At 33.5% G+C, this 144,179-nt stretch overlaps 2 pseudogenes; both read left to right on the plus strand.

Annotated features, from left to right (window-relative positions):
• The first annotated feature begins 43,294 nt into the window (after nt 1-43,294).
• LOC112657897 (developmental pluripotency-associated protein 4-like) lies at nt 43,295-44,135 on the plus strand (annotated as a pseudogene).
• Nucleotides 44,136-52,030: 7,895 nt separating this feature from the next.
• LOC112657896 (kinesin-like protein KIF2A) lies at nt 52,031-114,430 on the plus strand (annotated as a pseudogene).
• The last annotated feature ends 29,749 nt before the right edge of the window (nt 114,431-144,179 follow it).

The following is a 144,179-nucleotide window of genomic DNA, read 5'->3' on the forward strand; positions in this document are numbered from 1 at the left end:
CTCTTAGTCATTTTCTCCATGTGCCATGATGTATAAAAGTTTGGGAAGCACTGCTATAGGAGAACTGGAAAACTGGCTTACCATATAAGAGATAGTGTGAACTTATGCATAATTAATTTGTTTCATTGTGTTATACGGTGGTAATTTATTATTAAGAGATGTGTGTCAAAAATCCCTTGAGGGCAGCCCGGGTGGCTCAGCAGTTTAGTGCCTGCCGTCTGCCCAGAGCATGATCCTGGAGACCCAGGATCAAGTCCCACATTGGGCTCCCTGATGAAACCTGCTTCTCCCTCTGCCTGTGTCTCTGTCTCCTTTCTGTGTCTTTCATGAATGGATGAATAAAATCTTTAAAAAAAAAATCCCTTGATAACTATTAGATAAGACTTAGCAGGGATGCACCCATAAAATGATATGTATATATGTGTGCAAAAATTATACATAAAATTATATATGTATATATGTGCATAAATATATACATATATATATTTACTCATTAATTTTTAATAAGTGAATACCTAAGATATTTACAAGAAAGTAAAAATATTGTCAAGATTATGTTTAAAAAAAAAAGATTGTTTTAAAAAAATATTTAAAAAAATCAGCCAGAGGCATAGCTTAAGGACAATAGCATTCAACATACTGACAAATGAAAATGGATGTTTACTTATTATATATAAATATTATATATATTATATATATTATATTTATATTATATATAAAGAGCAAGTGAAAATTAATTTATTAATGGTTGTTAGTAAATAGGTGGAGAGAAGGAATCCAAAATAATATTAGGAAAATATTAACCTGCTTCACCTCAATTGATTATGAAAGATTTGGACCAGTGTAAGGCATGCTTCAGGACTTGCTTAACATGCAAGTTATAAAAGTAAGGTATTCACATGTCTGGTGAATGCATTAATAAACACTATATTTCCTCTCAATTTACAACTTATTACAATACTATGGGATTTATTAATTTGGTATAAAAGAAAAGTGATCATTGAAATAGTTAGCTACATGATTCTGGAAAAGACATGCATGGGTATGTGCATATATTTTCCTTTAGTTTTTTTTTGAATGATGATATTAATATCCTGAATAATAAATTAGTAATATGTCTAATAACACTTCTTTATTTTACCAGAGGATAAAAACTTAGTGATGGAATAGTAGGATCTGAGAACTGAAAGAAATCATCTATCTCAATTCCTTATATGGCTGAAGAAAGTAAGCTGAAAATAGGCTAAATAACTTTTGTAAATCTTTAGTCACTCTAATTTTTATACAGCTTCCCTCCACATAACTGAAAATATCAATGAGAACAGATTTAAACCTTTTTCAGTATAAGAACAACAAAGACAAGAGCTAATATTTATTGAACATCAACATATGCAAGATACTGCTTGAGATGCTTTTTTATCTCCTTTATCTCTTTATATATTTTATCTCATTTAATCTTAACAACAACACTACATGTTGGAAATGTCATCATTATCTTGTAAAAGAAAAAACTCAGTCATTGAAAGGTTGTCCACAGGCACTGATTATGTAGCTATCAAGTAGTGGGTCACAACATTTGAACATAGGTAGTCTAGTTCTCTAGATCCTATAGACTCTCTCACCACAATTAAATCCCTTCTCATAAGCACAATATATCTAACCCTATCTATTCCAATTAAGGAGGCATATGTGAATATGCATGAGCAAAATTTGTAACCTTTCTATTCCACTGAAGGAAATATTTATGACTATGTATGAGCAAAAGTAAAGTTGTAAGACTGTGTGCATGCCCACTGTGTGTGCACACATGTGTGTAAGTATGTATGAAAGAGGAGAAAGAATGAGAGATACATGATTTGACTTAAAATCAGGGTCTATTTATCAAAATCATTTCAGGTTTTTGTTTAAAAGTGAGGAATGTATTTAATTTGAGCTCAATCTTTATGCCTAAATATTTAAAGAATGGGATTTTAAGGACAGTAGTCCTTCTCAAGAGGTGATCTGGAACCTCAACTTTTATGAAACCTGAGAATTTCTCTCATTTTTACTGAATAACAGCTTTTATAGAGATCTAAAAGTAAGGTTCCTTACATTTCTGTTCACTTTTGTGATGATCAGAAGTCCTAGTTTCCCAGATCATTCATATCACAAGGACACATCACCATATTGTTTTATACATAATCTAATGTGGTTCTATTAAATTTCATTTTCTATTAGCCCAAATATTTTCACTCTAATCTCTGAAGTGCATAATCTTTCATCATAAAGGCAACATGTGCCCTCAATTTCCTTTCTGAAAGTTTCCTTCACTTTTGGGTCAACTGAATCCTGGCTGTATGCTGAGTCTCTTTTTCACTGCAGCCCTCTGAAGTGAAGAATGCATTTTCCCACATCCTATTCACCTTAGAACCTAGTGGTTGAAGATGTTCCATTTATCCTGTTGCTATTCGCAAATCATCTGGTATTTTGGCATTGTAGTTGAAAGTACTTCCACAAAAGATAATTTCAGACATTTGATGAATGTGATGAGTACATGATAATTAAATGGAATCTCTTTGTTATGAGGCAAATATTTCCAGCCACAAGTATTAATTTAATCATATAATGTAACTCATACTTTTGCATACTGATGTCTTTATACACAAAATATTCTGCCAGTTTTGTCTTCTGCTATAGTGATAGCTCACATTAGAACACAATAGGATCAATACAATGACAATTAATTATAGTGTAATACTATTCCACCTAGACATACCAACTCACTCTTGATAAGTCCCAGAAAAATATGTAACTGTAGAGGGAGAGCATTGCAATTTAAAAGTAGGATTCTAGAGTGCAAATTCCCAAAACCCCAAAATGATACTTTTTGTTTTAGCAAGGGAAAATAGACATTTCTAGAGAGTTTTTTTTCCATAGACAGATAAAACTTTGGCAATTATAGAAGAAAACTAAAAAATAAAGTTCTAATGCCCCCAATTAGTCAAATTGGTCAATCCAAAATTATATTTTAAGGATTGGCATCTTTTTCATGTTCTAAGTCTGTCCCATTTTATGTTTTCACACACACATTCAATTATATATAGTCAGTGTATATTTTGTATATTATATTTAATATAATTTTATGTGTATTATAAATGAATTATATATATATTTAACTCTACTTCCTTCTTGCCTACATAACTGATAGAATAATAGATCTTGTTATCATTCAGAATTTTTTCAACCCTAAAATCCATTTCTAAACCTATTCTTCTTTCCATTTCATTATATCTATCATTCTTGTCTTCATTCCAATTATACCTTTTTACTAGCCCCTGTACTGTATGAATGGGTTATTTTTCTTCCATATCTACAAAAGGCTAAGCATATTATCAATTCAATGGCTGTTTTTATAACAACTTATTCTCCTTAACTCTCTAGTCTTCCATTATTTTGCTAAGAAAAACTTTATCCCCGATTGATTCAAGTTTTATCACTTCTACCTTACACATAAATACTAAATGTAGCTGGAGAAAATTATACATTATCTTTAGTTGGTTTATAAAAATATGATTTCTGATGCCAAAGGGGAAAATAATGAAGAACAGATGTTAAAACAAATAATCTTGCCTCTGGAAACAGGAAACAAAGTTAGTGTTATCGGTTGCCCATTCATTTGTATGTGAAAGAGGAGCCAAATTACTGAAAAAGTGGAAAGAGTGTGAGAAATGTTGTAAACAGAAAATGAATATGGAAGAAATAAAAATTATCTTTTAATTTTTATAGGAAATATAAATTATTTTTAACTACTTTTATCTCTATTTCACCATATGTGTATGTCCGTATATGTATGTGTGTTTTAATATGTACCACATGCAGCTATTTTCTGAGACAGAGCAAGAAAGACAGATGACATTTACCCTCAAGAAATTTAGGATTTATGAAGGGAGATCAAAATTGTAAGGGTTGGAATTAGACAAACCTTTATGCACTTATATTTGTGATAAGCGCCTCAAAAGAAAGGCAGAATGTATAGTGAAGAATGACATGCATGTCCTGGAGTCATTTCCTGAAAACTGAAAAGAAAAGGTTGGCCTTGTTAAAAAGAGAATATCACGAAGTAGGAGAAAATATTTCAGCAATAAAGGCTAGCATGTAAGAAGGTAATGAAATAAGTGTTTGCAAATAACTTAAACAGAAAAGTGTCACGAGGCTGGTAAGCAAGAAGAAGGTTGTTTCACAATGAAACTGGGGTGTTTGGCAAGAGGTATGTTTAAAAGTATGTTTAGACTTTTTAAGAATTTGGAAAGTGTGCTGAAAAGGCATTTAAGCACTGCAAACAAGTGAGTGAAATGGAAATATCTACATGTGAGCAATTTAATCTAGTTGTTCTATGCATAATTATTCTACAGAGAAGACAGCATCATATAGATAGACACTAGTTAGTAGGTACTTGAAATAATCCAAATAAAAAAGTGATGATGGATTCCTTAAAGAGAGTGCAGGTAAAAATGGTCTTTCTTTGTCTCCTGTTATTCAGGATGTAATGCCTGAAAGTTGTAGCTATCTTGCAACCGGCCTGAAGGGGAAGCCACACCATGGATGGCTGAGCAAGAGATGGAAAGAACCAGAATCTTTGATAACACATCACTGAATCCTTGAAAAAAAAAAAAAAAAGCCTGAAGCCAACAACTGAGGTCCAGAAAAAAGACTTCTATGTAGAGAAAGGACTGTAGTAAAAGCTGTCCAAGTATAATTTCTGAGAGAATGAGATTTTTTCAGGACTTAAGATTTGTTTTTGTTTTTGAGTGAGAAAAAACCTTAAATGGTTTAAGCAATGCCTTCATAGTTTAAAGAATAAGAGATATTTTCGAGAGAGTGGAATGTTTTGATTAGAGATTTTGTGGGTGACAAGTTTTGAATACTGATAAAGGCCAAACTACAAGAAAGGGTAACTTCACTAAGGACAAAGTGGTCAAAGGGACAAGGGATTTGAATTGAATAGATGATCAGTGTGAAATTTGAACAGATTTAGGATGGTAGCAAATAAAATTGTGGGAAGGAAGAGTATGTGAGTTCAAGTTAAATAATGAGGAAAAGTGACAAGGATCTAAATAAGTGACAGACATAAGAAGGAGAATGTAATTGTATGACCATGAATCTCAATAGAGGTGGAGGACACATCAATATAATTGGAATGGCAGTAATGTCAAGACCTGGATGTATATGAGATATGAAAGAATGCACTGATCACACTTGAAAGAGCACTAAGTAAATGGTGTTAGTGAAAGCCAGTTGACACTTGGCGCTCACAGATAGAAATAAAATTCATAGGTACTGCAGAAAGGACAGTTAAAAAAAATTGTAGCAAAAATTCTGCAAGACACAAGAGAAGATTTAGCTAGGATGGGGAGGATACAAATATTGGATACAATGCAAGAAAGACCAAATCATTCTAAGGATTATTGTAGACTAGAATATAAAAACTAAGAAGGGTGTTACTACATTAGTCATTGACTCATGATAGATGCATCAGAATTCTGGTGGATTTCTGCTTGATGATGTCTTGAAAGATTTGTTTTATGATAAATTGTCTACATTCTGAGAAAGAAGTCCTGCTGTGTGTTATGGAGAGAGGTATAATTTTCTTCTGCAGGAGTTGGCATCTGCCAGTAACTGTGAGTGGCTGGGAAAATATGTGTTTTATTGGTCATTGGAAGAAATTTAATGTCTCTAAGAATATTACCTATAGATATCAAAATAAATTAAAATTAGATTGTCAGTACTTTACTGTTAAAAGTCTACATACTAAATATTATTGATATGATTAACATGTCATTATATTTCAGTGTAGAATTTGTTAACCCTCTCTTGGTGTCTGCTTGTAAGAGGAATCAAGCTAACAAAAGCACCAATTTCCAATAACATTATTAGACAAAAAAGCATCATAGATCCTAAAGATAATGGCATGGACAGCATGCCAATTACTTTTTAAATTCAAGTAAAGTTGATAAGTTTGTTGAAAAAAATCTCCCACATAAGTTGAATTCATGTTTAAAAATTTCCAAAAAAATTTAATTCCAAGTCCTTACATCTTCACAGCTGGATCCCAAAAATGTAAAGAAAACATAACACCAATTTCAAACATTTTTTTTCCAGAAAGTGAAAAAGGAAAAAATCCTTGTGTTTAATTTTATGTGGGCTGAATAAACTTGGTACCAAAACCTGATAAAGATTTTTACATGAAAACAAAATGTATGCCAGTTTCTCTGATATATTTAAATGCAAAATTCCAAGCAAAATATTAGCAGATGAAAGCAATATATATATATATATGGTAATATAATACATATACATATATATGGTAATATAATACAATTATTTTGGAAATACAAGGTTTATGTTCATTATGTTAACAGAATATAAGAAAAATTGAATGATATCCACAATAAATGCAGGATATCCATTTATGATAAAAATTCAGCAAACTAGGAACACAAACTTTTTAAACCTGATTACAAACATCTCTAGCAAAACATCACACTTAATTAATTATTATAAGTTTTCTCCTGGAGAGTACTGGAATGATATGTCATATTTATGTTGGAACAATCAATATTAAGATATGCCTAATTGTCTATTTTAATCTATAAAATTTATGCATTTCTATATTAAAATATCAAGGATTATTTTTTGGTGATAAAATTTTTAAAATTAAAATTTATGTAGAAATTCAAACTAAGTTAGAATATCCAAGATAATCTTGAATACAAAAAATAAAACTGCAGAATAAAATATATTAAAGAGCTAAAATAATTAAGATTGTATCATGAAGGACAGATAACAGACAAATTGTATAGAATAATCAATCCAGGGATGCCTAGATGGCTCAGCAGTTGAGTGTCTGCCTTTGGCTTAGGGCGTGATCTTGGAGTCCCAGGATGGAGTCTCATCCTGGAGTCCCAGGATGTCCCTGCGTGGAGCCTGCTTCTCCCTCTGCCTGTGTCTCTACCTCTCTCTTTTTCTCTCCCTCTCTCTCTGTGTCTCTCATGAATAAATAAATAAAATCTTAAAAATAAAGAATAATCATTCTAGAAACAACACACAGTCACATGATAGATCACTTATAACAAAGAAAACGCTGCAATACAATAGGATGTACATAGGAAGTACTGAAAAATCAATTTTTCAGTAATTTTGCTGAATGACTTGCATATTTACTTGGACCATTACCTCACGCCATATGCATAAATCAATTCCAAGTAGCTGGTAGATCCAAATGCGAAAGACAGTACAGTGACAGTAGAAGATAAGAAAAGGCATTATGAGCTAACTTCATGACTATTAAAATTCTTAATCTAAATGAAACTAAACTACAGTGTCAGTAAAGTATTTGCAATATGCATATATTTACATATATATTTCCTATAAATATTTATATATCACATATAAATATAGAAATTGATATGTATCTCTAATAAATTAATTTTAAGGAGCATATAAAGAACTAGGCACTATACAAAAGGATATATCCCAATGGCCAAAAAGAAAAAGAAAAAGAAAAAAGAAAAGGTATTCAATATTAACTTTTTTGAAAAAAATTAAATTAAACTCTGTACAGCTACCAAAATGGCCAATATTGGAATATATTAAAGATACCAAATTTTAGTAAGACATGGAGAATGATAGGGAAATGTGAAAATAGAAAACCTATTCATGCTTGTTTTAGAGGTCATGTTTAAATAGTATTGTTAGCTACTTTATTCATAATAACTAAAACCTGTCAACAATGGACTGGATAAATTAATTGTTGTATAATGACAGATAAAATACAACTATGAGAATGAAGCAAACAAACAAAAACCAAACTAACCAACCAAAACAAATGAAAACCCAAAACTATTGTTATGTTTTACAACATGGATAAATCTCACAAACAGTGGTAATCAAAAGAAGACAAACACAAAGAAATTTATTGTATAGATCTACTTATATAAAGTCCAGCATAATAAAGACTAATAGAGTGTTAAAGTTTAGTTTCTATATAGTAGCAACTGTAATGAGACAGAAAAATGACTTCTAGAACACTAGTAATGTTCTAATTTTTTTTATATGCATGGTAATACTTGGGTTTGTTCTCCTTATGAAGATTCAATCTACTACGCGCTCATGAATTGTGAACATTTTGTATGTACGTATTAATTAAACTTTTATTTAAATTAAAATGAATTATTACAGCAAAAATTCCACAGCTACTTTTAGAGTGAGAGAAATTTATCAGAAGATTCCAATAGAATTACTATCTTCTCTAATTGTCCAACATGGTTTTTCATGAGCATTACTAGCCGTGTCAAGGGAATGGATTTATCAGTTTAGCTTGAGCTAATCAAAATTCATTCCCTGGGGAATATGGCTAGATGACACAAAACAATATTAAGGTTCTGTTAACAAGGAAAAATTACTGTAATGGGTTTTCATATATCATATAAAAATTTATACTCTCATGTACAATTTTATAATAAGACACTTTTAGCTTTGGTTTGGAGACAGAGATCATAAGATATACCCTAGGTAGATGATCTGATTTATGAGCACTCACATCTTACTATTCTCTTTTATAAAATAGCACCCTCTTTATATGATCCCTTCTGTCTTTGTCTCAACACTGCTTCCTGGAGGGTTGTTTAAAAATATATTAATATATGTATTTGAATGGAAAAGTGTGTTTGTATTTCTGCAATGAAAATATATTGCCCTGCCTGTACCATATTTTATTTGTAATAATTTTATAGTTATAGAGATTAATGCCTTACCTATCAGTTAACTTGGTTCCATTTTACTATTTTTCATATTGTGCATATTTGCTACTTTATTCAGTCAGCACAGACTCTGCTATACACAGGACCAGTTTTGACTCAATTGAGTGGTTACTGAGTGGTTTATAATGGTAACTAGTTCATTACACACTAAAAATAATTTCAATGTGTTTGCATGGAGGTGTATTAACAAAATATAATTTAAAGAAATTTATATTTGTACCTGCAATTCTAATCCCCAGAGGTGAGGATACAGTCAATTTTAAATTTTCTTATATTTCATTTGTTTAGCAAATACTTATAAAGAAGCTAATATATCCAGGTACTCAACTAGGTCTCTAGGATAGAATAGTGAACAAAAAACAAAACAAAAAAAAATGTCACTCTCTTTGTAGAGTTTACATTTCAATGGAAAAAGGCAGACAATAAAAATACAAAAATCCAGTTGAAATAGTACAGACCCTTCTAAGGATGGAATATTTCTGATGTGTTAAAAGGAGGACAACAACAATGCCATTTTAAATGAAGTGGAGTGATCAAGAGGGAAAGTAGTAAAATATGAGTTTAGAGAGTAATTGGGGGCCACCTAAGGCCATTAGAAATTTGACTTTTCTGCTCAGTAAAATAAATTTTGAGAAGAGTGAGATAAATTGAATTCTATTTAAAAATCATCAATTCAGCTGCTGTGTTTCATAGAAAGTATGAAAGAAAGGGCAAACATAGGAGGAGCTGTAAGAAGATTACTTCAGTAATCCAGACAAATAAGGATAATGTTGCTTGGAGAAGGATAAGAGAAGGATAGGTAAGGCGCTGTTACATTCTACATGGAGTATTTTAAAGACAGAGCCAATAGAATTTCCTAATGTATGAGGTGTGAGCAGAAAAGAAAAATGAATGACAATTTTTTGGACTATAAGTTGGAAAAATGAAGATATTATTAAATGAACTATGGAATGAAGTATTGAAAATATAGTATGAGATGGAAAATATGTTGTAGTCATTGGTCTATAGATGGCATTTCATAGTATGATAATGAATTAGTTCATCAAGAAAGTGAATGGGCTTGAGGATAGATTAGCACCAAGGACTAATAACTATAGAGCATTTCAATTCTAAGTGGAGAACAATAGGAAGAATTCATAAAACTACTAAGACAAAGTTGAGTAGTGAAAAATTTGGAGTGGCATGATGTCATTGAATTTTAACATTGGGTATAATTTGCATGGCACCTTATGCTTACATTTTTTTAAATGTTCAGTGTACTTTATTTTTTTAATATTTTATTTATTTATTCATGAGAGACACAGAGAAAGAGAGGCAGAGACACAGGCAGAAGGAGGAGCAGGCTCCATGCAGGGATCCTGACGTGGGACTTGACCCCGGGTCTCCAGGATCAAGCCCTGGGCTGAAGGCAGCGCTAAACCACTGAGCCACCTGGGTCTGCCTTTATGCTTACATTTTAAAATCATATTTAATCCCTAGCTTTGTCACTTTTATACCTTAATACCTTATACTGCCATATTAAAATACAGCTTTTAAGAAGTAGTGAGGTAGTGAAATTTTTGTTTTATCCTCCAAACCCTAACTAAATTTGCCACAATGACCTTCAAAAGGGTGTATATAAAATCTGTCTTGAAAGTTGAATGATGTCTACAATACTATTTGCTAAATTATATAGTAGAATACCAGTTTAAAACTCTTGTTATGGTAAAAACACATTTTATATATGAATGTCAAAGAATCTAGGGCAAATACAAAGTTAACATGTGATACATTCTTGAAGGTGTATTTTTGTGTATTTTTTCCTGTAATCTACACTCTTTGAAAAATGTAGATTAAAAAATCATTGTCATAAATGAAACAGATATGAGAAAATATACTTCAGGAAACAAAACCAATTGTTAGATAAATATCAGCAAGAGACTATTAACCAAAATAAACAAAGAACTCTTAAGACTCAATAATAATGGGTGTATGGCTGGCTTATTTGGTAGAGCATGCAACTCTTGATCTAGGGGTTGTGAGTTCAAGCCTCACATTTTGTGTAGGTCTACTTAAAAAAAAAAAAATAAGAAAACATCTCAACAGTAAGAAAACAAACAACCTGATTAAAAAATGGGCAAAAAACCAAAGAGATACCTCACCCAAAGATATACAGATGGCATATAAGCATATGAAAAGATGTTCAACCTCATGCATTAGGAAATTGCAAATTAAAGCAACAATGAACAGTGTGATGGTTTCTCACAAAATTAAGCATATTTACCATATGATGTAGCAATTGCTCTTCTTGGTATTTGCACAAAAGATTTGGAAATTTATGTTCACACAAGTAGCTGTACATATGTGTTCATAGCAACGTGATTAATAATTGTCAAATCTTGGGGTGCCTGGGTGGCTCAGTTGGTTAAACATCTGCTGTCAGCTCTGGTCATGATCTTGGGGTCCCAGGACGGAGCTCCGGATCAGGGTCCCTGCTTAGTGGGGAATCTGCTTCTCCCTCTCCCTCTGCTCATCACCTCTGCTCGTGCTCACTTACTCTCTCTCTCTCTCTCTCTCTCTCAAATAAATAAAATCTTTAAAAAAATGATTGTCAAATCTTGGAGGCAACTAACATGTTCTTCAGTAGATGAAATGGATGAATAAGCTGTGGTACATCAATGGAACATCATTCAATGCTAAAAAGAAATGAGATACCAAGACATGAAAAGATATGGAGAAAACTTAAATACATATTACTAAGTGAATGAAGCCGATCCACAAAGGACGGTAGAATTCTAATTACATGACATCCTGAAACAGGGAAAACTATGAAGACAGTAAAAAAATCAGTAGTGTCAGGGTTTGGGAGAAGGGAAGGATGACTATGCAGGTTAGAGGGGAGTGGAGGGCAGTGAAACCAGTGGATGTGCCACTATAATGGTGGATACATGCTATTGTACATATTGTACACAGAATGTACAACGCTAAGAGTGAACCCTGATGTAAATTAAGGACTTTGAGTGATAATGTGTCACTATAGGTTCATCAATTGTAGCAAATGAACCACTCTGGTGGGAGATGTTGACAGTGGGGAAAGCTGTGCAAATGTGGGAAAAGGGGATATTTGGAAATTTTCTGTATTATCCATTCCAGTTTGCTGTGAAATAAAAACTGCAATAAAAATTAGGTTCCATTAAAAAGTCAATCAATAAAGATAATCCTTTGATGAAGATTTAAATATTCAAATTGTAGTTAGAGTGATTTAAGCCATTTTATATAAAACTTGCCTCAAACAAATGGATTATTCATAAAAAAGGCTCATGGTGAATTAGCTGAAGGGTTTCTCTAGGGTCATTATTTTTTTAAAAAAGTGCCTAAGAAATCCATTTTTCTACCTATTTAATAATCTATATGGGAGAAGTGGTCTTTAAAATTGTTCTAATTCTCTGAGATATGAAGAAAGTAACATTAGCTATATCATTGGAACACTTGTTTTCTTACTTCCAACTATCTGCTTTGCAAATATATCAGTGTACAAGAGCTTCATTTATTAAATTAAAAATATAAAAGAAATACTGTTTAGCAAACATCAGTAGTCAGACTCCAATGGTTATCCAAGATTTGATCTGCTTTAAATGTATATGTTCATCTAATGACTTATTTTTTCCTTTATGCTCTATGATCAATGCACTTTTATGACATTGTACTTATTTGCACGGTCTTAGAGAAGGCATAGAAGCTAATTGCAGAGGTGAATCCCACTCACTCATAATATTAGGTCTTATTTCCTCTGAAATGACAATTTGCTTCTTTGAGTCATGGAGATCTTTCAGCTAAATACTTCTGATTGTTTATTCATTGTGTTCCAGATGCCTTTCGGGATTTGATTTCTGACTTGAATGACGTATCATCCTCATTAGTATCTCTCAGATAGCACTCTCCTTATTAATGTCTTAGACAAATATAGTACAGGCATCCCTCAGAGATATTGAAGGTTCAATTCAAGACCAACTGCAAAAAAATGTATCATAATAAGGCAAATCAAATGAATTTTTTTCCCAGTGAAGGAATATAAAAGTCATGTTTACCCCATGCTGTAGTCAATTAAGTGTGCAATAAAAATTATGCCTAAAAAAGCAATGTACATATGTTAATTAAAGAATACTTTATCACTAAAAACTGCTAACCATTATTGTAGCTTTCAGTCATTGTTATATTTTAGCTCATGGAGGGTTTTGCTTTGGTATTGATGGCTGCTGACTGATTAGCATGGTGGTTGCTGGAGTTTAGGATGACTGTGGTAATTTCTTCAAATAAGGCAACAGCAAAGTCTGCTGCATTTACTCTTCCTTTCTTGAATGATTTTTCTGTAGTGTGCAATGCTGGTTGATAGCATTTTACCCACACTAAAACATTCTTTAAAACTGGAGTCAATCCTTTGAAACCCTGACACTGCTTTATCACTAGCTTCATGTCATAACCTAAAGCCTTTGTTGTCATTTCAACAATCTTCGTAAGATCTTTACCAGGAATAGATTCCATCACAAGAGAACACTTTTTTTGCTCATCCATAAGAAGCAACTCCTCATCTGCTCAATTTTTATCATGAGATAGCAGCAATTCAGTCCCATCTTCAGGCCCCTCCTTCTATTTCTCTTTCTCTTGCTATTTCTACCACATCTGCAGTTACTTCCTCCACTGAAGTCTTGAGCCCCTCAAAGTCAACTATGAAGGTTGGAATCAACTTCTTCCAAATTCCTTTTAATATTGATATTTTGACCTCTTCCCTGAATAACAAGTGTTGTTAATGGTATGTAGAATGAAGAAGCCTTTCCAGAAAGTTTTGGATTCCCTTTGCCCAGATCATCAGAAGAATCACTATGTATGGTAGCTTTATCTTACAAATGTATTTCTTAAATAATAAGACTTGAAAGTTGAAGTTACTTCTTGATTCATGGGCTGCGGATGAATGTTGTGCCAGCAGGCATGAAAACATTAATCTCATTGTACATCTCCTGCAGAGCTCTTGGGTAACATTGTCAATGAGCATTAATATTTTGAAAGAAATATTTTTTCTGGGCATATCTGATTTCTGTCATCCAACAAGTCCAATTTAGCATAATTCTTAAAGGCCTTAAGATTTTCAGAAAGCATTGGTTTCAACTTCAAGACATCAGTTGCATTACCCCCTAACAAAAGAGTCAGCTTGATTTTTGAGGCTTTGAAGCCAGGCATTGGCTTTTCCTCTCTAGCTATGAAAGTTTTAGATGAAATCTTCCTGCAATAGAAAGCTATATCATCTACATTGAATACCTGTTATTGAATGTAGCCATTTTCATTGATTATCTTAGCTAGATCTTCTGTAAAATTTGCTGCAGCTTCTATATCAGCACTTTCACTTTTATGTTATGAGGCTTTTTTTCTTTCCTTAAATCTTATGAACAAATCTCTGCTAGCTTCAAACTTTTCTTCTGCAGCTTCCTCACCTCTTTCAGCCTTCATAAAATTAAAAAGATTTAAAGCCATGTTCTGGACCTGGGTTTGGCTTAAGGGAATGTTGTGGCTGGTTTGATCTTCTATCCAGATCACTAAAATTTTCCCCATATCAATAATTAGGTCGTTTTGCTTTCTTATTCCTGTCTTCACTGGAGTAGCACTTTTAATTTCCTTTAATAATTTTTCTTTTGCATTTACATCTTGACTAACTGGCACAGAAGTCTTAGCTTCAGCCTATTGTAGCTTTTAAAATTCCTTCCTTCCTAAGCTTAATCACTTCTAGCTTTTGATTTAGCTTTTGATTTAAAATGAACGAACTAGGGGTGTTGGAAGGGGAGGAGGGCGGGGGGTGGGAGTGAATGGGTGACGGGCACTGGGGGTTATTCTGTATGTTAGTAAATTGAACACCAATAAAAAAGAAAAAAAAAAAGAAAAAAAAATAAATAAAATGAGAGGTGTGAGGAGTACCTAGGTGGCTTAGTATCTGAGTATCTGCTTTTGGCTCAGGTTATGATCCCAGAGTCCTGGGATTCAGCCCTGCATTGGAGTCCTTACAGGGAGCCCCTTCGCCCTGCGTCTATGTCTCTGCCTCTCTCTCTCTGTGTCTCTCATGAATAAATAAGTAAAATCTTAAAAAAAAATGTGAGAGGTGTATAACCCTTCCCTTTACTTCAGAGTCCATACTAAGGTTATTAATTGGCCTAATTTTGACACTAGGCCATTATGTCTCAAGGAATAGAGAGGCCTGAGGCAGGAAGAGAGATGGGGAACAGCTGGTCAGTGGAATACTCAGAACATACACAATATTTATAAATTGAATGTGCTATCTTATATAGGTGTGGTTTTGATGCAATTACAATAGTAATATCAAAGACCACTAATAATAGGTATCTATAATAAATATAATAACAATGAAATAAGTTGAAATATTGCAAGAATTATAGAAGTGTGACTCAGAGACACAAAGCGAGAAAATGGTGTTTGAAAAAATGGCACCGATAGACTTGCTTTGTGCAGGATTGCTACAAACCTTCAATTTGTAAACAAAACAAAACAAAAGACAAAACACAAAACAAAACAAAACCCCTCAGTATCTGCAAAGCAAAACAAAATGATGTATGCCTATAACTTCCCATAATGGAGTTGCATAAGTACATAAGCGCGCACATAAACATGTGTTCAACATCTACACTTCTTAGAGCAGATGTGCTTAGAATTAATGACTGGCTTTTTATATTACTTCTAGCTCATCAAGGGTTAACCCATTTATGAAGAGAAATAATCTTAGATGTGACTCTATAAAAAGAAAAAAAGGAAGCGATGTAATTAAAATTCACTGTAGAGATGTTTTCAACAAGGAGGAATTCATCATTTATATTTGGGATATAAATAATAAGTTAAATCTGGTTTGAAAAGAAAGGTGTAGAAGGTTTCCTTGAGATTGTTTTATGCAAGGTCAGTTCAGTTACAATAAAATATGTATTATGCTTTAAGAAACCTTAACTATATTTGGTATGCTTTTATTAGAGAACGTTGTAGTGCTTAATTCACAGATTAAATTCTAAGAATCTAGATCATTTTTGAGCTCTGCCTTTTCTTCATGTACCAGAAGAAATGAGATCACAAAATGAGACCACTACAGTGGTGCCATTGTTCTTGATTTCTTCTTTTACTTGTACTAGGTTAGTACTTATCTGCTCTTCTATTCCTGAGAAACACACAGGGATTAATTATAGGGATTGCATTTTCTTTTCTACAGTCAGACGCATAGATTAGAAAGTCCTCTTAAATTGATATACACCTCTCCTCTCAATGCCGGATTCTAGTAAAGCTAATTATCCAATTCTGGCATCTGCAAAGAGAGTTGTATATACTGAAGGCAATCTGCATAAAAGTGATCTTTGCTCCTACTAAGATACTAAGAATTGTGATTCCTGGGAATTTCAAGATCTGAGAGCTTTCAGGACAATGTGTTAGTTGTAAAATTGTCAACTCCGGTTCCAGTTCCTTTCCCATATTGGTGTGTAGGACTTGGAAATATTTACAGCATCCTGAGGGTGCTGAGATAGCCCTGAAGGATGTTCTTATAGCTTGCTACAATACTTAAGGATGTCCTGGAGGATGCTCTTAAAGTTTGCATAAATTGTTGTTTTGTTATTTTAGGCCATTCCTTAGGAGTCTACATTGCCACCAAATAAATATCTTTTCAGCTCCAATTCCAGTGATTTTCCTGACATGCAATAGATGTTTTGAGTTTTTATTTTTTTGGGTCCCACCTGAAAGGCAGAAAGTGAGGGATTTTTTTCCTTTTTTTGGTGAGAACACTTATTTTAATACTTATAAGAAATGTATTTTCTTCCAATGAAAAAAAAATGAGCCAAGGAATGCATATAATGTTCCCTTTAGTTACTTGCAGGAATAAGTAATAGTTTAAGCTGAAGAAGGTGACATATTGAATTTATTTTATTTTTATTTTTCTAAAAATATTTCAGATCAATTTTGAAACAGAAAATTATCTATCTGATGAATTTTACTATAGTTTGCATCCACAATCACTGCAGTTTTCTTATCCCTTGAGTTACCACAGGGGTTTTAAAAACTATCATTGAGGTTTCAAGGGCCAGTGATTTGGAAAGTGTTCTGCTAAGCTGCATGTGCAGATCATGGATATGCCACTACTCATGAAAGAAAATTAATAGACCATCCTAATGACCCTCTGATTTTCCCTGTTGTTCAAGCAGCTGATTCAATCCCCAACAGCTATAATTAAACAGAGCAATCTGTCAAGGAAGATAGCTGCTCTTGTTAATTCTCTAAACCACCATGTTGGCTTTTCCTATTGTGCTCTGTGGCTGACACACATTCTTGAAAGCTTTTTGCCAGAGAAAACTGCCAGAGGGTAAAACTAAACAAACATCCTATGGAATAAAGCTGAAGATGCTGGTGAACTATAGCATCACCTCATGATTTTTAGTTTTGTAACAGACTGTCCTGCATCAAATACAATAGTGTGTGTAAGTAAAAAAAAAAAATAAATTCAAAATTAGAATAACAAAAACAATGATCCTGGCATAATGTCTTCTGTAACTGAATTTCATGATAGATCAGTTGGAAGTTATTCTTTTATAATACTGGGGACAGATGTTTTAGCAGTTTGTTTTCTTGAAAACTATTATCAGGTACATCAAATTCTGTTGTTAAAGGAATACTTCCTATTCTTAAATGGACTCCCAGTTTCCCTTTTTACTAGATTGCAGCCCTCACTTATAGTCCATTTTACTCAGGCAGCTCCTCCATGAGAACCAATTTATATGAGATACAGAAATAGTTCAGTCCAGTAATAGGGCCAATTTTATGTGCATATTTCTTAACATATAGCAAAACACTATACAGCACAGTTACTATGAAATGTTTGTGTTTGCTTCAGGGTGGGTAAATAGCAGTGAAAATCAGAAAGAAGCTAAATCTCTCCAACTAGGATAACGTCTAGGAATTCACAGACCATACATATAAATGAATTGCTGAGTTGAGTTTGCAGTTAGTGATTTTATGATAGCTTTATGATTCTGATTGAGGGCATCACAAATAAAATGAGAATTAAAAAAGCTGCCTCTTTCTGAGTCACATAGTTTTAAGAATATGAAATTATTATTCCTATTAATTCACATAGGTTGAGTTAGTTTCCATTGTCCTTTTCCCTCTCGCTCTTCCTTCTCCATATTTCAGTTTCCATGTGATGACAAGTGGAGTGTCATTTAGTCTCCCTCTCTACTTCTACTACCATTGTTTGTCACCTGACTACCTTTACTTTTGGCCTTATTGAAAATAAAGAGAAACAGGCAATTATTGGTTATAGAAATATATTCCACATCACTTGAAAGATCAGAACTCACAAACAGAAACTCCATGCATTTCTCTTTATCTGTGAAAAAGATTTTTCTCAATTTCTCTAAAAAATCAGAACTTTTTGCCTTGTCCCATTTTAGAGACATTATCTTAGTAAAAAACATATTATTAAGGACATTCCATTATAGGAAAAGAAAACTGACCCTCTAAATAAAATATATGTATTTCATACATTTTCACTAGCAATGTAACTGGACAGAAAAATCAATTTTAATGAATATTTTTCTGGGCATTTTTGGGTCATTTTGATTGCACCGTGGTTGTTAAAACAGGAAGGAAATGTTGGCAGACACAAAGTGACACATAAATTCATTTTTCATAAATAATTTTAGAACTGCTGCATAAACTTTCATCTTTAGTAAGATAAATCCCCCATAAAACAATTTTATACTATCTGATATCCTGACTGTCCACGCAATAGATTTGTATGAGTAGTGAGTGGCTTATTAGTTTTGTCAGTGTGCACTTTAATGTTTCTTAAGTATTCCAGATAAAAAAGAATTTTTTTTAGATAAATTTCTCCAGAGAAAACAGTATGTAGGAAACACTTGAAAATTGTGTGTATACAGCATCTATTTAAAATCTAAACCTGAGCATCTTACATTACTCTCTAAGGCCTTTTGAACAAACTGTAAAAGTGAGGATACTGCAGCACTCAAAATCATAATCAACCAAAGTTGTTAACTTGTTTTTCTATATCTTCAATTCAGTTTCAATCTGTCTAAAAGATTTTTAGACAATCTTTTCTTTCATTGCTCCTACTTAGGGTCATTGTTGTGTTAGTAATCACTTAAAACTACTCTTTTCACTTCTTGGTAACCACAAAGCAAAACCATGCAGTAGATACAAAAGACAAAGAGAAGGGAATCAAAAACTACTATCATCAGTTCACAAAGGAAGTCAGGAAGAGAAAAAGAAAGGAATAAGTGAATTACAAAACAGCCAGAAAACAATTAATAAGATGGCATTAGTAAGTCCTTACTATCAAAAATTGCTCTAAATGTAAATGATTAAATTATCCCATGAAAAGATATAGAATGGCTGAATGGATTTAAAAAAAACAAAGCAAAAACAAGACTCCACTCCATGCTGCCTGCGGGAGCTCCCTTCAACTAAGGCTCAATGTGAATGGATGGAAAAAGACACAACGCGCAAATAAAAACCAAAAGAGAGCAGGGGTGTCTAAACTTAGACAAAACAGCCTTTAATTAAAAGCTATAATAAGAGATAAAGAAGGCCATTATATAATAATAAAGGGGTTAATTCATCAAGATGACCTGATAATCATAAATAAATATATGTACCTAACATTGGAGCACCTAACTATATTGCAGAAATACTCAGAGATCAGAAGGGAAAAATAGAACAATAATAGAAGGGGTTTCAATACTCCTTTTTCAACAATAGATTGATCATCCAGGCAGAAAACCAGTAAGAAAATATAGGACTTGAATTATATTTTATTTTTTTTAGTAAGCTCTACACCCAGCATGGGGCTTGAACTCACAACCCCAAGATCAAGAGTCACACGCTCCACTGATGAGCCAGCCAGGCACCTCTATGAACAATACTTTAGACCTATTGGATGAAAATAAAATATTACATACCAAAGTAGCAAAACACATATTTTTCTGAAGCACACATGGAACTTCTCCAGGATATATCATATGTTAGGTAACAACTCATGTCTTAACAAATTTAAGAACATTGAAATCACACCAAGTATCTTTTCTGACCACAGTGATATGAAACTAGAAATCAAATAACAGGAGGAAACATGAAAAATTCATAAATATGTAGAAATTAAATGCAGTGTTAAATAACCTGGGGGTCAAAGAAGAAATCAAAAGGGAAATCCAAACATATCTTGAAACAAATGAGCAGAAACATAGCATACCAAAACTTATGGAATGCACAAAAGTATTCTAATAGGGAAGTTTATAGCAATAAACGCTTACATTAAGAAAAAAATCTCAAGGAACTAGAGAAGTAGAAAGTAGTTCATTAAGGAACTAGAGAAAAAGACAAACTAATTTAGCAGAAGGAAGGAAATAACAAAGATCAGATGAGAAATAAGTGAAAGAGAGACCAGAAAAAAAAAAAAAAGCAATAGAAAAGATTGAGAAAGCTTGGATCTGTTTTTTGAAAAAATAAATAAAATGGACCAACCTTTAGCCAAGCTAACAAAGAAAAGGGGAAGACTCAAAAAAAGCATCATAAATAAAAGAAGAGATATTACAACTAACAGAAAGACAAAGGATCATAAGAAACTACTCTGAACAAATATGTGCCAATAAGTTGGATAACATACAAGGAATGGACAAATTTCTAGAAACCTACATAACCTACCAAGACTGAGTCAAGGAGAAATAGAAAATGAGAACAGACCAAAATGAATAAGGAGAAAAAATTAGAATAAAAACCCTTAAAACAAGTTAAAACCCAGGACCAGATGGTTTTTCACTGGCGAATTCTACCAAAAATGTGAAGAATTAACAGAGTTATTCATAAATTATTCTAAAAAGTTGAAGATGAGAAAACACTTCAATTTCATTTTATAAATGAGCATTATCCTAACACTAGAGCCAGATTAAAAAAAAAAGCACTATAATAAAAGTAAACTACAGAACAATAGCCCTGATGAATATAGATGCAAAAATTCTCAGCAAAATATTAGCAAACTGAATTCTACAGCACATTAAAAGGATCATATACCAGGTCAAGTGGTATTTATCCTTGGAAAGCCACTATGATTCAACATATGCAAATGTAATATACTACATTCCTAGAATGAAAGATAAAAATCATACAAATCATCTTAACAGACTCAGGAAAAGCATTTGACAAAATAGAATTCTTTTTATGCAAAAATCCTTCAACAAATCAGATATAGAAAGGAACTTACTTCAACATAATAAAGGCTGTGTAAAACAAACCTATGGATAATATACTCATCAGTGAAAGTCTTAAGGTTTTTCTTTTAGCTCGAGAACAAGAAAAAGTTACCCACTCATCACTCTTATTCAGCTTAGTACTGAGTAATCAGGCAAGATAAAGAAATAAAAGCCACCCAAATCAGAAAGCAAGAAGTAAAATTGTCATTATTTGCAGATGATGTGATCTTATATAGTAAAAAATCCTATAGGCTCAACCAAAAACTGTGAAACCAATCAGCAATTCAGTGAAATTACAAGGTGTAAAAATCAAGAAACATACAGTGCTTCTGTATACCAGCAATGAAACATCTGAAAAAGAAATAAAGAAAACTATCTCATTCACAATAGCATCAAAAATAACAAGACACTTCAGAATAAGTTTATCAAAGAAGTCAAAGATCTACATGGCGAAAACTATGAGATTTTGGTGAAAGAAATTAAAGAAGGCACAAACAAATGAAAAGGTATCCCATGTTAATCAATTGAAAGAATTAATATTGCTAAAATGTGTTAACTACCAAAAACCATATATAAACTCATATAATACTTATCTAAATTCCAATGACTTTTTTTCACAGAAATAGAAAAAAAAACAGTTCTAAAATTTGTATGGAACAAAAGACCTTGGACAGCCAGAATAATTTTGAGAAAGAATAACTAAGTAGGATGTGTAATATTTCCTGATTTCAAAATATAATACAAAGCTATAGTAATTAAACAGTATGGCACTGGCATAGAAACAAACGCATTGACCAATAGAATAGAATCAAGAGCCTGGAAATAAACCCTCTATATTTATTCAGTTAATATTTGAAAAAGGGAGTTAAGAACACACAATGGGAAAAGGATAGTCTCTTTAATAAATGGGTCTGGGAAGACTGGATATTCACATCAAAAGAAATAGAATTGCTGTTTTACAAAATTTAATTTGAGATAGATTAAAGACTTAAATCTAAGGCCTGAAATTTTAAGACTCCTAAAAGAAACGGAGAAAAACTATTTGACGTTGGTCATGGCAATGATTTCAGTTGTGACACCAAATACACAAGTCACAACAGCAAAAGTAAATAAATACATCTAATAAAAATATTCTACTCAGCAAAATAAATAATCAGCAGGATGAGAAGGCAACTTATGTAATGAGATAAAATGTTTTCAAACCAAGTATCTGATGGGGGTAATAATCAAAATATATAAGGAACTCATACAACTTAATAGCAGAAATCAAGCAATCCAAATAAAACATGGGCAGATTACTCGAATAGACATTTTTTTTTCCAGAGAAAACATAAGTGGTCTACAGGTGCATGAAAAGATACTCCATATCACTAATCATCAAAGAAATGCAAATCAAAGCCCCAATGAGCTCTTAGCTCATACTTGTTAGAAGGGTTATCACAAAAAGAGAAGACATAAGTTTGATGAGGATGTGAGGAAAAGATAACCTTATTCACTGTTGGTGGGCATATAAATTGTTCAGCCATTATGGAAAACAATATGGAGGTTCCACAAAAAAAACTAGAAAAAGAACTCTTACCTGATATCCCAATTCTGCTTCTGGGTATTTAGCCAAAGGAAATGGCATCAGAATTTTGAAGACGTGTTTTCCCCCCATGTTAATTGTAGCATAATTCAAAATGGTCGAAGCACAGAAACAACCTAAGTATCTTCTATGGATGAATGGTTAAAGAAGATGTGGTATATTACTCAGCTATAAAAAAGAAGGAAATCCTGCCATTTGCAACATTATGAATGGAAATTAAAGGCATTTTGCTAAGTGAAATAAGTCAGACAGAAAAAAGAAATACTGGATCATCTCATTTATATATGGATTTTTTTAACATAAACAGAGTAGGATGGTGGCTTTCTGAGGCAGAGAGTGGGAAAATGAGATAATGTTGGTAAAATGTACACATTTCTAGTTATTAGATGAATAAATTCTGGGGATCCAATGTATGGCCTGGTGACTCTAGTTAACAATTAAATACTTGAAAGTTGCCAAGAGGGTAGATTTTAAGTGTATACATATACCAAATTGTAATTATGTGAGGTGATGGATGTATTAACTAATCCTATTGTGGTATAATTTCACAATTGATACATATATCAAAATGTCAAGTTGCAGACCTTATACAGTACTATATGTCAATTTTATCTCAATATAGTGAAAAGAAAAAAATTAAGTGAAAAAATAAGATAAAAATTACCAACTAAAGTAATCTTTGATATGTTCACTTAAAAAAACAAAACAAAACACTGTTCTTTTAAAACTTAAGCTATTAGAGTGAAACTTCAGAGAATGGGCAAAAACTATGGAGTCAACTGAGGCAGATTTGGCACAGGAAGAGGAGTATCTTGAGAAATTTAAACAACTGTTAATTTTCAAACTGCTTCCTCCAATTCTTGCATTTGACTCTACAAAAGGAGTATTAGGAAAAATATTCATTAGGTTATGTCATGTGCCTACCTCTGGGCTTGGATGGGAAGGCATCTCAAATATGGGCTTACCATATTTCGACAAGATGAAGTAAGACAGGAGGTGTGATGTTAGGAGTCTCGAGTGACTGATGTATGAGCAAATTATCAATAGCAACATCCATCAACAAATATTCACAGTATTCTGTTCTTGAGGTGTTGAGCTTACAAATGTCAGATTAAAAAGAAGAAACGGTAAGAAAATGGTAAGAAAACCATTTTGTTTGTAAGTGTGAGAAATTGTTTTCTATTCATTTCTCTATTGGTAGAGAACTAAGCCCAGAGAAGACAAACATCCTTTCACATTACCCTCAACAAGAATCAGCAAGATACTTCTCAAATGTTTGGTTGTGTGTATAGTGTTTTACTATTTACAAAACATTTAGCACCTATTGTTTTATTTAAGTTTCAATGCAACCATAAGTTTAAGAGTAAAGGCATTATTTTGTTTTGTTTTTGTTTTATAGATAAAAATGACTTGAAAATCAGCAAAACACAAGAAGTGTGAAAAGGACAAACTAAAGAATGGGGAAAATACCATCTCCTTTCTACAGCAGTAGGAAAAAAAAATAGCACAGCAGTTGGTGCTGCATCACTGAGCACTCCATAGGCAGCGAATATACTATGTGCATTTACTGAACTGTTCACACAAAGACAAATCATTGCTGGACAGAAACTTTTAAGATGCTTCAGCAAAAAATCAAGACTTTACATAAAGAAAATATGTATTTACCCATTAAATCTCCTAGATACATGGCATTGTGATCCTTTTTCTTAGTCCATGAAGTTCTTCACCAGGGTTCATTTAATTAACTCTCTTGTGTGCTTGATACTTCTGTAGTCTTTCAGCACCTTTATATTTTGTATATTATTCATTCTAAGTATGTTCCTGAAGAACATTTTCCATGAGTGAACATGTGAGTCAATACTCATCATGCTGTTGTGAAAATGTAAATCCAGTTGAGTCTTGAACAATTTGGGGGTCAGAGGTGTCAATCCCTGCACAGTTAAAAATTCGCATATAACTTCTGACTCTCAAAAGGCTTAAATTAAGTATTAACAGCATACTTTTGACTGGAAGCCTTACTGATAACAAAGCCAATTAACATATTTTGCATGTTATCTGTATCATATGATATATTTTTACAATAAAATAAGCTAATAGAAAAAGAATATTATTAAGAAGATCCTAAGGAAGAGAAAATACATTTACAGTACTGTATTTACCAAAAAAAAAAATCTACATGTAAGTGGACCCATGCAGTTCAAACCTGTGTTGTTCAAGAGTCACCTCTAATTCCAGATGTCAAGCCCAAACTCAGATGCAGTTATTTATCTTTCACTAATTAGGAAATGAGAAAATCTTCCTGTAACATAGAACTGACATCAAAACATTTGCCAACATTCACAGAAAACTCATTTTTCACTGATCCTACATAATATAGAACCAAATATATGAATTTTAATCTTATATGTAATAATTTTGTGAATAGAGAAACTACCTTTCTAATCATAATTTTTTTTAAGTTTTCTAATCTCAATATTAAGTCGACACAAAATATTACTTATAAAATTTGTATAATTTAAAAAGAGTAATGAACAGCTATACTTACGATCCAGTTTAAAAGACTATTATCATCATTTTTGTTTTTCTTTTCTTCCTTCTTTTTTAAAGATTTTGTGTATTTATTCATGAGCGACATAGAGAGAGAGAGGCAGAAGGAGAAGGAGGCTCCATGCAAGGAGCCCGACGCGGGACTCCATCCCAAGACTCCAGGATCATGCTCTAGGCTGAAGGCAGGAGCCAAACCGCTAAGCCACCCAGAGATCCCCTTATCATCATCTTTGAAGATGCTTTATGTCCAGTCTACTTCCCTCCTTCTTCAGAAATAGCCATTATCCTAAACTTCACATATTTTTTCTTTTGTTTTTCCTTATAGTATTATTATATTACTATACACAGTAATATTATAGTATTATCATGTTAGTACTTCTAACCACTTTTTTATGTGCATATTTTTCACCTCATAAAAAAAGAATCATAATGCATTTATTCTTTAAAATACTTTTTTTCCTCTGAACATTTTGAGATTTTTACTTGATGGTACTTATATTTATAATCCATTTATTTATTTTTAAAAATATTTTATTTATTTATTCATCAGAGAGAGAGAGAGAGAGGCAGAGACAGAAGCAGGCATCCTGCAAGGAGCCCGATGTGGGACTCGATCCCGGGTCCCGGGATCACACCCTGAGCCAAAGGCAGACGCTCAACTGCTGAGCCAACCAGGCATCCCTAATCCATTTATTTTTACTGGAGGGTAGCATTACACTGTATGAAGGTAGTAATTTGTTACCTTTTTTTGTGAACAGTTATTTGCTAATACAAAGAGGGATACCAAGGATATTTTTGTAGATGTATCCTGTTGCACATATGCAGTAGTTCTTCTAACGTGAATTCCTAGGGATGGAGTTTCTGATTTATAGATATGCACATCTTCATATTTACTTGAAAAAGCCTATCATAATATGTGTCTCTGAAAAGCAGACACTGAGATAAGGAATCAATTGCAAGTAGTTTATCTGGGAAGTAATCCCAGAAAGAATTGAAATAAGAAAAAGAAGGCAGCTAGTAAGGGTTGAATTTTTAGGCAAGTTACCATTGTGGGAAACTGGTGCTTAATTCTGCAGAGAAGCTATAATAACGGGTGTAGAATGTGGTTGGACCTCACATATATCCAGCCTTAAGTGTGAGCAAGCTGGAGTATTTGTACATTAACTCCCCTGTCATTGGCTGAGGGCTATTCCTAGAGCCATTAATTCCTAGCACTCTGGCCTGCCTTACATGCATGCTATGCACACCTGGGGTTAAGTGTGAACAGAGAAAACACTCTCAGATAAAAACATAGAGACGTTGGCAGCTGAGAGCCAGGCTTACATATACTATAAAGGTGAAGCCAAGGAAGATAGCACATCGGCTAAATGCTACTCTTCACTTTCTCCAAAGCATTGTATGGATTTACATAGCTACCAACATGTTAAAAATATTCAAGTTATGCCATGTTGTCACCAGCATTTTATATTATCAGACTTTTTTCTATGTTCAATCTGTAGAAATGAGATGGAGTCTTACTCCTTGATTTCCATCATCACATAAAGTTCTATTGTGTAGTACTGGTACAGACGTTTTCAAGGAGGTTTTTTGTGAACGGCAGGAAAGCAGTAGACCTTCAGGAGAAGAGGATGTGAAGATTTGTATTTAAAGTAGAGATAAACAGGGGCACCTGGGTGGCTCAGTCAGTTAAGTGTCTGACTCTTGATCCTGGCTCAGGTCATGACCTCAGGTTTCTGGGATGGAGCCCCACATCAGGCTTCACCTTCAGTGGGGAGTCTGCTTGGGATTCTCCCTCTCCCTCTCTGTCTACCCTTCTCCTTGCTGTTGTTCTCTCTCAAATAAATAAATAAATATTCAAAAAATAAAGTAGAGATAAATAATAGTATATGTGTGCTATGAAAAATGAATGACCTAGAAAATAGGAGCATTCATGATGCATAAAATAGAGAAATCTTAGTGAAAAGATTCCTTTGAAAGTGCACTAGCAGAGATTTTTGTTCTTAGCTGGGAGGACAGATAATTCACTCTTAACAATGTGAAGAAATTCCCCAGTGAAGTTATCTGGGCCTTGATTTTTCATTTTGGGAAATTTTTTAACCACAGAATCAATTTTAATAAATTTAGTGTTATTCAAGCTGCCTGTCTCTTCCTGAGTGAGCTTTGCTGGTCTGTTTCTTTTAAGGGATTTTCTACCAATATGGACATTATAGTGCTATTCAGCTACAGATGAATCTTACAAATTTTGCTATGTTGTGTTCATTTTCATTCAGTAAAAAGTACTTTTTAATTTTAATTTCTATGTCTATTTAGAAATGTGCTGCTTCCAAAATATGGAGTAGCTCCAGAGATCTTTCCATTATCAATTTTATTATTAGCCCTAGTTTTGCTTAGGAAAATGCTTTGTATAATTTGAATGCTTTGAAATTATTGAGTCTTTGCTAGTGGCATAACATGGTGTATGCCTTGATGAAAGTCCAATCCCTACTTAAAAAGCTTATGTATTCTGTTTTAGGAAAAGAAAAGTGGGATTAAGTTAGGCGAATTAAAAGTATGGTTCAAATCTCCTATATTCTTAATTTTCTGTTTTTTTTTCCCTATCAGTTATCAAGCTGGTGTTGAAATCTCTGACTATAATCATAGTTTCATCTATTTCTCCCTCCAGTTCTATCAGTTTTTGCTTTGTGCATTCTGAGGATATTCTGTTATTGGTTAAATGTTTAGGATTATGATATCTTTCAGATGAAATGATCCCTCTATCATTAGGAAATGCCTCTCTGTATTATTAATAAATATTTTTGTTCTGAAATTATTTTGTATAATACTAAAGCAGTCATTCTAGATATCTTTTGATCACTGATTATTGATAACACAGTGTGTGTTGCTTTCTTCATGGTAGAGACACTTGCTCCCATTCAGAAGATTAAAAAAACAAAGAAACTCACCCACCCCTAAAACACACAGTCATGCACAAAAACACACACATACACCCTCCCCTTGTCTCCCCTATGGGTAAAAGTTCACCTTCCAGGTTCTTGGGTTAAGGGACAAATTTTGAAGATAACTACCATAGGGATATTGGGACATATCTCCCCCTGTGCTTATATTTCAAAAAGGTATAAAACTCTGTATTGGAAACTTAAAAGATGATTGTCTTAACTTCCGCTTAGAGAAATTTATTTAAATTACAAAGGTTAAGAACCCTGGAGCCTTCCCTTTCTGTTCCAGATTTTGTTTATATTATGGAGAAAGGCTTCTTTTGTTTTATAAGGAGGGGCAGGTGTGAACAGTTGCCCTTCTATACAGATTCATATTTGAATTATCTATTATTTCCTATAGTTAAGTTCACTATACAGGTAAGATTATTCCTCTGGGTCTCATCATGTCACCTTCACAGTACTAGGCATGGGGGATCAACTTGGTAAATCTCTGTTCTCTGACTCAGATAACTGCAGTTTCTGTCAGTATCATCTATTATCTATCTATCATCTATCTATCATCATCTATCATCAATCATCTTTCATCTACTTGGCATATAGCATTGCAAATATAGTAACATCTCAGTCGCTTCACAACTTCTGATTTTAAATTAACCTATTTGTTTCTATTTAATGGAGCATTGTAACATGCAGCATATATTTGGGTTTTGCTTTTTCATCTAATCTGATAATCACTGTTCATACCATCAACATAATATCATTTTTTTGCAGCCTAAAGCTCTTTGATAAACATTAAAAATAATAATACAGGTCTGCTAGTGTTAAATTTCTTCAGCATTTCTATGTGTAAGAAGTATTTATTTTATCTTTATTTTGAAAAGTATTTCCTCATTTAATAAAATTATTGAGAGATTTATCTGTTTTTTAAAGATGTTGCTCCAATATCTTTTATTTACCTTTTTATTTTCCTCACAAAACACTGTTGTCACCCATATCTATGTTCTCTGAATGTAATATAATTTTTTCTTCAACTTCTATTAACATAACATCTTTTTCTCTGATTTTAGGCATTTTGCTTGTGATGTACCTTATGTAGTTCCCTTCATGTTGCTTGTACTTGGGGTTTGTTGAGCTTCTTTATTTGTGGCTTTATAGTTTTTAACAAAATTTGAGGAAAAACATTTGCCATAGGTTTTTCACATATTTTTTATCATCGCACTTTTTTTTCCTTGCCCCCTTTTAAGGGAGTCCTATTACATATACATTAGACTACTTGATATTGTCACACAGCTCACTGATGCTCTATTTACTTAGAATAGAGCTACATTTTTTCTCTATATTTTGTCTTGGGAGTGCCTATTCATATGTGTTTAGATTCATTAAACTTTTTGTTTTTTCTACAATATTTTACTTGCTGTTGGTACATCTAAAAATTTTTTTTCTTTCAGTTTTTATCACTGGAAGTTGGATTTGGGTCCTTTTAAAAAATATCTTCTGTTTTTCTCTTTAGTTTTAACATTTTTCCACTAGCTTCTTAAACATATAACATGCATTTATAATAATTATTCATGTGTCTTTGCCTACTAATCTCATCATTTGTGTAACTCCTGAATCTATTCCAATTGATTGGTTCTTCTCCTCACTATGGTTTGCATTTTCTTGATAATTAGAGTTCCAAATAATTTTTTGATGATAATAAAATAATCTATATTGTGCATAATATGTAACAGGTGCAGTGTCTTGTCATCTTAACAAATTAAAGGGGCAAATACTTAGCTCGAATTTTGCAATTGCAGAGACTGATACACAAGTTATTCAACCTTTCATAAAGATCATAAACATTGTGACATGTATTTTTTTTTATAGTAAGACTTAATTTATTTATTTTATTTTTTTTTTAATTTTTTTTTTATTTATTTATGATAGTCACAGAGAGAGAGAGAGAGAGGCAGAGACACAAGCAGAGGGAGAAGCAGGCTCCATGCACCGGGAGCCTGATGTGGGATTCGATCCCAGGTCTCCAGGATCGCGCCCTGGGCCAAAGGCAGGCGCCAAACCGCTGCGCCACCCAGGGATCCCATGTGACATGTATTTTTGAGATTTGAACAAGTATTTTGGAAGTATTTTCCCATGCTTTTTCTATTATGCCACATTATGTTTTTAAATGCAAAATTAACAAATGTAAGTGAAGAAAATAGTAGAGATAGTGATAGTTACCTACCTAAAGCATATTATTGTAGAACACTAAAAATGGTTTCCTTTTCATTTTCTATTTTTATTTTACTTAAATTCAGAGTTAACAGATACTATATTATTATTTTAAGGGGTAGAATTCAGTGACTCATTAATTGCATATAATATCCTGTTACACTCTTAGCAAGAATGCAAACCGGAGCAGCCATTCTGGAAAACAGAATGAAGATTCCTCAAAATGTAAAAATAGAACTATGCTACGATTGAGCAATCTCACTACCAGGTATTTACCCAAATTACAAAATTACTGATTTGAAGGGGCACATGCCCCCCAATGTTTATTAGCAACGTCTGAAATAGCCAAAATATGGAAAGAGTCCTGATGTCCATCAATGCATGAATGGATAAAAAACACGTGATATATAGATACAATGGAGTACTACTTGGCCATCAACCAGAATGAAATCTTGCTGTTTGCAATGATGTGGATGGAATTAGAGTGTATTACGCTAAGTGAAATAAGTCAGTTTGAGAAAAATACCATATGATTTTACTCTTATGTGGAATTTAAGAATCCAAACAGATTAAAATAGAGGAAGAGAAGGAAAAATAAAATACAACAAAAACAGAGAGGGAAGCAAACCATAAGAGACTCTTAACTGTAAGGAATGAACAGGATTGTTGGAGGGAAAGTAGGTGGAGGTATGGGGTAATTGGGTGGAGGTCATTAGGGAGGGCACTTGATGTAATAAGCACTAAGTGCGTTCTTGGTAATTTTTAATTAAATTCTGGGCAATAGAAAACTTATTGATGGTAGATTATTTTTACTCTAATAAATACACCTAAACTTTATTCTAGCATGCAAGTTAATTTACTTGAAAATGGTTTGGCCCTTTCCGGTCTTGTTTTTAAGTATTGTGAGGTGAAATAAGAACAGCATGTAGTTGAGTACTAATTTTCCTTATTACTAAGGCACAACCCTTCTGAATACTCTACCCAATGCTTTGTAAGCCTTTCCAATTTGACTTGTGTGAAGTGGTATTATTTCTGGCTCCATGTAAGCTCTGCAGCCTTTTCTTTTAAATGATTATAAGTGGTTCTTTCCTTGGGTGGTAGTTTCTTCAAATCCATATATGTATTAGTACTCAGCTAAAGTCTCTAGGAGGCCCCTCTGCAGATTCTATCTGTGCAGCTTAGTCTTTATTACTCTACGCTGTGAACTCTAGCCTTTTTCTTTCTTTCTTTTATTTTCTTTCTTTCTTTCTTTCTTTTTTATTCATGATAGACATAGAGAGTGAGAGAGAGGCAGAGACACAGGCAGAGGGAGAAGCAGGCTCCATGCCGGGACCCTGACAGGGGACTCGATCCAGGACTCCAGGATCGCGCCTGGGCCAAACCAGCCACCCAGGGATCCCCTGAACTCTAGCCTTTTTGGGTTCTCGGCACACTCAGCATTAGCTGGTCAACTCATATCTCTTCTTAGGTTCCCCTGTCTTTGTCCCAGTTGGAAATTTTCTTTAGGCAGTAAACTAGTGTAATCATAGGGTTCACTTCATGCTTCCTGTCTCTTAAGTATCACTATCTTTAATTCCCTGATGTGCATAGGCTTAAAAACTATACTCTTGGGGATCCCTGGGTGGCTCAGTGGTTTGGCGCCTGCCTTTGGCCCAGGGCGCGATCCTGGAGTCCTGGAATAGAGTACTGCGTTGGGCTCCTGGCATGGAGCCTGCTTCTCCCTCTGCCTGTGTCTCTGCCTCTCTCTCTCTCTCTATCATGAATAAATAAATAAATAAATCTTAAAAAAAACTATACTCTTTTATATATTTTGCAGGTTTGTTCATTTGTTTCAGGTAGGAGAGTAAAGTCAGTCCCTGTGTCTCTAGCTTAGTTGGGAGTAAAAATCAATACTCAATTTTTAATAAATATTTTCATTTAAATTAAGAAAGTTCATATGATCTATATAACATGTGGAAATAGAATAGAGAGGTCTCTGTTAATATAACTTTCTCTAAAAATTAGCAGATCCTGACCCTGGGTAATCGAGTCCTACTGTTCCAACTTTCTTATTGGTCATTTTGAACCATCATCATGTTTGAATATGAAACCAAAGATTGTTTAGGCAGAATGACCTGATGACTTGATGACTTGTAGGACTCCTGACAACACTGATTCCATCTTTGCCTCTCCATTTTGTTCATGCCTATGCAACAACCTCCCTTGGGGCTAGTGTTCAAGGCCTCATGGAGGCTAATGTCAACCCTGACAAAATGCAGAAAGGATTATTCTGATCTTTCCTACAGTGGCACACAGAAGGTTCCACTTTAGATAACCAGCAGAGATCCTCTGGTGCACAGATGGAGCCACCTTAGATAACTAGCCTTAGACCTCACCACAAAGCCCCTCACTCTATAAAGCTATGAATTAAGGTTGAGATTGGGTGGAGAATAGCTGTGTAGCACTTGGCTTGTTTTCTGCTCAATCCCATCAGTAAATTACCCTGAATAAAAGTCTGCCTAAATGGTATGCAGGGGGATTACTTTGTTTTTCAGTCTCAAAGTGCCTCATTTGGAAAGATACTTTCCTGTCCCTCTGCCAGTTTCTAATATGACTAAAGAGTCAAGTTTTTGGAAGACTCTTCTTTCTTATCAAACAATCACACTTTTGCAATCCTGCTGGATATTTATGTACACAATAAAGAAAACTAGAATTGTGATGAGAACTTTCCGACATGATACTATGAAATTATATTTGTAATGAAAGTTGGCTTTAGACAGAAATATATTGCTTAAGTTGCTTCATAATACACTAAAAAATGTTTTTAAAATGTTAGCCCAAGAATAATAATGTATAACCGATCCTTCTACCATGCACTGCTTCTATCTTTGTAGAAAAAAACTTAATAATGAAAAATATACTGATGTGATATATTTTCATTTTAGAAAAGAGTATAAATTAAACAAATTAATTCTGAAACTTTAAAAATAAAGATTAATTATTAATTTAAATATATTTTCCTAATAGATCTGGTAATAGGGCTCTATCTTCTCTCTTAATGTATAATCAATTGTCACAATGTGGACTTAGTTGGCATGATAATCTGATTTAAGGAAATTACTGATTTACAAAATATCTTCAAAAAATCTTTTTAAGTATATGTACTAGATGGAATGAAATATGAAATAGTTTGCCTTAAGGAAATTCCTTTAATAAATATATCAAAAAGCAGCCCTTCATTAACATACCCAATATTTATTTTGAAAGTCCTAAAAACTAGGATAGTACATTACATAGTTTAACTATTTGGATAAAACTTTTATGTTCAGAAAAAATAAGCCTTGGGAAAACCCAAATCCTAAATTCGAAGAATCTATTTCATTTGCAAATTAACCGCAGATAATTGAGGTTTGAGCCACTTATAATTTTATTAATTTGGAAGAATATTTATCCAGCCATCAATGAACTAGTTATAAATATCCAGGACAAACAGTCCAACAGAATACTTTTAAATTAATATGAAAAATATTCTAGCTATAAATAACTTTGCACATCATCCATTATTATGCTTATAAAAAGAAAAATTTAAATGTGTATATTCAAAAACACATTTCTTTAAAAAAGAAATCAAGGAAAGAACAAACTCACATAAGAGTTGTATCCTCAGGAATCATTGCACATCCCAGAGTCCAGGGTTTCTTATCTCCAGGAACACAGAGCATGAATTTGTTATTCTCTGGAGGCAATACTATTTGATAAATGCTCCTATTAATTGATTCCACAAATTAACTACTAATCCAGAGCTTTTGATTATGAGTACTGCTAATCAATTTATTTGATAGCAAGCTTTCAGCAGTTTGTAAATTAAAAATTGCCTACATTTTACTGGGTTGGCTTAATTAACAGATTTATCCTAGTTGTGAGAAAGCAAGATCTTCACTTTTAATTTCCTCTTGACCTGCTTTCTCTCTCCACAGGGCCTCCTTTAGAGGTTCTTCAGAAAGAGAAAATTAAAATGCTGTCAACAGATTAAAACACTATTTAGCCCAGAGGAATTTTTTTCAGGGTCTGCATATTATGTGGAGCCATTTTAAAACTGCTTTCATGAGGAAAATCTTCTTCCAGATAGCCAGGTTCTGTCAGGCTAACACATGTGGATGAAAATTGTCTCCTGTGCCAGGTCAAAATGCTGACATCATTATTGCTGCCTGCAATATCTGTTAGAAGACCAAAGAGCCTCTGACAAACACACGGACTCTCTGGTTGTTTATTCTTGTGGTTACACACCTTTATCTGCATGGAGGGCAGAGCAAGAACAAAACGTTATCAACCTAAATTTTTATTAAATTGTTCAGAGTCACTCGTCTTCAGGAGAAATGAGATTTTAGAGACCAATAATTGTGCATCTATATCTATCACTTATATCCATCACAGAGCTATTTTTGCCTGATTCTTCTGCCATTTAAATCGGCAGAGCCTAAGTGTTTCTCATTTGTTAAGTGCAAATGACATTTAGAACTTATAACTTGTCAGCATATACTCAAAATTTTATGTGCAATATAGTGAATGGATATTCACTTTTATCATAAATATGAAAATTTTACATAATTTTATATGGATGATACTTGAGACCCTTGCAACAAACATAAAGAACCCCTGTTATAGGCTCATCTCTGGAAATCTGAAACTTAAACAGAAGAGCAATTACTATGAGAGAAACTAAAACATTTTTGAAAATTTACCTTTCTAGATTTTTCTGAGGATACACAGAATTCTAAAATAATCCCAAGATTCCTGTCCCCTGTAGTACATATATCTTGTTTCAGTCATTCAGAAACACATTAATCTAGCTGTTTCTATGAAGGAATTTGAGATAAAAATAAGTTCCCAATTTAAGTGACTTAAAACTAGAGCGATTTCCTCAGTGGGCCTACACTAATCAGTTGAGACCTTAAAAAGTAGTAGGGCTCTTTCTAGTGGAAGAGACTAAGTGAGAGAGACTCAATGAAAAAGAACTCCATTTCTGGATTTGAACATGGAGAAGGCCCTATGTTAGTGAAGGATGGGTGAATTCTAGCATCAGAGAGCAACAACTGGCTGATATTCTGCAAAAAGATAAGGACCTCAGACTTATAAACTGCAAGGAACTGAATTCTGCTAACAATCTGAACAAGCCTGGAAACAGATTATTCTTTAATCAAGCCTCCAGTTGTCAATACCCAGCCAACATCTGACTTCAGCCCCGAAAATCCTTAATAGGGAAGCCAATCCCATCTCTCTCAAACTTCTGTTCTACAGAAATGACCAAAAATGGTTATTTTTTAAACCACTAAATTTGTAGTAACCTGTTATGCATCATTACAAATTGAACACAACATACAATATCTATCATCCTGGAAAGTTATGAAGAATCTTAATGGTGTGCTACTGAAATAGAAATTAAAAAATTGTACAAGGTTGTATTGGAATTATCTGATATTGTCAGTGTAATAGTTTTTCTATTGCTAAGGTACCATTTTGCTACTAACTTTGTGCCTTAAAACAACAAAAATGTATTAGATCAGAAGTTTGATAAAAGGTTAAAACCAAGGTGCTGAGAAGGCTACATTTTTTTTCCCTACAGATTCTAAGGCATCCTGTTTCCTCGCTCATTCAGATTGTTGGCAGAACAATGATAACTCTGAGGACAAAGCTCCGAAAGTAGAGCAGAGCTATTAGCTGAAAGGGCAGAACAAGGAAACAAACAGTATGATTCTTAAGCCTTGAAAACTAATGGTGTTTGCCTGTCAGGATTTCAAAATTGCTTAGGAGTAATGACTCCTTTTTCCTTCTAATATTCTCCCCGTTAGAACCGGAATATCTGCAAATGTTATAGTAGGCCTGCCCCATCATTGTATTCAGGGAACACAGAACTGGTTTTTAAGTTTCACATGTTTACAAATGGAAAGGTTTTGTGCACCAATGTGGATTACACCCATAGTCTCACCAATATCTCATCTATAAGATTTAGATAACGAGAACTGGTACTTCCGTGTTAGATATTTGGATGTGATTTTGGACTTTGAGTTTATCTTTTAATGGATTGAGATTTTTTAGACACCTGGGAATAGGGTGGCTATATTTTGCATTTAGGTTAGACACGAATGTTTGGGGACCCAAGAGTAGACTATGTAGGAATAATAATGCCCCTCCAAAGATGCCTACACCCTAATTTTTGGAACCTGTGAATATGATACCTTACATGGAGAAAATGAACTTTGTAGATGTGATTAAGGATATAAATCCTGAGATGGGAGATTATCCTAGATTATCCAAGTGAGCCTCATCTAGTAACACAAGTTTCAAAAGTGAAGAAATTTTCCTGAGTGAGAGAGAGAAGACAAAAGAAGGAAAGGGAGACGTTCTACAGGTGAAAACGACTCACCCATAAATTGTTGGCTTTGAAGTTGAAAAGAGGCCATAGCTAAGGAACACAGGTGGCTTCTGCAAGCTGGAATTGGACCTCAAATGACAGGCAGGAAATGGGGTTTCAGTTCTACAATTGCAAAAAAGTTATCATTCCTTTTTCCTAAAAGGAAGCACGTTTGCCGCTGAGTATTTTTATCAGCCCGTTTGCTGTCTGTAAAATTTTCAGGATCTGAGATTTATCTTTCTCTTTCGATCCAAGCTGGCAATGTCTCTGCTGGTATAAAATTCTCAAGTCTTTTGGATCTCCTGTGTATGTCATAGTGTTCACTAATTAGACCAGAAGCTCCTTAACAAATCTTTCCTAGATAAGTTAATCAACATTTTTTGCCTTTTGCTAAGATAACTGAAGGACAATGCTTTTTAAGTTTCTGAGATGTTTTCTGGTTTGATTGAGGAGATTTGTGTGTCATACCCTTAACATCTTTAAATAACATTTTATGAAATCGGATACCTTGACAATACAAATTTGTTATCACACAATTCTATAGGTAAGGAATCTGACAGAGGTCTCATGGGGCAAAATTCAAGGTGTTGGAAGGGCTGTGTTCTCTTTTGGAGGTTCTAAGAGAAACCAGATGTGTGTCTTTTTCAACTTCTAGACTCTATCACTTTCCCTGGCACATGGCCCCTTTTTCATTTTATGGTCAGTTTTGAATATAGTTCAGGATACAGTAAATTCCACTGTGGTTGGAGAAACAGTACATCTAGGAAGAGATTTTTAGTTAACAATACAAGTAAGACTTGGGATAAGAAAATCAAGTCACAGGAAATCTCAGGAAGAGGCAATTGTTATGATACTTTGAAGCAGGCTTCTATAGGACTTAGTGACTGATTTAATACAGTGTGAGGGAGAAGAATGAATAAAACTGCAATTTAGGAAATTTATGTTGCTATTAACAATAAACAAGATCATAAAAGATAACAGATTTGGAATGAGACAAGTGCATTTTTTCATTTTAAGGTGACAGCAAACCACCCAGCAGGCATTTGGATAAATAGTACATTTTGACATTTGAGAGAGATACAGCACAAAATGATAATACCCACATTTGTGAATACCATGATGACACAAATGTCGTCTATTTGATTATATTAACCAATACTAGAATATTAGAATAGTATTTGAATTGTAAATTGTAAGATTGCTATGTAGGAGCAAGTCATATTTCTTCAGAATGAATCAGATTATACACATTAAATCTTGAATTGCCAAAGGATTACTGTAGTGGATGAAAGTATCGGTAGATTCACAAATTTGTATATAAAGCTGCTTGAAGTGAAATATGATAAACACAGTAAAAAAAAATTCTGAATTAGACTTCAACAAATCTATTCTTGATATAAAGAGTTGAAGTTTATCAATTAAGAAATATAAAAACCTAACAGAATTTTCCCTAAATGTTTAATATTAAAGTATACACATAAAACAAGATAATTATATTACTTTGTCTAGTAAAATATTAATATTAAAATATTATTGCATGAATAAAGGTATATGCCCCCAAATCCAGCCAAGATGTATGACAGAGAAAGTTAGATTCCTATTTTACAAAAGCATGTTGCTTTAAAAGATTTGAAGGTCTATTTACCATTTTAATGTATTAATTTTATTTTTTCTATTAGCATAAAATTGGGAAAGTGGGAAAAACCCTTTGGATACTTTTATTTGTGCACTAAATCACCTGGAGGGAACCCTCAGAAATACAACTAGTATAAAAATCAGAGCTTATTTTTTTTTAAGAGTTCTCAAAACAAAACAAAACAAAACAAAACAAAAATAAACAAAAAAAAGAGTTCTCAAAACATTCATGAAAGGGAGGTCAATTGTTCAATATCCTTCTTAAATTCATTTTATCTGTTCTCATCATGTTTTTAATAGATAATTTTCCACTTATGCAGAGATCATAATCTAAGACTACAAAATAGGAGGTATAGTATAAAAAAAAACATTTCTATTCTAATCCTTTTATGTTGAGGATAGAGTGGGATGCCATGAGGGATGTGTAAGGAAAATATTGGTACAAATCAAATAGTTAGTACTGAATTACAATTTAGTGGGCCACTTCATCTCAGTACTTTTTTCAAATAATATTTTTTATGTGACAATATAATAGTATTTCCTACTTATTTATTTCTGAAATTAATTACCTCCAAGGGATTTGAATATTAACTTGAAATTAGTATTGAATTATATATTTTTAATTTATCATAAAGGCATCTTTTTAAAAAATGCTAATACCTGGTTTGGAGTTGAAAATAATTTATGAAAGAAAGTCTTCCTTTGTATCCTCTATTTTTATTTATTTTAATAACCAGAGATAAAACTTACTCGAATGAATTGTTATGACTACTGATCAGCTTCTCTTAATTTTTTGCTTATAAAAAAATAAGCAATGAAATACATGAGACAAATAATTTTCAATATGCCACTTGTTTACTAATCTTTCAAAAATATGAGGGATTAGTGTATTTATATTAGGCTAAGATATATAACACAATGAAGGTTTGTAGTATATTCTCACTTGCATGTAGAATTAGAACAATGAAAGCAGTGCACAGATGCCCCTTGGTAGAAATGGAATTGCTCATGGATGCCAGCAATAATTTTAAATGGACATTAAGAAAAAACATATTGACTGTATGAATGACAAAATGGGTATCAAACCCTGGAACAAATGTTACTAAAAGTTTCTTCCTAGCTAGAGATTTAAGTCTAGATTAGGAAATCAAAAAATTGTAAAAGTCAATTTATGAGAAAATTAGCTGGGAAAATAGGAGTTGGTAGTCAGAGACATTTGCTTAAAATTGAGATTTTGGAGTCAATGGGTATAATCAAGGGAGTGAGCAAATGAGAACTGCTGAAGTATAAAGTCATTGGAATAAATGATTCCTTCTTCAAAACTTCCTCAATCCTTTCTTTTGCTTAATTTCTACTTATCCTTCAGCAAATGCCTTATCAGATCTTATCTCTCACCTAGATTGAGCAAAAATATCCACATTTTTTTTCTCCTAGTTTAGTCTCAAAACTCTTATATATCATCTATATTTTTTCCACAGAGATACATATTTTAAGGAATTGTTCCATTCCATCTAAGTTTTCAAATTTGTAGGATACAGTTTATTCATAGTATTCTTGCAATATCCCATTAATGTCCATGGGATCAATAGTGATGACCACAGTTTCATTCTTGTTATTGTTAATTTGTATCCTCTTTTTTTTTTTTTTTCCTCCTGTGTTAGCTTGGCTAAAGATTTGTCAGTTTTATTGATTTTTTAACGAACCAGTTTTTTATTTCATTGATTTTCATTTTTGTTTCCTCTTTTTAATTCCATTGCTTTCTGCACATTGGGCCAATCTTCCTGTGAAAATAACTTAAAGTGTTGGTTAAAGTATTATAAGAATGTTAAAAAATATTGGATAACTGACAAGATAATAAGGAAATGCCAAGACAAATCTGAAGTGATTGCAGGAACCCAGAAAGTTAAGGTAAGCAGGAAATGACTATTGACCTAAAAATTTTGCTAATAAAGGTAATTTTAACTTTGGTTTTTATGGCTTCTCCAGATAAGGACAAGAATGAAAACCCATGGCCCAGCAAATGTGTGTCTGGGTATATCTAACAGGAGACTCTCCTCACATTGAGCTGAGATTGAAAGGAGTTGGGACCACATTTAAAGAATCAATATGAACCACAGGAAAACTGTGCATTCTGCTGTTATTTCATGAAATATTCTATATATGTCAATCAGATTGAGTTATAGTACTGGCTAAGTCAACTATATCATCAATTTTCTGCCTGCTTAACCTATATCAGTTACCTAAAGATGAGTTTTGAAGTTTCTAACTATAATTATAGATCTGGCTATTTTCTGGTTTTAATTCTATTCCTTTTATCCTTACATATCCTTACTGTTTTAAGTGAATGCATGCTAAGGATTGTTATGTATCCTTGGAGAATTGACCCCTTTATCATGATGTAATGCTCCTCTTAATTCGTGATAAGTTTCCTTATTCTAAAGTCTGTATAGTCTGAAATTAATATAAATACACCCACCCTCTTCTGTAGTGTTAGCATATGAAAGGTATCACATTCTCTATCTTTTTACTTTGTTGTTAGTTTTTTATTTTTATTTTTATTTATTTATGATAGTCACAGAGAGAGAGAGAGAGAGGCAGAGACAGGCAGATGGAGAAGCAGGCTCCATGCACCGGGAGCCCGACGTGGGATTCGATCCCGGGTCTCCAGGATCGTGCCCTGGGCCAAAGACAGGCGCCAAACCGCTGCGCCACCCAGGGATCCATTTTTTTTTTTTTAATTAAAGTCTAGTTGACACACAATGATACATTAGTTTCAGGTGTACAACCTACTGATCAAGTCTACAGATTAAGCTATGCTATGCTATAGCTCCCATCCGTCACCACACAGTTCTATTACAAGGCCATTGAGTATATTTCTTATGCTGTGTCTTTTATTCTCATGAATTATTTATTCCATAACTGCACCTCCCATTCTTCTTCACCCATTTTGTCGAATCCCCCATTCTTACCTCTGGCAACCATCAGTTTGTTCTATGTATTTATTCTATCCCTTTACTTTTAACTTCTCTGTGTCTTTATACATAAAGTGAGTTTCTTGTTGATAAAGTATAATTGCTCTTTATCTACACTAATGATATATACCTTTAGTTGGTATACATAGATCACTAACACTTAAAATTAAATGGAGTCTCAATCTCACAGCTCTTTCATCTATAAACCAATTACTATCCTGGATTCCTGTTGATGTGGTAATGTGTGTTGGTAGTGGGGGAGCATACTGTATTCTTCTGTTTAAATTATAGTCTCTTAATGGTCATTTGTCCCAGGGCTGTGACTTCTCAAGTATCTCAAGTATCTCACCCTCTTAGGTGAGACAGGAAGCCCAGAAATAGCTGGGGTTGAGGAATTTCTCTCCCACATAGGAGAATGCAGCTCTGGTAAAACTTTTCTTTTGAAGAGTAGGGCTTTATCACTAAGAAGTCTCTTGTTTATTCTAACACAAATTAAGCCTTCAGAAATTATCAAAATCACCATCTAAATTTTTGGACAATGGCTCTTTCTCCAGTTTTTTTTTTTTTTTAAGATTTTATTTATTTATTTATGAGAGAGACAGAGAGAGAGGCAGAGACATAGGCAGAGGGAGAAGCAGGCTCCCTGGGGGGAGCCTGATGCAGGACTCTATACCAGGATTTAGGGATTATACCCTGAGTCAAAGGCAGATCCTCAACCACTGAATCACTCAAATGCCCTCTTTCTCTCTAGTTTTTAAGCTGCACTTTGTACTGCAACCTCAAATCTCTGATAAGTACATGAAAATCATTAATTTATAGTTTGTCCATTTTGTTTGTTTGAAGGATGGCAGGGAAAACATTCAAGGTGTTTATGTATCAGAGTTGAAACCAAAATTGTTTGCAATAAATATGTCTAAATACAAATTTCATAATTTTAATGTATCTATTCAAAATTTTTCAAAAACTCTCCATTATATATAGTGTACATATAAAAGTCCTTAATATAGTATGCACCTATTTAAGACTTGAGCCTTGTATACCTCTCCAACTAATGTTTTTCACTCATGAAGGGCCACTAAAACCCTAATGTACAATTTACAATTCAATGAATGGTGCATACTATCTCATGCCTACATAATTTGATTATATACTGTTCTTTTTGTCCTCAAATACTTCTTGCCTATTGTTTATGAATCCTTTAACTCCAGCAATATATTTCAGAGCCTCTAAACTTCCTTGATCTTCATGTTTTTTTCTCTGTTATTTATTCCCAGAGCCTGTTGTGAATACTTGCATTATAGCATTTATTTTCCTACTATAATTGATTAGCTAATCTCTGTTCCTCATGTCAGAGGGTAAGAATCTTGAGGAGAAGCATTTCTAACTTTTAATCTCTGTACTATAGCAGTAGCAGAATTACAGCTAATGTTGCCAAGAATATATTTTGAGTGGCCTAAATGATAAAGATCTGCATTTAATTTGGTTACAGAATTGAGGATTAGTAAGTAAATAGCAAGGATTTGGGCTTTTATTACCAAGTCATAAAAAGTGTAAAGTACATAGTTAGTCCTTTCTTTAAAATATATCTTGACATATGTAAAATATACTTAGCTGATTCTGATTGGTAAGGCTTATTTAATCTGAAAAATAAGTGAAAATCGAAAATGTCAATCTAGACACATCAAGGTCAGTGAAGATATGTAGTTTTTTTCATATCATATTTCAGCATGATTTGCAAAGAAGTCTTAAAACTCAAAGAAACTGAGACTTTTTGTCAACCTTGGATATGGAGGATGCAAAGGCAAAAAGAACTCCACGAAATGGGGAAAAGACTATCTGGCTGGCCAATCCTAACCTGTATCAGAAGAAACCAAAGAGAAACAGCAGGTTTCTGGTGAACCAAAGTTACCAGGAACCTCAGCAAGTGGGACCAAATGGAAACGATCTATGAAAGAAGGTAAAGCTTCCTGTTTGGAAAAGACAGCACAAGGCAAGAGTACAAGAGTAAGTATTCAGAAGAAAATCCCAGTTCCTCCATTACATTCGAAACTGCCACCACCCAACTTGCTTCACTGAGACATCCTGCGGGCCTGGTGCCAAGAACTCAAGCTGAGCACCAAAGGCCAGAAATTAGAGTATATAAGCGAATCTGCGAATATGCTTACCCAGATCAGAAGAACATTCCTGTCACCGCAGAGGACGCCAAGATTCTCACACAAACACAAAGAAGATTGATGATGGACAAGGGGGAAATGTCTCTGGAAAGTGCTGGAACAAAGATACCTTCTGATGGAACCTACCCTTCTGAAGTGGCTACCCCCCCTGAGGGTCTGATGCTCTCCTGGAGGGGGTCAATACTATTGTAACAACTTTGGCCCCAGATGCCGTGTTTGCCTCCTGATCCAGAATTGCAGCCAGGGCTGGGAAGATGGAGACAGTGGCATAGCCACAGAAGGCCCACGGTGTCAAGTGGTGTGTGGTCCATGGGAGAAGTATGCCTACAGACACAGAAGGCTGGGTTCACCTGCAATTTCATGCAGGACAAGCCTGGGTGCCTGAAAAGCGGGGGAGAGTATGCACCATCTTCTTGCTCCCCGCTTGTAACTTTCCACCCCCACAGCTGGAGGACAATAAGCTGTGCCCCAAATGTATTTGCAGGAATAAGGTCTTAATGAAAAGCCTTCAACGCGCTTTCAATTGGAGGGAAAGGGACACAGCTGTGATTATAATCAATGGTACAAAGAGAACTACAATCAACTCCGTGGTGACACTGATGGCTGGACTGTAGGCTGCTCACACCCTCCATGCTTCCTGCTTACAGGGATACAGGCTAGTGCATTGCAAATGTTACCCTCCAGCCTCCACTGGGGACTGTGGCTTCATGGGTTGAGATGCAGGGGCTCTTAGGTTTTAAATTGGAAGAGCATTTCAAAAATTACCATTCATTCTACTTAATAAGAAGAAAAAGTCATTCGTACTACCAAACCTTTACCCTTCTGAAATAAAAGTGACCTTAATTTCTTTTAAAGTGGGAACCTGAGCCTCGCCTGGCATAGGGTTTGGGGTGGGGGGTGGGGGTGGAGTGGAAAGTACAGGTGTGCTTCCATGCTGGGTTTCTCTGCAATTCTAATTCCTCCAGAGACTGCTACACCTTCTTAGGTTCATGACTTCAGGCTGTTGAGTATTTTAAACCAAAGGGAAAGCTATTATTCTTTCCCACTCCCAAAAACATACCCTTAATACACAAAACATTTTTGATGTTTTCTTAATAACCTGAGACCTCTATGATGTGTCTCTGGGATAATAATATAGAACACTTTGCCGGTATTATTTTTACTTGTAACTATCATGTGTGTTTCTACTGCTTAAAAATATTTAAAGGTACTTCTGAATCATAAATTCATAATGTATTGGATTTTAAATTGTATATAAAATCATCTATTGTATATAGGAGGGCATATGCATTGTGGGAAAATTCTTAATATTCTTAACTCAGGATTAAGCCAAAAATCATGATTTTTTTTGGCATAATTCTTTTTTAAAACCACTCAAATGGGGCAGCCCCCTGTGGCCCAGCGGTTTAGCGCCGCCTTTGGCGGGGGTCGTGATCCTGGAGACCTGGAATCGAGTCCCACGTCAGGCTCCCTGCGTGGAGCCTGCTTCTCCCTCTACCTGTGTCTCTGCCTCTCTCTCTCTCTCTCTCTCTCTCTCTGTCTCTAGGAAAAAAATAAATAAATAAAATCTAAAAAAAATAAATAAAACCACTTAAAAGAGTTATGAGTAAGATTTTTTTTAAAAGTGCTATACATTTAATGTATATAATTTGATAAGTTTGATTCATTTAGAATTTTTTTGTGACTTTCCTAAATTTATAGTCCTGTGGTTCTTAGAAAATATTTTTTTTCACTTGTGTTCTATGGCAGTTTCCAACATTGTTTTATTGTTGTGGATTTGGAGATTATGAAATTATTCCCCCCTCTAATGTACTGGAAGGAGTAGTCGAGTTAGAAAGTGTGTAACCATTAGGATATGGACAGATTTGGGCAAGATTCCTCAATAAATGTTAAAAATGTTCACAAAAACTCAAAGAAACTTTATATTTTTCTCAGTATTTTTCTTAATTGCTTTAGCCTTTTTTTTTAACAGTTTCTCATTTCTCATTTTAATTTCTTGAGTAAATTGGTTTCAGAAATATTTTCTTAATAATTTGCCATATGCATATTAGTATTATTTGTTATAGAAAGATTATTCAAATTTTTTCTCTTAAAGCAGAACAAGTGACTGGGCATAGATTCCTGTAATCCATATTTTTTATTCGATGGTCTAGACATAAAGTCCTTCAGGGTGTGTAGTGAATGCCCAAGCCTTTCCTGAGTTGAGAATTTTGCATTTGAATTACTGAGTCAGCTAGAAGATGTGTTGAATCAAAATTGAACACGATTACTTTCCATTGACTATATATCAACATATGCTCTTGTAAACCATTTACTCTAGCAAAGACTGCAATAAATTATATATAGAAGAAAAGTTTCTTATGTATTTATTTGGGATATTTTAGATAATAGTCATAGAATAGTTTAACTATTAACTATTGGAATTACTCCAGCAGTGTAATAAGGATCTTATTGTCATTGTTAAAAAAAAAAGAAAAAAAAAAAGGATACCCTTTTTAGGATGCTGCTTATACAGATGGTTTAAATTCAGCTATAAATCAGGAGGAAGTTTAAGAAGTCTATCTATATTGATGATATGTTATTAGACTTAGTATCACATAAGATATTACTCTTTTAATTTTTGTAAAATCACCACCAATAAGGAAGCATATTATTTCATGCATATGTGTCCACCTTGCACTCAGACTTAACCCCAAACCCAGATTTTGTTTGATACTTCTACATCTATCTCCCTTTACACCTTGCCTCCTTTTCAAAACTGCTGTTTTACCACTCCTGCGTCACTACTCTTTTTTTCATGTCTCTTCAGAAAATGGCAACTGTTGAAGCATGCTCTTATGTTGCTCCTTCAGTACAAAAGTTCTTTGTTAGAATTTTTTTTTTAAGATTTTATCCACCCACTCATGAGAGACACAAAGAGAGAGAGAGGCAGAGACACAGGCAGAGGGAGAAGCAGGCTCCATGCAGGGAGCCGAACGTGGGACTTGATCCTGGGTTTCCAGGATCATGCCGTGGGCCAAAGGCAGCGCTAAATCGCTGAACCACCTGGGCTGCCCTGTTAGAATGTTTTTGAAAATGGGGACCTGCTCAAATGATGTATTTGTTTGATTTTCATCAGTACTCTTATTTACACTTACAGGCCCTTTTTTTTCCTTCCTCACAGAAATTCTACGGTAGTATTTCAGAGGTTATTTTGTGAATTTGCTAAGCTAATCCACACACTTCATTTATAAAAGTGGTTTTCAATACTGGATAAACATTAAAATTATCTGTAGAGATTTGAAAAATAATTATGTTTAAATCCTATTCCATAAATAGATTTTAATTAGTCTAAGGTGTTATAGAAGCATCCAGTTTTTTAAAGAAACTAATCAGGTATATTATAGAGAGAATGATTTGTACCTCTACCCACCTCCCATCCTTGCCCCACACAAATTCATATGTTGAAACTCAATTCCTAGTGTGACCGTATTTGAAGGTGGGCACATTTGGAGGTGCTTATTTAGATCATGAGGGTAGAGCCCTTATAAATGAGACTCCTAACCTTATAAAAGGGACCCTAAGAAAAGACAGCCAACTGTGAATCAAGAAACAGGTCCTCATTAGACACTGAAGTTGCTAGTGTCTTGATCTTGGAAACTTCAAAACTGTAAGAAATAAGTTTCTGTTGTTCATAGGCTAACCAGTCTATGATGTCATAATGTAGCATTTTGAATAGACTAAGATAAGGTGATTCTAATGTATCAATAAAGTTGAGAATCACAAGTAATATAAGGTATCAGAAAAAAGCACCTAATTAGGTCCTTTTTAAATTAATAATGTATCATTTAAAAATATGCCTTCTAAAATAATATGTAAAAGAATTACTATTCTATTTGCTACTGGAAGTTATGGCCATGATCGAATTGCTGATATTATACATAGTTTCCTATGTTAAGTATCAATAAGACCTGAATGAAATATATAAAACAATTGTTTTGGAGCATGGACCTTAGATTCATCCTGGGTTTCCCACTTAGGACATTTTTTAAAAAAGATTTTTATTTATTCATTCATGAGACACACACACACACACAGAGAAAAAGAGAGAGAGAGAGAGAGAGGCAGAGACACAGGCAGAGGGAGAAGCAGGCTCCATGCAGGGAGCCCGAAGTGGGACTCGGTCCCGGGACTCCAGGATCATGCCCTGGGCTGAAGGCAGGTGCTAAACCGCTGAACCACCCAGGGATCCCCGACATTTTTCAAACATATCAGTGTAGGAAAATAAGGCAATGACAAAGAGACAATGACAATTTTTCTGGACAATGGAAACAGAGATGAGAATTCAGAACTACTAAGGCAACTGGAATTTGGGGGACAGGCATTAGAAAGGAACATTACAAAATAATGCAAAAGTTGCATCAAAATATTCTTTGGATCCTTGGAAAATTCCTAAGCTCTACATGTATAGGGTAAGAACAGCTGCTAGAAAGCTAAGAATGAAATGGAGTTTTGCAAGGTCACAGTGTTGGGGTAACACTACAGTTCTGACCCAGGCTGAAGTTTGGTAGCTATTCTAGATTTTAGTCAATATCTCAGAAAGTCCAAACCTCAAGAAAGGATCACAATGCTACAGAGACAGAACTAAATTAGGTCCAACCGAAGTAAGTCTGAAAAATATGTCAGCACAGATACAGAGGTAAACTTCATGGCTTAGAGAGACAGCAGAGCATCTTAGAGCAGAAATCAGTATTGAATATGCAAAGAAAGGATTCATTAGAACATTTGCAAATAGTTCTTCAGATAAACCACCACAAGAACAAAGAAATTTACTTAAGTGCACATAATTAGAGAGGCCTATCTATCTATAATCTATCTATGTGAGTATACATGTTCATATGTATACACAGACATATAGAAGTAAAGAGAGAGATAAAGTATTTTTCATCTATTTCATATGATAGTCAAAACCTGACCAGACAAAACTAATAATGGAAAGCTGATTTACAAATTTAAATTACAATTCTTATGTGTGATGAATAACGTAAGAAGAGATATATTTTATCCAAGAATGATTCTTGAAAAAATAAATTCATTTATATAAATTCATTCAAATGAATTCATTTTTACTAACTATAATTGCTTAAGAAGTAATTAAAAAAAACAAACAAGAAAGTTCACTCAGTTATTAAATTCCTGTTTTTCAGTTATTAAATTCCACATTAATAAGTTGCCTCCATATTGGTCTACTTAATATTTTAAGTTTATCAAAGACAAGAATGAAGAAAATAGCTACCATAGGAACAACTTACATTTTTAAAATCTATCTCAAATCACACCTAGTCATCTATACTGCATGTTTTCAAATCAGGCCCAAGTAGTATATTAAAATATAATTAGGTAATATATAATATACCATGTCTAACTTTCAAATTTTTACCAAATGAAAGCTTTATAAGGAGTTTGTATTGAAAAGTTTTGAGAGTTGAACATGAAATGATTGAACATTGTATCCATATTGATATTGGAAATAGAAATATGCTAAAAAGATCTGCACTTAATTTTCAAAAGCTTAAAATCTGGCATCACCTCATTGATCTTATGAAATTTTGGAAATTGTTTGCCCCTATGCTGTTTAATATATATATTTTGAATAGAAATAATACATTCCTACAGCAATGTATAATTTGGAAGGAGAAAAATAGGAGAAGGATGCAAGATATTTAAAATAAAAACTGAATGTGTTATATGTCACACATTTGATATATACATATATTTGTGTAGAGACATCCCTGGCTACCATCTTTTCATATATGGTTAGAGCCAAACTTACACTGTCTACTTATAACTCTATATGTAAAAAATGGGAGCAAATAAAAATCCTGCCTTTCTATTACTAATGCCACTGTCAGATTTTAAAGTGATCATAGGGTTATAACTAATATATCCCTTTATAGCCAATATTCATCATTTGCTTTTAATAAAATAACAAAATGTATCTCAGTTATTCAGATGCAGCTTCTAGAAATAGTAATACATTATTTTTATTTATTTATTTTTTTAGAGTGGGAGACAGAGAGAGAGAGGACAGGGGTGGGAGACAGGAGAGAGAGAGAGAAAGAAAGAGAGAGAAAAAGAGATTGAGAGAATCAAGCAGGCTCCATGACCAGTGGAGAGCCTGACTTGGGGCACAATTTTCACAGGACCCGGAGATTGTGACCTGAGCCAAAATCACAAGCCAGATGCTTAACCACCTGAATCACCCAAGCACCCCAGTGATACATTCTTTTCTGCAACTTTTTAAACTTTTCTTCAGAAAATTGCTATATATGCTGGGTCTATTTTCCATCTCTGTGTCCTAGCTCTGACCAAGATATACACCTCCATCTCTGGAGTTACAGGTCTGTGTTGACACAATTTAATTTCCTGCAAATGTGAATAAAAGTCATACTGTCTATCTTGAACATTAGACTCATATTTCCCATTACAAAATATTTATTAAACTGTACTCAATACTATATACTACACAATTAATTGTGAATATAGAGATTAAAAAAAGTATGTAAGATTCTTAAATTCTTCTGGGAAGAAATAGGTAGGGGAGGTGGGTAGTCCATCCCTACTTCAAAATAAAGACTGAGATGGGTAGAAATGGAGTTAATCACCATTGTAATTTTTCTAAGTGTACATTATCAAGGTAGATTTCTTTATACCCTACATAATAATAGGCATGCCTTTATTTTAAAATAGTCTGTGTTCTCACTAGGAGTTTGTTTTGAGATATATATATATATATATATATATATATATATATATATATAGAGAGAGAGAGAGAGAGAGAGAGAGAGAGAGAGAGAGAGTCTGTGTGTGAATCGTTAAATCTATTACTATGGGCCTCTTTTCTGACCCTCAATTTTGTGGTTTAAGCTTTATAATTTAAAAATGCTTATTCTTTAGAAATTTGGGTCTATTACTCAGCTAATATTTAATGCTTTAATATATTTTTGAAAGACTTTTTCCACAAGCCTGCCTCCTCCTTCTTAGTTTTAGTTCTGTATCTTAACATAGTTTATTGCACAAGATGCCTATTTATGGATATTAACCTAATTTTTAAGTATCTACTTGTACTCTTCACTGACTAATTGGCTTTGGGCAGATTACATAACTCTGGTGAGACTATCTCCTTGTCTCTCAAGTGGTGGAACTGGATAAGAAAGCTAGGAAGTTCTTCTAGTTCTAGAGTTCAATGATTCTGTTTTCTTCTCATTTTTGGCCAGGCCAGACTCTTTTTAAAATTTTTTTAAAGTTTTCTACCTGAGTACACATCAGTCTGTTTAATCATTTAAATTGTTCTTCAGTGGATTTGCCCCAATATCTCTGCTTTACTTTGCCTGAGGTGTCTGACGTTGGCTGCAGAATTGTACATATGTTTGTTGATATCTAGGAGAGTGAGCTCTTAAATTGAGTCAGAGGCAACACAAAATAAATATTTTGATGGAAATTGTCACTATAAACTTGATACTGAGGATTTCTCATTACTAAAATTATGACTTCATTAGCATTTTCTTTTTCTTAAGTTCTTTTCTTAGATTTAGGGCCTATGAAACCTAAATAAGGATAAGATCTTCCCATCACTTCTATCTATATAATATGAATTTTACTTCCTCAGAAGATAATTCAATTTTAAAAAAATCCATCACAAGTAGCAAAACCCTTACCAAAAATTTTCTTCCAATACAAAAAAAATTGTCCTTTTATGATTTTTATTACTCATGTTTTTAGTGCATGGAAAATGCATTATGTTCTGCTTATTTTAAATTAATTTAAAACTAAACACACAGTTTATTGGCTATATAGAATTAACTTGATCAGGAAGCAATACAAAATTTTGTTTTCCCTTTTTAAGAATTAAACAGAAAATATATGAGAGGAAAAAAAGATTACTTAAAGGGATCAAATGCCTATTAAAAACTGGAAATTAATATTAACATGATAAGATATTAAAGTAGGACCCAAGGCAAACCAGAAGAGAGTAGCATGATATATTCAAAGTGCTATTCTTCTCCAGCTAAGAGTACTCTATCCAGCAAAGCTATCATTTAGAATAGGAGACATCAAGAGTTTACTACACAAACAAAAACTGAAGGAGTTCATGACCACTAAACCATCCCTGCAAGAAATATAGCGAATACTTTGCAAAAGAGATACCAAAAGTGTCAAAGCCAAGAAAGGAAAAGAGAAATCTCCAGAAACAAAGACAAAACAAGTAATAAAAAGGCACTAAATACATTTCTATCAATAATTACTTTGAATGTAAATGGACTAATGTTCAAAAGACATGGGGTGTCAGAATGGATTAAAAAAGAGGACCCATTTATATGCTACAATTGACTCCTTTTAGACCTAAAGACACCTACAGATTGAAAGTGAGTAGTACTTTCAAAAGAAAGCTGGAGTAGCAATACTTGACAAACTAGACTTTAAAACAGAGATTGTAACAAGAGACAAAAAAGGGCTCTATCTCACAATAATGGGGACAGTCGAACAAGAAGGTATAACAATTTTAAATATGCACCCAAAATAAGAGAACCCAAATATATAAAACAACTACTAAGAATTAATTGAAAATAATACAATAATTTTAGTGGGCTTTTACACCCCACTTACAGCAATGGATAGATCATGTAAACAGAAGATCAACAAAGAAACAATGTCCTTAAATGACTCACTGGGCCAGATGGATTTAAGAGATATATTCAGAACATCCTATCCTAAAACAACAACAGAATACACCTTTTCAAGTGCACATGGGACATTCTCCAGAATAGATCACATACTAGGTCACAAATCAGCCCTCAACAAGTACAAAAAGACTGGAATCATACCATGCACCTTTTCTGACCACAATGCTATGAAAACAGAAGTCAATTATAAGAAAAAATTCGGAAAGACCACGAGTACTAGAGGCTAAACAACATGCTACTAAACAATGAGTGAGTCAGCCAGAAGATCCAAGAAGAAATTAAAAAAAAAAAAATACATGAAAATAAAAACACAATGGCCCAAAACCTTTCAGATGCAGCAAAAATAGTCCTAAGAGGGAAATACATAGCAATAAAGGCAAATAAAATCTCAAATAAAGAACCTATCCTTACCTAGAGCAGCTAGAAAAAGAACAACAAACAAAGCCTACTGTCAGGAAAAGAAAGGAAATACTAAAGATTAGAGCAGAAATAAATAATCTAAAAACCCAACAGAATATCAATGAAACCAGGAGCTGGTTCTTTGTTAAAAATAATAAAATTTATAAAACTCTAGCCTGAGACTTATCAAAATGAAAAGAGAAAGACTCAAATTAAAATAAAATCACAAATGAAAGATGAAAAATAACCAACCCCGCAGAAATACAAACAATTATAAGAGAATATTATGAAAAACTATATGCCAACGAAGTGGACAACCTGGAAGAAATGGATAAATTCCAGACACATATAAACTACCAAAACTGAAAAAGGAAGAAATAGAAAACTTGAGCAGACTGATAACCAGCAAAGAAATTGAACCAGTAACCAAAAAACTGCCAAAAAACAGAAGTCCTGGCCCAGATGCCTAAACAGGCAACTTCTACCAAACATTTAAAGAGGAATTAATACCTATTCATTTCAAATTATTCCAAAAAATAGAAAAAGAAGGAAACTTCCAAATTCATTCTGAGGCCAGCATTACCCTGATACAAAAACCAAATAGACTCCATTAAAAAAGAGAACCACAGGCTAATATACCTCACAAACACGGATTTAAATGGAAAATGTAAATCATGAAAATTATATATTGGTTGTAATAAACATGAGATCAATTTGATAGGAACCGCAAGTATGTGGAATTGAAGAAAAATATTTCATAACAATTGGGTAAGGCCATGTGATGTTTCTCACAATTACTAAATTACTAAACATCAAGATATTATAGTCAAAGAGGCAAAAAGTTAATATTCTAGACTTCATTGAAACTCTGGATTTGAACTTGAACATCATTCTTCTTAGGACATCTCTCTGAAGCTCATTGATAAACATTAAACAGAAAGTATGAATTTAACAATGCCTTTCTTCAGGGTTTATTGAAATTTTTGTTGTCCTGGAGATGTTACCATACTGTTAGGTAACCAGATTATTGGCCAAAATATATCTCAAACTTAACATATTAACACTTAAAGTCCTATTATTTGCCAGCACATCCCTTTTCCCTCTTTTATCTAAACTGTCACAGTCTTCTTTATCTTGATAAATGCAAACACTGTACTCCAAATGTTCAGGCCAAAAACTTAGTATCATTCTCATCCTTATCTTTTTATCACATCCCCTCATCTGCTCCCTCAGAAAATCCTGTTGGCTCTACCTTCAAATTATGTCCTGTGTTCACCTGCTTCTCACATCTACCATTAATTTTTACACATACAATCAATACTTATCTAGTCTAGATAATAGTAATCTACACTAACTAGTCTCTCTACATACAACATTGACCTCCTCCCTCTCCAGCAAATGTGAATAAAAATTCATTCTAATACATACAACAACTCCTTGTGGCAGATGGTATTATTAGTTTTATGCCCAGTTTTCAGTTGATAAACTAGCGTACAGAGTTTAAGTAAGAGTGGGATGGCAAATACTATATGATTTCATTTACTTCTGGAATCTAAAAAAACAAAGCAAATGAATAAACAAACAAAAAGCAGAAGCAGGCTTATACAAGTTCAGAGAACAAACTGATGGTTACCAGAAGAAAGAGGAGGCTGGCAGGTTGGGCCAAATAGGTGAAGGGGAGTGAGAGATACAGGCTTCTGGTTATGAAATGAACAAGTCACAGAGATGAAATATACAGTATAGGGAATAGTCGATAATATTGTAATAGTCCTGGATGGTGACAGATAGACTTGTGGTGAGAATAGCATAACATATAGTGATGTTGAAGCACTATATTGCATGGTGTAGACCAGAAACTAATGTAGCACTATGAGTCAACTACACTCATATAAAAAAATAAAGTTACAAAAAATAAATTGCTGGTAAGGGATCACACCACATAGTTTATAAGCAGAGCATGAACTCTTCATCATTACTGTGTATAGTTCTACAAAAAGATAAATATATCAATTCAGTCAATTCCATAAACCCTAACAGAGCAACTGCTATATATATTTGGTAGAGTGTGATTGGATACTGAAGGCTGTATGAGGCAGGTGGGAAGAATCAGGAACCTAATTTTAAGCCAGATTAATGATTTGGAAAATATAAAATATAAGAATGTTAAATGAAGCATTCTAGTTGCTGAACACCATATGATCTCTGATCTCACTTAATTTTAAGTTGACAAGTTGGATCACACAAAGCCGTCACTATACCAGATCTTTTAGGAAAAAAGAAAAATAATTGGAAATTCTGTTCACAATTAGAAATTGTGAACTATGAAGAACATTAAATGAGCTGAGGCAATTTAATCAAAAGAAAAGTGGATTAATATATCAGGTCATAACTTATCACACATTTTGGAAACTGGTGGGAAAATCATGCTGCAAATTCTTGGCACAGCCAGAGAGGATGACAGGTGTAGAAAGGAGATATTGTAAGGCATGACATGTAAGTAGCTGGGGGTCGATCAAAGGCAGGCCAGATACAAGCCGTGTAGACAGCTGGTTTAGGTGTTACTCAAGGTCAGGCTGGAGTCTGAGAAGATGGCTCATATCATGTGACAAAGGCCAGAGTTAAAGTAGCCAGAGTAGGATTCAAGCCTGGAACAGAATTACAGAGCTAACTACCTAAGACAGAAGGTACACTAAGTTAATCAGAAACATCTATTTTATTAGAAGTAAGGTTGTCACACCCTCTCCCACTACCACCCAAAGAGATGTTTACTGAATAGTTACTCTGTCACCATGTGATTTTCTAGCACTAAAGAATTATATGGAAAAGAAATGTAAAGTTATGAGATAGATTTTCCATAAAAATTTCAGAGTTGATTGATGCACACAGAATCCACAATAATCAAAATAAAACTTGATAGAGTGAAGCAATATCAGACTTAGGAAAGAAAGTACAAAATTTTAAAAAGAGCAACTCATTGTTGAAATCAGGATAAACACAATATTGAAGGTTAACTGGGAATTTAATCATGCTTATTTTGGAAAAGGGCTATCCAAAGACAAGAATGAAGAAGCACACCAGAGAAAAAAGTATGGAGCATGTTTGGCAAATTGGAGAAACTTTTCTCATATCTTGTAGGTAAGACAATAATTTCTTTTAGAAGCTTTGCTTATTTCTAGACAGAGCCCATTTGGAATCTAGTCTATCTTAGAATTCTCAGAACTATCTATCTTCAATCTCAGAACTTGTATTGGACTTAGAGGAAAGATATTTGTCATGACAAGCTGATGATTCTAAAAGAGCCACACCACTGGCCAAGAAGTGGAAATGGGAGCACTTCAATGAGGACCCAAAGGACTTGTGTTCTGTGTGAATTCTATCAAGCAGCATAGATAGAAGGGAACTGAGGATTTGGCAGTGAAAAGATGAAGTAGATGACATATCTTTTCCATTGCTGTAGAATGTACTAATTAGATCCTAGAAGCTTCTGCATCTGAGATACTTCTTTGATTTCTTTGATCCAGCAGAGGCTCTGAGTTTCCCACGTATGTCTAGAGCCTTCCTAATCACTATCGTCTTCAACTTCAGTGTCTTCTGTACTGCCATACTCAAGTATATTCATTTTTTGGAGCCACCAATTTTTTTATGATGCTGTGATGGTATCTTGGCCGTCTTAGGATGAAGCCTGCAACTACAATGTTAGTTCCTTGAGTGTTCTTGAAATCCTATTACTCCTCAGCCAAAGATAGACACCTAGGGTGGTGATGATGGGGCAGTGCTTTGAACTAGTGAGTTTATTATAGAGGTAGTGAAAGCAAACTTGTTTAACTGAAAACCCCACAAAGAGTTACTTGCTCTTCCTTTTCCAGTGTTCTTTCTTATTTATACCTGTGCGTGACTCTAAAGTGTTTGATAATTTAAGTAGTTGTAAAAAATACCTCTCATTTACTGTCTATGTAATATGTATATGGCAGGTAGTTTATCAACTAATTTACATATGTCTGTTGCTGTGATTTGAAATTTCTAAGCCAGAATTGTCATCATTTAGAGTAATTCTAGAAGATCCCACAAAATTAATATCAATATTTGCTGACAGGAAAATAAACATGCAGTTCAGTTGTTATCTCTCCTTTGGACATTATTTTTGAGCTTTTACAAATGAATAATGGCATCCCTCAAATACAGGAATAAATATGTTTCTATCCTTCTAATGATCATTTTACTGCTAAAATGAAAAAAATGATTTTGCTTCAAAACAAAGTTAATGGGAATTAAGTAAATATGCATTTGGATTCATCTTCTAAATAATAAGGCCTTCCCTTTTCAGTTGTGAGTTTGTTTCTGGAGTGACTTAAAGATCAGCCTTTAAATAGTCTTAATAGTTTTATTAATTGTGGGCATTTGTACATTCTGATTGCAAACAAGCTGTAATATTGCTTAATATATCATGTTTTTAAAGTGTTTGATTCATGTAATTTTAGAATTTCATCTTTATTATTATATTCCTGTTTGTTTTTAAAGGCTTTCCTTTATCTTCCATGCCAAGCCATTGTAATCCAGTTTCTGGATTTGACTTGAGCTTTTTAATTGGTGCTCTCAATAACTCATCCCATTCTTTTAACACTCTCACTTTCTCTAAGATAAATGAATAGAAGTTATTTTTAATCTAGATCTCTCTGCTTTGCATTGCTGGTGAATTTTTCTCTATGTGACAGTTTCAACTGAAATGTTTTCTGTAAAAGGGTATAATTTTTAGTCAGTATAAAAATTATCTTTTGCTTTCTACTCCATCCTTTATTTTTCTTTTGAAATGCAACTTATTTCAAATTTCAACACTTTTGTATACTTTTTGCTAAACAATGGTAGGGAAGAGTACATGCTTCATATTCTCTGTAGTTCTTACTCATAATTTTATAGAAGGAATAAAATTATAATTTAAGAAGAAAATGCCACCCAAAGATGATAAGAAAATCATTCTTTCAATAAAAATAAAAAAAAATTAAAAAGGGATCCCTGGGTGGTGCAGTGGTTTAGCGCCTGCCTTTGGCTCAGGGCGCGATCCTGGAGACCCGGAACCCAATCCCACGTTGGGCTCCCAGTGCATGGAGCCTGCTTCTCCCTCTGCCTTGTCTCTCTCTCTCTCTCTCTCTCTCTCTCTCTCATAAATAAATAAAAATTAAAAAAAAGAAAATCATTCTTTCTTTAAAATATTTTATTTATTTATTTTAGGGAAAAAAGAGAGGAGGGGGCAAGTAGGAGGAGGAGCAGAGGGAGAGAGACAAACAGACTCTGAGCTGGGTGCAGAGTCCAACACAGGGCTCAACCTCATGACCTCGAGATCCTAACCTGAGCCGAAACCAAAAGTTTCGATCAACCAACTGAGCCACACGGGCTCCCCTATAAGAAAATTATTCTGTCATTTTATTAAATATATGATGACATTCTGATCTTTGGAGATTGCAAAATATGTGCAATTTTATCGGAAAGTCTGCATGTATTCCAATATATTTAAATATGAATCTATGTATACATGATTGCCCAGATAAATATGAATTCACATTTCATAGAAATGTGCTTATGTTCTTGATAGGAAGACCCAAAGGTGAGACCTGTGAATATTTCATAAATCATATATATACCTTTAAACACAGAAATAGGGAAAAGCTCAACATAAAGAATATGGTATAATGTTGGGTAAATAAATACCCTGTGTATATGCACATAGTTGTATTTATATATCATCTATTTGGAAAGATGAATTCTGAGTTTGCTTTTGAGTAAATTGGGGATAAAGAAAAGAAATAATCACATTTATCTTAGGGTAAAACATAGGCTTATCTATGTTGCTTTAATCTATTGCTATAAACATGTTTCTTTTGACATTTAAAAAAGTTATAAAACATAAAGTACTGATAATGATTATTTATATATTTCACATTAATTGCATTTGTTTGGATGTCTCTAGTTGTTTTGCAGTAAGAATTATAAAATCTTAGTGGTTTTCTCATTGGGGCACCTGGGTGCCTCAGTAGGTTTAGCATTTTCAGGTCAGGTCATGAGATCAAGCTGCTCATGGGCTTCACACTCAGTATGGAGTCTACTTAAGATTCTTTCTTCCTCTCTTTCCCTCTCTGCTCCTCCCCCTGCTCATATTCTCTCTCCTCTTTCTCAAATACATAAATCTTTTAACAAATAAGAAAAATAAAATCTCAGTGGTCTTCAAAACCAGAAGTATGTCCCTTTCCCACACTGTGTGTCTGCTACCCATTGTCCAGAATGGTGAAATAGTTTGGGGCCGCAGGATATAGTTTTCTAAGAAGAGAGCAAAGGAGTAATAGTCAATCAGATTATGTTTCTTAAAATTTCTAACAAGAAGTGACACGTATCACTTCTCATATTTCATTAAAGCACGTTAGTTTTTCACACCTGAGTTAAACACGGGCAGGATGAATACTTATCATCTGGGGCAGGACTGAAGATATGGACATTGAAGTAGGTTCTTCTCTCTGTTGCTTCCTTACCCTCTCAAATAAAATGGCTGATCCTCTAAGGCAACAAATGTACAGTAGATACATTATAGCCCCCATGCACATCCCCACTGATATACTTCGTTTCTAAAAAGTACAAAACAAAAAAGTACAAAACATGTATTAAGTGGGCTCACAGTGTGATTTAGGCTTATTGCATATGTTTAAGTGCAAAGTATATGTGGCACACTCTATGTTTACCATAAGTACATATAAAATTTCCATTTGCCTCCAATTTATTTAGCCAATTAATAAAAGGCTTTGCTTTAAAACTTTATTGATATTTTGGCATTGTTTAAAATGTTTATTTAGTCCTAAAGTATAACCATTGTTGTATAACAAAAGATGTCAAAATATACTGTTGTTCAGGTAAAATCAGAATGTGGTCAGAACACATGTACCACTCTTAATCATGTCTTGGATATTGCAGAATGTGGACAAAAGCAAGAGATATATTTTATCCTGAGTAAAGGATATCCAAATTTATGGATAATCTGTGATATTGTTCCCTAATTTAACATTTCCTCTTCATGGATAATTTTATTCCTCTTAATATATTATACAACATGATGGCTTTTAAAATGTAATGCTTCAAAGTTTCAAAGGGCCATTTTATATCCTAATACTTATCGAGCACCGAAGCATGAAAAAGTCTCTGAATTTTTCTACAGTAAAGCTGCCATTATATCGAGGGGCAGTATAGGCACAGCAAAAACAATCACCTAAGAAGCAGAAATCTAACTCTGTAACCTAGCAATCTTCATATGCTATTAATAAATTCTTTGTTCAGGTAGAAATTTTATTTATCAATGCCTTAATTAGGTTTTTCTAAGTTTAGTACATAAAACTTCTATTGAAGTAAAGTTTAGATGGGACACCTGGGTAGCTTAGCGGTTCAGCGCATCTGCCTTCAGCCCACCGTGTGATCCTGGAGTCCTGAGATTGAGTCCCACATTGGGCTCCCTGCATGGGGCCTGCTTCTCTCTCTGCCTATGTCTCTGCCTCTGTCTCTGTGTCTCTCATGAATAAATAAATAAAATCTTTTCTAAAAATGAAGCAAAGGATAGAATGATGCTTCCTTTTATTTTCTCCTGCTAAATAAAGTGATTGCTATAGCCAAGGAAATTTTTAGATACCTAGTGATACACAAAAATGGAGGGATATATTTAAAACTGGCTGTAAATAGATAATACATGATATAATGCCTCAGTAAAATAGGGAAAATGTACTATTATATGAAAAAGCACACATTCAAAGGCATATTATTATAAAAATGAATAAAACAGTTTGCCAGCACTTTTCAAGAAGGTGATAATCAGAATGAACATTGATAGGGAAGAGACAACCTGTGCTATTTGACATATTTTGTCAAATGATGGTAAAATCTGACCTTTAGTGGTCCATAGCTAAGTTCATCTCTCACTACCTAAACCTTGCATTTAACTGAGGAGTGCATAGGAAATATACCCTATAGGTAAATTCTAAGACTGACATGATACAAGAGAAGAATAACACACTTAAACAAATGAGTTTTTCTTATGTATGTTCAATAACTCTCTTGAGTGCCTTTGTGCCATACTTTGGCCTAAGTGTACCATAGTGATCAAACAGACATGTGACCTGTTCTACATGGAGTGTACATCCTAGTGGGTTAACACTTATATAAAAAAAACCCAAGAAAACTGTAGGCCACTAAAATTAGTATTTGAAGTAAAAAGGAAACCTTCAGGGTTTCCAAATGTAATACAAAATAATGGGATAAGGGAGGAATGTTATTGTTACTATTTTTTGTTATTCACAAGATTGAAAAGATGGAGGAGAATCAACTGGATTGAAAAAAAATTTAATTAGACTCTTTCAATAATAATTACATTGATGGTAGTAATGCAAAACAGCACAATTGTGTACTCTTTCTTATATAATTATCAATTTAACTCATGACCTGACAATTCTACTTCTGGGTATCTACCCTAAAGGATAAAACTTATATCCTGACAAAAACTTGTGAGCAAATGTTTGTAGTAGCATTATTTTTAATAGTGCCAAACTGGAAACAGTCCAAATGCCTATCACCTGGAGAATTAAAAAAATAACATATAAAATATTCAAATAATGATATATTCTTCAACAATAGAAAGGAAGAAACTACTGATAGTTGCTATAAGAATAAGCCTCAAGGCATTATGCTAAGTGAAAGAACCCAGGCACAAAAGACTTCATATTATATGATTCTGTTTTATTGGAAATGTCTAAGAAAAGTAAATCTGTAAGAAAACCTATAAAGAAAAGTAGATTAATGGTTGCCAGTACTGAAGATAGGAATGAGCACTGATTGCAAAAGGTCATAAGGGATATTTTGGGTTGATAGGTTTTAAAACTGTATTGTAATGATGGTAGCTTAGGTCTTTAAATTTATTAAAAAGCTACTGATTTTTCCACTTAAAATGGGTGAATTGTATAATATGTAGGCTATGCCTTATACGTTAATAAATTTGTTTTAAAAAGGAAGTAGGAACAAAAAGTAAGTCTACTTTTTAATTACATAATGCAATTAGCATAATATAGGATATTAAATATTTTCAAGTATAAAGATCCATAAAAACAATCTTGCAATTAAGTATATTGTTGGTATAAAATTCAAATAACAAAGAAAATGCAAGCGGAGAATGCTGATGGACAATTTAATGAAAATTGTTTAAGTATTTAACTGGACATTAAATAATGTATATTGCATTCAATTTATAAGATGTAATATCATTTTCTAAAAATTGGTAACCAAACACAAATTAATTACAGTACTTAATTTTCATTTTATCCTAGCTCTTTTAAATGCTTTAGTTGTAAGAAGTTAGGTTAATAACAGTAGAAAGAAAATGAAAGAAAGAAAGAAAATGTCAAGAAGAACTAATGATCACACATTGATTAAATAACAGTTGAGGATATGTTGCTACCTTTGCTAATAAATTAACATTTTTGTTAAACTGCTTTACTTTTACATTTTGCCCACCTAGAAAATATCACAAACTGTGAGCCTTTCAAAGTCATTCAATGTAAGTCACTCTTCTAGTTTGTACTAGTAGTAGAAAGTCCCAATCTCGTGGTCATTAAAGGTAATAATTACACTGCTTGCAATACTGGTCATATAGAATGTTTACTTACTGAGTACCTACTAGGTGCCAATCAGAAAGCTCAGTGCTTTATATGAAATTATTCACTTAACTCTTAAATAACATCTTTGGGAGGTCAGTGAAGAAATCAGAAAAATGAGGATCAAATATCTTAAGTAATTCGCTCTGGTCCCACAGTTAGGAAATCTAAATTTAAATATTCAAACTCAAGTGTATTTGACTCTAAAACCTGAATTTCTAGATAACAGACTTAATGACATCTACTTCCTGTTGAAATCAGTATTCCTCTGAATTAGTTAAGGTCTCAAATAATCAACATCCCCATTTTAGAAAAAGAGGTACTAAGGTAGATAAGCACTGGAGTGTTTGTGCCATATTCGTGTTATATACGATTCATACAAAAGAATAAATGTGATATCTGAGTACATTATGAAGCATAAGGATAAATTCAATTACAAAATATACTCAATTAAGGGGGCAGCCCGGGTGGCTCAGTGGTTTAGCGCCGTCTTCAGCCCAGGGCCTGATCCAGGAGACCCAAGATCAAGTCCCACATCAGGCTCCCTGCATGGAGTGTGTGTGTGTGTGTGTGTGTGTGTGTGTGTGTGTGTGTGTGTGATGAATAAATAAATAAAATCTTTAAAAAAAATATATATGTATATATACTCAGTTAAGAAGTAAAAAACTAATAACACCTGAAGATACCTCCTATATGCTTCTCCCTTAGCCTCTACCTTTGTATCTTTCTCTTCACTTTTAAAATGTTAATTCTTTTTGACTGAACTTTATTATAATGTTACAAGACAGTATGTATTGTATTCTGCAACTTCTTTTTAAAACTGAACTGTCCAGGGTGCCTGGATGGCTCAGTAGGCTAAGTATCTGCCTTTTGCCCAGGTCAAGATCCAGGGGCCTGGAATCAAGTCCCACATTGGGCTCCTTGCTCAATAAGGAGTCTACTCCTCCCTCTCCCTGTGCCCTTCCCCCTTCTTGTGCGCTCTCTCCTATACTTTCTCTCTTTCTCTGATGTAAATAAATAAAATCTTAAAAAAAAAAAGAATTATTTTCTATTTCTATTCCCTCTTCTGTTAAATAATTGATCTTATTTTATCTATTTTTTCTTTTGGGGTATTTTCTTCATATTGATATTTGATTTACTTATGAACTTATGAATTTTAAATATCTATTATATTAGTTAAATATTTTCTTCTTTGTAGATTGATGCTTTACGTTCTTTATAATACTTTCTCAGCAAATTATCTTTTTTTATTTTTTTAAAGATTTATTTGAGAGAGAGGGAGTACATAAACAGGGAAAGGGGCAAAGGGGGATGGAGAGAGAGAATCCTCAAGTAGACTCCCTGCTGAGTGGGTGGTCCACCATGGGGCTCAATTCCAGGACCCAGAAAGCTGAAATCAAGAGACAACTGCTTAACTGACTGAGCCACCCAGGTGCCTCAAGCATTTTTAAAATTAAATGTATTAATATTTTCTCCTATGATTTCCACTTTTATGGATTGTTTAGAAAATCTCTAATTATTATAGATAATATGTCTTGTATTTTCTTCCTAAGGATTTTAAACTTAACTGTAGGTCTCGTTTTATTTTAAACATGTTAAGCATATAATATATTGTTCAAGTCAGGTTATACTTTTTGCAACATTTTACTATGAAAACATATAACATTAAGAAACGTTGAAAAAAGTTTTATAGTTAATATCCATATACAGCATATATCCACCACCTAAATACTATCATCATTATTATTTTATTTTGCTTTATCATTTATCTATCCATTAATTATTCCTTTATTCATCTATCAAACCATCTTATTTTTTAATGAATTTCAAATGGTTCAGGTATCAGTACACATTTTCTTAAATAACTTCACCATGAGTACCATTAACTAGAATTTAATATTTGTTCACAGGTTTTTTTCCTTTGAGTTAAAATTGACTTGCAATGACATACAATGAAATTAGTATATAAAAGTATTTTAGTATATTAAATAATTTGGTGACACTTGACAAGTGCATATACCTATGTAATAAAAAAAAACTTTTTTTTTGAGAGAGAGAGAGAGAGAGAGAGAGAGAGAGAGAAAATGTGCAACTTGGTTGGGGCAGAGAGAGAGAGAATCTTAAGCAGACTCCATGCTCAGCATGGATCCAGATACAGGGCTTGATCTCTTGAGCCTGAGATTATGAACTGGGCTGAAATCAACAATCAAGACACTTAACTGACTGAGCCACCCAGGCACCCTATAAAAAATACTTTTAAGATGTACAATACAGAAGCACCTGGGTGGCTCTGTGGTTGAGCATCTGCCTTCAGCTCTGGTCATGATCCCAGGGTTCTGGGATCAAGTCCCACATTGGGGTCCCTGTAAGGAGCCTGCTTTTCCCTCTGTCTATGTCTCTACCTCTCATGAATAAATAAATACTATCTTTTAAAAAAAGATATACAATATAAACCACATCCCAGAAAATCTTCTCTTGCCTCTTTCTTGTCAATCTCTACTCCTAACATCATGGAACAACCACCATTCTGATTTTTTCTACCATATATTAGTGTTATCTGCTCTGGAAATTTATATGAATGGATTATACAGTGTGGAGCCTTTAGTGTCTAGCGTTTTTTGCTCAGCATAGTACTTTTGAAATTCATCCTATATTGCATAAATCAATAATATTCTATATTTTATTGCTGAATAAAATTTCATTGCATGAATATATCATAATTTATTTAACCATTCACTTAGTTATATCCATGTGGGCAATTCTAGTTTTTCAATATTGTGATTAATCTCCTAAAACCATGTCTTCTAGTAGACAAGTTTTTACTTCTTTTGAGTAAATATCCTGGTGTAGAATTTCTGTGCTTTAGGAAGGGTGAATAGTTAGTTTTATATAAAAGTATGAAACATTTTCCCACAGTGGTTGTACCATATTGTGTACTCACCATGAATATCTGAAAAGTTCTGGTTACTCCACATGATTATATTAGATCTTGAAATTAAGTAATGTAAATCCTCTTCTTTTTCAGGATGATTTTGAATATTATAAGTCCGTTGAATTTCCATATAAATTTTAAGATCAGTTTGACAGTTTCTGCAAATATGCCTGCTGGCATTGAGATTGTGATTGCACTGAATGTAGAAATCAGTTTAAGGTGGATTGAAATAATAATAAAATTGAATTTTCTGATTCATAAAATTTGTATATCTCACAATTTATTTGAGTCTTTAATTTTATCAGTAATATTTTGTTGTTTTTAGTGTACAGGATTTTATGAATGTTTTGGGGTTTGATACTATTATATTGGAACTGTTTTAACTTTCATTTTGCAATTTTTATTGCCAGTATATAAAATTATAATTGATTTTTGTATCTACTAATATTTCAAAAGTGCTGTATTACTACACAAAGTTGTTTTGTAGACTCCCTAGGATTTTCTATGTAAGCAATCATATCAGTTGCAAAACAAAACAATTTTGATGCTTATTATTTCTTTTACCTGATTCATTGTAAGGCCAAATATAAGTGAGATAAGTGAGCGTAGGCATCTTTGCTCTTTCTCATTTTTAAACAGCTTATTGAAGTATAGTTTATAAAGAACTGCATATATTTGATGTGTACAATTTTATGGTTTTGTACATATGTTAATATATATGCTGCCATTACCGCAATCAAGGTAACAGATCTATCCAACATCTTCCAAAGTTTTCTGTGTGCCCCCCCCTCAAGATCTTTCTTTTTAAATACTTAATGTGAGACTTACTCTCTTAAATTTTGAAGTGCACAATACCATATTGCTAATTATGGACACTCTGTTATATAACAGATCTCTAGAACTTATATTTTATGCATAAACTAAAACTGTATACCATTGAATAAAAACTGACCACTTCACTCACCCCGCAGACCCTGGCAACTGTTATTATATTTTTTGCAACTTTGAGTTTGACTATTTTATATGCTTCATGTAAGTGGAATCATACAGTATTTGTCTTTCTGTGATTGGCTTATTTCACATAGCATGATGTCCTCCAGGTTCATCTGGGTTGTCACAAATGGTAGAATTTCCTCTTTTTAAAGGCTGAATAATATTCCATCATATGTGTATATATGCCGCATTTTCTTCATGCATTCATCTGTTGATGGAAATATGTTTTTCCACATTATGGCTATAGTGAATAATGCTGCAATGAACATGGTTATCCAGATATCTCTTTAAGATATAGTTTCAGTTCTTTTGGATGAATGCTTTGAAGTGAGATTGCTGATCATATGGTAGTATTATGTATAATTTTTTGAGAACACTTCATATGATTTTTCATAGTTACTACACCGTTTTTCATTCTTATCAACAGTGTGAAACATTTTCAATTCTCCACCTTCTCACCGACACTTGTTATATTTAGCTTTAAAAAAAAATAGTCATCCTAACAGGTATGAGGTGATGTCTTATTATAGTTTTTATTTCCATTTCCCTGTTGATTATTGATGTTGAGCATCTTTTCATATACCTTTTGATTATTTGTATGCCTTCTTTGGAGAAATGCCTATTCAGTTCCTTTGTCCATTTTTAAATTGGTTAATAAATTATTTTTTTGTTATTGAGTAATAGTAGTTTCTTATATATTTCTGATATTAACCCCTTATCAGGTATATGATTTACAAGTGTTTTCACCAAGGACATGAAAAACTTGTATGCTGAAAACTACAAAACACTGATGGAAGAAATTATAGAAGACACAAACAAATGGAAAGACATGCCATGTTTGTGGATTAGGAGATTTAATATTGTTAAAATGTCCATACTACCCAAAGCAACCTACAGATTCAATGCAATATTATCAAAACCCACTAGTGTTTTGGAAAGAAGTAGTGAAAACGATCCTAAAATGTATACAGAACCACAGAAGACCTCAAATACTCAAAACCATCTTGAGAAATAAGACCAAAGCTGGAGGCATCACATTTCTTGATTTCAGAATATATTACAAAGCTACAGTAAGTAAAACAGTATGTTGCTAGCATAAATATAGACATATAGATCAGTGGAACTGAATTGAGAGCCTAGAAATCTACTCACATTTATTTGGTCAACTGATTTTCTTTTTTTTCTTTTTAATAAATGGCAATTGTACAAACACTTTAAAAATTATTTATTCATGAGAGACACACAGAGAGAGAGAGAGAGAGGCAGAGAGACAGGCAGAGGCAGAAGCAGGGTCCATGCAGGGAGCCAGATGTAGGACTCGATACTGGTTCTCCAGGATCATGTCCTGCGTTGAAAGCAGGCGCTAAACCACTGAGCCACCCAGGCATCTCAGGTCAACTGATTTTCAACAAGGAGGCCAAGAATACAAAATGAGGAAAGTATCATCTCTCCAACAAACGCTGTTGGGAAAACTAGATATCCACATGCAAAAGAATGAATTTTTTTTACACGTACATTGGATAAAAGCTTTATGGCATTGGTCTCCACAGTGATTTCAGGGATATGACTCCAAAACTATAGTCAATAAAAGCATAAATAAATAAGTAGAATTATAACAAGCGAACAAACTCTTGCACGATAAAAAAAATCAACAGAGGTTTAAAGCAATCTGTGGAAGTTAGTGAACATAATTTTGATAACTATGAAAGATAAGTGAAAGAAAATAAACACAGAGATAAGAAGAAAAAGACCAGGCTGTCTGCTTCTCCCCCTTCGACAGACAACTGCAACTTCTGGTACAGTACTAGCTGTATCCCTGAGACACAATGGAGAAGGTAAAAGTAAATGAATTTGGCCATATTCAGTGCCTGGTCACCAGGGCTGGTTTTAACTCTGGCCAAGCGGAAATTTTTGCCATCAATGACACTTGTTTGACCTCATGTACATGGTCTACATGTTCCAGTATGATTCCACCCACAGCAAATTCCATGGCATAGTCAAGGCTGAGAACAAGAAACCTGTCATTAATGGAAAGCCCATCTCCATCCTCCAGAAGTGGGATCCTGCCAATATCAAATGAGTATGTGGTGGAATCCACTGAAATCTTCACCACTATGGAGAAGGCTGGAGCTTACTTGAAAGGTGGGGCCAAGGGAGTCATTATCTCTGCCCCTTTTGCTGATTCCCCCATGTTTGTGATGTATGTGAACCATGAAAAGTATGACAATACCTTCAAGATTGTCAGCAATGTCTACTGCACCACCAACTGCTTGGTCCTTCTGGCCAAGGTCATCCATGACAACTGAGCATCTTGGAGAGGCTCATGATGACTGTCCATGCCATCACTGCCACCTAGAAGACCATGGACAGCCCCTCTAGAAAGTGTGGCATGATGGCCCTGGGACAGTCCAGAACATCATCCCTGCTTCTACTGGCACTGCCAAGACTATAAGCAAGGTCATCTCTGAGCTGAATGAGAAGCTCACTGTCATGCCTTTAGTATTCTCCCTCTGCCCCCAAAGTGTCAGTCTTGGATCTGACCTACCACTCAGAGAAAGCTACCAAATAAGATGACATCAAGAAAATGGTAAAGCAGGTATCTGAGGGCCCTCTGAAAGGCATCCTGGGCTGCACTGAGGACCATGTTGCATCATGTGACTTCAAAGTGACACCCACTCTCCCATCTTTGATGCTGGGGCTGCATTGCCCTCAATGACCTCTTTGTCAAGCTCATTAGGAAATGTCATTGTTATGACAATGAATTTGGCTGCAGCAACTGGGTGGTGAACCTTACTGTCTGCATGGCCAGGAGAAAGAAACCCCTGGACTACCAGCCACAGCGAGAGCAAGAAGAAGACAGAGACCCTTAGCTGCTGAAGAGTCTTTGCCCCAACTCATTATCCCTCAACACATTGAAGGGCTTGGGGAGCCCTCCCTTGTCATATATCATCAATAAAGTACACTGTACCCAGCCAAAAAGAGAAGAAAAGGAGCAGTACACAACACTACTATAAGTGAACACTAGTAGACACAATTAAAGAGCTACAGGACTGAATCATATCTGGCATCTACTAAAGAGGCAGATTGCTTTTGAAGTTTGAACATTCCACTATGCCTGAACAGAAGTGTAGTAACATAATGTTACTACATATCTTTTACCTAAATAAGATTATCTACCAAAAACAACAACAACACAAAGTGGAGTTAAGCCAAAAACTGCTATGTCCCTCATCCAAATACAATTATTTATATATCAGCAATTGGCTAGAGAGCAGTGAAATATTGCATTAAAATTTGTTAAACACAAAAATTGAAAGCAACTGTATCTTATTCTATATAATTTAAAAAATTATAGGCTCCAAGTAAGCTACTTTTGATAAGTAACAAGATGGTGCTTTACAAAATAATAGTGCATGAAAAGAAAAATTTCAAGAGTTAAGAATTGTGGAAACAGGAAAAATAAATTTCATAGGTAAGAGAAAATAGAAGTTTTTCTTAAAAGCCACAGACTCTGTGGGATGTGGATAGTAAAAAGTAGTAGAGTTGAGCTTCCCAACTTTGTTTTTTGAAGTCAAAAAGGACTTTGGAAAGTCAAAATGATTTCCAAGATCACATGAGCTTAGCAACTGTTGAGTTGAACAAAATTAATAGTCTTGAGGACTTTTCAGATGCTGTAATAAACAAAATAGCAGTGTATATGATCAAAAATAGATGATAAAGTATGAGAATCCTTTATCCTTACTTAGCTACATAATGCTACCCATTAATCCATTCATTAAACAGAATGCCAATTAATATGCTTATTATTAGATAACAATTTTTTCTGGAATTACGATTTGGAAAGGACTGCTGTGAAAAGTATGAATTACCACAGATAACAAACATTAGTTAATCTTTGCAATCAAACCATGTAGCCACGTACGATGCCCATTTCTCTCTTGGACAAAAATGAGAACTCGAATATAGCCATAAATTGTATTTAAAATTACCAGCTTATGATTTGACTCCTTAAGTGATGTTTAAGTGTTGTTGGTTTTTTTTTATTCAATGCTTTATTTAAAGAAATAGCTTAAATTATAATTCTATTCAATGTGCTTGGATGAGAGGCATAGTTAAAATGTCAGTTTCTGAAACTGAACTAAAGAGAAAAAAATAATCACAATAAAGCAACAACTGGGAACTTAATAGTTCTGTGGCAGCAGCTGCAGCTGTCTGAGAGACACACCATGGCTGTGCTGTCCATCACTGTCACCAACATGGACTTCATCTTACCCTGGCTGACATGGTGGTATTCAGTAGGGTGCTTCAGAAACCAAGATTGCTGACCCAGGCTGAGGAGTAGCTATGCTGTGGTGGATGGTCAATCTCTAGGAGCATCTGCTTACTTTTGGAAAGAGGCAAGGCTGATGCTACCTTTTGCCCTGAATTCAAGAAACTAAAGTTCTAAGTGAATCTGGGCTTTCTGAGATCAAATTTTTGGAAATGACAGAAGTTATTAACTATCTCTATGGGGATTCAGAGCAGTAGATCTGTGACCCATTCCAGAAGTACTCTGAAGAAGAGAGAAGCATTTGGAGTTTTGGAGGCAGGGAGTCTTTTGATCCCAGAAGTACTTCAATGCCTGGAAGTGGTTCCCAGGTCATGAGAGATTTGCTGCACAAAAGCATGTGGATGGTAGTCCACTCAAGGAAAGGAATTTGAATTTTCTTGGTAACTGAATAGCTTTACTTCCGCCTTTTAAGAGGAGTTAAAAAATTAAATCACAGAATGGATTAAAATAAAATGAGGCATTTTTTTTTCTTTAAAAAGAAGGTTCCAGTACTTATTAAACAGAAGATGGGGCAGGTGAACATAGAGTAGTAAAATTTTGTATCCAGTAAAACTGGATGATGTGGGGTATAAAGGATTATGTATGCAATGGTCTGTGACAATGTAGGAAGCAAGATGAAGCATACAGTAGGCTGAGCTTTAGCATGTTTGCAGTCATGCTGTTGCTCTTGCTTCATGCCATGCCTTTGCTCCTGCATCTTCCTTATCTAGCTGGGAAACCCTATTCATCAAACATCAACTTCACAGAGCCTCAAATTACCTTCTCAGGAAATGTCAGTTCCTCTGGTCTCTATACCTTTGGGGTACTTCATACACCAAAAAAAAAAAAAAAAAGATTCCTAATATTTTCACTCAAATATAAGCAAAATGTGAAGAAATATGTGAAGAAATACAGTGAATTAATTACTCTAGCCCTAGCACATAGCTAATCATGGTATAATAAAGTATTAGACTTAAGTATGTTCAGGGACACAATATGAATATCATGAATGAAAATAAATTGTGTAGAGAGAAAAGGACACGATATATAACCCAAGAGAAGCTTTCTGGCATCTCTTTCATTAGTTATATTTGATTAATCGATTATGGCATATAAACAAGGCTGTGTTTTTTTAAAGATTTTATTTATTTATTCAAGAGGGAGAGAGAGAGAGAGAGAGAAGCAGAGAGAGGCAGAGACACAGGCAGAGGGAGAAGCAGGCTCCATGCAGGGAGCCCAACCTGGGACTCGATTCCGGGTCTGCAGGATCAGGCCCTGGGCTGAAGGTGGTGCTAAACCACTGAGCCACCCAGGCTGCCCAACAAAGCTGTGTTTTAATGGAAGTTTATTTAAAAAAATATGGGGCAAGCTATATTTGGTCCTTAGGCTATAGTTTGCTAGCACCTGTTACAGAAGATAGAATTTTATTTTTATTTTATTTTATTTATTTATGTTTTTAATCAGAAGATAGAATTTTAATTAAAAATTTGCAATATCTGCTTTAGTAAATCTATAATTTTTGCATAGGTTGTAATGATCTAAGTAAAATGTCATCAGTCATATGTGAACATTGTAAAAATATTCTTTTACACAAGAAATATAAATGATTGATTCTATAACAGCAGCCATAGAGAAAACTACCACAGTGGAAAGTTAGTTATTTGAAAAGATAAAAAAATTGAGAAACTCTATAAAAATGTGAAGGAGAAAAAAGGGAGAAAGGAAATGACAGTATTAAGAATTAAACTTGGTATATCACTATATGTGAAAGGATAAAATGAGAATACCACGTAACTTACAGCAATAATTAAGTGAAAGAAAAAAATCTCTAAGGAAAACATAGATTAATGAAAACAAAAAAATAAATGGAAAAGTTGAATAGTCTTAATAGTTTTATACCTAACAAAAGACTGAATTAGTAAATAAAAAAATTCTTACACAGATTTCCACATATGGATGCTTTTGCTAGTGAAATGTTTATGGAAGAAAAAATGCCAGTTTTCACTAAGCATTCTTAGGACACAAAGGACAAACCCCTTCCCAGTGATTTTTTAAAATAAATATAAAAATATTTCCTTAACACTGTCCCTCAATAATGTCTTGGTTGAGCCCCTACTTTTCAGTACATGCTGGGATCCTTCATCACACCATTTTTGACAAATTCCATAAGATTTCAGTTACTCTCGATTACTACAATGGTATAGTTTTCATACTTAGAACTCAGACTTTTCTATTAAAATTTCCAATCTTGAGCTTTACTCAGAGACTAGAGCACAGGTCATCTCCACTTATAACAAGTTGGTAAATAGGTGGTATGAACTGGGAGAGATGCCCCTTGCCCCCACTAAGATCTTGGGTTCTTTGCTCTTGGGCTCTGAAAGGGGATATAAGGAACAGAAGTCTCTTTTCATGGCTAGTCAGTCAGTGTTGAGGAAGAATTCCAGGACTCACATGGCTCTGTCTGCTTGCCTGGTAGCCTCTGGTGAAGTAACTGTTTCTACAAAGATGGTGAATGGCCTTCCTTGGAATCGTGTTCAATTTCACCTCCACCACTGAGAACGGTTCAGCTCTGCCAGTAGTTTCAGTCTTTTTCCTGGATTGATTATCCCGCTGATTTTGAAATGTCTCTGACTCCTGTTCCTTCACAACCTTTGTGTTTCTTCACATAAACAACAGAAACCACTAGACTTCTCTTCCACAACCTCTAAGATACGTGAAGATACTTATGCTCGTTTCCTGTCACAGATTATGTTCCCCAGAAAGCAGACACTGAGGAGGATACATGTATGCAGAAAATCTACTGGAGAGTGTTTCAGAATCATCAACCAAGATGAGAGAACAGGTAGATACTGGTACTATGATTTTTATAATTATCTAATTATAAAACCTGTGATTGTTCATTTCTACTATGTCCCATTGTTTCCTCAAGTCTCACTTCCTTTTGCATAAAGCTGAGCACATCCATGTTGGGGGAATCTTCAACATGTGGCCAATAGGGTCTACTCTGCAGGAGAAGAGGCACTTCTTAATAATATTTATAGACCAGAATATATTTAATATTAAAACCTAAGTCATTACAAGGCAAGAATCTTATAGACCAATTTTCCTTAGAAATATAGTCTCAAAAAATCCTTGGCAAAATATTGGCAAGTAGAATATAGCAAAACATGGGATGAAAAATATATAATGACCATTGGAATTGAATTCAAGAAATCAAGATTGCATAATGATCAAAAATTCAATCAATGTAATTTTCCACGTTAACAAAGTTAAAGAGAAAAAAAAACAATCGCTCATCACAAAGATTTGACAAAAATCATATGGTAAAATTCACACTTCATTCACAATAAAATTTTTCAGCAAAGTAGGAGTTGTAAAGAACCTCTGCAATCTAAAAAAGTACCTCTTTAAAAACAAACAAAAAACAGCTAAAATTGTAGATAATGGTAAAATACTGAATATTTCCCCTTTGTGATTGCGAAGGAGAGAGGGCCTAATATTGTCACTTCTATTAAATAATTTGTTTAGGAGTATTAGCTAGTGCTGTAAGGTGAGGATAAAAAACATAGAGATTAGAATGGAAGAATTAAAACTGTGTTTATCACAGAAGATATTTTTGTGTTGAAAATCTTTAAGAAACAAACAAGAAAATCTTTAAGAAACTTATAAAATCACTACTAGATTTAGAGTAAAGGATATTGGTAAGAATGTAGGATAAAATCTAATAGTGATTCACCTAGTAAAAGCGAAATGTATTTTATAGAGTTGCAAGCACCCAAAAGCAAATGAACAGATGTGCATCTCTATCTTCCATCCAAATGGAGAGAGAAATACTTCAGTATTTCATTATTAACTCTGGTGTTTATCATGTTCTGGGGTTTTAGTTTTCAAGTTAGGCAACTCACTTTATTTTTTTTTAAATTTATTTATTCATGAGAGACAGAGAGAGAGAGGCAGACACACAGGCAGAATGAGAAGCAGGATCCATGCAAGGAGCCCGATGTGGGACTCAATCCTGGGACCCCGGGATCACACCCTGAGCCTAAGGCAGACGCTCAACCACTGAGCCATCCAGGCATCCCAAGCAACTCACTTTCTATTCCTATTTCACTGCAGGTTTTTATAATAAATAAATACTAAATATTATAGAATGCTTTTTCTAATTCTAGAGAAATGATGCGATTTCTTCCTTTTTTGGCTTATGTGTTGAATTAATCTTATTAACTTTCCAACCAAACTTGAATTTCTGGGAGAAAAAAACAAACCTAGACATGATACATTATCATTTGTATGTATTGCTGAATTTGGCTGAATGATTCTGTGTCTATGATTTTCCATCTATACCCAGTACATCTCCAAGATTGAAATCGGCATCTAATTTTCCTTTCTCATGCTGATCTTGTTGGGTTTTGGTGTCAAGTTTATGTTTATCTGAGAGTATCTTTACCCCAATTTTCTATTATTTAGAAAAGTTTCTATAAGTTTAGAATTATTTCTTATTTGAATTATGTTAAATTTACCCTAAAATCCCTCTTTATGACTATTCAATTTCTTGAATATTGACTATATAATTCAATTGTCAACTGAAGACCTAATCACACATTCATGGAACCCAATGAGCCTCAGGCAAGATTGAAAAAAAAAATTCTACCCCTAGAAGCATATAGTGAAACTGCAAAAAAATGTTAAGATACAAAGAAAAATCACTAAAACTATCTAGAAGGAAAAAAAAAACTCTTCAAATGACTATTGACTTCAATTTCTTTTTTCTTTCTTTCTCTTCTTTCTTTCTCTCTTTTCTTTCTTCTTTCTTCCTTTCTTTGTATTTTTATTAAGATTTTATTTATTTGATATAAATAGAGAGAGCACAAGAAGGAAGCGCAGCAAGGAAAGGGGCAAGCTGACTCCCTGCTGAGCAGGGAGCAGGATATGGGGCTAGATTCCAGCACACTAAGATCATGACCTGAGCCAAAGGCAACTGAGCCACCCAGGTGCCCCTCAATTTCTTTAATAGTTATAATATTATTAATGTTTTCTCTTTTTATAGTCATTTCTACAAGCAATATTTGTTCTAAATTTAAGTTGTGACATATATTTTCATAATACATAACTGGGGGGGCACTTGACAGGATGAGCACTGGGTGTTATTCTGTATGTTGGTAAATTGAACACCAATAAAAAAATAAATTTATTAAAAGAAAAAAAGAATGATATTCAAAATATTTTAAGACGATAAAACAACATAAAGATAAAAACAACATAAAGATATTTATAAATAAATGACACTGAAATACTCAGTTTTAGTAATGTAAATAGTAATTTAGCACCATAACTTACTAATATATATATTAGTAGTTTTATATATATATTTGTGGTTATATATATATATATATATATAAAACTACTAATTCAGTCATAGAAGTTATTAGTGTAAATTATTGATCAAATCATTCTAATATAATCCAATTCTTTTGTTAATTTTTGGAAATATTAGTGTCATCTTTTGTTTAATATGGCTGTTACTAATTCATGAGACTCATTAAACTGATATTCATACCATCATTTGTAGCCTCCACAGTAACAGCTTTTCCTAATATCATTAGTGAAGAAACAGCAATTCCATTTAATAACAGTCATTTAATAATAACAAATCTCTTATAATAGAGCTGTACTCAATATCTTATTTCTCTAAGTTACTATATTTGTTTCCTCGGGCAGCTCTACAAAGTGTCACCAACTAAATGGCTCAAAACAACAGAAATTCATTGTTTCATGCCTCTGGAGACTGGAAGTCCAATATCATGGAGTGAGAAGGAGTAAGCTCCCTCTGAAAATTGTAGGAGAATCTTCCCTTGCCTCTTCCTAGTTTCTGGTGATTTGCTGGCAAACTTTGGAATTTCTTGGTTTGCAGTTGCATTAGCTCTATTCTCTGCCTTTGCTTTGGTAATTTCCTGTGTCTCTGTATCTTCACATGGTCATTTTATCAGGGCACCTGTCACATTGGTGTCCACTCTATTACACTGTGACCACATCTTTCCTAATGAAGTTCGCAACAACCATATGTGAAAATGATGTTGTATTCTTTTTGAGCAACACAATTCAACCTGTAAGAGTCACCAGCTTATTGTTTTGGATTGTGTGGTAAAATTTATTTATACCTAATTCCTCAGCTAGTAGAGATACACCATGTTATAATTTAGGTATGGCTCCACTGACCCCGGGCTTTACCTTCCATTCTGACAGTTGAATTGTCACTCCTTTTGGGGGTATTTTTGTCTTTTTTCCTTCTGGATACTTTCAGAGGTTTCTTTTTTTGTATCTAATCTTTTTGCAGTTTCACTACATGCTTCTAGAGGTAGAATTTTTTTCATCCTTGCCTGGAATTCACTGGTTTTCATGAATATATAACTAGGTGTCTTCACAGATTCTGTTTTGTCCTTTTACTTTTCCAGAATTCCTGTTAGGCATATGTCAGGTGTTTAATCTCCTTTCTCCATAGTCCTTAGTTCACAAAACTCCTGCTTCCTTGCCCCTCTGTGCTGCAGTCTACATAATTTATTTTGACCAATTCTCCAGTTCTTTCTCTCTTCAGAATTTTCTGATCTTTATATCTTTAAGTAAAGGTTTTAAAATTTAAATTTAGTTCATAATTTTATACTTGTTATTTTTTAAGATTTATTTATTTATTTATTTATTTATTTATTTATTTATTTATTCATGAGAGACAGAGAGAGAGGCAGAGACACAGGCAGAGGGAGAAGCAGGCTCCATGCAGGGAGCCTGATGTGGGATTTGATCCTGGGTCTCCAGGATCACACCTGAGGTGAAGGCAGTGCTGAACCGCTGAGCCACCCGAGCTGCCCCATGATTTTCTACATGTGATTATATTTTCATTTCTAGAAGTTGTATTAATTTAGTTTCTCTTTAAGATCTGATGATTTCCAGTGTTTCCAATTTCCTGTTAATGTATTATATTGTATTATATTGTATTTCTTTAAATATAGTGATCATGTTTATATTATGGTTATTTGATTATTTTTAAAATATCTAAAATATTTGTCTGGTTGATTAGTCATATCTATTGTTTGGTGCCAACCATAATGCTTTGTTAAATATGCTTATTGAACTTTTTGCTTTCCTCATAACAATAGTTATGAAAATTCACCTAGGTACACAATAGGAAATTCATTTAGCATAGACATGCATACCTTCAGTGTAGAATGACAGGATTACTCATCTAGAAAACTTTATTACATTTATGACTAAGGTTTTTAAATACCCAGGGAATGGCAACATGGGTGGCAAGTTCTTATGAGGAGTGAGTAGGGGTTATAATTTCATAGCATTTTTTTCTCTGTTTTTCTTAGCACCTAGATAATGTTCCCTGCAGTCATTTGGCTCTATGGCATATTGGCTGTCAGATGGCCCTTGACCAGAGAGTGCACTCCTTTGTACTTCCTATTTAAGCACCTTTGGTTTGTCTTTTTTTTTACTGAGCACTCAAGCTAGTGATTTCTAGGTTCTGAAAATATTCTCAGGTTAAAAAAGTTTAATACTCTCCTTACTTCCTAGACTCCTGCTTTACATTAGATATTTGTACAATTATTTCTTCCTCTCTTAGCTATAATTTGATATTGTAAGCAGCTGTTAAAATATATGTAATCCAGTATTTTAGTTGTTTTCAGAAAAAGGATTAGTCAAAATACTATTTCAGTCTTATTACTGAACATATGATTCTTGTTTATTTTTTTGTCAGATAACTAATAAAAAATCTGAAGCAAAGAAGTAAATGCATATGTACCAAGCGGTAAACAGTCACCTACATGAGCCCTATTTAATCATTTTCTTTTATGTAGTCATACAAGATGCCAAACATAACAAGGCAGTAGCTAGATTATACATTTTAATTATTTATATCATTTTGTAATAAATAATTTACATTAAACATACTGAAAAAATGTTTTAAGGAGGATCGGTAAAATTTATATAGAAAGTTGGCAAAAACGCTAAAATAAAAAAATATTCTGGTCTTTTATTTAGATATTTCTTCTAACCATAAATTGTAAAGAATATTTAGCTACATTAATCATTCATTAAATTATGAAAAGCATTAGTATTTCTTGAGAACGAAAGATGTTTATTTAAAATTTTTTTAAATTTATTTATTTATTCATGAGAGACACACAGAGAGAGAGGTAGAGACATAGAGGGAGAAGCAGGCCAATATGGGACTCAGTCCCCAGATCTGGGATCACACGCTGAGCCAAAGGCAGGTGCTCAACCATTGAGCCACCCAGGAATTCCAAAAGATGTATACTTTAAATGGGAAAGAACTGACATGTGGAAGACAGAAACTTCATGAAAGTAGTTATCCCCTTGAAATATTTTTGGCATCATAGATATTAAACATTCACTATAGAAATAGTGTTGTGAAAAGTTTCTGTGAATGCATTCCACCAATCATTGACCTATTCCAAATGCATTTTTTAGACATCCATTAAGCATATCTTTCAGGAAGTTTTCCCTCTTCAACCCTTTTGCCTCCCCCACTGTGTTATTCTTTTTGGTGTTATTATTTTCTTTTATTTAAAATATTCTATCGGGGCGCTTGGGTGGCTCAGTGGTTGAGTGTCTGCCTTCAGCTCAGGGTGTTATTCTGGGGTCCTGGGATTGCGTCCCATGTCTGGTTCCCTGCATGGAGCCTGCTTCTCCCTCTGCCTGTGTCTCTGCTTCTCTTTCGCTATATCTGTCATGAATAAATAAATAAAATCTTTAAAAAATAAATAGAAGATTTTATCTATTTATTTAGAGAGAGCATATGAGTGGGGGGAAGGGCAGAGAGAGAGAGAAACTCAAGCAGACTCTATGCTGAGTGTGCCTGATACAGGGTTTGATCTAGTGACCCTGGGATCATGACCTGAGCTGAAACCAAGAGTCAGATGCTCAACTGACTCAGCCTTCCAGGTCTGTTGTTCCTATTTTCTTTCATAAACTTAATCAACACCCAATCATAAGTATTATTGCTTTACTTTTATTATATCCCAGAAATTTAGTAAGCATGTCATTGCATTATTTCATTTAAAAGCTAAAGGAGATCTGAGAGTTAATCTTTTATTAATACATTTTAAGGTGAGGGAAATGAGTTAAAGAACCAGTCTAATGTCACACAGTTAATGAACTGAAGATATTAACTGAGTCTTGTCTGATCTCAAAGACTGATGCTTTGCTGCCTCCATAGTAATAGATGTGTGGTACCTTTAAAGAGAATTAAAAAGTAAAAAATGAGTTTAACAGCATCACACCAATAAGTTCTCCCTCCTACACACATACATATTCACAAAAATCTCTTTTTCACAACTGTCATCTAACTGAAGCCACCAACCAGTGATCAGTGATTCCGTTTTAAGTTGCGTCACCTTCAGAGAAATAGTGCAGAAGCCAGAAAGTAATTTAAAAGGAATTTCAGTCTTTACTCACACATGCCAAAAACATTGTTGGAACTCTTAAGTCATAGCCCTGCTAAATACTTCAAATATTCTCTTTTCTCATCTTCCCGAATTCTCTTAGATACTTCTCAGAGTTTCTCCCTTCCTCTCCTTTATTATACAGATTAGCAAAATTTCATGTGGCTTTTCCTTGTGGACCTCCTTCTACCTCTATGGTCTTTACTTTCTTTTTTGTTTTCAAATTCTGAACTGGAATATTTGCATTAGGCTGTGAAGGAGAGTCTACCTTCTGGGAAATGAAAGAGGTTAGATATACATGCATGTGTGTGTGTGTATGTGTATGTGTCTGCTATAAAACATAAGTTGGGTGTGGTAATGCCTAAAATAGAAAAAAAATCTAAAAAAAAAAGAAAAAATCTGGAGTAGGGGCTGAAGAAAAAAATGAGCTTGAAGTTGCTGTGGCCATTTTGCTTATTTTACAGGAAAGCCTTACGAATAAATGAAGTGACTGAATCTAACCTACAATTTCTTCTCTGCAGAAAGGTGACCATGGCAATGGAAGATATGTTCTTTAAGGCATTTCTTCTGCTAAAACCCTAAGTGTTCTTCCCTCTCTATTTTAACTGTGTAAGCAATTCCATAATATGTACAATTAATTCATAGATATTACAAATGAATAATTTATTTTATAATGCAGCTACTTCAGAAAATATTTAATGGCATTTAGTATAAAGTTAGACATTTACTCACCAAATCCCGACAGTATATCTCCTAGATTCTTAACTAAAAAAGAAAAAAGGAAAACCGCAGGCACACACAAGCAGATTTGTAAATGTTTATAGTACCTTTATATGAATAATGGCCCCAATACAAAAACAACCTAAATGTTCAACAAATGATAAATGAATAAATCTTAATACTTCACACATTAGAATTCTACTCAGTCCTTAAAAGGAATAAGCTACTGACACATACAGTGATATGCTTGAATCTCAAAAGTATTATGCTAAGTGAAAGAAGTCACTTAGTCACAGAAAATAAATAACTATATGATTCCATTTAATGACATTCTGAAGATTCAAAATTATAGAGACATAAATTAGATGTGTGTCTCCCAGGGTCTAGGGTTAGTTAGGAGATTAGCAACACAAGGGCTGAAGGGAGTTCTTTGGAGTCACGGGACTATTACATATTTTGATAGTAGTGGTAGTGACATAGATTTCATTTGTAAAAAAATAAAAAATAAAAATGAATATTTTAATTTGTCACATATATAAATGTGTGTATTAATGTATATCTTCAAACTATTTAAAATATTTTTGATATTATCTCTAGATACACTTTTAACTCACATAGAATAATTATCAACAACTCCAAAGTTTTCCAAATTCTATAGTATTCCTTGAATTAAATTTAGGAAGCTTCCTAAACATACTAGTTTTCTGGTCCCTTGTGTTTTATTTAACATATTGTTACCTCAGTACCCTAAAGTTATGAAATTCTTTTCTTACATAAATGTTTAAAATGGAGAGCCCCAATCCACTTTGTGGTGCCTGAGTGAAAAAGTGCTTTCACAACACAGGAATACTTGGGCTTGCCTCTAATGAGCAAAATTGTACCACTGGACTAGGATTTGAAGAAAATGAAAGCCCCTGTCTTCTTCTTGGTCATATTCCCTTAACAGTAGAACAACTGGAAGTAGTTTCAGTAACTACAACCTGGGACATGGGAGGATTGAGTGTAAAGTGAACAAAGTTATGAGTCAAATGTCACAGATTTGCTGCTCTTACCCAGATTTCATAGATTTTCTTGAATAAATTGTTTCTCAAATTATTTATGCAATAGGACAATTTCCAGATAGTTTATATAGGTATTATTATTGTTTAAAATAATTTTCACATGAAAAAAATTTCCTCTGGGCAGGAGGAAGGGATATTTAGGCATATGAAACTATTTTGTATGACACTGTAATGGCGGATACATGCCATTATACATTTATCAAAATATATAGAGTATACAACACAGAGAGTGAACCTTAATGTAAACTATGGAACTTGTTAATAATAATGTAATGATTTTTGCTCATCAATTACAACAAATAGAGCACACTAATTCAAGATGTTAATAATAAGGCAAACTGTGTGGGTGGCAGGGGGAGTTGAGAAAAACTCTACTTCCCACTAAACTTTTCTGTAAATCCCAAGGTGTGTCTATTAATTGTTTTGAAAAAGTTTCTAGTGGCTTTTAACTGCTTTTTTTTTTTTAAGCTTTAAAACAAAATTTGAGCTATTCACTTTTCTTGAAGTTCCTACATGCTGTGCTTCTTATCTCTCTTTCTTCATCTTCTACCACATTTTACCTGTCCCAAATATCCTCCATTGTGTTAATCAAATAAAATAGAGCTTTCTATTTCAGGATTTCTACAATTGCTATCCCCTTGGAGATGTTTTTACTGTAAATCTTCAAGCCTTCCCTTCATTTATATGCCTTCAAAGAAGACTTTAATTACCAATTCATCTGAAGTTCTTTTTTCATAGGACTTATCAGTAGGTGGTATTTTCTTACATATGTTTCTCATGTTTCACCTGCATTAGAATTGAAATTTTATAAAACCAAGTACCTCATCTGTCCTGTCTATATCTATCACTTCACAACTGTTTCACAGTCTAGAATAATGGCCATTATGTGATATTCACAAAATTAACATTTGAATAAATTAATAATTACAACTTTATAGGTGAGAAAAATAAGAAAGTTTGACAACTTGTTAATGTCTATTCAGCTGGAATGTCATAGGAAGGCAATCTTTAGTTTCCTGCTATCTCTTTGAGCAATGGATATTCCTCTTTAATAGACTTTGAGGCAGTGCACCAAAGGATATTCATACCATTGTTGAGATAATTTTAGGGATAGAGAGGTTTTAATAAAGACTGTCATGAAGTTTTTGTCAATTAGGGTATAAAAAATGCTTAATTAAGTCACAGTGAAGATGCTATTCTGTAATATATATTAAGTTAAAATATATGAATTTTTTTCTTAAATACACTGTATGTTGATTTTCATTTACATACTTTACAAATCAAAATAGAATCTCGTGATTATGGTCTACAAATACTAAGATCTCCACATTTATTGGTCTGGGTAAGGACAAGTTCATCCCTATAGCCTCCTTGGTCACCTCTAGTCTCTGATGTCATTAGTTAAAATGTGTTTTAACAAGAGAAATTAAAATGCCTAGAATTTTTTGACCTGAGGATTGAATGGTTCTACTTATTAATCAACAGATATTTGAGACCTCTTGTGGATAAATTTATTACACTCTGGGCTAAACAACAGAAAGTGATTTATTTCTTTCTAAGATTTATGCACATTTAGGGCCATTTATATGTTAGAGTGAGATAACTAATTCGAGGAAAGGCATAAAATATATAGTAAAATTGTTAGATTCATCCTTAATTTGATGGGTTTGAAAACTTTTTGTATCATTTTTCCTACTAAAAGGTCTAAATTAAATTTGGGAGGGTATTTCATTAACTTTAAATCAGTATTTTCAACAAAATTGGACTATGCATAAATATAAAATATCAGTTTAATTGATATAACCACTTATACCAAGATAATACATATGGGTTAATTATCATCTGTTACCTATATTATAATATAGTTCTGTTACCCCAAATAATTTAAGTTGATTTTATTGAGATAATAAACATTTATTGATGAAATGAAGGGCCTATCATACATAATGGTATAAAATTTTAGAATCTTCAAAACTTGTTACTGCTCTAAATCTTCACAATGGGATTTGAGTGTCATTGTCATTTCATTAACATTGCACATCATTTTATACTTCAATTAGGTAACTGCAGATCTTAATGAGATTTTAGTAGTAACAAAATGCACTATCATAAAATTTGTGAGCTCTTATGGTGAAATTAAGCTCCAATGCTTGTATGGAGTTGTAAACTTCTTCAGACAGCTCAAGGAAATGGGGACTTGTGCCCATGGCTGACTTAAGGCGAAATTTATCTCATATAGTTTCATGCACTCTTTTTGAATTCTTTACTCCTTCTGTACAATCAATGACCACATCGGTACTTGAGCCACAGGGCACTTGATGTCCAGGGATCTCCTTTCAGGTTAAGAGAAAATGGTAATCCCTAAATATCTAATCTATTTTCCTTATTTTGTGTAAAAAGACACTGAAACTCAGAGAGGCTCTGATCAATGCTATACAGCTAAGGTGTTTCAGAAACAGGCAGAAAAATGAGTTTTGTTGATTCATATTGCCTGTATATTTGTGTTGTGACTGTTTCAAATCAAAAGTAAGCAATCTGTAACAATATTGTGGAAATTCACTGGCCAAAGGTCAAACAATGAAAGTTTAAGATGTTAAGTCCAATACCATTTTATAAAGGGAGGGAAAGAAATATTCATGAGATCAATATAGCAGTGGTTATATGACACAAGGAAAGAAATTGGATGATGTGTGTATGTTGGGAGTGGAGGGAGGTCCCATGCTTTGTCATGCTTACCAATACCTCCATGTTACTCCATCAATATTAAATATGCATTAAAAAATATCATATTACTTGACTCCTCAATAACAATTGATGAAACTGATCACTCCTACCCTTAGTTTTCAGGATTTCACACATATCTGATTTTTTCCTCTTACCTAAGTGGTTATTTCTACTTAATCTCCTTTGGTCTTTCCTCAATCCCCTCATTTCTGGATATTGGAGTGCCCAGGGCCCAATCCTTCCTTGGATTTCTTGTTCTCTTGGTGCTCACATTTAGTATGGAACTCCTAATTGTATCTGCCACCTAAATCTGTTCCACCCATTCATTTCAGTCAGATGAAATGCTGTCTCTCTAGATGTTTCGACTAAAATTTTTGACATGATATTCAAATTTTCTCTTTGTTTTATAAATTACATCCAATCTATTAGCAAAAATATATGCAGATGCTAAGCACCTCATCGCTGTGTCTAAAGCTCTCAGGTTGATACAAGCTACAAATATCTCTTCCCTGCATTCATACCTCATTTCCCTGTATCCCCAGTTACTTTCCCACAGGCTATTTTAAACAATACATCCAAGTTATTATATCATTCCTTTGCTTAAAGCCATCCAATCATTTACTTATTTCTTCAACAAATATTTATTCATGCTACATTCAGTCATTTATTTAGTCATCAAATATTTTCATGTGGTAGATATTCTTTGGATACTTGGCATCTATCACTAAGCAAACAAAAGTGATGCCTGCCATCATAAGCTTACATTTAAGTAAGGAAACACACAATAAATGAGAAATGTGACTTAAAATAGAAATTAAAATTTTAATTTTTAAGTAGATCAGAGTAAGGGGGATCCAGAATGCCAGATCATTCATAGTGGAGAGAGGCCCAACCAGGCTGTAGTATTACTGTAGATGGTTAGAGTAAGTCTCATAGAGAAGGTGAGATTTGAGCACAGATTTGAGAGAGATTAAAAACTTCAGCATATATCTGGAGGAATAGTGTTCTAGGCAGAAGGAACAATAGGCTCAAAGGTAAAAAGGTAGGAGCCTGATCAATGTGCCTGCCCTAATCATTTGCTCCTGTAAAACTACTCCCTGACACCTAAGTTGTATTCCCATGCTCTTGCACAAGGGTCTTCATTCCTGCTGCTCCTTCTTCTTTGAAAGTGCCTTTCAGGGATCCCTGGGTGGTGCAGTGGTTTGGCGCCTGCCTTTGGCCCAGGGCGCGATCCTGGAGACCCGGGATCGAATCCCACATCGGGCTCCCGGTGCATGGAGCCTGCTTCTCCCTCTGCCTGTGTCTCTGCCTCTCTCTCTCTCTCTGTGACTATCATAAATAAATAAAAAAATTTAAAAAAAATGAAAGTGCCTTTCAGGGTATTTGCAAGGCTTAAGTATGAAACTCTTCCATATTTTTGCTCAAATTCACCATCAGAGAGATCTTCCCCTGACCACATTATTTAAAATTGCAACTTCTCTTACCAGGCACTATCCAATTCCCTTCTCTGCTTTAATTTTGACTATTCTCCTCAGTTTAATAAGTTATACCATATAATTTATTTGTCTTACCTTTTGTCTCTCAGTCCAAAGGGTAATCTCCACAATTGCAGATATTTTGTCTATTTTATTTATCGTGCTATCCCCAGCACCTAGAAGAGCATCTGGCACTACCTCTTTGGGGTACTCTGTATTTTTTTAACTTTTTAAAAATTTGCATTTATTTTTTATTTATTTTCTTTAAATTTTTAATTCCAGTATAGTTAACATATAGTGTTATATTAGTTTTAGGTGTACTATATAGTGATTCAACAATTTTATACATTACTCAATGCTCATCATGATAAGTGTACTTTTAATTCCCTTCACCTATTTTATTCATCCCCCCCCCCCACACTTTTACTCATGTCTCCCTCTGGTAACCACCAGCTTGTTCTCTATATTTAGAAGTCTGTTTTTGGTTTGTCTCCTTTGTACTTTGTCAATTTGTTTTTTTTCTTAACTTCTTGTATGAGTGGAATCATATAGTATTTTTCTTTCTCTGACTGATTTATTTCACTTTGGGTTACTCTCTATTTTCATATCTAGTGAATGGAATTATTGAAGCATTGGATAAATAATCATTGAGTGAAAAAATAAAGGCTGTTGGGCACCTGAGTGGCTCAGTTGGTTAAGCATCTGCCTTGGGCTGAGGTCATGATCCCATGGTTTTGGGACTGAGCCCTGTGGCAGGCTCCCTGCTCAGCAGGGAGTCTGCTTCTCCCTCTCTCTTTTCCCTTCCTCCCTGCTCCTACAAGCACTCTCTCTCTCTCTTTCAAATAAGAACATAAAACCTTTAAAGAAATGGATGATTATTTTAGAAGCCATAAATTCTCCACTAACATTACCCATCAAAATAAAACAGATAAATACTATGGTTATATAGGACGCTAACATTAGAGGAAGCTAGGTTAAGGGTAGATCACAACTCATAAGGTTGGTTAAAGCCCTTGCATTTTAAAATATTTAAATGATAATATTATTATCAGTTGGATAGGTAAAATATGACTTCTTGGAAGGGGATCTTCTTATCATTAAAATGTATTGTAATGCTGATCAAGATTTTTTAAGGTAATTTTTTTTAATTTTTATTTATGATAGTCACACAGAGAGAGAGAGAGAGAGGGAGGCAGAGACATAGGCAGAGGGAGAAGCAGGCTCCATGCACCGGGAGCCTGACGTGGGATTTGATCCCTGGTCTCCAGGATCGCGCCCTGGGCCAAAGGCAGGCACTAAACGGCTGCGGCACCCAGGGATCCCCTCAAAATTTTTTTAAAGATGTTTAATACTTGGGGCATCTGAGTGGATTAGTTGGTTACGTATCTGCCTTCAGTTCAGGTTATGATCCTGGCATCCTGGGATTGAGCCCTGCCTCAGGCTCTCTGCTCAGTGGGGAGCCTGCTTCTCCTTTTCCCTCTGCCCTCCCCCAGTTGTGCTCTCTTTCTCTCAAGTAAATAAATAAAATCTTAAAAAAAAAAAAGATGTTTAATACTTTACAAAAGTGGCTGATAATTTTAATCACACAACAAAGTTCTGTCCAGCTCCCTTTTCAAGTTTGAGACACTTCTGTTTCCTCTAAAATTCTATAAAATTTTTGGCAGTATTTGTACTCTTGGTGGAGTACCAGCCTTCCTGAGTAAAATGAAACTAGGAAACATAGGAAGTATGGAGTCCTTTGGTTGGTGCAGTCCTATATGCCAGATAGATTTCATATGTCATGGCTTTCATAATGCTAGGACAGTACCTCCCAGCGGTCGTTTAACAACTGTGTGGTCATAATGGAATAAGGTACAGATACTACCTATTTTGAGTTGATTTTTGTACATGGTTAAGGTAGGGATCAAACTTCATTCTTTTGAATTAGTTGTCCCAAACCCACTAAAAAAAAAAAAAAAAAAAAAAAAAAAAAAAAAAAAAAAAAAAAAAAACTGTTCTTTCTCTTATCAAATTATCTTGGCATCCTTGTCAAAAATCAATTGTTCATAAATGTAAAGGTTTATTTCTAGATTCTAAATATAATGCCTATACCATATACAATCTGGAACACTTTGTAGTAAGTTTTAAACTAAAGAATTATGAATATTCCAACTTCATTCCTATTTTTCAAGACTGTTTTAGCAAATTTATGTCCCTTGTATTTCCACATAAATTTTAGAATGAGTTTACCAATTTCTGCTAAAAATCTAGATTGGGTTTTGTTAAAGATTGTGTTGAATTCATAGATCAATCTGGAATGTATTGCCATCTTAACAATATTACATCTTCCAATATGTGAACATTTAATTGATTCCTATGTATTTTATTTGTTTATGCTGTTGTAACTGAATGATTTGCTTAGTTTTATTTTTGGATTATTTATTGCTGTATATTGAAATACAACTAATTTTTATAGGTTGATCTTATATCTTGCAACTACTGGACTTGTTTATTAGAGATACTTATAAGGACAAAAGTACAATGGAGAGTCAACCTTAGTACATTTACAATATTTCTTTAGTCTGAAATATTAGGTTGTGAAAGCATGCAGAGTGTGTCAAGATATAGAAATCGACAATTGAATAATTCAAGAAGCCATGCCACATTCTTGCATCCTGAGATCTGGAGGATGAGGAGCCCTCTTTGGAAGATCCAAGGAAATCCTTGAGGGAGGCCAAGCCCTATACTACTTGTAGAGAGTCTTCCAAGTTCCTTGGGGAGACCACAGCTGCAAGATCACAGACACTTTGGAAGCTAACAAACTCACTGAAATAGTTGGGTCAAATCAAGTAAAACTGCAGAGTTGAGATACTGGTATAGAAGAAGATGAACTAAATAATTCCAGAATCAATAAAATTCCACAGCTATAAAAAGTAAGACAAACTAATAAGTTGTCATAAAATTAGTGACTATTGGTCTAAATATACACACATTTAATGATTTAGTATAAGACAAACCAATTGAAAATCTTTTAAAATATATCATATAGAAGGACATTTAGTTCAACAGAAGGCTCTATAACAAATTTCTTTACAACTTTATCTGTTCTCTACTCTGAATGACTCTGCCATTTATCAGTTATTTACTAAAGCATCAGATATTTAATGATGTAGTCTCCTATACTTTCCCTTGTTCCTTAGTCTTCAAACTTGTTACAGAAAAAAAATCTTTTTTCAAAAGTTATTATTCAGAAGCCCCAAACCCAAAATACATAAAAACAGATTGAGTTGAAAAGTAACTAATACTTCTCTACATAAATGCTCTATTAGCAGTGATATAAATGACAATTGAGAGGCAAGAGATTACATTTAAAGAAGAAACATTTTGTTGTCTTAAAGACATTGTTTCAATCTATTAGAACAAAAATATTCATATATTATTTCTGTAATGTAAATACACTTTGAAAAATCATTATGATACAACGCAGTAAGTATTATCAAATGGGCAAAGAGTGTTTGGTGTTATGGAAAAGCAAAAGCACCAGTAGCCACCTCAATCTTAAAGATTTTCCACAAGCAGCATATGTGCCTGAAGACTAAGAGATTTTTGTTAAGTAGGTCCTTCCTTTGTGGAGGGAAGAGCTGTGCTTTCTCTCAGTAGTCAATGATCACTTCTGCAGATACATCCTGTAAATATCACCATTTTGGAAAAATCTCTGTTCTGTTTTTTCCAAGCGATTGCAATTGGAACTGGCTGCCAAATAGAGACAGTAATGGCGGCTACTGCCCTCTTAATAACTCCAAGAACCTCACCCAGCTAAGTTCCGATCTCCTCTATTTTCCCTCTATTTGGTGAAATTCTGGAGTTGTTCTGGAGATAATTTCACATATTGAAGAAATTATGATTAACTCTGGAACAGAAAGGATCGGCTACCAAAATATATGGTTTGGTGGCCAAGTGGGTACCTGAACAGAAAAGGGTCTATCAATCATAGTAAGGGATTGGACGCTTGTTGAGAAGAAAGAGTAAGTTTTTGAATGGTTCATATAGGGAAATGGCATCATCATATGTATGTCCTTAAAAGATACTCACAATGTAAAGCCATTTAGTATATTGTGGCAATGAGAGATTACGGTAAATGATTTGAGTTATATAATTTACTATGGGAACACAAAAGGGGTTTTAAGGAGAGAAATTATAAGTCAGTTGAAGTGAAAAGTATAGATAAGAGTAAAAGGAAGAATAAAGAACCAGGAGCAGCCAATTCTCTACAGGGCTCAAGTGTAATGTAATTTTGTCCTTAGACACACAGTGATAGTCTGATCTGGGAGACTATAAATATTAGCTGTCTAGAACTGCACAAACGATTAATAATAATTAAGTGAAAATAATTATCTCCTTTAAGGCTTTTAAAAGTATGTTTTTATGCAAATTTGATATTTATCCCAATATCTTACATTCTCCTAAAACTGTTGGAGGTTTAAGAGATTTGTGATTTTTATTCTGGAAATTTTTGCTTATGTCAACAAACTGTTATTTCTCAAGGACTACACCAAATTCCAATCAAAAGGCCTGGGGACCAGAACTATCAATATGGTATTTCAAATGATAATCATAGATAGTATCTTCATATGCAGTGAATACGGTTACTGGATTCCATAATTTTTTTAAAGATTTATTTATTTATTTGTTTGTTTATTTATGGTAGACAGAGAGAGGGAGAGAGAGAGAGAGAGAGAGAGAGAGAGAGAGAGAGAGAGAGGCAGAGACACAGGAGGAGGGAGAAGCAGGCTCCATGCCGAGAGCCCGACGTGGGACTCGATCCCGGGACTCCAGGATCGCGCCCTGGGCCAAAGGCAGGCGCCAAACCGCTGCGCCACCCAGGGGTCCCTGGATTCCATAATTTAAAAGTGTAAACATAATGATAAATTAAAAATTTTCCGGGATCCCTGGGTGGCGCAGCGGTTTAGCGCCTGCCTTTGGCCCAGGGCGCGATCCTGGAGACCCGGGATCGAATCCCACGTCGGGCTCCCGGTGCATGGAGCCTGCTTCTCCCTCTGCCTATGTCTCTGCCTCTCTCTCTCTCTCACTGTGTGCCTATCATAAATAAATAAAATAAAATAAAAAATAAAAATTTTCCAAATGAAATGAGAAAATAACATGAATATTGAAATATTACTTTTATGATATACTACCTCTTTCTTTTATTATAAATAGGATGAGTGAAATACACTAAAATTAATATTTTATTTTTAATTTAACATTTTAGAAATTATTTAAAATGTATCTCTAAATACCTCTTTGCATGCCACTGGAAAAATATGTGTACTCTAACAGTTTGCCAACTTAGATATTTTAGAATAACCTTTGGTCACACGATTTAGGCTTTTTGATTTCATAGAAATTATTGTTCAAAGACAATTCTAGCATTTGTTTTTTACATTTCTGAATAAATCCTTTTCCTGGACAGCAAGTTACGTATAGATACAATTGTGGGTAGACAGAGAGAGATACAGTTATTGATGTCGATATAAATTGTTACCAGAGTTTAATCATATTCCATTATTACAGTAAATAACTCTATTTCCAAACACCCTATGTATTTTCATAGAAAAAGATCATAATAGAAAATTAGGTATGCTTAGAGAATTGTCAAAAGAGCTTGGAGGGCATGAGACAGCGGAATATATTCTTTTTGATTAGGAGGCTATGGAAATTACACAAAACCAGTTCTAATGAGTTCCTCTTTCTGCAGTACCAAATTGAGTAATTCACTCATATAGGAGCTTGGGAGTTCATACAAATTTTGTGTTGCCTACCACTGCCACAGGAAATTAGTGGCTTCTCCTTCACCTAGGACTTTCAATCTTATGTGAGTACCTCTCATTGGTATAATCTAACCCAGAATCCCACTGACAAGAGATTCTGGGAAGTATATTTCCAAGATTTCTCCCTTGTAATAATGTAGGAGAGAATAATGCTGATTTGCTGATTCACAATGACACAAAGATATAGAAAAATTAAGTATAACTATACAGATACAGAAAAAGTTAAGTGACTAAAGTTTATATATTTGAGAGATATTATGACCAAAAATTGAATGTATTTATTCAACAACAAGGAATCTCTCAATCAACAAATGTATGTTAAACAAGTACCAGTTATTATTCTTAGGGCAACTGCCCAAATAATTGGCAATTCAGGAATTTTTGATCTTATAAAAGAAAAAGATTAGGGAGACAGCCAAATTTTTTTTTCTATTTACTGAAAAGGAAAAATGAAACAACATATTCAGATAATAAGGAAAATAATTCTGTTATATATTTTATGTATTTATTTTAAAGACTTATTGATTTATTTATTTAGAGAGAGAGAGACAGTGTGTGCAAGTGGGGGGAGGAGAAGAGGGTGGGGAAGGGAGAGAATCTCAAGAAGATTTCCTGCTGAGCACAGAGTAGGGCTAGATCTCTCCACCCTGAGATCATGACCTGGACTGAAATCAAGAGTCAGATGCTTGCAATGCCTGAGTGGCTCAGTGGTTGAGCATTTGCCTTTCGCTCAGGGCATGATTCCGGGGTCCTGGGATTGAGTCCCACATCAGGCTCCTTGTGTGGAGCCTGCTTCTCCCTCTGCCTGTGTCTCTGCCTCTCTCTCCCTCTCTCTGTCTGTCATGAATAAATAAATAAAATCTTAAAAAAAAAAAGAGTCAGATGCTTAAGTCATGGTGCCCAATCAGGCACCCCTCATGTTATATATTTATTTTATTTTATTTTATTTTATTTTATTTTATTTTATTTTATTTATTTTATTTTATTTTATTTTATTTTATTTTATTTTATTATTTTATTTTATTTTATTTTATTTTATTTTATTTTATTTTATTTTATTTTTTAAATTCAATTAGCCAACATATAGAACATTATTAGTTCCAGATGTAGAGTTCAATAATTTATCATTTGCATATAAAACCCAGTGCTCAACACATCACATGATGCCCGTCACCCAGGTACCAAATTCCCCTACCCATCTCCCTTCCAGCAGACCTCAGTTCCTTTCCCATAGTTAATTGGTAATGATGTTTATTGTTTTCCATTATTTTCTTGCTAAACTATGTTTTTATGATAATATTCCACGTTCTTAATTCCAAAATAGTTTTATTGCTATTTAATTAAATTGAAGTCATATTTACTTCTGTCTTTTAAAGCAGCATTATATTTCATTGAGTTGAATTATAAGAGTTATTCTATTTCTGCTATTGTTCTACATTTAGGCTCTTTTAACACTTTTGCCAAGTAATAGATTTAGGCATATAATATTTTTATTGTTTGGAATGATTGTTTTAAAAGTTCCTAAGATGGTAAACACAAATACTTTCATGGCATTTGATAAACATGACATTATTTTAATTTATATTCACCCTATTACTAAGATATGTTACCTGACTCATTGACATTAGGTAATTTAAGTTTATCTTTATCTTGTAATTAATATAACAAATGATATTCTGCTTTTTATTATGTACATTATTCACACCTTCATATGTATTCATGGTTCCTGCCTGATCACAGAGTTCTTGTAGTTAGGATATTTGCCCTGCTCATTTTCTACCATACACAGTGACTAAATCACAAACGCTCAGTAAACAAATATTAATCCATTTTAATTATGAGATCATAAAATATGGGAAGCTAAAAATAAAACTCAGATTATTTGGATGAAGAAATATGTCAAGGAACTCTTTCTTGCTCATCATGTATTTCCACATTATTCCTTTTAAAAAAAAAAGATATTTATTTATTTATTTATTTATTTATTTATTTATTTATTTATGAGAGAAAAAGAGAGAGAGAATCAAGGGAGGAGCAGAAGGAGAGGGAGACCAGCAGACTCCATGCTAATGTGGAGCCTGATATGGGGCTTGATGTCATGACACTGAGGTCACGACTTGAGCTGAAATCAAAAGCTGTATGCTTAGCTAACTCCCAGCTACTCCTCAACATTATTTTTTTATGTGTTCTTCTAGATTTTTAATGGCTTTTTTTCTAATATATTTACTTTCATTTTGTTGTATACGAATTAAAAAAATGACCTGTAAACCATATCTTGTAATACTTAAATCTAGTAAGATAAATAACCATTTTAGAAAAGTTAAAAAAAGAATATTGCTTTAAATAGTTTGCATTTGGGTGTCATAAATTAAAATACAGAAAGTTTGTATGTAGCTTCCCATAGTGAGATTGAGGTGATTCTAAGAAAACTATTCTTGTGTGCCATCTCTGAAACTTTAAGAATCTTGTTCAGTTTAATAACAGAAGGAAGGAAGGAAGGAAGGAAGGAAGGAAGGAAGGAAGGAAGGAAGGAAGGAAGGAAGGAAGGAAGGAAGGAAGGAAAATAAAGTAGGAAAGAAAGCAAGAAAGCAAAAGAAGGAAAGAAGAAAGAAAGAGAAAAAGGAAGAAAGAGAAAAAGAAAGAAGAAAGAGAAAAATAAAATTTACTTTGAGCTATCTGAAGGAAAGAAGAAAGAAAGAAAGAGAAAAAGGAAGAAAGAGAGAAAGAAGAAAGAAAAAGAAAATTTACTTTGAGTTATCTATGAGTATTACATGCTCTTCCATTTACATATGAAGGCTAGGTACAAAATATAACTATTTTCACCTTGAAAGTTAATCTTTATGCTTATGTTTTCTTCTACTATTGAAACATACTAAATTCCAAACCTACTCTCTGATAACCTTATAAACTAAGCTTTTACCACAGAGAACAAAGAGACTTTTTTTTAAAGATAGAGACAGCAGAGTAGAGGGAGGTGCAGAGGGAGAGAATCTTCAAGCCGACTTCCTGCTGACATAGGGTAGTTGGGTAGGCAGAGGAAGCAGCTTGATATCACAGGACCCATGAGAGCATGACCTGAGCCAAAACCAAGCGTCAGACACTTAAATGACTCAGCCACCCAGGCATCCTGATTTTAATTTTTATAGTTAAGAAAAAGTATTGGGGCACATGAGTGGCTTAGTTGGTTAGGCATAGGACTCTTGGTTTTGGCTCAGGTCATGATCTGGAGGTGATGAGACTGAGGCTCCCATCAGGCTCCATGTTACTTTTCAGAGCTTAAATTTTTAGGCTCATTGTTTAAATGATTTGATAATCCTAACATATCTATTTTAATAGCCAAACTGTCCTTGAATTCCATGTGCACACAAAGCCTGTAATCCGTCATTCTGTTCCATTCCTTCTTACAGATAAAGAGAAGTTTAACAGTAAGGTTATCATTTTCTGTGACTACATGGTTTTAAATGGTGTCAGCATCTCAGAGCCATATAGCAGACCTTGAAGGCTCTTCTGTTTCTTTAAGGAAATCTCAAATGATTTCTGGGGAAATCATTGAAATTCAAGTGAGGAGTTGTTGAGCCATTTTAAAAATGCTTAGATGAAGTCGAGAAATTAGAGTGGACAAAATTGAAAACCCAGAGATCCCAGCAGGTGGTTCCTAAGTCTGAAGTAGTAGAGGAAAGGACTAGAAGAGCATAATAATGGTTAGACACAAAAAGACTATAGAAAAAGTGAAATATTATGGATGACAGGTTATTTCAGGAACAAAGTCTGTGATTATACTGTTTACTGTAATGTCATTCTTTTGTGTAGTTTGACTGCCATCACTAATCTGCATTGTTTTCAGAAAGGGATAAAGTACTATTTTCCTTAAATATATAAAAAGGAAAGCTGTATTTTATTTTATTTTTCATGGGGGGTGGGGTAAGGACAGAGGGAGAAGGAGAGAGAGAATCTTAAGCAGGCACCATGCCCAGTGTGAAGCTAGATCTTGCAACCTTGAGATCATGACCTGAGCTGAAATCAAGAGTCAGTCCCTTAATCAACTGAGCCACCCAGGTGCCCTAAAAAAAGATAAACAATATTTTAAATATCAACCTTATATAACATCTTAAAATTAAATATGTTCATCTAGATTCAACCAGGAGATACTCACAAATTGCATAGTATATATTTCTTCTTGCTTATTTTCTGGAATATTCCATTGGAAATTTATTGACTCCCCCCACCCCCGATCTCATCCAATTACCCTTATCCAAAAAGCAACTACTTCACTTTTAGAACTTATTTTGTCTGATGTGAACTTCCTTTTACTAAAATATTATATTCTACCAGTTTTCCTGGGAAAATGCAAAGTTTAATTAGGTGAAAAAAGAATATTTTGGCAACCAGTTTATGTAAATCTGAGCAGTTATCATGAGAGAATAAGGGATGGAAGAAGAAAGAAGAATATAAGATTTATAAAAAGAGCCAAATGCTTGCTATTAATTTTCAAAGGTTATCATGTTTATTTTCCTGGAGAGTAAATCAAAGAAAAAGTAAGAAATATCACATCCTAGCATTTTCAAATTCAGTATTTACTAGGTGATTTTCTATTTCATTTAAATATTGTAATATAACCTCACATTTCTAACACAGGTAAAAAATCATAAACATATTTAAAAGTAGACATTTATGGTCTGAGTATTCACACATTTCAATATACCACTACCCAGGGTGGCAAAGGTTAAACTTTTAAATATTTTCATATATTTTAGAATGCATTTCTGCTTTTTGTTTCCCTTGATAGAATAAATATTGGAATAGTATCAATAAAATTCTATAGTCAAATTATTATTTATTATAATTTCATACTTTAACTGGAGCAAAAGCTATCCAATACTTGTATGTTACATGTGTCATTGCAAAAAAAATTTTTTTCAAGATAAACTTATTAGAATTAACCTAAGAATTGGATCCTTATTGAGTGGAGACTAATAGTATACTGTTTAGCAGGTCATCAATTCAACAGATTCTTGAGAAATGAATTTGTTAAAGTCAAAAGTTAAATAAAAACAATTCCTTTTATAGATAATCAAGAATTATCTAAGTCATTAAATGTCAGACAAATCTAATATTGAGGAAGTTTAAATGGAATCATATTTTAATCCTGAAATAATTTAAAACTTCTTTCAAAAGGCCAACATTTCTATGTTGTCAGAAGATTATCCAAGAGACAATTCTCCAAGGGCCTCTCACCTTTTGCACATCTCCCAAAGAAAAGGATAAGAGGTTCTGTCCTACATTATTTTCTCATAGATATTTGTACAGCAAGCCATACTGGAAGATAGAGATAGTGCCACCTCTGGAGCAAAATTCAGAATTGTTTGCTGTCCAAGATAGTAAAGATAATGTCTTTCCTCTGAGGCAAAGATTGAGCAGATTTACTAGTGGCTCCCTAAAATATTGGGGTTTCCTAAGTTCAAGTCCCCTTGGCCAGAATGCAAACCCACTATATGTGCAGCACCTCCACCTGAGCCTTCCTTTTCATCACCGTCATGGGATACGAGGGACAAAGAGAACCAACATTCACATAATGCTCAAGTCGCTTGCTGTGCCATGAGTACAGAGTCCTTTATTTCTGACCCAGAAAACTTGTGACCTTTGCTAATATCCATGGAACTCTGGCAGGCCGACTTGTAGCATGCAAGCTGGGTGAACTTTCAGACCCTTTACAATTATTGACAGTGGGTAAAATCCAATTCTGCAATTGTGGATATGGACTTCTGACTTTAAGAAATTACATTTTGAGGGATGCCTGGGTAGCTCAGTGGTTGAGCATCTGCTTTAGGCTCAGGGCATGATCCCGGAGTTCTAGGATAGAGTCCCACATCGGGCTCCCTGCATGGAGCCTGCTTCTCTCTCTCTGCCTATGTCTCTGCCTCTCTCTTTCTGTGTCTCTCATGAATAAATAAATAAAATCTTAAAGAAAAAGAAATTATATTTTGAGATCTTGTCCATGATAGTTATTTACCTGTTTCCTACACACATGCACACACACAGAGACACACACACATCTATATTCAGTATCAGAATTTGATAGCATATAGTCTGATATGCAATTGTTCCCAGTGATCTGTCCTTTCACAGACCTACCTGATGCCTGTAGCTTCATCTAGTGCCTTGCACATAGCAGGTGCTCAATTTGCAAATGAATAAATTCACCTACTATATCACCTTGCTTTTAATTTCTCATAATGTTTCTATTACCTCACTGATTCTATGACATTTATGTTTCTATAAACATGTGTGTTTCTATAAAAAATACATCTATATGCATTTCAGTGAGTTTCTAGGAATCATTTTAACCTATATTAAATTTCTGTTCATATTGTAGAAAGTTTTTGATTGGTATAGATATTTCTGCTTATTTAGAGCATTTTGAGTCTAGTCCTATACCACAATATATATGTGTATTAACAATTTTTTCTGCTCTTCTTTTCAGTAAGAATGAAAACCACTTTTGAATATCTTACAAAAAGCTGATGTAAATCTGTTAGTCTGGGCTTCACCATGCCAAAGCCTATTAAACTGATACTGACTTATGTAGCAACAAATGTTAGAAATGAATCCTTTTGTGTTAGCATGTTTTCACAACTATTTCAGAATTATTTAAGTGCTAGGGAGTATTTTGAATCCTATCATGGTACCATCAAGCTGTCTTTAAATCTGATTAGGGATGCTTTCTGTGATAGAGATAATTCAATGCAGGCAATAATGACTTCTATAAAAAAAGTTCCACTATGGCTCAGTTGTTGAGCACTTGCCTTTGGCTCAGTTTGTGATCCCAGGTTCTGGGATCAAGTCCCACATCAGACTCCCCGTAGAGAGCCTGCTTCTCCCTCTGCCTATGTCTCTGCCTCTCTCTCTCTCTGTGTCTCTCATGAATAAATAAATAAAATATTTCCAAAAAAATTTCAGCTATGAATTTATAGAACCACATAATTTCCTCATATTCATCTCCTTTATTGTGATGAAATAATTATAAGAAGAAGAAATTAACTTGCATTTATGTAACAAAGGATACTTTAGAAAAATATAGTAATTGACTTTAAATTTTTATTCAAATGTAATTGACTTTCCTATTAGTTTCAGGTGTAAAATATGATTTGAATTGTGAAATGTAGAGAATAGTGGCTAATAATGCTGCATTATATATTTGAAAGTTGCTATGAAAGAAATTTTTCATTCTTGATTGATATTAGCCTTTTTCAAAAAGGTGGGTACATTTCAAGCATATATTAAAATGTCTCTCTAGGAGAGACTAAAACGTATGAATTAGTGATGCACATAAATATTGTATCATAAGGTCTATTATTTAAAAACCTAAATTATCTACTAATAGTTAAGTAAGTTTTAAAAATTCAAACACTAATAACAATAAATATTACAGTCTTACTTCCAAGTTCCCACTGTTAATGGTGTTATATATGTTATGCTCCAAAAAGAAATCAAGCATTTATATATGCCTCTACTGTAATAATTGCTACAGCCTAAAATAGAAACACTTATTCTTGCAGAGTATTCATGCCTGGCTTACCAAGTGACCCTCAAAACTGCTTACTCAGATCCTGAAAGGATTCTAACATTTTATATGAATATTAAAAATACCAATGTATAATACAAATGATTCCATATTTTCCCCCCCTCTTAATAATATATCTTGGGTGTATTTAATGACTGCATAATAATTCTTTGTATAAATTTATCATAACCTAGTTAACCTGTTACATTGCTAATTTTTGGTTTGGGGGTTCATTTCTTTAAAAAATAATGCCACAGTAATTTCTCTACCTATAGTATTATATTTTTTCTACCTATACTATTATAAGTGTATATTTATTCATACATTCTTCTCTCTGCCCCTCCAACCTCATGTACCCATGCACATGTGCAAACATTCATTGAACTTTCTATTATGTGATATAAATCTCATTTTTGGTAAAACACAATCTTCAGTTTTGAAATGTGGGGCTTTAGAATATGAAACATAATAAAACTTCACCTTCCATATCTATGTAAAAATATTTAGCAATTATAAGATAATCTGTCCCATTTTAATTGATTGGTGTGTACTAGTTTGTGTGTGTGTGTGTGTGTGTGTGTGTACTCTGCACTAAAGTTCACCCTGTTCTAAGTTCACTTTCCTAAATCATTATCTGCTCTTAATAGTATCACTCACATTTCTAATAAAACAGCTTACTGTGCTTTTTCTTTTAATTAGCAAAATTTTGGCGTTGTGATCCCCTGGAAATGTTCTTAATTAAAGTGTAACACGATGCCAAAAGTAAACAAAACTTACTGCTTGTAAAACAGCAAGTAATTTTATTTAATATAGGATAAAATGTAGTTACCTTAAAAATAAGAGGTAAAAAATTTAAATAAGGTATATCACAGTTAAATTCTTATACTTTGTTTTTAACATGACAAGAAATGTGTGGGAAATTAAGAAAGGGAGACAGAACATAAAGACTCCTAACTCTGGGAAACGAACTAGGGGTGGTGGAAGGGGGGGTGGTGGTGAATGGGTGACAGACACTGAGGGGGGCACTTGACGGGATGAGCACTGGGTGTTATTCTGTATGTTGGTGAATTGAACACCAATAAAAAATAAATTTATTATTAAAAAAATAATAAATAAATAAATAAATAAATAAATAAATAAATAAATAGAAAATGGCAAAAAAAAAATAAACATGACAACCATCAAATTCCATCTTTAAAAATAACATTTTTAAACCATAACACTTAACTGTTTTTTTAAAAGATTTTATGTATTTACTCATGAGAGACACAGAGAGAGAGAGGCAAAGACACAGGCAGAGGGAGAAGCAGGCTCCATGCAGGGAGCCTGAAGTGGGATCACGCCCTGGGCTGAAGGCGGCATTAAACCACTGAGCCACCGGGCTGCCCCATTTAACTGTTTAAATAAATGATTATATCTAATTTCTTAAGCTAGTATTAATATAATGAAATAAATATATTCTAAAATGCTTCATATCAAAACACTTCTGAAAATTGGGGTGCTGGAGTGGTTAAGCATATGCCTGAGGCTCAGGTCATGATCCTGGAGTTCTGGGATCAAGCCCCACATCAGGTTCCTTGCTCAGTAGGGAGTATGCCTTTCCCTCTGCTCCTCACCTCACTGTACTCTCTCTCTCTCTCTCAAATAAATAAATAAATCTTTTTAAAAATTACTGAAAATTTAAATATTTCAAATTTGCCAGAGTAGCTCACCATTTCAAGAAATCTAATTGTTTTGATTTAAAAGCAAAAATAATTTTGCATATGATAGTCATTGAGGACTTACTACATGCTTGCCAATCCACATTATTTCATCTAACAGGACCATTATCTTCAAAATTATTTTTAACATAGGTGAGAAAAAGTGGTAAGTCATTCAGTGTCACAGTTAATATCAAAGCTGATATTTTAATGCAGTTTTTTGAATGCATTACTCTGAATTAAGCTTCTAAATGAGCTTCAGTTCCTTTTTGTGGTGTTAATTTTGCATTTCATTTTTTATCTTTATCCAACAAGTTTATTACAATGCAGATATATTACAAATACAATCTTTTGTGAGTCAATAATAGTCTTTATTAGATTTTCTAACCTTAATTTATTTTATTTTAGGCAGAGAGAGAGAATCCCACGTAAACTCCATGCTGAGTGTGGAGCCAGAAGTAGGGCTCCATCCCACAACCCCGAGTTCATGACCTGAGTCAAAATCAGGAGTTGGACACTTAACTGACTAAGCCACCCAGGAGCACCTAGCCTTAATCTAAATGATATAGTCTTTATATTATTCTTCAGGTAGTAGTAGAACTTGAGACATTTATTCTAGTGAGCACATATTCATTATTTTCTGTATTTTTAAAGTCAAAGCAAATGAAGCTCCATTTAGTAATGCACTGGATCCCAGAAGACATGACTACAATTTTCATGTGAGCAGTGAGTTAAAATTTGTTTTAAATGGCAGAGAACAAATGTATTTCATCTCCTGCTCTTGTTATTGAGTACTTGAGTAATCTACTGGCTGATTCTTACAAGTAACCTGATTGTGAATATATTTCTAAATATATAGAGTACTAATAAGTAGAGAAAGTAGCTGTTATGCATAAAATGGATTGTTCCATTCTTCTTTTATAAGGAGGATTACAAAATCATCTCATTATACAGCATATGAGAAAGTAAAGAACCTGTTGCAGAAATGGTTGCCTAATGGTTGTTAATATCTAATTTTACCATGTCATTTAGCTTTTTTTTTTCTGAACTCCCTCTACTTTTACAATAAAGGAGATAGCTTCTGATGGCATCCTAAATCTCCAAACAAGTTTAACTTCAAAATTGGTGCATTCTTATATATACATATATAATATATATATACACATATATGTCATGTCATATATATAATGTATATAATAATGTATATAATGTATATAATATATATACATATATACATATATGTATATGATATAATGTATATAATAATATATAATAATGTATATAATATAAATATATAATGTATATGATATATTATGTATATAATACATATATATGTCATGTCATATATATATTATACATATATAATGCCATATATCTGATATATATATATCAGAAAAAAAAATATATATATATCTTTCTGAGACATTGTGGATGCTGGAACCAGACCATAAGACTTTTCTTAGTACTATTTCTCGTCACTCCAGGTCACATGAGTGGATTTAATCATATACAAAGAGAACACAGGTCAGAATGGAAATATTGGACCTGCCAATTACCCATTCAGAAAGCAATTAAATGTTGTAAAAATATATTTTTTTTCTCTCACTTTTCTTCTGTTTGGAGTCCAAATCATTTCTGGACACAGTAAATAACAATGATTAAGAGGTTTTTTTTGTTTGTTTGTTTTAAGTTTCTTGTGAGCATGACATTTTGGACAATTTAAGAAAAGAAAAATAAAAGATGGAAGAAGTATAAAAGAAATAAGGAGGAGGAGGAAGAGAAAAAAGGAGGAGGAGGTACAGGAGAAAGGGAAAGAAAAAAGGGAAAGGAGGAGGAGGAAAAAGAAAGAAACAGCAGCTTAAAATATACTATCAAAAGGCTATATATGGGGCCACCTGGGTGGCTAAGTTGGTTGAGTGTCTGACTCTTGATTTCAGCTCAGGTCGTGATCTCAGGGTCCTGAGATTGAGCCTCATGTCAGGCTCTACATGCTGGGCATGGAGCCTGCTTAACATTCTCTTTTTCCCTCACCTGCCTCTCCTTCCCTGCTCAAGAGCTCTCTCTAAAAAACAAAACAAAACAAAACATACATCAGGTAGGTGCATTCTTGTAATAGAAATGAATAAATATGGGTTAAACTTTTTTATTTTAAACAATACTCATTAAACAAAATGGAATAAAGAAAGGGCTAGCAATAGCAATAAGGAAAGGATAAAATATATAGTGCAAATGTAAAAAGAAAGAAGAGATTATTATTTTGTTATCATATAAAAAGAATTGAGATCCAAAGCATTAAACAGGAAAAGGAGTTATTTTATATGATTAAGAATGCATCTACAAAGAAAAGAAAACATTTTTGCATTTGTATGTAGCAAATAACATGGGATTGAAATACATTAAAAAAAATCCAGGAGCAATCCATAGATAATCTGATAAAATATAAATCATAGTATATAATATAACATTTTAAGCAAAATAATGAAAAAAAACAGAATTGAAGATTTAAACTATAGCATTACCATTCCTGGTTTAAAGTGTGTATAGCATAATTTGTTCTGAAAAGTAATTTTAAGCATCTGTAGGGGCATTGTTTGTTATAGCAAATATTAGAAAAAAAAACATAAAGTCCAAAAATAGAGGAAAATTTATAAACATTACAGTACAAAATACCATTCGTTTTTTTAGCCAGGCCTCGGGTCTCTCATAGCCAAATTAATGCCTAAGAAGGTTGAGGATTTTGTGGTGCTTTAACGTATGCTTTGTTGCATGGAAATTTTCTTGAGGTTGATAGGTGACCTATATCAATTTAACCCATTCTGTGATCAATTTATCCTAACACAAGAGTCTAAGGTTAGGTGGCTCCTGCTCTAACAACTTTTAAGCATTTGATTCATGCCCACCAATTATATGGCTTTGGCTTCCGTTAACAATAGATCTATTAGTCCTTTCATGAGAAGTATTCTTTATAATATGGAAGACTTGATAGCTTTTAATAGTGTGACTTTATTCTACTTAGATTTTGATGTGCCATGGGTCAATCATTCTAAATTTCTTGTCTTAATTTATTTCCTCAAGACCTCCCATGGTTTATGTACCTCAAAGGTAAATCCTGCCTGATGGCCACCACCCACTGCAGACATTGGAATTCCTTCTTCTTAAGTCTCATCTTAAGTCCCATTATGGCCACCACTCACTGTGGACTCCTAGTATAATTATTCCAGAAACTTTCCAGGATCTCACAACTTTTCTGGGAACCTTAAAGAATGCTGAATTCTTTCTGGGAAGTTAATATTTTTAAAATAAAAATTAGAATTAATATTTTATTGTCACATAATCAGATGGCAGTTGGATATATAGTCCTCATGCTTGATCTTTCTATTTTGTAAGTAAAAAATAAATAAATAAACAGCCTATAGCTGATTATGTTTTAGAAAAAGTGATGAGATTAATTCTTTAATGGTAGCTTCAAGTTTTTCCTTGGCTTTAGAAAATCCACCCACCATTTTCCCTTTTTTAAAAGCTGGAAAGTTTGGCATTTGATTTCACACACTAAAAGCAACCTTTGAAGCCAAAAAAATGTGCACTTACATATAAATATAATAATGTTACATAAATCTATAAATTAAAAACATAACGTTTGTTTGGATCAGAGAGCTGCACACAAGGGAGCAGAGTTTAAATCTGAAAGGGACTGACCCACAGCCCCTGATATTGATGAGAGGAACAGAAAGCTCAAAGGATATATTGTGCATCTCATCACATTGCAGGTAGCTAGCAGTCAGCTTCCGATCCTACTGCTCATCACCAAAGACTTAAAAAATGATAAAAGAATATAAGATTAAGAATATAAGATTAAGTGATGCAAACAAATTTTATCTAACACTTCAAGGACAGTCTTCATTCACAGAACTGCCTAGAATGTAACTGTCTTTACTGAAGAGTGTAAGTAAATATAGAAAAAATGATATAACTAACAAATTATCAATTTACAGACACTAATGTAAAAAAAATGTTTTAGGCAAGTATCCAGAAACAGACACTGAGCCATTGTGGGAATAGCAACTGGGAAGCAGGTATTCATATAGCTGGAAAGCATCAAGCCAGATTAATCAGCTAACATTCCAATGAACCATAAAAACTGAACTTATATCTCCCCATATAATGCCAAGGAATGTATACATTCCTTGTGATATGGTTTAAGTTGTTTTTAAAATGTTTAATCTAAGTATGATCATGAGATAACAAAATGATTTAGAATGTGGAACGTTTTATACAAGTGGCCTGGGCTCTTCTGAAGTTATCAATGTTATAAAAGACAAGAAAGTCATGAGAATTAAAGACTGAAGATACATGCAACCAAACACAATGTATAATTCCTGGTGGAATCTTGTATTAGAATAAGACTGGGAGCTAATTTTATAAACAATTGGAATTTAAATGTGGATTACATTTCATATACTATTATTGAATCCAAGTGGATTCTTGGTGTGAAAATGAGCTTGTGGTTATGTAAGAGCATATCCTTGATCTTAAAGGCAACTGGATGAAATATTTAGGAGTGAGTACCAGCATGTCAGTGATTTACTGTTGAGTATTTAGCAAAAGAGAAAAACAAATTTGTCAAATGTTAACAATTGGTGATTCCTAGTAAAGGGTAAATGAGTGTCATTAGAATAGGACTTTTACTGTAACTCTTCTATAGGTTTGATATTTTTCAAATCTATAAAAATAGGGCAAATAATCAAAAACAAAATACAGAATTTTATACATTCAAAAAGTTGTATCTTCATGAAACCTATCCATTTTGTTACCAAGCCTTAGCTTTTATGATGATTTTAATATAAGCAAAGACCTTATTAGAATTAAAAAGTTTTTATAAAACATTTAAGAGTCTTATTTTCACAACAATCATAAAACAGAAATCGACTTTCACAAACCCAGAATAACCCCTCCCCTCACAATAGCCTTTACAAATTACCTTTCCCGGTTTCATCTGAATATGAAAAAGGTTAGAGCTTCATTCATAATTCCTTTTAATCTTTAAGCTCAATTGAAGACTATACCCACTGTTCTTTTAATGATATGAAATAAATTAATTCAATAATGAATTAATGTTTTCATAGTAATTTTGGCAATATACGACTGAAATTAGATTTTAGCTGAAAGGGGAGGGAGACAATTCCCAATCTATACTCAGAATAACGTATTATTTCTTGGAGTAACAGAAAATAAGAAATGACAAAGAGGAAAAAGCTATAAACTTTGAACCATGACACCTTTGAAAATGGCATAACACTGTTAAAAGTATAAGGAAAATTGTAATGTTCAGGTGTACAATGAGAAGTCATTACTTATATCCTTTTGAAGACAGGAAGAGGAGTGGAAAGTTTACTTTGTGTTATTTTGAAAGAGAAAAACTGGCACTATTCTTTTGCTTACAAATTGAGAGCAAATAATACTTAATACTCCTTTTATTTAAATTGATAGATTACCCTGTGAAAATCCATGATAGGATTCTTTTTTTTTTTTTTTTTCATGATAGGATTCTGAAAAAGTTTTACAAGTTCACTTATTTGGGCCATTAAAATGATGAAAATATCATCCTTTCTTACAAGAGTCGCATACACTTGAAGCGACAATTTTTTTCCCTTTTCCTCAGAGTGGCATAATTCTTAAAAATGTTATCTCTTTCAAAAAGATAAGTAATGCACACAATTTTTAGAAAGTACTCACATCACAGAACTGCAATCAAAGTCAACAATTATGTACTGATTGGCACAAAAGTTTGAGTGTTAAACGGATTCTCCTGTTAGGATCTCTTGATCACAGCAGTACTTTGCTATATTAGGCTTTCAAATTAAATGGTCATAAGTACTATCCTTACTATATAGCAAAATTCATGTTAATCTATTGAAAATAAATATATGCTCATTTGGCACCTGTTGGAATAGTGGTTTTAAAACAGTGGGTCATAGTCTGATGACATCAATTTAATGCCTTGAAACTAGCTTTTAGAAATTATAAAGCAGGATAAGATAGGATAGGATAGGATAGAACAGGCCGTAATACTTCTACATACATCATAAATAGTAGGCATAAATATTGTTAGTGAATGACTGTGTCTTTATGTGTGTGGTTTTGCAATATAAAATATCTTACTCTTGGTTTCAATTTAAAAAGTTGAAGGCAATGACTTGAATTTTCATAGGGTGAAATAGAGACTGCTACTTCCAGTGATTGTACATTAGAATTGCAAATTTTAATGAAAAACGTTTCAAAGCATGGCAAGATTTGTTATAAATCTTACTAAAATAAAATTGTGTTTTTATAGATATTTTATTAATATTTTCTCAAATTATGTGTAAAATATACTCTTATCACAAACAAAACTAGAAGAAATATACAGTCTAATTATGGGTTAGAACGAGCATCTTATATTCAAAAGGTATTTGTATTTTGCTGTGGACTGTATTATTTAAATATTTTTCTATTGGGCAGTTAATACTCTTATTGATTTGTAAAAATATAGATATCTATCCTATATTTTGCAAATATTTTCCCAATGTGTCTATAGTGTTTGAATTTGTTTATTCAGGCACTTTTAAAGTATAGGTAGTGAAACTTATTATGTCAGTTGCTTCTGGATTTGTCTCTTTAGGGCCTTTGCTATGTTCAGATTGTATATTTTACCTTCCCATCTCACCTATTAATACTTACAGTTCCATTCAATACCCATGTTCTGTCTTTCTCTTAGCACCAGTATCATACTAGTGTAAACCCTATTAAATAAAGGTAGATTTATAAAATATTTTTATGACAAATAGGGTTAGTCTTTTAATACACTACTTTAGATATATTTCTGGTTAGTTCTGCTTATTTATTTTTTTATATTCTAATAACTAAAAAACAGAATGTTTTTGAAAGTGTAGCATAAAAAGTAGACAAAATTAAAACTGTACAGCTTGATGAATGATTAGTTTAAAAAGATTCTGGTAATAGCTCAATAAAACTTAAAAAAAAATACTCAAATAATCAAACCAAGATCATGGTGTAGGGCATTCCTCACCGTTATCAGCCCATATAGGAAACAAATATTCTAGTATCTATAATAGGTTAGTTTTGACTTGCACATGAATGCTCTTAAAATGGAGTAATGTGTTGTGAATTTGTGCTCTTCTTAACTAATGGCTGTGGAATCTATATAAGCTGTTGCATTTTGCATGATTTTGCTCATTTTCATTGCTTTATGATATTGCATTAAGTGACTATACTGAATGTGGAATAGCATATGGATTGTTTCAGTGTGCGAATTACATGAATAGTATTGTTATGCACATTTTTGTATATTTTTTTCAGATAGTTTCTCCTCGTGTTAATTTTGATAATTTGTGTTTTGCAAGACTTTGTCCTTTTTCATTTAAGTATTCAGATGTATTGTCATTTAGATAGCATTTTAATTTTCAAATCCCAGTGCTCATTGCTTGGACCTATTCTACTCTTCATCATCACTCATTCTCCTGTGGAAGTAACTTCCACATTCCTTCTCTTTTTTTTTTTTTTTTTTAAAGATTTTATTTATTTATTCATAGACGCAGAGAGAGAGAGAGGCAGAGACACAGGCAGAGGGAGAAAGAAGCAGGCTCCATGCAGGGAGCCTGATGTGGGACTCGATTCCGGGTCTCCAGGATCGCACCCCAGGCTGCAGGCGGTGCCAAACCGCTGCGCCACCGGGGCTGCCCCCACATTCCTTCTCTAGCCTGGGAATCTTCTTTGCATTCCAACCTCAGATGTCCATCTGCTTATTCTAAATCTCTACTTACACATATAAGAATCTCAGACTTAACAGCTCTGAGTTTAAACTCCGCTATTTCGCCCCATTTTTTTTTTTCTTTTTGAGATTTCATTTTAGCAAATGTCAACTTCCTACCAGTTGTTCAGGTTGAAACCTTGAGGTCATCTTCCCACCCCCATATCTGTAAACTTTCCTACGTTGCCCTCATCTTTTCTAATGGTTCTTTCTTACTATTCCTCAAAAGACAGAACATGTGCCTGTCTTAGAACCTTTTCACTTGATTTTCCTTTGCTCAAATACTTTTTTTCTTTACCCACATGAATCAAATATTTCTCAATGAATTTCCGTATTGTGTTTAAATCATAATCCTATATGAGGCATTCCATATTTTCTTCTCTGATTTATATTTCTCATTATCTATATTACATATTTAATATACTATGTAATATAACTATATATTATATAACATACCATATATTTTGTGTATGTATTCATTTATTTTTACATATTTATGTTTTTGCCTATCTGCATGTCTCTAAAATAGTAATTCTCACAATATATATTTTTTAAGATTTTATTTATCTATTTATGAGAGACACACAGAGAGAGAGGCAGAGACACAATCAGAGGGAGAAGCAGGCTCCATGAAGGGAGCCTGATGTGGGACTCAATCCAGGGATTCCAGGATCAAAACCTGAGCTGAAGGCAGATGCTTAACTGCTGAACCACCCAGAGATCCCTTCTCACAATATTTTAAACTTTTTCATTATTATATTTGTTATGGTGATCTGTGATCAATGATTATGACTTTGAAAACTCAGATGATGGTTAACCTTTTTCTAACAGGAAGTAGTTTTTAATTAAGGTATGTTCATTGTTTTTCAAACATAATGCTATTGTTCACTTAATAGACTGATATAAACATAACTTTTATATGCCCTGGGAAACAAACAAAAAAAAAATCATTTGACTCACTTTGTTGTGTTATTTTCTTTATTGGATGGTCTGGAACCAAATATACAATATCTTCAAGGTATGCCTATACTTTCCTTTATATCTTTAAACATAGTTATAATAGCTCCTTTATTATCCTTGTCTGCAAATTTCAACATCTAGGTCACACAGTGTTATATTTTATTTATTATTTCTTTTTTGAATTAATTATGTCATTCTATTTCTGTAGATATCAACTAATTTTAGACTGTTTCCTTGAACATTGCAAGGGTATTTTTTAGAAACCACAGATGATTTTGTGACCCTGGGATGACTATATTTTAAAATTTATTTTCAAAGACCTATAAGTTGGCTGAACTTGAACTATAAAACTTCATTTTCACTTTTAGCCTGCTTAGAGTTTTCCCTATGCATGATGGTTCAGAGATTAGCCAAAGATTTGGGCAGAGATTGAACAAGAAATTTAGGGATCTCCTCTCACCTTTCCTTGTGGTATTTCTGTTACTTTAAGTGGCTGCATTTACACTGAATACCATCCTATGTTCCCTCAGGTCAGTAGGACTGCAGGGTTCTTGTTAAATTTTAACCACACTGAATAGTGAAAGCTTGAGGCTTCTCTGGATGAGTCATAAATAATTTGACCCCATGTCATTCCCTTCCTCTGTGTATCAACTTTCATGAAATATCTGCTTGCTTCTGTCTTTCTCCCCTGCCTTAAGGAAATTGCATATGTTTTGATGAGTTTATAGTTACTATCTGCTGGAGTGTTGGTCCAATGAGAGTTTATTTGGCCATGACGGGAGCATAACTCTATAGGGAATGACAATTATAGGAACCTGAAGATTGTTTCAACATAAAATAACATAAATCTGGTTAGATCAAAAATGAAATTGATCTTATTTCGTTCACAACATCTAGGTCTACAGCTGAAAGAATTTTTTTTCAGCATTTGTTTTTTGAACTTTTCCAAATTTTACTATCACTTTTTACGCTTCCCTAACTAAGATTTGATATATATTGTGAGAAGAAGGTTTTAGATCAGGGAAACTGGTCTTTAGTAGAGTCCAGAGAAAAGCTGAACATGGTTGAGGTGTTAGGACAAGTGATAATACATTGTCCAAATAACTTTGAGCCTAACTTAAAAGATGTTTTGCTTTTTACATTACTAATATAAGCTCCTTAATTCTAAAATCCCTATGTTCGTGTGCAAATTCACATTATTGACACCAGTTAGGCAAGAAATGGACATATATTTATATATACTATAGTTCTACAAAGAATACTGTACTTTTAGCCATGTTATTCATTTTGCTTCATCTATATTATCTAGGCTCTAATATTTGACTTTTGATTCTCATCATGATTATAATTAATGACTACAGAAAATAACCAGTATGTTGCAGTAACATTTTAAAATAATTTTATTAATGCTAAATATTGAATCAGTACCAAATGTACTCATTATCTTGTTTATTTTACATGCATTAGTTTTAGCCATCCTAAAACTCTGAAGGCATAGTCATATCAATTTATCAACTTCTTAAATAAACAAAACAAAACAAAACAAAAAAATACTAACAGTCACAGAAATTAAGTAACCTGCCCATACGATGTAGCAAGTAACTGGTGAAATCTTGTTCAAATGAAACCTATGGGTTTTCAGTTGCAGTTTACCAGATTTTATTCCCAGAACATTTATTTTCCTTTCCCTCCCCCTTCTTTTGATAGGGCAAGGGTGAATGAAGGGCAAAAATGTAAAAAAAAAATAGAGCATAATATTTAACAATTTATAAGAAATTAACAGATTGAGGTTTTAAAACTTACATTTTAAGTTGTTAATCTCAAATCAACAAAATACCCAAATGTATTTAATCAGTAACACTTAATATTAATGTAGTTATCTTGAGTTGGGAGAGTGTGTACTTTTATAGTTTTTGATTTCTCATCTTTGTACAGGGTATACAGATTTATGATGGATAGCTTGAGGACTGAATATAAAATTAAAGAATTTTAGGATTTAATGAATTTAAAAGATTGAGAATATAATCTGTCAACTCAGCAGTTTTACTCCTCAATGTTTTATGATAAAGTTGTATGATATTGACTTTTTACACTGGATTAAGTTCAAAATTTTTCAACTTGATAATTTACCAAAATAAAAAATGAAGACTTCATTTTATTAAAAACAACTTTGTCTTCTGGAGAATTTGCCCATCATGTCCTCTGGCTGTATTTGTGGGTATTGTCTGGGATAATTTTCTCTCTTTGGCCATTTATATATCTCATTAATTTTATGAAGAAGCTTTTTAAATTTACTTACATGAACAGGAATATGTGTCCCCAGAGTTGGCTCTCAGGAATTGAGTATGGTCCCTCCCTCTCTCCTGGTGCCTGACTGCCCAGCACTGGCATTTATACATGCCCTGAGGGCTCTACTCACATGTAGACAGTCACAACTATCCCCCACTCCACTTCAGTGGTGCTGTTAATGGCCAACTTCAGCCACATGCATATCAGGATTTATGTGGAGATCTAGCAAGAGATGGTTCCTTTGGGGGAAAATGTTTAATGCCACTTGTTTGGGATATAGAGTGACATCCAACCAGGCTTGGAAGTACTTTTTATTGTAAAGGAGAAAACATATGGAGAGAGATAAGAAATGATAACAATTTCAAAGCCCAAATTAGTGAAATATATCAACAATAGTAACATTTTTAATTGAAAATATTGAAAGAATTACTGTTGAATGGATAGAAAATGGAGATACAAAGGACAGAAATATTGACCTGAAGAGCAACTTTTCACTCAACCTTGACTCTGCTCCTGATGAAGAAATTGAATCCAGTCCAGAAACACTTCTACCTCCAGTATCCTCAGCCAAAGTAAACAAAACTGTAAAGAATCAACAGACTGGATTCTGTTAAGAATGACCTTCCTCCAATAGATAGCAGAGTGGTTGGTTCTGCATGTGTATGACGTAGTCAACTTCCTGGACAGTCTTCATCTTCAAAACCTAATGCACATAGAAATTCTTGCTGTGTAAAAAAGGTAGAAAAATTACAAAAACAAAACAAAAACAAAAGAAGAGAAAGAAAGGGAAAGAAAAAAAAAGACTACAACATAAAAAACTTAAGTGCGCCTGATGTTAATGCTACAAACCCAAATTATAAAATTCTGTATGCAGAGACTCTAAAGGGATTGTAGGCCATTGACAACAGAAGATCCTATTAATGAACATAGGATATGTATTTGTATAAGAAAAATGACCATTCAGTAAAAAAAGAAACTCAAATGAAAGATCATGCAATCATGATCCCTAATACAAATATTGTGATGGTATATAAACCTACTCTTAGTTTTGTGTCAATAAAGTGCCTAGAAAACCAAACATTGGGTTTTGATTTTGCTTTTGATGACTCAGCTCCTAAATGAAATGGTTTACAGGATTACAGTTAGCTCACTAGTAGAAATTGTATTTGAGAGGAGAATGGCTATCTTCCTTGCTGAAAGTGGAAAAACTCAAACAATGGGAAGTGACTTCTCAGGAAAGAACCAAAATTGTTCTAAAGGAATTCATGCATTAGCAGCTTGAGATTTTTTTTTTTTTTAATGCCAAAGCAGTCAAACTATAAGAAGTTAGAACTTCAAGTATATGCAGCTGTTTTGGAAATTTATAGTGGAAATGTATTTGACTTGATGAACAGGAAAGCAAAATGAAGAGTGCCAGAAGATGGAAAACAGCAGAGTCAAGCAGTGGGATTAAGGGAACAGGAGATCAAATGTGTTGAAGATGTACTGAAACTCACTGACATAGGCAACAGTTGCAGAACATCCAGTCAAACATCTGCCAGTGCACATTTATCTTGGAGCCATGCAGTGTTTCAAATCATTCTTAGAAGGAAAAGAAAACTATACAGTAAATTGTCTCTCATTCATTTTCCTGGAAATGGAAGCGGAGCTGGTCTTCCAGTGCAGACAGGCAAAAGAGGCTTTGAAGGTACTGAAATTAGTAAAAAGCCTTTTAAGCACTGAAGGACTACATTAGAGCTTTAGGTAAAAATAAACCTCCTACTCCTTTCCAAGCAAGTAAACTCACTTAGGTCTTGAGAGATTCATTCATGGGTGAACATTCTGTTGCCTGCATGGCAGTTACAAACTCTCCAGTGATGGCATCCTGTGAAAATACTCTTGATACATTAAAATATGTAATTGTGTGAAAGAATTTGTGCTGCTGGGATGTTCATCTAATAATGCATGGCTCACCAAATCAGATTGAGGACTTAGAGGCAGAAGGGGGAATGGGCAGTTCCCATTAGAGAGATGGTGTAAAACTTCCTTGTGAAAAAAGTGAAGCAGAGATTTCTCTACAATTGCTTACTTTCCATGAAGCTATCTCACAAATAGAAATGAACATAAAAAAAAAAAAAAAGAAATGAACATAAATTGCACAAGATCACAGGAGGGCAGTGTTCTAGGAGTTTATTCAATGTTGGAAGATGACAAGTCTCTCATAGAGATGGCTGAAGAGATAGATTATGATGTAGATTTATATGCTACTCAACTTGGAACTATTCTTGAGCAAAAAAAAAAAAAAAAGAAAGAAAGAAAAAGGCATTTTAACTAAGCTATGGGATAAAGTGAAATCTTTCTGTGTAACTCTGTAAGAACAATCCAGATCAAGCTAAAGAGATCCCATGCCCTTTAAATCAGCATTTGCTGCTGAAGGATCCCCAGAATCCACACTATTGTTACATAATGTTTATGCTGTAAGAACGATTTGAAAGTTTGAAATTTTTAAGTCTCTGTGGAAAATGTCTTTCCCTTCATCTGAATGACATTTGAATTTTGTGAAACACTCCTTTGTCTACAAAATGCTTCTAGCCCAGGAGATACAACCAAAATTTGGGAATAGTGAAGTACTTTGTTTCATTTTCACAAATTGTGATTTCCTTTGGGGATCTTTTCAATTGTATTTTCTTTATGATGAAGTAAGATTGTGGACTTGATCCAGTAGTGATTAGTAGGGGGAGGCCACAGCATTTCCTTTTAACTCTGTTCAGTTTTTGTAGCAAGACTGAGCAGTTTTAAATCCTTTGTCTGTATGGATACCTCATCAGTGATTGTACATACCTTGCCCATTCCTAGGGACAGCTGTGCTCACGTCTCCCTACTTTGTGCCTTGACAAAGACTATTTTTTTTTAAAGATTTATTTATCTTTAGATAGTGAGGGAGGGTGTAAGAGACAGCACAGGGGGAGGAGCAGAGGGAGAGAGAGAATCTTAAGCAGACTCCCTGCTGAGCATGGAGCCTAAAGTGGGGCTCCATCTCATGACCCTGAGATCATGACCTGAGCCAAAATCAAATCAATGCTCAACTGACTAAGCAACCCAGGTGCCCCATGATGAAGGCTATTGATTCTAAATATCTGAAGCACAGCCAAGATAAATTACATTTATTATTTGGCATAATAAATTACCTTTATCATATGTACATTTTTACTATATTTGAAACATTTTTGTGGATGACTAATTTTTCAGGATGTGCCACATCATTGAATGGAACTAAAGTCTGTGATAGTGAACATAGATGCTGATTTATTCCATTATTTATTTGTTTGTTTGTTTGTTTATTTATTTATGATTTTATTTATTTATTCATGATAGAGAGAGAGAGAGACAGAGACACAGGCAGAAGGAGAAGCAGGCTCCATGCAGGGATCCCGACGTGGGACTCGATCCTGAGACTCCAGGATCGCGCCCTGGGCCAAAGGCAGGTGCCAAACAGCTGAGCCACCCAGGGATCCCCTATTCCATTTTTTAAATAAATTTAATTTACTTATTCATGAGAGACACAGAGAGAGAGGCAGAGACATAGGCAGAGAGAGAAGCAGGCCCCCTGCAGGGAGCCTAATGTGAAACTGATCCTGGGATTCCCGGGAATCAAGCCCTGGGCCGAAGGCAGATGCTCAACCACTGAGCCTCCCAACCGTCCCTGAATTATTTCATCTTATAAGAAATCTGAAAGTATGTTTTTAAAACCAATAATACATCGTTTTAAATTTCTTAGCATTTTCTTGGTAAAGAAGTAGAATATAAACTCGTTGATGTGTAATAAAAAGTGAAAATTTTAAAGTTTCCTAAAAGTACACATACCTAAATTATGCTAATTTAATATTGAACTACTTTTTGATATGATCACTTTACAGAAAAAAATACTATTACAAATTTGATATAAAAGTTTCTTTGTGGGCCGTTGAATTATCTTATTGAAATAAAATATGATGAAAAATATCAAATTGACTTGTAGATTTATTATTTTTTACTTATGTTCCTACTACAAAGTCTAATATGCAATGGTTATTTTGTGATTTATTCTCTGAATTGCAATTTTTGAAAAAAAATTATATCTCGATTTCCTATTATGTATATAATAAAGAATTGACAGTGGAAGAGATGAGTTGAAGAGTTTGAAATAAAGTAATTTTGATCATCACAGGAAGAGAGGATACCACATAATTCACATATCAGCATGACATTACTTCCAAATTTTATTACTTTAATATCTCATTCACATAGAAATTAAGCCACTTTGCTATTCTAAAAATAATATTTGGATAATTTAGGTATTTGAGTGAAGATAAAATAGTTTTTAATAGTTTAGCTTAAAACTAAACACTAAGAAAACACATTCAGCATTTTTATTACAGTCTTTACAATATTGTATGCTTTCATTATATTAGCTTAACACTTACTCAGAATTTCCATTTTATTAAACTTAATGGTAAGAAAACTGAAAGCAACTAGAAAATAATAGTTATGAAATATATATCATTAAAATAAAATAAAATATAATTCTTGAAGAGATCAGATAAAGGAAATGAACACTATAGTAAAAACAGTTGTGTCATATTACTTATCTCCAAACCTGAACACAGCCCAGCCACTTTTCTGTCACCTGATTGCTCATAGAAAACTAAACTGAGCTCTACACAAACTATTATTAACAGATTAATGAAATCTGTTCAAGCGGAATATTTTGTCTAAATTGATCAATTAATTTATCTATCTTGAAAAATGTTTGACTATTATGAGTAACATTGATCTGAAAATATTTGTAATGCTATACTTAATAAGCATTTTCATGTTAAAATAATCTGTACTAAGGAAAATATAAATACATAGATGAAATTTAATATATATATTATACATGAAGAATGATTTAAAAAAATGAGAAAATAATTACTTTTCATGCTCCTATGTTTGGCATAGAAGATAGAAAATAAGTTTAACATATCAAAAAACATATGCTACGATTCTTTTCACAGATAAAAGAAGCTCTGTGGAAAAGCACAGAAATTCTATGAGGACAGAGATTTGTTGTAAACTCCATATCTTGGAACTTTTTCCCAATCTAAAATGATGTTAGTAAAGAGGAAAATATGTGATATATTTAAAAGAACATCTGGATAGTTAACCTGATTGGAAAAATAATTTTTTTATATTTTAATTGTCTTGAAAGAAAATGTTTTTGTGTTATTGTGCATGTGTGTTGTGCACATGCAAATTAGAGCACCCAACTGAAAATCAAAGCAATGATCTGGCTATAAAGGAGTCCTTTAGGTTGAAAGAAAATGTGCTCTTAGGGACCAATTTTCTAATTAGGAACTTTTATTACGCTTCTATTTCATGCTTTTGTTTGTTGAATTTCAGGAGATCTGTCAGAGAAAACATCAATTATTTGTTATAAAGTTATTTAAAAACTAAGATTGAAATAGTGAAAGCAATGCACATCAGGACATCTGAGCATTTATTTGTGAGAAGGCGGCATTCAATGAGCTAGAGAGAATAAATCCTTTTTATTTCCAGATTCTCCAGTGATATCTCGCATGTAATTTAGGATCTTCATATCTCCAGGTACTTCTAAAATCTCTTATTTTAGCTGCTGGCATAAAGAATAAAATGCCTCAAACATTTTCCTGTATTCTTCTAGGAGACTACAAACACTGGATTTTTTTTTGTCCTGTTGATTAAAGTGCATTCATAATGATAAAGTAATTAAGCACATTAAAGTAATTATTAAACAGATAATTGTTGTTTTGTACCCCAGGCAGAAGTCTCTCGCTATATTACTTGTGCTGCAACTATATTCAAGTACAATCAACTTGAGTCTCCTACATTCTTGCTTCAGGAAAAGTTTTTAAAAGTTAACTAGGTAGTGATTTCTATGAAATTTGCAATTTAAAGGCATAATGACCATGTTTACACAAAAACAATGCTGGCTTCCATCAGCCTCAGAGACTATTTCTAGTTTATATAAATATGTTGTTGCATTCCTCAAAATTACCACAAAAGAAGCAATTTTGTAACTCAGAAATGTAACAAAAGCTGAACTAAATCAACTATGAAAGGATCCCAATAATTGCCTAAGGACTGCAAGGAGGATAAAATAAGAAAAATACCCATAAAGTGACCCTTTCTTTTATATTTTATAGACATGGTCCAAAGGTTGTTGAAACTATTGCCTGTTTTCATCTACCACCTCGCCTTTCTAGGATGTTGGTATAACTTATTTGGTTGTAAATAGATATTTTTCTATTAAGCAAAACAATTTGAACTAATTGCGTGCTATTAGTCACTGTAGAAACCTGAAATTCAAACATATTTATTTCATATTTCTCTAAGCTGTGCACCTGAAACTAACATTAAACTGTTAGCTAACTGGAATTTAAATAAGCACTTTTAAAAAAATGGGTGAAAGATTGATTAGGACTGCAGGTTAAATATGGTGCTGCAGTAAAAATGTGATCCTAGTGATGGGTCATTGGGAAGTGAGGGACCATTCCAGTAGCTTTCTATCTCTTTCCATTCTGGGATATTCTCAGTATCTGCTGTTGCCCCAAACTAGGTCCCCTGGTTCTTTAAGCCAGTAAAATTGGGGAATCTGAATTAAAATCAGAGGTACTCAGTGCAGTGCAGACTAGAAACTGCTGTTAGAGTAAATGTTATCATTGTATCCCCCACCCTATCCTTTTCTCCCTGCAAATGCCAACATTTAAACAGTAGCAGCCTTTTTGGGTATGATATTTCTCTCAAGGCATTCAGACCAGCACTGAGCAAAATGTGAGGTAGCTCAAACATGCCTTTTGACTCCTAATTACCACCTTTGATATTTTTCCTGTTCCACCTTCAGCTCTTGCTTTTAATTTCAGAGGTCTCTCCTGCTGCTTGGGCTCAGCTGTCCCGAGATAATAAAACAACAATAAACTTATTACTCTAGATACTGAATTTTCCCCTGCTCAAGAGTTCTTACATTTTAAACATAACCACACAGGACAGTGCTTCATAAGAAGGAATAACTTTCTAGTTGACAGCTGATAAATGTGATGAAAGATATTTGGATAGCTGGGCCATGTACCACCCTTGACTATGACACATATTCTGATCCCTTTCCATGCTAACCTTGTAAAACTCCCCCAATTTCATTTATTTTTCTGAATATTTATTTATTTATTTATTTATTTATTTATTTATTTATTTACTTACTTACTTACTTACTTATTTAGAGTTCGATATGCCTAGAACTTTGGAAATTAAGTAACACGGAGAATTTTTAAATTTTACACATCAAAAGTTAAAGGAAGTGACAAATCACAGGTGGGGGACGATGTCTTGTTTGTATCCTTGTCAAAAATATACTTTGACAGAATTTATATAGAATTGTAAAATGAAAAAAGTACCCATTAGAGTAGCAGAAGTATAAGACTAGTTTTGTTAGAGTGCCATGCCCTAATATACATATACACACACACACACACACACACACACACATATATATATTTGGATATCAGAAAAATAATTCACACAGCAGAAATGAAATCTGATTAATATACATTTGAAAAAGCCATATTTTAGCTGCCAAACTTAGGCCTACTATTTCCCAGTCTTCTATCTTTCTCAGACTAAAGCTTTATGTTTTTATCTTGGAGGTTTTCCCTAATGATACTGGGAAAATCTGACCAAATTTGCAGTTAATGACGGTTGATAGAGTTGAGTTCCCCACTGCTGTTATTTTAAACACTGGCCTGTTTTATTAGCATGATGTAATAATGTTTAATCTCTAAATTTAGATGGAGGTCATATCAAGTCGATAATAAAAATAAGTTATAGAAACAAAGAATCATTCTTTTTTTTAAGATTTTATTTATTTATTTCAGAGAGAGAGAGAGAGCATGAGTGCAAGGGGCAGAGGGGAGGGAGAGAGAATCTGAAACTGACTCTTCCCTGAGCTTTGAGCCTGAGGTGGGGCTCATCCCAGGACCCTAGAGGGCATGACCTGAGCCAAAATCAAGAGTAAGTGGCTTAACCCATTGAGCCACCCAGATGCCCCATATTTGTTGTTATTAACATTCCTTTCTTCTCTCTTTTTCCCTTTAGTCTTGTTTATTTCCAAGATATCAGGATGTTAGTGTACTGATACCTACAGAACTGAACTGGAGGTTAATCACTGAATAATTATCAACTAATTCCTTTTTTTTTTTAGTTTTATTATTTAAACCCTGTTTTCATATCAAACCTCAGTGTATATCCTGCACAAAAGAGAGTCAATTTGAAAAAAAATAAGTTCCAATTTTGATATTTATTTACTAAAAGGAAAGAGGAGCCATGAGGCAGTTTTGATTAGCATCAAAGTTTTAATGGTGATTTCAGATGAGAGCAGAAGGACTATCTGCCTCATTGTCTCATTTCTCTGTGTAATTTTTTGTTGTTGCAAAGTACAAAGAGAATCTTTATATACAGAAGTGTTTATAAGTAAACATTTTTAACCACATTGTATCTAGGAAATATTCTCCTAATTAATATCTAATGAGACTTATAGTGATACTGGGAAGTCTTATAACAAAAGCTTTGATAGAAGCAGAAAATTCCATTGTTGCTGTGCCATGGTATTGTCTCTCAAGCCATCACTGTAGACCTGCACCACACAGAGTAATAATAGCCAAAAGACAAATGTGGCTACTTAATACATGAATGCAGCTAGTCTAAGTTGAAATATATTGTAGATGCTAAGTACACAATTTTATAGCTTAGTATAAAAACATAAACTCTCTCACTATTAAATTTTGGAATGATTACATTTAAATAAGCATTTTAGATAATTTTGGTTAATTAATATATTACTATATTAATTTCTTTTTTTTAAATAGGACTACTAGAAAAATTTTAACACAGGCGCAAATATTATTCTCAGCAAAGGTAAACTACAGTGGTAAATATTCTTTCAATTTCTTTTTTAACTTAAAAATATTACTTCAAGTATAATAATAGTGTTACACTAGTTTCATATGTACAGTATAATGTTTTAGCAATTCTATTCAGTACTTAGTGCTCACATTAAGATAAGAGTAGTCTCAATCACCAACTATTTCACTTATCAACCTACCCACCTCCTCTCTGGCAACCACTCATTTGTTCTCTAAGAGTCTTTTTGTTTGTCTCTTTTTCTTTATTAATTTGTTTCTTAAATTCTACATATAAGTGAAATCATATGGTATTTTTATTTCTCTAACTTATTGCACTTGGCATTATTGCCTATAGATCCATCATTGTTGTTGCAAATGACAAGATCTCATATATATATATATATATATATATATATATATATATATATATATATGTAAACCACCTCTTCTTTATCCATTCATTCATGGATGGACACTTGGGTTGCTTCCATATCTTGGCTATTGTAAATAATGCTGCAATAAACATAAGGGAGCATGTACCTTTTTGAATCACTGTTTTAACTTTCTCTGGATACCCAGAGAAAAGATGGAAGAAACACTCCAATACTCAGTAGTGGAATGACTGAATCATATAGTAATTTTATGTAATTTTTGAGGAAATTCATACTTTTTTTCCACAGTGGGTGTACTAGCTTGCATTCCCACCAACAGTGCATGAGGTTTCCTTTTTCTCCATATCCTTGCCACTGTTTGCTGTTTCCTGTGTTTTTGATTTTAGCCCTTTTGACAGGTGTGTTTTGATTTGCATTTCTCTGATGATTAGCGATTTTGAGTAGCTTTTCATGTGTCTGTTGACCATCTATATGTCTTTGAAAAAAATGTCTATTCATGTATTCTGCCCATTTTAATTAGATTATGTGTGTGTGTGTGTGTGTGTAAATTCTTTATATATTTTGGATATTAGCCCCTTAGTGGATATATCATCTGCAAATATCTTCTCTTATTCAATGGATTACCTTTTGTTTTGTCGATGGTTTCCTTTTTTGCATAAAACTGTTTATTTTGATATAGTCCCAATAGCTATTTTTGCTTTTGTTTCCCTTACCTGGGGAGACATATCTAGAAAAATGTTTCTTTTTTAAAAAGATTTTATTTATTTATTCATGAAAGACAGAGGGGGGGCAGAGACATAGACAGAGGGAGAAGCAGGCTCCATGCAGGGAGCCCCCATGGGACTCGACCTGGGTCTCCAGGATCAGGCCCTGGGCTGAAGGCGGCACTAAGCCGCTGAGCCACTGGGGCTGCCCCATAGAAAAATGTTTCTATGCTTGATGTCAAAGCAATGGTTGCCTATATTTTCTATTGGAATTTTATGGCTTCAGGACTCACATTTAGATATTTATCCATTTTATTTTATTTTGTCTTGTTTTAGTATGGTATAAGAATTGGTCCAGTTTCATTCTTTTGTATGTAGAGGTCTGATTTCCCCAACAGTATTTGTTGAAAAGGCTGTCTTTTTCTCATTGGATATTATTGCCTCCTATGTTGTACATTACTTGACCAAAAAATTGTGAATTTATTTCTGGACTCTCTGTTCCATGGCTCTATGTCTCTACTTTTGTGCCAACACCATACTGCTTTGATTACCACTGCTTTATATTTTCATATCTGAGATTGTGATACCTCCTTTCTTGTTCTTTTTCAATATTGCTTTGGCTATTAAGGATCTTTTGTGGTTCCATATGGACTTTAGAATTATTTGTACTAGTTCCATGAAAAATATTGTTGGTGTCTTGATAGAGATTTATTAAATCTGTAGGTTTCTTTGGGTAGTATGGACCTTTTAATAAGAAAATTGGGGTAGCAATATTTATATTGGACATAATACACTTTAAAACAAAGGGACATGATGATAAAAGAAACACTCCAATAAGAAGATATAATGATTGTTTAAATATTTATGCACTTAACATGAAAGCACCCAAAACATAAAGCAACTATTAACAGCCATAAAGGAAATCAATAGTGACTCTACTTATACCAATGAATAGATCATCCAAACAGAAAATCAACAAGGAAACAGTGGCTTTGAATGACATGTTGGAACAGTCAGATCTAACAGATAGATTCAGAACTTTCCATCTTAAACCAGCAAAAATATACCTTCTTTTCAAGTCCACATGGAACATTCTCCAGAATAGATCACGTTAGGCCATGAAACAAGTCATAACAAATTTTAAAAGATTGAAATCATATCATGCATCATTACTGATCAAAACACTATGAAATTAGAAAGTAATCACAAGAAAAAATATGGAAATAATGATGGCTGTACTAGTTTGCATTCCCACCAACAGTGCATGAAGCTGTATATATGGAGGCTAAATAAGATGCTACTAAACAATGAATGAGTCAACTGAAAATCCATGGATGTAAATGAAAATGAAAACATAATGGTCCAAAATCTTTGAGATGTGATAAAAGCTGTTCTAGAATGGAAGATTATAGCAATAGCAACCTAATACAAGAAGCAAGAAAAATCTCAAACAACTTAACCTTGCCCCTAAAGTAGCTAGAAGAAGAACAAAGTCCAAAGCTAGTAGAAGAGGAAAAAATAAGATTGGAAATGAATTCAGAAATGAATGAAATAAGGCTTAAAAGTAAAAAGAATATATCAATGAAACCAGGAGCTGAATCTTTGAAAAGAACAATAAAATGGATAAATCTTTAGCCAGAATTACCAAAAAAGGAAGAATAGGACTCAAAATCAGAACTCAAAATCGGAAGTAACAACAGACAACACAGAAATACAAAGGATTATGAGAACGTATTATGTAAGATTATATGCCAACAAACTGAACAGTCTAGAAGAAATGAATAAGTTCCCAGAAATATATAACCTCCAGGACTAAATCAGGAAGAAATAGAAAATTTGAACAGACTGGTTATTAGTAATGAAATTGAATCAAAAACAACTCTCAACAAAAATCCAGAACCAGATGGCTTCACAGGTGAATTCTACCAAACATTTAAGAAGAAATAATACTTATTTTTCTCAAACTATTACAAAAAAATGAAAGAGGAAGGAATGTTTCCAAATTCATTCTATGAGGCCAGTGTTACCCTGATACTAAAACCAGATAAAGACACAATGAAAAAAGAGAAATATAGGCCAACATCTCTGATGAACATAGATACAAAAATCAACAAAATATTAGCAAACTGAATCCAATAATACAATTAAAAAATCATTCACCACAATCAAGTGGGATTTATTCCAGGGATACAAGGGTAGTTAAACATTTGCAAATCAATCAATGTGATATATCACATCAATAAGAGGTAGGACAAAAATCATATCATCATCTCAGTATATGCAGAAAAAGCATTTGGCAAATTACAACATCCATTCCTTTTTTTTTAAATTTTTTTACAACATCCATTCCTGATAAAAATTATCCGTAAAGTAAGTTTAGAGGGGACATACTTACTTCAACATGATAAAGAGTATATATGAAAAACTCACAGCTAACATAATTTTTACTGATGAAAAACAAAGTATTTCCTTTAAGATTAGCACAAGACTAGGATGTCTACGCTTACCACTTTTATTCAACACTGGAAGTGTTAAGCAGAGATAGCAACAGACAAGAAAAAGAAAAAAAAGCATTCAAATTGGTAAGAAGTCAAATTTCACTTTTTGCAGATGACATGATACTATAATAGAAGACTCTAAAGTCTCCACTAAAAAACTACTAGAACTGGTAAATGAATACAGTATAATTTCAGGATACAAAGTTAATATACAGAAGATGGTTTTATTTTTATACACTGATAATGCAGTTGCAGAAAGAGAAATAAAGAACAGTTCATTTAAAAATGCACCAAAAATAATACCTAAGAATAAACTAAGGAGGTGAAAGAACTGTACTCTGAGAAGTGTAAAACATTGGTGAAAAAAATTGAAGAATATACAAACAAATGGAAAGGTATTCCATGCTCATTTCAGTTTCTTTACATGTGAGGCATGCTATTTTAATTTATATATTGTCAATATAGTCCAAATCAGTTAAAGTATTACTCAGAATACTGTCACATGTCACATCCTTCCAGCTCAATTAACATTCTAGATCTTTCCTGCTGCTTTCAAGATATTTCCTTATCTTTCATCTCAGAATTTTAATATGATATCTTGGCATGAATTTCTTTGGGGTTATTTTGTTTGGAATTTTCTCAGCTAATTGAATTTATAGGTTTAGGTCTTCTGCCAAAATTGAGAAATTTCCAGTCATTATTTCTTCTGGTACTTTTTCAGCTCTTTTGTTTTTCTTCTCTCTCCCTGGGTCTCTAATGACTAGAATATTGGGTCTTTATTATAGTCCTTGAGGCATTCTTGTTCAGTTTATTTTCTCACTTGTTCAGATTAGGCATTTCTACTGTTAATCTTTAAATTCAGTCTTTACTCTGTGCTCTCTATTCTTCTACTGAGTCCAACCTTGAGGTTTTTCTTTCTTTTATTTTTAATAAAATTTGGCTATTATACTTTACAGTTCTAAAATTTCATTTTGAAAAAAAAAATAAAAAAAAATAAAATAAAATTTCATTTTGACTCTTCTCCATGTCTTCTATTTTCTTTGCTGAGACTTGCTGTTTTTGTTTGTTTGTTTCTTTTTTGTTTGTTTGCTTCAAGTGTGTTTGTAATTGCTGGTTGAAGTCTTTTATGATAGCAGCTTAAATATTTGTCAGAGGGATGCCTGGGTGGCTCAGTAGATGAGCATCTGCTTTGGCTCAGTTTGTGATCCTCAGATCCTGACATCAAGTTCTGCATCCGGCTCCCCACAGGAAGCCTGCTTCTCCCTCTGCCTATGTCTCTGTTGTTCTCTCTGTGTGTCTCATGAATAAATAAATAGAATCTTTAAAAATAAAATAAAATATTTGTCAGATATTTGTAAATCAGGTTGATGTGTGTTGATTGTCCTTTCTCATTCAAGTGAGAGGTTCCTGGGTTTTGGTATGATGTTTGATTTTTAATCGAGTCTTGGACATTGGGTATTATGTTGTGAGGTTTGCGATCTTATTCACATCTTCCCTTAACACGCATTTTCTGACAATGTGAGGCTCACATTGGAAGGCCAGGGTCTCACCCAATTACTGCCTGATGAGCGTGGATATACAGGCTTCCTACTAGGTCTCTCTACTGATATCAAGTCCTGCTGAGACACTTATGACCCACCAGAGGCAATGAATGCCCAAGATCCCCCTTAAGTTCCTTCTGGCATCTTCACAGCAGGGCAAGGGCCTTTTTTTTTTTTTTTTTTTTTTTTTTTACCACAAGTAGGGATGAAAATTGAGGCTCTGACTAGAACGAGAGTGGAAAGGACAAAAGATTTTTCTATGGGATTTGACTGGAGTGGAGTAATTATAGTCATGATGTTTTCTGGCTTCCCAGACAGCAACTTTCCTAACCATTTGGTTAATGAGAGCAGGCTTTTCTTGAGGGTTTTTTGTTTTTGTTTTTGTTTTGATCTGCTCTTTATATAGACTTTCTGTGAGGAAAAATTCATAGTAAACACAACTGAAAATTTAAAATCCAACTGAAAATTTATTTATTTTTATTTTATTTTATTTTACATTTTTTAAATTGGAGTTCAATTTGCCAACATATAGCATAACACCCAGTGCTCATCCCATCAAGTGTCCCCCTCAGTGCCCATCACCCAGTCACCCCCACCCCCTGCCCACCTCCCTTTCTACCACCCCTTGTTCGTTTCCCAGAGTTAGGAGTCTCTCATGTTCTGTCTCCCTTTCTGATATTTCCCGCTCATTTTTTCTCCTTTCTCCTTTATTCTCTTTCACTATTTTTTATGCAACTGAAAATTTAAAATCTCTTATCAAAAACTTGGTTGCCACTTGAGTATTTTTTCTCACAACTTTCTAGTTTCAAAATGTTCTCCAAAACTCCCTTCCTCCTTTGAAATGTTTTTTATTATTGTTTCTTCTTTTCCCCAGATAACACTTCAGTTTAGTGTTTGTTTTCTACTCCCCTTCCTGATTAATGTTTGAAAAGCACACTTTGAATATATCATCCATTTGCCAATAGCAGCAGCAAGCATAAAACCACTTTCTATTACAACCTCTTTCTTGTTTAATAATGCCTGATCTCTGAGTTTCCAAGCCCTTGTGTTTTCTTCTTGCCCTAATTTTCCCCTTCAGTCAGTGGGAATATGTATATAGCCCTAGAAATATTTTGGCATTTATACCCCTAATTGCTCAAGCCATTAAGCAGGTGTGCCATGGACTTTCCACTCCTCTCTGGATGCTCACATTCTATATAATTCTGAATTATAAAAGTCTTTCATACTCACTCTAAAATCACAGCAAGTTTCTCTGTTCTGGGTTTGTAGGGTATAGTCTCTGATTGTAATTTTTAGTTATAGGAGGCTCAAAGTCTACTTTTACAAAAAAAAATATTTCATACCCCTTCCCTTTTATATTATTTATAGTTAATATAATCAAGTTATGAACATAATTTCAAAAACCAATATCCTAGTTGAATTGTATAGAAGAAATAAAAGGAGTATAAATTATTTTTTAAAATAATCTCTATGTAATATGTAAGTATTCTGATACTTCAGAGACAGAAAGCACTATGAAACTATTTGAGCTGTGTAAACTTACTTGGAATAAGAGAGCAAAAATTGCAGACCAATATAGATGTTTTATATTAGTGACTCAAATAAGTTGAGCCATAATTGCAAATGGCTTTGTTTTCAATGACAAAGTTATCTAATATAGTGAACTAGTCTTGATAACATCATAGTTTAAATGTTTTTTGCCAATTTTTATGGCAATATGATCCTTGAGTGTATAGTAACTCAAGCACAAAATATTTCATGCATTATGTAAATTGGAGTTAGATTCTAGGCTCAGTTAACTGTAAATAGATTTTCTTTCCCTAGAATCCTTGGTCTTGATCATTTAAGTTTGCTACACTCAAGTAATCAACAATCATAGATGGTTCTGCAAATATCCCAACAATTTCAAGGGGAATCATATTGTAGATTCCAGCCACAATTGGAATCACAATATGTAATTTTGAATCTTTATTAACTTATATATTGCTTTTAATTTTGTCTCAATGTGTGAGATTCTGTATATGAGTTTTTGGAATGCCTTGTGAAAATGTACCTTCACAGCATCTAGTACCATGCTTTTGTGAGCACAGATTTTCAATGCATAGTTGCTGATTGAAAAGTTGCTAATATTGATGAATATACCTATAGAGGAGAGGATGTTTATTTTGAAACTGTTCTTAATTTTTGACAAAAACTATTTAATTTTCTTTTTTTAATTAAAAATCAAGGGATCCCTGGGTGGCGCAGCGGTTTGACACCTGCCTTTGGCCCAGGGCGCGATCCTGGAGACTCGGGATCGAATCCCACATCGGGCTCCCGGTGCATGGAGCCTGCTTCTCCCTCTGCCTATGTCTTTGCCTCTCTCTCTCTGTGGCCATCATAAATTAAAAAAAAATCAATTTAATTAACATCTAGTATATTATTAGTTTCAGAGGTAGAATTTAATGATTCATCAACTGCATATAACAACTTTAAATCATTATATCAAGTGCCTTAATGCCTAACACCCAGTTATCCCATCCCCCCACCCGCTTCCCTTCAGCAATATTCAGTTTGTTTCCTATAATTAAGAATCTCTCATGGTTTGTTTTCCTCTCTGATTTCTTCCCATTTAGTTTTCCCTCTTTTCCCCTATGATTCTCAGCACGGTTTCTTATATTCCACACGAGTGAAATCATATGAAAACTGTTTTTCTCTGATTGATTTATTTTGCTCAGCATAATACCCTCTGGTTTCATCCATGTTGATGTAAACGGTAAGATTTAATCTTTTTTGATAGCTAAGTGATATTCCGGTATATATATATATATATATATATATATATATATATATATACCTCTTCTTTGTAAATTCATACATCAATAATGGACATCTGGGCTCTTCCCATAGTTCGGCTATTGTGAACATTGCTGCCATAAACGTTGAAGTGGATATGCCCCTTGGAATCACTATGTTTGTATCCTTTGGATAAATATTCAACAGTACAATTGCTAAGTCATAGAGTAGCTCTATTTTTAACTTTTTGAGGAAGCTCCATAATGTTTTCCAGACTGACTGTCCCAGTTTGTGTTTCCACCAGCGGTGTAAGAGAGTTCCCCTTTCTCCGCCACATCCTCATCAATATCTGTTGTTTCCTGAGTTCAGTTTAACCATTCTAACTAGTGTGATGTGTCTATCATTGTGGTTTTGATTTTTGTTTCCCTGATGCTGAGTGATGTTGAGCAGTTTTTCATGTGTGTGTTGGTCATTTGTATATCCTCTCTGGAGAAATAACTGTTTGTGTCTTCTGCCCATTTCTTGACTGGATTATTTTTTTGGGTGGTGAGTTTGATAGATTTATAGATTATAAATTCTTTAGATTTTAGATACTAGCCCTTTATCTGCGAAGACATTTGTAAATATCTTCTTCCATTCTGTAGGTTGTCTTTTAGTTTTGTTGTTTCCTTTGCTGTTAAAAATTTTTTATCTTGGTGAAGTCCCAAGAGTTCATTTTTGTTTTTGTTTCCCTTGCCTCTGAAGATATGTCTAGAAGAAGTTGGCTGTGGCTGAGGTCAAAAGAGGTTGCTGCCTGTATTCTCCTCTACGATTTTGATGGATTCCTGTCCCACATTTAGGTCTTTCATCCATTTTGAGTTTATTTTTATATATGGTGTAATAAAGTGGTCCAGTTTCATTCTTCTGCATGTGGCTGTCCAATTTTCCCAATACCATTGTGGAAGAGACTATCTTTTTTTCCCTTTGGATATTCTTAGCTGCTTTGTTGAAGATTAGTTGACCAAAGAGTCAAGGGTTCATTTCTGAATTCTCTATTCAGTTCCATTGATCTATGTGTCGGGTTTTGTTTCAGTACCATACTGTCTTGATGATTATAGCTTTGTAATAGAGCTTGAAGTCCAAAATTGTGATGCCCCCAGCTTTGGTTTTCTTTTTCAACATCCCTTTGGTTGTTTGGAGTCTTTTCTTGTTCTATACATATTTTAGGATTATCTAGCTCTGTGAAAAATGTTGGTGTTTTGATAGCGATTGTATTAAATATGCAGATTGCTTTAAGTAGCACAGACATTTTAACAGTGTTTGTTTTTCCAGTCATAAGCATGGAATGTTTTTCCATTTCTTTATGTCTTCCTCAATTTCTTTCAGAAGTGTTTTATAGTTTGCGGAGTAGAGATCCTTTGCCTCTTTGGTTAGGTTTTTTCCAAATATCTTATGGGTTTTAGTGCAATTGTAAATGAGATTGTTTGCTTGATTTCTATTTCTACTACCTCATTGTTTTCTATAGAAATGCAACTGACTTCTGTGCACTGGTTTTATATCCTGCCACTTTGCTGAATTCCTGTATGAGTTCTAGCAATTTTAAGTTGGAGTCTTTTGGGGTTTCAGCATAGTGGATCATGCCATCTGCAAAAAGTGAGAGTTTGACTTCTTCTTTGTTGATTTGGATGCCTTTTATTTCTTTTTGTTGCCTGATTGCTGAGGGTAGGACTTCTAGTACTATGTTGAACAACTGTGGTGAGAGTGAAGCTTCCTGTCATATTCCTGATCTTAGGGGAAAAGATCTCAGTTTTTTCCCATTGAAAATATTTGCTGTGGGTATTTCATATATGGCTTTTATGATATTGCTAGGTTCCCTGTATCCCTGCACTGCAGAAAGTTTTAATCAAAAAAGGATGCTGTATTTTGTGCATCTATTGCATCGACTGAGATAGGATGCATCTATTGAAAAGATCATATGGTTCCTTCCTTTCTTTCATTAACATGGTATATCACATTGATTGATTTGGGGATGTGGAACCACCCTTGCAGCCCAGGAATAAATCCCACTTGGTCATGGTGAATAATCCTTATGTACTGTTGGATCCTGTTAGCTAGTAACTTGGTTAGAATTTTTGCATCCCTGTTCATTAAAAATATTAGTCTGTAATTCTCCTTCTTGGTGAGGCCTTTGCCTGGTTTTGGGATCCAGGTAATGCCAGCCTCATAGAATTAGTTTGGAAGTTTTCCTTCCATTTCTAATTCTTGGAACAGCTTCAATAGAATAGATATTAATTCTTCTTTAAATGTTTGGTAGAATTCTACTGGGAGGCTATCTGGCCCTGGACTTGTTTGTTGGGAGATTTTTGATTACTGCTTCAACTACTTTGCTGGTTATGGGGTCTGTTCAGATTTTCTTTTTCCTCCTGTTTCAGTTTCGGTAGTTTACAGGTTTCGAGGAATGCACCCATTTCTTCTAGATTTCTTAATTTGTTGGCATATAAATGCTCATAGTATGTTCTTATAATTGTTTGTATTTCTTTTGTGTTGGTTGTGATCTTGTTCATTCATGATTTTATTTATTTGGGTCCTTTTTCTTTTCTTTTTGATATATCTGGCTAGGAATTTATTGATCTTATTAATTCTTTCAAAGAACCAGCTCTTAGCTTTGTTGATCTATTCTACTGTTCTTTTGATTTCTACTTCATTAATTTCTGCTCTATTCTTTATTATTTCTCTTCTCCTGCTGAATTTAGGCTTTATTTGCTGTTCTTTTTTTCCAAGTCCTTTCAGTGTAAGGTTTCGTTGTGTGTTTGAGACTTCTTGGTTCTTGAGAAAGGTCTGTATTGCTCTATACCTCCCTTTTAGGATTGACTTTGCTGCATCCCAAAGTTTCTGAACTGTTGTGTTTTCATTTTCATTGTTTCCATGTATTTTAAAAAATTATTCTTTAATTTCCTGGTTAACACATTCATTCTCTGGTAGGATGTTCCTTCACCTCTATGTATTTCTGTTTCTTCCAGATTTTCTCTTGTGATTAAATTCAAATTTTAAAGCACTATGGTTGGAAGATATGCATGGAATAATCTCGATCTTTTGGTATTGGTCAAACTAATTTGTGACACAGTATGTGATCTATTCTGGAGGAAGTTCTGTGTGCACCAGAGAAGAATGTATATTTTGTTGCTTTAGGATGAAGTACTCTGAATATATCTATGAAGTCCATATAGTCCAGTGTGTCATTTGAAGCCCTTGTTTCATTGTTGATCTTCTGCTTAAATAACCTGTCCATTGTTGTAAGTGGGGTGTTAAAGTCTCATACTATTATTGTATTATTATCAATGTATTTCTTTAATTTTGTTATTAATTGGTTTATATAATTGGGTGGTCACAAGTTAGGAGCATAAATATTTACAATAATTATATTTTCTTGTTGGATAGACCTTTTTATTATGATATAGTGTCCATCTTCATCTCTTATTATAGTCTTTGGTTTAAAGATCTAGTTTGTTTGATATGAGGATTGCTACCCCTGCTTTCTTTTGATGTCCATTAGCATGATGAATGGTTTTCCACCCCCTCCCTTTCAATCTGGAGGTATCTTTAGGTCTAAAATTAGTCTCTTGTAAATAGCATCTTGATGAGTCTTGTTTTTTGTTTTGTTTTGTTTTGTTTTTAGCCACTCTGGTGCTCTCTTTTGATTGGGGCATTTAGTCCATTTAAATGTAGAGTAATTATTGAAAGATATAAATTTAAAAACTAATTTTCTTAAGCACTAATTAAACAAACAATATTGTGTAATTTAGGGATTATTGAAAAATTGGTAAGTAAAAGTACTTATACATCATGGGAACCCTACATTCAGAGAAATTAGGGGTAGAAGCCTGCATAATTTAAAATACAGATCTTTTTCCTTACGTATAATTTCAGAATATGATAACAATACTAACAAAGTGTTCCATTAAAATACCAATTTATATGTTCTAAAACATTGTCTAATATTATCAAATTATAATATTTCCAAGTTCAAATGTTAATAGCCAAAGCTATTAGCAAGTAGTCAATAGCCAGAGATTTTTAAAGTAAACAGGAGCTGTCTACCCTGAGAAATCTGTATCCTTAAAAGTACTGAGCTGTAGCACAGCTTTTTTGACTACTGTGGCTGTTTTAACAAATTACACATAAGTTAGGGTTGATTAATTTGATGATGAGTGGTACTGCTTATGAATTGAGGAAAAATATCAACTCTGTCACATGTTGGACATGTGAGTATGATCATTATTCCTTGAACAGAGCAGTTCCAGAATAACATTAATGTACTTTGTAAGAATCAATGTGGCATATTAAAAAGTAATATAGACTTTGAGATTAAAAATATTGTCTTTATTTAATACTATGAAACTTCCTAGATTTGACCTTGGGTGATTTATTTTGCTCTTAACCTGTTTCATTAATTATAAAATAAGAACCAGGTATATTCATGGTTAAGAGCATGAAGATACTTGGAAGCAAAATATTAAGACTATCCATGATATATCTGAGAAAAAAAAAACCCACTAAAGATAAAGCAGAGTCAGTGATAAAATTATCAGCAGATTTTTACATACTTAATACATACAAAACATCTGTGACAATAATAACTGTGATGTAGCATCTGTTGCAAAAATCTGGTGATACCTTATCCTTTAGACCTTTGACTTAGTGTAGTCCAGATGTCTATAAACATTTCTGGAAAAGATAAGGTAGCAAATATTTTAAGCTTTGTGATCAATGTGGCAATTATTCCACTCTGCTCTTGAAACACAAAAGCACCCTTCGATAGACAATATGTAAAATAATGGGTGTGTTGTGTTCAATAACATGTTATTTGTGAACACTGTAGTTCAATTTTTTTATACATTATATTTCACTAAATAATATTCTATTTAAAATTTTGTTTTAAATATTTAAAAATGTAAAACTATTCTTAACGCAGGGGCCATACAAAAATAGGCAATGTGTCAAATTTAGCATGCAGAACCATTTGCAACTTGTAGACTAAATCAGTAAGATTCAAGAGAAATACATAGATTTGCCTTTATAAAAAGTGTTCTGGAATCTTTCGTTTAAAAAAATTATTAATAAGGCACTAAAAGAAATCTCTAACCTTTCAGTTCATTAGCCTCTTCATCTCTAGTGAACTTGATGCTTATTCTACACCAAACATCTTATTCCATGACCACACTTTGAATCTGGTCATCACTGAAAACTATTCTTCAGAAATATTAACTTTAAACATTTTATTCTCTGCTCATTATCAACTGTCATTCTTATTTCATTATGATCTCTTATATCATAGGGTACTTTGACCCTTCCACATTTTAATTATAAGCAGAGTTATGTCTCTACTTCCTTCTTTTCTTAATTAAAATATGTTCCATTATCTCAATTAGTCTTGTCCCTTCTTCATTATTCTTTTTCTGAAATGATGTAGAAGATAAAATCCCAATCCCTTATTGATACAGATTTCTTCTTTCATTTACCTATCAGTGAGACTACTAAGAACACTTGGGGGAAAAAATAAATTGCAATTTTAATGGAAGAAAATGACAAAATTATCTTAAATTTTTTCCAAGATATTCACAATATAACTAATATACATAAGAAACTAGTTCATCTTTGTTGAGGTAGACAGAAGTAGTATACTGAAGACTTTCCTTTCAATTCTCTATTGATCTAGGTAGATAACACTGATAGAGGAATATCTGAATAGAATCCTGTTAATTTACAATTGGGTTTACTTCTAAAAATGGACTATTTTACACACAGTTTCTATTTTCCTTTTTTCAATGGCAAAACAAGCAAAGCCAAAAACCAAAAACCAAAACAGGTTATGTGTCATTGTTCACAAAGCATAGACATATTTTGCACTTTGCTGCCTATGGTTGGTAGAAAATAAAATGGTAGTATTACAATCACTAATACCTGTAAACATTGTGCACCCTTCTAGGTCTTGGTATACTTTTCTGTTAAGAGATGGCATATTGGTATCAAAAGCTCCTTATTTTCTTTTTTATAAAGATCTCAAGAGCCATTTAATTTTTAAAAAATCACCTCATTTGGTTCAATTTATTAGACCTTCATACTCCCATTTCTTTCTGAGATCAATTCTGAGCTTGCACAGCCTGTTGTGTGTAACTGCCCAAAATTTTACTCTGAGCTAAAAGTGAAAGTCTAAGATTTAGCCTAAGGCTACCTTGGATAATTTCCAAAGGAGAGTTATTATTTATGAAGCTCTATTCCTATTTTTTCTAAGAAAAAATCCCCAAAACATAACTTAATGAACAGAAATATGTCAGCACAAGACCAGCAACCTTTGTATCTATGTGCCAGGTAGAGCTTCATTCATTGGACTATGATAAATATTTATTTATAGAGACATTTTCCCCTTAACTTTCGGTGAGAGTCTTAATCATTTTATTTGAGCCAGTTATAAAAAAAACCTACTATACAAATCTTTTAATAAACAAAGTTAATATTTGAATAAACAATGATTATTACTGTTATAAAAGTCTTTAAAAGCATGAACACATGAATTTCTAATTGGAATAATATAGTTCCTCTATTATTAAGAATTTTCTTATTTTAATATTTGGGAGATGATTATGACCATTATACACCTTTACGTATTTAAGCCACTGGAGGTAACAGGCGAATGGGTGAAATCACTACTTTTTTGAACTGCTTCTAAATATTCTCCTAAGCCTATCTCATCCATCCTTAAGAAAGTATTTGAAGTCTATTCCTATCCATGAGGCTTTCCTTATCTGATGATTCTGGGGTATATTTACCTCTCCTATATTTTACCTTTCAACATTGTATCATGTAAAAACTGTATTTTTGTTCTTAAGTATCCTTAATTGTAATTTATATTACTCTTTATAGCTTCTACAAATGTAAGTTTTTCTCCTTGACTATACTGTCAGGAACATGATGTCAAGGATGGTATCATCATTCATAATGCCAAACATAATTTAAACACAAATTGTGGGATCCCTGGGTGGCTCAGTGGTTTAGGGCCTGCCTTCAGCTCAGGATGTGATCCTGGAGTCCTGGGATCGAGTCCCACATCAGGCTCCCTGCGAGGAGCCTGCTTCTCCCTTTGCCTGTGTTTCTGCCTCTCTCTCTCTCTGTGTCTCTCATGAATAAATAAATAAAAATCTTAAAAAAACAAAAACAAAAAAACACAAGTTATTTTTTGAATTAAATTATTTAATGTTAATGAAATACAAGTATAAGTAACATAAAAACAGTATTGCCTAAAATCTCAATTTATGAACTCAATACTTTCATTTGTAGTAGTTTATCTTGAATGTAAAATGTATCTTCTTAAACAAATAAGTGAACACATTTAAATTTGTCTTAACAATATTGGGCGTCTACAAATAGAACACTGATTCTTTTTTTTGGCTCTGATACTTATTTTTTATTCAAAATTTTATTGGACTTCTGTTCATTTTTACAGCAGGGTACAATTTAATTAATTATACATTATTAAGTATATTATTCATTATATAAAATATTTTTAACATAGAAAGCATTCTACATATTTATAACCAGTTCTATTAGAAAAAGCAAACCTTGATCACATTTTAGTTTTGAAGCAAATCTATTCTTGATTTATATAAAAAGAAAATGATCATTATATGCACATAGTGATAATTTTGAACTCTCTCTAGTATTGTCTGTTGTATTCCCTTTCATGTGTTATAACTTTAGAATTCTAGATATATTGCACAAATATTTTTAAGGAATGGCATTGGGATACTATAACATTAAAGAAAACTGTAAGCACTAGAAATAGACTTCTAATTTGTTTTATGAATGTTTATCTGATATAGTAAAAATTTTCATACTAAGGAATTCATTCCTACCCTGGAGCTTATGATGGTCACAGGGCACTTACTCTTTGTACTACAAATCTTATAATAGTTTTGGCCAAAATTCAACATACTCTTACTTAATCAGAAGAGACAAAATAATTAACCTTTATTTACTCCCTGTTACACTGAAGTTTATTTTTTTACATGTGTTGTTCGACAAATGTTTATTCTGACATAAATAGTAAGAACTTAGTGATTTGTTTTTCTCATCAGAACATGAAGTTGTCTTTTTGGTTCCTCTAGAATCTGAGACTCTATTTTTCTATGTAAAATCAGCAAAATGATGATATCTGTAAATTTTTTATTTACACTTGTGTCTCAGATTCAATAACAGGGACTTAATGATTAGTTGTTCATTTTATTTTTTTTCTAAAGTTTCAAAGTATATGGACAGCTTGGGCAGCTCAGCAATTTAGTGCCACCTTTGGCCCAGGGCATGATCCTGAAGACCCGGGATCGAGTTCAGTGATGGGTTCCCTGCATGGGGTCTACTTCTCCCTCTGCCTGTGTCTCTGCCTCTCTTCCTATCTCTCATGAATAAATAAATAAAATCTTAAAGAAAAAAGTTTCAAAGTTTTTTGAAAATATTTGTACAAGTCCATAGTATAATTTAAAAATTAAGAAAAATTTAATGCTACCTTGACACCTTGAAACATTACAAGAGATGGCCATGATATATGACTTACTGACTAGTATAATTACTTTTTAAATATATGTGTTTATTTATTTATTTATTTTTAAAGTTTTTTTTTAAAATTCCAGTTAGTTAACATATGGTGTAATATTAATTTCAGGCATACAATATGATGACTCAACATTTTATTTATTTATTTATTTATTTATTATTTATTTATTTATTTATTTATTTAAACATTTTATACATCACCTGGTGCTCATCACAGCAAATGCACTCCTTAATGCCCATTTCCTATTTGCCCCTTTCTCCTCCCCAACCCCCACACGTCTCCTCCCCTCTAGGAGCTATTACTTTGTTCTTTATAGTTAGGATATTTCTTGATTTGCCTCTCTCTTTCTGTCTTTTTGCTCAATTGTTTTATTTCTTGAATTCCACATATGAGTGAAATCATGCTATTTGTCTTTCCCTGACTTAGTATTATTATACTATCTAGCTTCATCCATGTCATGCAATATAGATTTATGCACTATAATATGATCCGTTCTGCTTTTTGTCTTAAGAACATACCTCTGAATGTTCATACTTTGAATGCACACATAGCTTAAGCCCAATTATCCATATTGTTTAAGGACCTGATAAAATGGGATCCCTGGGTGGCGCAGTGGTTTAGCGCCTGCCTTTGGCCCAGGGCGTGATCCTGGAGACCCGGGATCGAATCCCACCTTGGGCTCCCGGTGCATGGAGCCTGCTTCTCCCTCTGCCTGTCTCTGCCTCTCTCTCTCTCTGTGTGACTATCATAAATAAATAAAAAAAATTAATAAAAAAGGACCTGATAAACTGACATTCCTCGCAAAGCTTGCATTATTCATGATCTTCATTTATCTTCTTTAAAAATTTTACACTTAATTATATGTTGGCTGTGTCCTTTGTTATTAACAAAGTATTACATATGGTGAGTGTTGCCTCTAGTAGAATTGTAGCCTAAGTGGAGAGATAGCGTTTCTTACTTTTTCTACATCCTGCATATTAACAATCCTGATAGGAAATAAATATCTGCCAGAAATATTATTTTTTGAGGGAGAGAGATTTGACTTATAATTTTGAACAGTAAGCAATTAAAAAAATCATGGTTAGCACTTCTTTAAATACTCAGACATGGAAGTGTTGTAATTGATATAGCATAGCTGGAGAAGAAAAAGAAAAATGTAGAATTTACACTCTGTTAGCAGAAACCTGTGCAGAATGTTGAGGAATTTAATGACTAGTAGGTGAGATTATTCACCTACTTATATGAATATTTAAAATATAAATACTTATATGATATTTAAAAGCAAATCAGGATTTGGGGGAAAATACTTAATAAAAACATTATTGGGAATAGAAAATTGAGGAAAGAGTAGTGTTTATTTTTGTACAAATTCCCCGATGTTCTCACACTTAACCCAGAGGTGGTGGACACAACTAGAGTTCATGTGTATATAGATCCTCTTTTTTTATTTCCCCCTTGGGCATTTTGGAAGATTACATTTCCTAACTCCCTTGAAAATAGAAGCGTGTTGTACTAATTTAGGTAAGCCACTGTAAATGTACCATTTGCAGAACAAGACATTAGCAATCTTTTGTGTTAGCTGGCTGCTTGCTTCTTCCCTGACACTGCCAACTCAGAGGCCATGTGTTGAGATGCTGGCAAGAACAGAAGATGGAGGAAGTTCAGATCCCAGAAGCACCAGAGTGAGGAGAACCTACCCCACGTCCTCCTGCCAGCCCACATTAGGTTGAGCCTAAGTGAATAATAGACTTTTCTGTAAAGCCACCGAGTATTTACAATTTGTCTCTAGACCAACTAATGATTACCCACCCATTTGGCAGGTTCATAACAGTAATCTACATACTTTTTGACTTTAGGCTTGGCAAAGTAAGAATTCCATGATTATTCCAGTCATACAAAAACATCCCAACATTTAAGATGGTTATACATTGTTCTTACAACAGAATTCATGTTGTATCTTTACTGGATAAAGCTCTTGAATAATTATTCAAAAATTCAGAATTTAGGAAACTTTTTCCTAAGTTGGTTAACCTGAAGCTAAATTCTATTCACTGTAAGGAAATATTACAGTTTTTCACTTTACCATCCATGTCATTATGAAATCATATCTTTACATGTAAAGGAAAAAGTAAAATAGTCTCTTAAAAAAAGTTTTTGATATAGCTGACACAATGTTAAGTTAGTTTTGGAATTTTTTTAGTGTAGTCAACACACAATATTACATTAGTTTCTGATGTACAATATAGTGATTCAACATCTCTATACGCTACATTATGCTCACCACAAAAGTAGCTACCATCTGTTACCACACAACACTATTATAGTATCATTAACTATATTCACTGTGTCTTTTATCCCCATGTGACTTATTCATTCCATAACTGGAAGCCTGTACCTCCCACTCCCCCTCACCCATTTTGCTCATCTCTCACACCTCTACCCTTTGAAAAACCATCAGCTTGTTCTCTGTATTTTTAGGTCTGATTCTGCTTTTGTTTGTTTAGTCATTTACTTTGTTTCCTAGACTCCACATAAATAGTTTCTGATGCTTCCTTTTTAATTCTGTTTTTCTAATTGCTCTCAATTACTGATTCTTGGATAAGTGCAGGCTTCAAGAAGAATGCAAAACTTTTAGTTTTCTGCAAGCAAAGGACTAACCTAAAAGAACTAATATAAAAGATGTAGTCAGCTATATAGATTCTTTATGCAGAAATATGTAACAAATCCATATATGTTATGGATTATATTATACATTGTTATATATCAAATATGACATACAAAAGAAAATGTTGAAGAACAATTCCCGAATTTACTTTCATTATCATCAGACCTCTTCCTAATTTCCATAGGACACTGACAGTGTTGGTTCTATTACTCTTCCGTCCATACAGCTAGCTTGCCCTCTTTTTTAGGTAATGCTCTACCTTTTCTTTAAATTTTAGCTTAAATGTCAGCTCATATGTAAAGCCTCCTTGATACTTCCATATTTGCTAGTGGCTCTTCCTTCACTCAGTACTAATTTAACAGTCATTGAGCTCTAACCATACATTAGGTAGGATGCTGAGAACATAGCAGTTAGAACCATTCTCTCATGGAGTGATATGGAGGGATATCAGACTAAACTACCAAATAAATATTTTGGATGATGACAAATATTGTGAAGAAGAAAGCAGAGTAAGGTATAGAGCATTCCAGGGTAGAAGGGACGACTTTTGTAGGAAGAGTGCAAGGGAAGGCTACATCTTAGAAAGATTTATCATAGACTTAAATGAAGTATAGATCATAGCCATTCATATATTTGGTGGAAAAAAAAGTCCAGATAGAACAACTTAAAGATAAAAGTCAGAAGTATGCATAGTGTGTCAAGAACACCAAAGAGATTGTTGCATCAACAAATATAAATATTAAAAACTTATCTGGAATTCACATGCAAAGGTTATGGAACAGAGTAGGTTATTTTTAATTATTATTACTTTGAACAAATAACTAGGAAGTCTCTCTGTGTCTCAATTCTTGCTTATGGAGTGATGCAATGAAAGCAAGTACCATTTTACACATATACATCTGAATTATAAATGAGGAACACCAAATTCAAAAAAGAATTCTGGATGGTGCTAGCAGGGGAGAAGGAAGCAGTACTTTCTATCCCTTTTGTGTTTTTTAGAGAATTACCTAGATCCCGATTCTAGTCCTTTGAAATGTAAATTAATCTCTCCACCAAAAAATATTAAACTAATGTACAATCCATGAAATGTCCCCATGGCCCTGGTTCTTACTCCCTGAATTTAAACACATACTTCCAGAGAAGTAAATCTGTCTGTACTTCTTGCTAGGTAATTAGTGGTCATTTAAAAAATAACCTGAGACATTTTACATATCAAATTTACATAAAAATTCAAAAGTACACTTCGATAATTTTTAAGTAAATTTACCAAGTTGTTCAACTGTCAACATAAATCAGGTTTAGAACATGTTGATCACCTCAGTGAGATCCCTTGTAAGCTTTCACTGCTCATCTCCTTCTCCTAGTTACCCATATCAACCAGTAATTTGCTGTCTCTGCCTATATCTAGTTTTTCCTTTTCTGGATTTCATAGAAATGGGCTTGTGCATGTGGTCTCTCATGTCTGGATTATTTTACTCAGACTAATGTTTTTGAGGTTCATCAGTATCACAGCATTTATCTGTATATAGTTCAGATTTATTTTTTTTGTTAAAAAATATTCTATTGTATGGATACTTGTCTATCCACCCACCAGTTGATGAACATTTGTTTCTAATTTGGGGTTCTTATGAATAATGCTGGCAAGAACATTTGTATGTAAGGCTTTCTGTGGATGTATGTTTTCATTTTGAGGAATGGATAAGCAAAATGTGACTTTCTGGGTCATATGGTAACCCGATGTTTACTAGCCTTTTAAATCATTGCTAGGCTTTTTCCCGAAGTGGCTGCATCATATTACATCTCTATAATCTATGTAAGAAGGTTCATCCTCTCTTCTATCATCACCAACATTAATTTTATGTCATTTTACTGAGGATAAAGTGATATCTTAATGTGGTTTTCATTTGAGTTTCCCTAATAACTAATGATATTGAGAATCTTTTTGTGTGTTTATTAGCTATTCATATATTTTATATAGTTAAATGTTCAAAACTATTGCCCATTTTTAAGTTGAATTGTTTTATCTTTCAAGGTTTAAATGCCTTCTTTGTATATTCTACATACCAGTCCTTTATCAATATTTTGCAAATACTCTTTTCACTCTGTTGGTTTTCTTTTAATTTTCTCCTGGTGCTTTTAAGAACAAAAGTTTTGGATCTTGATGCTCAGTTTATCAATTTTATTTTTCACAGACCATATTTCTCATGTCACATCTAAGAAATTTTTGCCTAACCAAGATCTGTTTTCCTCAAAAATGTTATCACATTAATGCTTACATTTAATTCTATGATCAATTTTGAGTTAATTTTTATACATGCAATGAGGTAGGAGTCTAAGTTCATCTTTTTGCATGTGAATATCTAATTGCTCCACTATTATTTTTAAAAATTAACTACTTTCCCCTATTACTTGTCCTATGACCCTTCTTTAAAATCAATTGATCACAAATAATGAGGATTTATTATAGACTCTAACTTGTTTCGTTAATCTCTAATGCCAGTAACATTTTGTCTTATAATATGGTTATAGGGGCACCTGAGTGGCTCAGTGGTTGAATGTCTGCCTTTGGTTCAGATCGTGATCCAGAGGTCCTGGGATCGAGTCCTGCATTGGGCTTGTAGTGGGGAGCCTGCTTTTTCCTCTGCCTATGTCTCTGCCTCTCTCTGTGTGTCTCTCATGAATCAATAAAATAGTAAAAAAATAAATGTGGATATATAGTAAGTTTTGAAATTGTGAAGTGAAAATCCTCTAACTTTGTGATTTCTTTTCAAAATTTGTTTGGCTATATGGGGTTTTGTACTTTTTCACATAAATTTTAGGATTGTTAGGTTAATTTCCATACACGTACAAACACTCAAAGTTTGCTGGATTGTGATAAGGATTTCATTGAATTTGTAACTCAATTTTGGTATATTTGCCATCTTAATGATATTGAGTCTTCAAATTCATGAAAAAGAAATGCATCCCCATATACTTAGATCTTCTTTAATTTCTTCATCAGTGTTTTATAATTTTCAGTGTTCAAGTCTTCTTGCACTTCTTTAGGTAAACTTTTTCCTAAGTATTTTATTCTTTTTTTGAAACTATCGTAAAAGAAATTATATTCTTTTTTTTAAAGAAATTATATATTTTTTAAAAATTTTTATTTATTTATGATAGAGAGAGAGAGAGAGAGAGAGAGAGAGAGGCAGAGACACAGGCAGAGGGAGAAGCAGGCTCCATGCACCGGGAGCCCGACGTGGGACTTGATCCCGGGTCTCCAGGATCGCGCCCTGGGCCAAAGGCAGGCGCTAAACTGCTGCACCATCCAGGGATCCCCTAAGAAATTATATTCTTAATTTTATTTATGGATCATTCATTTTTTATGTGTAGAAATATAATTGATTTTAATTGATTTTTGTATGTTGATCTTGTAACAGGCAACCTTGTAATTGTTTATTAGTTCTTTTTTTTTTTAAGATTTTATTTATTCATGAGAGACACAAAGAGAGAGACACAGACACAGGCAGAGGGAGAAGCAGGCTCCATGCAGGGATCCTGACCTGGGACTTGATCTCGGGTCTCCAGGATCACGCCCTGGGCTGAAGGCGACGCTAAACCGCTGAGCCACCCGGGCTGCCCTGTTTGTTAGTTCTAATAATTTTCTTTTGTGAATTACTTTTATATGTGGGGATATATCATCTATAAGCAAAAACAGTTTTATTTCATTCTTTCCAATGTGATGTCTTTTTTTTTTTTCTTGTATGATTATACTAGCTATTCTCTAGTACAGTGTTGAGAATAATGGCAAGAGCAGGCAACTTTGCCTTATTCCCAAAAGTAGAGGGAGGACCTTCAGTCTCTCATCAATAAGTGTGTTATTTTTTTTTTTTGAGGGTTTCCATAGATATCTTTGTGAAGGTGAAAAGTTCCCATCTATTCATGTTTTTTTTTTTTTTGTCTTTTTTAAAAATCATCAATAGATGTCAGATTTT

Source organism: Canis lupus, chromosome 8 (genome assembly GCF_003254725.2).
Source record: "Canis lupus dingo isolate Sandy chromosome 8, ASM325472v2, whole genome shotgun sequence".
In the NCBI taxonomy this organism is placed as follows: Eukaryota; Metazoa; Chordata; class Mammalia; order Carnivora; family Canidae; genus Canis; species Canis lupus.